The 142,648-nt window shown below is 37.4% G+C and overlaps 10 protein-coding genes and 1 non-coding gene across 21 annotated transcripts; 4 read left to right on the forward strand and 7 right to left on the reverse strand.

Moving 5' to 3' along the window:
- The first annotated feature begins 645 nt into the window (after positions 1–645).
- LOC103712591 (small ribosomal subunit protein uS2-like) lies at positions 646–4,963 on the forward strand. The gene is made up of 5 exons (XM_008799155.5): positions 646–918; positions 3,177–3,439; positions 3,529–3,726; positions 3,856–4,060; positions 4,616–4,963. Exons 1-5 carry the CDS (start codon positions 792–794, stop codon positions 4,753–4,755), a joined length of 933 nt encoding a protein of 310 aa, XP_008797377.3. The 5' UTR covers positions 646–791; the 3' UTR covers positions 4,756–4,963.
- A 642-nt stretch (positions 4,964–5,605) lies between these two features.
- On the reverse strand, positions 5,606–26,913 carry LOC103712590 (phosphoinositide phosphatase SAC3-like). Of its 2 annotated transcripts, XM_088721327.1 has the most exons (17): positions 26,298–26,905; positions 24,528–24,732; positions 24,259–24,424; positions 22,291–22,513; positions 19,967–20,043; positions 19,588–19,775; positions 19,410–19,507; positions 19,162–19,295; positions 18,914–19,039; positions 17,889–17,951; positions 12,071–12,494; positions 9,764–9,885; positions 9,526–9,639; positions 8,581–8,775; positions 7,986–8,126; positions 7,343–7,451; positions 5,606–6,070 (listed from the first exon to the last, which is right to left on the reverse strand). In XM_088721327.1, the coding sequence occupies exons 1-17, from the start codon at positions 26,391–26,393 to the stop codon at positions 5,951–5,953; spliced, it is 2,601 nt and encodes an 866-aa protein (XP_088577453.1). In that variant the 5' UTR covers positions 26,394–26,905; the 3' UTR covers positions 5,606–5,950. The 2 variants fall into 2 exon arrangements, with proteins under 2 accessions (XP_088577453.1, XP_038985385.1); XM_039129457.2 differs by lacking the exon at positions 17,889–17,951 and having other exon boundaries at positions 26,298–26,913.
- A 16,035-nt stretch (positions 26,914–42,948) lies between these two features.
- LOC103712594 (ARM repeat superfamily protein) lies at positions 42,949–60,392 on the forward strand. Its single transcript, XM_008799160.5, has 19 exons — positions 42,949–43,589; positions 44,927–45,458; positions 45,551–45,808; positions 48,724–48,815; positions 51,623–51,832; positions 51,911–52,102; positions 52,193–52,405; positions 52,971–53,149; positions 53,257–53,350; positions 53,439–53,495; positions 53,635–53,769; positions 53,899–53,970; positions 55,897–56,010; positions 56,143–56,304; positions 56,455–56,583; positions 57,944–58,045; positions 58,125–58,201; positions 58,860–59,012; positions 59,487–60,392. Exons 1-19 carry the CDS (start codon positions 43,077–43,079, stop codon positions 60,052–60,054), a joined length of 3,852 nt encoding a protein of 1,283 aa, XP_008797382.3. The 5' UTR covers positions 42,949–43,076; the 3' UTR covers positions 60,055–60,392.
- A 2,382-nt stretch (positions 60,393–62,774) lies between these two features.
- Positions 62,775–71,133, reverse strand: LOC103712595 (Riboflavin synthase-like superfamily protein). The gene is made up of 14 exons (XM_026806737.3): positions 70,401–71,133; positions 70,120–70,279; positions 69,931–69,979; positions 69,728–69,841; positions 69,063–69,503; positions 67,721–68,104; positions 65,891–65,986; positions 65,529–65,644; positions 65,264–65,434; positions 65,020–65,179; positions 64,467–64,646; positions 64,154–64,282; positions 63,410–63,488; positions 62,775–63,145 (listed from the first exon to the last, which is right to left on the reverse strand). The coding sequence occupies exons 1-14, from the start codon at positions 70,984–70,986 to the stop codon at positions 63,036–63,038; spliced, it is 2,775 nt and encodes a 924-aa protein (XP_026662538.1). The 5' UTR covers positions 70,987–71,133; the 3' UTR covers positions 62,775–63,035.
- Positions 71,134–78,030: 6,897 nt separating this feature from the next.
- Positions 78,031–95,763, reverse strand: LOC103712596 (adrenodoxin-like protein 1, mitochondrial). Of its 6 annotated transcripts, XM_089930595.1 has the most exons (7): positions 95,711–95,763; positions 90,978–91,044; positions 89,619–89,715; positions 89,225–89,274; positions 89,050–89,132; positions 88,889–88,972; positions 78,031–81,030 (listed from the first exon to the last, which is right to left on the reverse strand). In XM_089930595.1, exons 3-7 carry the CDS (start codon positions 89,662–89,664, stop codon positions 80,994–80,996), a joined length of 300 nt encoding a protein of 99 aa, XP_089786721.1. In that variant the 5' UTR covers positions 89,665–89,715; positions 90,978–91,044; positions 95,711–95,763; the 3' UTR covers positions 78,031–80,993. The 6 variants fall into 6 exon arrangements, 3 of the variants coding, with proteins under 3 accessions (XP_089786721.1, XP_088577455.1, XP_038985388.2); XR_005513130.2 differs by lacking the exons at positions 78,031–81,030; positions 88,889–88,972 and adding an exon at positions 89,456–89,529 and having other exon boundaries at positions 89,048–89,132; positions 90,978–91,019; positions 95,711–95,759; XR_005513132.2 differs by lacking the exons at positions 78,031–81,030; positions 88,889–88,972 and adding an exon at positions 89,456–89,529 and having other exon boundaries at positions 89,048–89,132; positions 89,225–89,322; positions 90,978–91,019; positions 95,711–95,759.
- A 159-nt stretch (positions 95,764–95,922) lies between these two features.
- On the forward strand, positions 95,923–103,906 carry LOC103712597 (KH domain-containing protein At4g18375-like). 2 transcript variants are annotated; one of them, XM_088721330.1, is made up of 9 exons: positions 95,963–96,068; positions 97,857–98,455; positions 99,633–100,130; positions 100,217–100,456; positions 100,543–100,824; positions 100,932–100,987; positions 101,327–101,417; positions 102,443–102,604; positions 103,561–103,906. In XM_088721330.1, the coding sequence occupies exons 2-8, from the start codon at positions 97,880–97,882 to the stop codon at positions 102,572–102,574; spliced, it is 1,875 nt and encodes a 624-aa protein (XP_088577456.1). In that variant the 5' UTR covers positions 95,963–96,068; positions 97,857–97,879; the 3' UTR covers positions 102,575–102,604; positions 103,561–103,906. The 2 variants fall into 2 exon arrangements, with proteins under 2 accessions (XP_008797386.3, XP_088577456.1); XM_008799164.5 differs by having other exon boundaries at positions 95,923–96,068; positions 102,443–103,906.
- A 3,026-nt stretch (positions 103,907–106,932) lies between these two features.
- On the forward strand, positions 106,933–111,722 carry LOC103712612 (uncharacterized). 2 transcript variants are annotated; one of them, XM_088721331.1, is made up of 6 exons: positions 106,933–110,124; positions 110,205–110,438; positions 110,536–110,784; positions 110,897–111,004; positions 111,101–111,220; positions 111,294–111,722. In XM_088721331.1, exons 3-6 carry the CDS (start codon positions 110,704–110,706, stop codon positions 111,417–111,419), a joined length of 435 nt encoding a protein of 144 aa, XP_088577457.1. In that variant the 5' UTR covers positions 106,933–110,124; positions 110,205–110,438; positions 110,536–110,703; the 3' UTR covers positions 111,420–111,722. The 2 variants fall into 2 exon arrangements, with proteins under 2 accessions (XP_088577457.1, XP_088577458.1); XM_088721332.1 differs by having other exon boundaries at positions 109,991–110,124; positions 111,281–111,499.
- A 161-nt stretch (positions 111,723–111,883) lies between these two features.
- TRNAA-CGC (transfer RNA alanine (anticodon CGC)) lies at positions 111,884–111,956 on the reverse strand. Its single transcript has one exon. It is a non-coding gene; the product is annotated as a tRNA-Ala (tRNA).
- A 1,681-nt stretch (positions 111,957–113,637) lies between these two features.
- Positions 113,638–115,235, reverse strand: LOC103712599 (uncharacterized). The gene is made up of 3 exons (XM_039129461.3): positions 114,855–115,235; positions 114,648–114,750; positions 113,638–113,778 (listed from the first exon to the last, which is right to left on the reverse strand). The coding sequence occupies exons 1-3, from the start codon at positions 115,144–115,146 to the stop codon at positions 113,751–113,753; spliced, it is 423 nt and encodes a 140-aa protein (XP_038985389.1). The 5' UTR covers positions 115,147–115,235; the 3' UTR covers positions 113,638–113,750.
- Positions 115,236–121,229: 5,994 nt separating this feature from the next.
- LOC103716964 (WD repeat-containing protein 55-like) lies at positions 121,230–128,956 on the reverse strand. 2 transcript variants are annotated; one of them, XM_008805185.5, is made up of 15 exons: positions 128,463–128,956; positions 128,285–128,317; positions 128,101–128,165; positions 127,931–128,018; positions 127,751–127,823; positions 127,225–127,331; positions 125,691–125,733; positions 125,527–125,583; positions 124,972–125,048; positions 124,030–124,075; positions 123,876–123,922; positions 123,693–123,766; positions 123,534–123,589; positions 121,932–122,052; positions 121,230–121,612 (listed from the first exon to the last, which is right to left on the reverse strand). In XM_008805185.5, the coding sequence occupies exons 1-15, from the start codon at positions 128,555–128,557 to the stop codon at positions 121,539–121,541; spliced, it is 1,056 nt and encodes a 351-aa protein (XP_008803407.3). In that variant the 5' UTR covers positions 128,558–128,956; the 3' UTR covers positions 121,230–121,538. The 2 variants fall into 2 exon arrangements, with proteins under 2 accessions (XP_008803407.3, XP_088577459.1); XM_088721333.1 differs by having other exon boundaries at positions 121,230–121,855.
- Positions 128,957–136,881: 7,925 nt separating this feature from the next.
- LOC103716963 (Chaperone DnaJ-domain superfamily protein) lies at positions 136,882–140,343 on the reverse strand. 2 transcript variants are annotated; one of them, XR_015986845.1, is made up of 6 exons: positions 139,925–140,343; positions 139,425–139,518; positions 139,204–139,271; positions 139,054–139,110; positions 138,675–138,982; positions 136,882–137,265 (listed from the first exon to the last, which is right to left on the reverse strand). XR_015986845.1 is itself a non-coding variant. In XM_008805184.5 (6 exons), exons 1-6 carry the CDS (start codon positions 140,060–140,062, stop codon positions 137,152–137,154), a joined length of 735 nt encoding a protein of 244 aa, XP_008803406.3. In that variant the 5' UTR covers positions 140,063–140,343; the 3' UTR covers positions 136,882–137,151. The 2 variants fall into 2 exon arrangements, 1 of the variants encoding a protein (XP_008803406.3); XM_008805184.5 differs by having other exon boundaries at positions 138,675–138,938.
- Between the last annotated feature and the right edge of the window lie 2,305 nt (positions 140,344–142,648).

Raw genomic sequence — 142,648 nt, forward strand, 5'->3', positions numbered from 1 at the left:
ATAGAGATGCAAAGTAGGACAAACAACCCCTAATCTAGTTAATCACAACAATGATGGAGTCCTCTTCTCGACTATAATCTTTATGGAACCAAACAGTTCTATCAGTTTGAGGTTACCGGCTCGAGCACCGGTTTTCTCTCGTAGTAGGTACAAGGTAGGTTGAAAAAGGATAGCACTAGCTCAACATACAAAAATGTGCTTCAAAAGAAGAAGGAGGAGGAGGAGGAAAAAAAAGAATAGAAATCGAGCACGATCTAGCTTAAAATGGATCCGATGGATGCCATTTAGTTCATAGAGCACTAACTAAACACCCTAATGGGACCCTTGGAACAAATCCAACTTTAATTACATTGATGTCCACAAACAAGCCTGAAAGGCCATGCAAATACGAAGCACATGAACGATCAGATGCTCTAATGGTCCACTGGATGTACGGCAGGCATTTCTGGGTTCACAAAATCTTGCAAGCTAGGCCTAATTGACATCCAATTCGAGATTGATCGAGCCCGAAATCGAGCCTAATACGGCCATTTGCAATCTGGTCGAGCCACTACTGCCTTGTGACTCAGAATCGGATTGGGGAGTAAAAAAAGTGAGGGCCGAGTCCTTTTTGGTCATTTCACACCTGCCGGGCATTAAGCTTTTGCGGCACAACATAGGGACCTCGGCTCCTCTCCTCTTCTTGTTTCGGCTAAGAGGCTTAGGGTCTCCGATCCCCCGCCCCCTCTTCACAATCCTAACCCTAACCCTAACCCTAACCCTCGATCTTAGAGGATATTGGAGTTGGAGCCATGGCGACGAGGGCTCTCTCGCAGAAGGAGGAGGACATCCAGATGATGCTCGCTGCCGACGTCCACCTCGGCACCAAGAACTGCGACTTCCAGATGGAGCGTTACGTCTTTAAGAGGAGATCCGATGGTAACGAAGCCCTAAACCTAGTCCAGATTGCTCTTCTTTCTAGATCTGTGGCTTTTTGTTGTTAAATTCGAAGAAAAAAGTGGCGCGATTTCGTGTTGATCTACATACGGTTGTTGCAGTTTTTAAATTTTTTATGAGGGTTTTAGTAAGCAAACGGTTTGAATCGCCTTAGGTTCGTAGACAGTAGTTATTTTGAGGAGTTGGTTATGTAAAAGGAGAGATTTTTGATGAGTTTGGTGCTCTTTTTTTTGGATCATTGTGCATGCGTTGCCTATCCATTTAGGTAAAAGCTAACAGAGGAACAGTGTGGGCCTTTAGGCTGCTCATTAGTTGGATAGTACATGGCTTCCAAGTCAATTCATGGCTCTAATTTTTTTTTCAAAATAACACCTTTTGCATTATGTTGTTCTAGATTTGAAAAGTTTGCTGATTTGATTATAATGGCCTTTGAATATGAACATGCATTGTCACATGGTTGCTTGTAATTGTCTTCTGATCCCATCATAGAGAGAGAGAGAGAGAGAGAGAGAGAGAGAGAGAGAGAGAGAGAGAGAATAGTTGTAGCATCTTCATATGCGCTGCAATTACACATCGAAGCTTGATGATCTATAATGAATGGTAATCATATCCAAAATGGCTGCATGTGCATGTAGAGTGATCACTGCCGAGTTCCTTTTCGTGTGTTGTTCACCAGGCCATGTTCGTTAAGGTGAAAAAAGTCGCCGCATGGAATGTTGTCTGTGTGTACCCATCTTCAATAAAATAATAATTTCACCACGATTTGAAGTTATGTTATGGTGATCAACATCAACATGTCCTCTATAAATATTCCCATTACTAGAATTTTGAATGTCCAGTGCTTTTAAAACACTTGCACACGCTTCTGTTATCCTCTAGGGGATGGACCTCATGTTTCTATGTACATTCTTGGTCGAGAAGAAATAATTGGTAGTCTAGGTGATCATTGTGGAATATGGTCAATCTGCAGGTAGAGCTATCCTGCTCGCATGAGGTTTTGATTCCCTGTAGCCTGCTGATCAAAGTTCCAATTCATTTATAAGAATTTACTGTTTGGAAGCAAACTATGTATTTCATCTTCCACCAGTTTCAACATTTTAAAAGATGGGCATGTTGGCCACCTAGACACTCTCCTTGACAGTTTATCATGCTTGAATTTGGAAAATGAGACTGATTTATGAATTAGAATATTGTTGGCTAGTTGATACTCCCAATTGGCTTACTACTTTTTATTTGATTTATAAAGCTTCACTTGGTAGCTTATAACTTTCTTTGAGGCTTCTCGTTATATTTATTAGTTCTTTGAGCATATTATTCCGGGGCTGCTTTGACCTCTTAGGGTCTGTTCTATTCCAACATGTATGTAGAAAACTTTTTAACCTATTTCTTCTCAATATTGGAATATAACTTATCAGGACCTCCATCATGTTTATTGCCTAAATTTCTGAATTTGAGATATACATTCTTAAGAAATCGGAACTTCATAATAAACAGGCAATAATGCTATTTGCACACCTTGAGATGTAGTCCTAAGTTCTAACTGGGTGCGATCAAAACAGTATAAACTATGATGATTCTATGACTGTTATGATCTGTTTCATTGTCAAAACTTGACAGATGCCAAACATCCAATAAAAAGTGGTCATGGCTTCCTTCACGAAAACCACCATGTGTAATCTTAATTGGTGATTACGCTAGTAAATATCATTACCCTTACCTCCCCCTACATATCTATGCTAGTCTATGATTTGACAATTAAAGATAAACTGTATGTGTCATACCCCTGCTGATAAGGATTCCACATCATGCATCATAACCTACGGTCTTTTGATTAAACATGTCCTGGTTTGTTGAATGGGTTAGCTTGCAAAATAAAACAATTGAAAAAAAAACTTTTCTCCTTTCAAACAGTCAACTAAATATGATAAAAATTGAAACGGATGGGTACATATCTCTGCATATTTAAGCTGACAATAGGATAAACCCATTTGTGAACAGGTTACTCATCACAACATTTTACAGCTCGCCACTAATTGTAGCTGTATAGCATGGCAGTAGCACTGCTCCTAATTAATGCTTTTCTTTTTCTCTCTCTTTTTTTGACTTTTGTGTTTATATATTGGTGTCTTTGCCCCTCACTCCTAGCAATGCAGAAAAGTTTCTTTGATATAATGAGCATTACCTGGACAACATGTACTATTAACTATGTCTTCTTTCTTATATTTACATTCATTGCTCAGGTATCTTCATCATCAACCTTGGTAAAACTTGGGAAAAGCTTCAGTTAGCAGCTAGGGTTATTGTTGCCATTGAAAACCCCCAAGACATCATTGTTCAGTCTGCTAGACCTTATGGACAGAGAGCTGTCCTGAAATTTGCACAATACACTGGTGCTCATGCCATTGCTGGAAGGCACACACCTGGAACCTTCACTAATCAGCTTCAAACGTCCTTTAGCGAGCCCCGTCTCCTCATTCTCACTGATCCTAGAACGGACCATCAGGTGAATTGATCATTAATGTAGTTGAGCTAACACAAAGGTGGTGAATGTTATTTGTTCTTATTTATCTGTGCTTTGAAAAAATTCTGCAGCCAATTAAAGAATCTGCTCTTGGAAATATTCCTACTATTGCTTTCTGTGACACTGATTCACCAATGCGATATGTTGACATTGGAATTCCGGCCAACAACAAGGGGAAGCTCAGTATTGGTTGCCTTTACTGGTTGCTGGCTAGGATGGTTCTGCAAATGCGTGGTACTATTGCTCCTGGGCACAAATGGGAAGTAATGGTAGGATACAGGAATTTTATCAACACACCTTTTCTGCTGTACTGGACTAATTATTGTTTGCCTGTTTACTTTCGCTCTCTTCCATCAAGTATGTGCTTCCATTAACAGACTATGCCATGACACATGCAGGTAGACCTGTTTTTCTACAGGGATCCTGAGGAGGCCAAGGAGCAGGAAGAGGAAGCTCCTGTTGCTCCTGAGTATGGTGCTGTTGCTGAGTATACAGGTATGATACCAAATGATCAATGGCCTGCTGAACAATGGGCACCTGATAGGGGAGCTGTACCTCCTGCTGTTCCTGCAGTGCCTGGAGTCGATTGGACTGCTACTCAAGGTCAGATTCCAGTTCCTTTTCTTAAATGTTTTAAGGCTCATCAGTTTATTTCTGGATGCAAATTTCGTTACAAATTTCTTCATCCTGGTAGTTATTTCCTTTCCTGGGTGAAATAGCAAATTTTCTTTTCAGCATTGTTATCCATCCATCTACTTGCTTGTATCTGTGGACTGTGGTATCTGAAGAGTAGGTGGATTAACATTAACGATCATGAACATCGCTTATGCTTCCATGAATTTACCAGAAATCATATTCTGGTCATACTTTTAGTGACATAGGTTAAACCTGTGGATCCATTGTTATTGATAAATTTATGACGCTCATGCATATTATTAAGTGGACGTGACCCCTTGCATCACGCCCTACTTATCAGAATTCACCAGATATTTTCTGCTAAAAATCATCCTCAGATGTTTCACAAAGTCTGACGTCAGTCACAATAGGGCTTACTTTATGAGTTTTGGTTTCATTACATATCTGAGAGTGGTAATGCTACCTTCATTTTGTGATGGGCCAGTCATGTACATACATTGAGGAATGTTCTCTTATTCTTAGGTGCTGTAGCTGGTGATGGATGGGATGCTGCTGCGGCTCCGACCACGGACCTTCCTCCTGTTACCCCGGATCTTCCTCCTGTTGCCCCGGCTAATTGGGATGGCCAGCCTCCTGCTGCCCCCTCAGGATGGGAGAGCTAGCATACAAATGGAATACATCTCTTTTCTCCAAAAAAACAAGGAGAGAAAAATATTGAATTAGGATTCTTTTTTTTTAATCTAATTTTGAGTGGCTGCCATGAGTTTTGATCGTGGACTGTAGACTAAGAGTTCATCATGGGCATTGCTGCTGGAGGCTTAATTTTCTTTTTTGTTTAACTATCCATTGAGATTAAATTTCGTAGGAGGATTCGAAAGATGGTAGTTTTTATCCCTTTTTTTGTTTGATTACAAGCAAGAAAAAAAATATTGCTTCTCTATTTTCTATGGTTAACTTCATTTGATGCGTTTCTAGTGCATGTTTGGAAGCACGAAGCTTTTTAACATAGCTTAATGGCATTGGCCTGAAGGTGACATGGACAACAGTATTTTAGTGATAAATGTCTCAGTTCTTCAAATCCCGTGACTGATTGGATTGGAAAAGAGAGCATTTTCTCTTTTCCTTAACTAAAAGTGCTGACTAAAAGTCTGACAACAGCGAGAAACAGTGCTTATCTGGCGTCAACATCCAAATAGAGCTCAGGCTGCAGGTATGAGAGGCCAATAGTTTGTCATTGTTATTACATAACTAAATACTCTGCTGCTGGATTAACTTCATAAACCATTGTTTATGGTTCAATAAATGCAAATTAAGCTCCAGATTTAATTGATCAAGCATGCAAGAATCATAATAATGAAACCTATAAAACCAGATTCCGCCTTCGGCGGTTAGGGCTAGTCAAGGGAGAGAAAGGGGGGCAAGAATACCATTAAAGATTATTTTTTGCATTTACCTGTTATTATGTATGTATAACTCTGAAAGCAGTTTGCACTAATCATCAACCAAAATTGGTAAGAGGGAAAAATTGCTGCCATAAATGTTGTGCTCGAATGAGCAAATATATGTGAATATTTACATGATGGCATATTGAGGGTGGAACAAATGTAACAGAGATCCGAAAGAATTATACCTATGTACTCATTCTTCTATCAGACTATTACTGAAGACAGCACTTTTTAACCAAATTAACACAATTGTACACGGCTGAAAAGAACGACATATGGGCAGGGATATCTTACAAGAATGTCCACCTTGAACATGTAATTTGTCCCCTTTCCTAATCATTTTGCTAAATTTTTGAGGGACCAACATCTGGATGCTGAGGGTCAGATGGGGCATTACCTAAATTTTCCTGCATCAGTGACATAGAGCATCTCCCTGGATCACCCAACGCACGAAGCTGTCAGAATACTCATGGAGAACATCGGAATTTTGGGCAGCTTCATTGACCATTTGTACCTCAGTTGTCTGCTTTCTCTGCAAGGTAAATGCTCATAAGATAGAGTTGATGGTGCCAAAATTAGCTGAAATTACCTTATCATACACAATGAATTACACTTTTTGTGGAAAAAAACAATTATGTGTGCTACTGAAACAATTAAGTTAAATCTTCAACCTGCATCTTATTGTTCTCCAAACAAAAAAAAAATCTGCATATTCTAGAGGGAATTTAGGGTGATACTGTGCAAAAGTTCCTACCCAGATTTTGAGCTGATCTAGGATTCAAGTTAAAATTTGATATACAGAGCCAGTCAAGTTAAATATACAGAAATGTCATCTAATACGTAAGTTTCAAATATGATGTCAAATTATTAATGTGTGAAACCTTTTGCCATGTTAAAGTTTATATTCAATTTCACACACATAAACAAATGTACAAATATGCACTAATTTCTGGTATTTAAATAGCAGTTTCTGGTATCAGATAAAATTTAATGCTTCAGGTTCATAAAGTTGAATGTAGATTGATTAATTCCACCTGAACTCATGATTTGTATAAATTTTTGGTCACTCATGATTTGTTTATATCTTTTGACCACTTGATGCATAAACTAGCGGCTTCCAAAGCACATATTTTTTAGTATTTAAGTAGTTTAGAGGTCATATATTACATTCAATAGCTTGGATCGTCAATGTGGGACCCCTATCGTCAAATCTAGATTTGACCGGATTTGAGTGGAGACCCTCCTTAGTGTAACTCTCTCTCTCTCTCTCTCTCTCTCTATATATATATATATATATATATATATATAGAGAGAGAGAGAGAGAGAGAGAGAGAGAGAGAGAGATCAAAATGCAAGACCTATACAGAATATCTTCTCTGCCTCTGCCCAATGGCTGCCAAATATCTACGGCAGTCGAACAAATAGAAATCCATCTCCCCCCTCCCCGCAAACAAAAAAAAAAAGGAAAAAACCAACAAAAAAGTCTAGATTTCTTAAATCGCCTTTTGGGAGAAATATATTATCCTGTTTTTACCAGGACAATAAGCTCCAAAGGCTTCTGAACTAACACCACATTCTTTCTCTATCTTACCCCTTCTCATCTTAAAACTCCACACACCTTATCTAGAGGTTAATGTGTGTGGTCCATTCCAAAGGACCTGAAGTAAGGTGCACCGGCTAATCGATTTTTTTTGTCTTAGTTCATAGGTCATACAAGCCCCAGACTGGAAATTTAAAAAACAAGCCTTGATCCAGTTAAGAGGTGAACAAATGAACTAGAACAACTGTGGATAGGACCGCTGACCTTTATGCCAGTCCCATTCTCACTTAAAGGTGGTGTTGTCTCAGTAGCTATGCCATTGATGACATTTTCGGTGGACAGATTCTCACTTGGAGAGTTCATGTTTGGGAACCTGCAAGGACATAAAAGCACTGTTAAAATATTCCAGAAGTTTTAGTAACAAGAGAAATGGTTCAACGAGATAAACAACTGATAAGTAGATTATGTTGCATGAAGACAACTTAATTGGTCTTGTACGTATAATACACATCAAGAAGTTAGGGGGAAAGAATGAAGAAAACAAGAAAGACCTTCGGAAAACTCCATACTCAATGGTAGTTAAGAAAGCATAAAAATAAACGAGCACATAAAACAGGATTAGTTAAAGTTCAAGATATCTTTATTTAATACAAAGAAGTTCAAAAATCAAAAATTATATAAACAGTCTATAGAGACTCTTCTACCTTGTACTGTACCAGAAAAGCAGCAGCAAACAATCAGAGAAAATTCATAAGCAGCTTAGATATACCCCCAACAAGTATGCAAGAAGTGCGCAGATTAACACAACGAGAAGCTTTAGCAAAAACTACAACATGTGTTGAAATTCATATACAGTTTAAGTTGACATTACAACTATATACTCAGTAAATTCTGGCTAGAAGATCACCTTTCATAAATTTCCTCCTCGCATGAATTACCAGAAGATGAAAGCCAATCAAGGTCCAGGAAATTTGAATCCCCATTTTCACAGAAAGAACTATGCTCATTATCTGCAAAAAGCTGTCTGCGAGACATTGTGGGAGTGTACCTGCAGAAAATAGGGAAAAACATTAGTCCAACTACAAATGAACTGACAATATGTATGCACTCAATGGTGTTGGAGATGCAAGTGATATAATGATAGGAAAAAAAGAGTAAGAAAACATCTACCCTCATCCATAGGCCATAGACCAGTCAAACCTTGATAAATTCGAGCATGATAGTGATGTGTAATTTCTTTTAGCAATAAAAACAACAAGGACAATTCACCTCTATATTTGAATATGCATTGAAGATTTGATCTTATGTTTACTGTCAAGACGGTAGTTGTGCAGGTTGTCCTTGTCTACATTATTTTTCTTTTTGAAATGGAAAAGGATCCCAAAATATCATCTGCTTTATGTGGTACAGTTTTTGGTTAAATTATGAACCTTGACATCAGACATTAAGTCAAAATCAAGAGCTTCTTAGTGCAATAAATTTCAAAATCTATAGCGGTTGACCTGGAATATGATACGTCACTTCCACAGGTTGAAATATCTGGTGTTGAATCAGACAGACCCTTGGCATCTCCCACTTGATGCTTTCTATCAGACAAAGCTGAGTTAGGGAGCTTTTTCCTGCTAACATTACAGCTGGAGGGTGTATTGTTTCCACGCAGAATATTGCCATCTGACAGGGATCTTTTGAAAAATGACCTATGGAACCAAATATGAATGTTAAGAAAATATATACAATTTCTGATCTTAAAAATAGATTCAATGGAGATATGAAGGTCAGGTGAAAACATGAATGCACGAGATCATGCACTATGTAAAACATCAGTTAAAAAAATACAAGCTGAGATTTTTTTTTTCTTAATGGAACAATTGTCATTGTAGATAGCAATTAGCATGCAATGGAAGTATAGATGTTCTAATCCAATATTAAAATGTGAACAGAAACAAAGTAGCAAATCATCAACTACAAGGTTCAAGCTTTGAAGACACAAGGCGTCTGGGTAGTAGAAAAAACTGTGCTGTGTTTGTGTCATACAGACAACTTTGACAGACAATTTTGATTACAGCTTCCATATCAAAACTACAACATACTGTTGCCAATTGACTAGGCTATGAGAAAGCTAATTACAATGGATAATTTTAGATGGTTCTTACTTAGACTGTATATCAAACTGCCTCACAAATCACCAAGCCCATGTTTATTAAATCCTAGACCATCAGCGAAATACTTTTCCACTATAAGATTGAGTGGAGTTGACATCATTCTAACCACAGGGGAAAAACTCACTGGAGTTACTAATAACTATGTAGTTTTAGGATCACCACCACACAAAAAAAAAATGAAAAAGACAACAAGAAATATTCTTTTCTCATAGTAAATTGATAGAAGCAACTAGATAGTTTTGTGCACCACTCACAAAATCACTAGAACCGTATTATTAACAATACCTTTCATTTTCATCAGCAACAGCATAAGCATGTTTCCCTATATTGCAATGCTGATCAGAGTCCAGCTCCCACAGTGCTGGTTTACCCTGTTGAGGCTGGAAGTTGCCCAAGAATCTGCATCATATGATATCAAATCAACTAATATACCACAGTCCACAAAGAAATGAAATTTCACTGCAGAAGCAATAAAAGGCCATGAGATCAAGGTGAATTCACAATGATTTGATCATGAACCTACAAGTTTATTGCATCTTGTTTTTCAGCATCCATGTAGGCATTGCTATAATATCTTTGAAGTGTTCTAAAGAATTCTTGAGACTGGGTTGCTGCCTTCCATTGACCTCTTCTCTCAGAGAATATCTACAAAGCATTAGCAAAGCAATGAGTCAATGGCACTTGAATGGTGGTGCATTAGTGAGGACTGTTGTCAGAAAAATAATAGATAAAATACCTCACAAGCAAAGGGAACAATATATGTAATGCTAGACATAGTTAAGTTTAATTAACGAATAGAAAAGAGCAGGAACAACAATAGCAGGTTTTTTAAGGGCCACCCTACTCTAAGGACCAATTCCCAGGCTGAAACAATTTAGACAATGTTCCTAAATGATCAAGAAATTAAAGCACCAGCTACTTTCCAACAGCTTTAGTAATTGGTTGTTTTTACACCTTTTGGTATCTGGAAGGGCACCAAAGATCACTCATTGATCTAAACATCATGTTCAGTGATCCACTTCAGATAGTCCTTTGACAAAGATGATAACTTATAGGAGGTGCATACCGCTCCTATGTTAAACATTTTTCAGCCTTTTGGCATATGGTTAATTTAGTGAGTCGTGAAGAATAGCATGCTACAGAGGCAACTTTTTTATTTTTGAGCTAAGAAACTATAATATTTAGAAGAAACATCAGAATATACAGGTCTATAAAATTTCTACCACATGCAGCCAAATGGAGGCTCAACTTGGAATAATGATATCCTGTCAAGGCACCATTGGTCCTTTCCAGCACCTGGCATTAGTGCTTCCATTGAAAATAATTTAAATGCCACACAGGTAAGATCGCTATTTCAATATGTTTGGGTAACAAAACATCACTAAAATTTTTCAAAAAAAAAAATCTATAAATAACCAGTTTTGTAGAAAATAAAATAATACATCCGTAGTTGGTTCCAACCTCTTCCAAGACAAGATTGCCAATCTATTTAGTGAGCTAGAAGAGTCTCATTGCTCAGTTTAATATAGATATTCACTGTGTTGTAGCACAATGGAAAGGACTTGGGTTGCACCATTCACAGAAGTTCCATATTCAAGTTTATATTATTTTGCTGATACATACTTTTGACAAGAAAAATTTCTGAATAATCAGTAATTGCTCTTCAAGTAAATTTCCATTCCCTGCAACAGTTCTTGGCTTCTATAGATAAACCATAAACCCAGGATCAACCATATGAGATACCTCTTGTTTCTTATTTTTTGAGAATCATTTGAGATACGATTGCTCGCAGTTGAAAATTTAAATGATTAAAATATGAAAAAAGAAATGATAAAAAAATTATGCTTGTGCTAAACAGATTATTGGAAGCATGGATATCTGATACTTTACTTCTGTTAAAACCATTGTCACACAAAGTCGTATTTTGCAAATATCTTTGGTAAATAAGCTATGGTTCCAAAATCCAAACAAAAACTCAAATGAAAATTGACTCTTTTCTGCATTATGAAAATAATAAAAGACAGGTTTATTCAATAAATATTTACATGCCCAGAGTCTAAATCATCCAGAGAAAAAAATCAGAGAAATATCAACTCACGAAGCTTCATATCTACATAATTTTCATAATCACTTCCACATGCATCATAACTGATATCCCCACCATTGTCACACAAAGTCATATTTTCCAGATATCCTTGGTAAATAAGCTATGGTTCCAAAATCCAAACAAAAAACCCAAATAAAAATTGATTTTTTTCTGCAATATGAAAATAATAAAGGATAGGTTTATTCAATAAATATTTACATGCCCAGAGTCTAAATCATCCAGAGAAAAAATTCAGAGAAATATCAACTCACGAAGCTTCATATCTACGTAATTTTCAAAATCACTTCCATATGTATCATAACTGATATCCTGAACAAAATGGGGAACCTGAATATCTTCACATTGCCAAAAGGATACATGACTTTTCAACAAATAAATCACTGGCACAGGACTAATTATTATAATTTAATATTCCTATACTGTTAAATTTGAAAATATGGAAACTATTTCTGTATCCCAGCATTAGAGCACTAAACATTACACTGGTGATCAAGAAATCCAGGCTTATATCTTCTCCTCAACCCTCTGTATAAAATTCAAAAATTTAAATATCCAAAGAAAAAGAAAGAGGGGATAAAATAAGCAATATACATATGGTAAGAAACATTGCCTATAACTATAAGATTATCATGAATCAACCATCCCAGCAGTATCAAATGATAGAAACAGCTTTTTGAAGGAATAATGGAATAAGAAATCTTAGATAACACTCCACAGCTATACCTTGTTGTGAGCAGCAGAACCACCATACTGTAGAGCAAGTGTGTCGCCCATCGTCTCATAAAACCTCATTAAATCATCAGCCAGAGGAGAATCTAGATCAATTTTGGGAATGTCTATTAAGCCTAAGACATGTAGTTGATGCCCGAGAGCAGCTAAACCATAGGCATATTGTGCAACATTAGTGCGATCCAAGCAGTCTATGCAATTTGTGCGCAGGATGCCCTTTTGAAACATAGGTGGCTTAACCAAGCAATTTTCACTACTTCTCGCTTTATCCTCTGCGGTTGAAGGTCCAGAGATATCAGAGCTCACTGCATTATCTTCCTGGTATCCATCAGCTGCGATCTCAGCATCATCATGGTTATCATTCGTGTTGTTGCTGCTTTTGTGATTATTAAATGACCAGTGACCAACATTGTCGTTCCTGTAGATCACGAGCATTAACCATATTAATAAACTACAAATGATAAAAATTAAACATGTTTGAAAGATATGCCCTGCACTATAATTTTCTGAAGTGATGCATGTCTAAATTGGCTATTAAGTTCAATGTATTGGTCTAGGTCCGTAAGAGCACATCAGCATGACTTATTTAATATCACCAAAAGAATTTTAAGGAAAAAAAAAAAGTGTCTTAGAACTGAAGAAATAAATTCTCTTGATTAGTATGGCTAGTTTGTGTCTTATCCTTAATCAACAAGCCTGATCCTAACTATAGGGCGTTGGCTTCACAAATCAAATAATAAGTCACAGTGTTCGAGAAGATTATATAACCAGCTTTAAACTTGACATAGATCCTCTAAACTGGTGCTGAATTGTTGCCCAAATGAACTTTGGTTGGGGAAAAGGCCTGCATGGTTGGCTAAGATGACAGTAACCATGTGACCATCAGAGAGATAATATGCCATTGAAATTTAAGATGCATATTATATGAGTCCCAGTCCTATCATCAGCTAAAAATTTATGAATATTCGTATTATGGAATTCACAATGTAAACAGACAATTCTCAAATGTACACTACAAGCATTACTTTTCTATAGATGTAATTTTTATTCATAATTATCAGAAATATGCCTATTTTAGTCCAGTGAGGGAAGATACTAGAAAGAAATTGCAACTTCGCAGGGAAATGCGGTTTATACAGAAGATGGCACACATATCTTATCTATGATAATCATATCCTTCAGGTTACCCAGGTACATGACCTAAAGGATAAGTTCGGAAGGATACTCTAATTTATTGGATCCTACAAAGTGCTACATCAAGTCATTAACTACTTGCATTAAGATATATACTTACTTCAAATTACATAGTGAGCTGAGGAAATCATAGTCACAAGTACAGTGGTCGGGAATAATTAAGCAATGCCGGAAATTTTGGAATTCGGGAAAAAACCAGCAAATTCAGATAAAATCAGGGAAAGTTCATGGATTAAATTAATAAGTAAAAAAATAACAATATCTAAATATAAATGTTTATATATAAGAAAATCATATGAATTTGTTATTGTCAACATATTTTCGTAATAAAATCACTTTCTTTACAATACATTATCTTTCGGTCCAACTATGACTCTCTTAGGCAGCAAAATGCCTCATCGTCTAATTAATGATGCAAATGAATGGATTAATGAAGATGTTGAGATATCAAGTGCTTCCTTACTAAAGACTTGATATCTCACCATCTTTCAGAAAGTATGGCTCTAAACCGAATGGAATGGAGGCAAAGGATTCATGTAACTGACCCTGACTATTTTGGGATTAGACCTTAGTTGAGTTTAGTTGAGTTGTATATTCCGATCTAATCATGGAAAAAATAAAAAACTCTTTTGAAATGATGAAGTTTTAGAATTTGTATATTCAATAAAATCGTGTTTTCTCATAAGACAAGAGAGAAAATTTTCTAGCAACTTCTCTATCTGGGATATACCTACTTTAAGATATAATTTTTCTTATATTCAAAATATTAAAAGAGTCTTCTTTTAGATGAATATTTAAAAAAGTTAAAAAACATCTTTACCAGGAAAGAAAAGAGATAATATTTAAAAAGGGGCAAGCCAGTGCACAAGGTTCTTGCGGGATCTGGGGAGGGTTAAATATACGCAACCTTGCCCCTGCATGCAGAAAGGCTATTTTTATATTTCAAACCCATGACCTTCAGGTCACAATAAAGTAACCTTACCATTGCACCAAGGCTTGCCCTCTAAAGGGAAGAGAAGGCATTGCCAACCTTAATTATTTTATCTGAAAAAAACTTCAAGAGAAGGGCCAACCTAGCCTTTTCCTATTCCAAATTGTTTTCCCCCTCCATGTCCCTAGGCCACCTGCCCACATCCCATGGTCATTTTTGCTTCTTATATTCACCTGCTCACTCTGCCTCACAAAGCCTACAAGCCTGAATAGTTCGGAATCACACGATATATTTGCAAGATTTATGAATTTTTTGAATAATTCATGACTGATTCATGGATCAATGAATAAATCACAAAATGATACAGCTGATCTTTGTACAGCAAATAATGTTGAAGTTTTCAAAAATTTTGTTGAATTTTGTTACTATGGAGGATGCTGCATAAATTAGACAAAACTAGAAAGCAAAGATCTTGCATTTTCTAACAATGATTCGATCTTCTCTGATATATTATCTGAATAAAAAGCAAAGGAAATATTTGGGTCATGGTGAATGAATACTCCCTAGACATGGTTGGTATCCTAATCTCAAAAGAAGAGACCTGCCTGTAAAAAATTCAAGAGATGTCCTTTACAGTTTTATCAAACCTGGACAAGGTAATGTTGCATTGAGGATTTGTTGATTGGGGGGACTGGATAGGGGTTGTCAGGAATTCCTCTCCTAGGTCTTCATTTGATCTTTTGCTGGATAGTGGTACAAGATGCACATGTCAGACATGAATGAGCAAGACAAGTCTGATGTTGAAAAACCTGTTATCCCTAAAGGAGATATGTCAAATGCAACATATACTGCAAATAACAAGACAGCAGCAATACCGCATCTGCACAGTGGCTCAAGAGTATAATGTATGCCTCTTCAAAGATCCACATTTTATTTGAATTGACAAACAGAACAGAGAAATGACTTACAGCAAGGCAGCAGCCTTTCTGATAAAGGAATAATACACAGGTTACATCCCAGCCTACAGAATGGGAGGCTTTCATGTGGTCTTAGTAGGGTAGGTTCTAATTGTTTACAAATTAAAGTTTGTAGGACATAGAAACATGCAGAGATTTAGGTAGGCAACTGGGTAGAGATAAGTTTAACATAAAGGTTCCAAAAGAAGAAAAAAAGGATAATTTAAGATGTACTGTTGCTGACTTAATCTGAAAAAACAAACCAAATCTGAGCTTCAGAATGAATTGTTTCAAGGAAAAATTACTTTACAAAATGACTTTTAGGGCTGTATGGGATCAAGAAATGCGAGTAAAGTAAAACAAATCTCATCTGTCATTTAAGTAGGACTTGTAAACTCAATTATGTTGAGGGCCAAAACAGTTTTTGTTGTCTATGGTTCAATTAAATAGCTAATTCCAACAAAGTGGATGCTTGGGTTCTTATGGTTGCCTTGAAAAGAAGTCCAGTATTTTTCAACAAAGTTATTGCTCTAATGAGTTGCTAAGCAATTTCAAAACTTCCCTCCATAAACGAGCTTGGACTTTGCTGGTGATGGTGGAGAATGCTGCAATCATACATCTTCAAGTAGAAAGCTTGCTCTCATAATAATCCTCCTTACACAATGAAATAATATGGCATCTAGAAGAATATGCTAACCTTTCAGTCAATGATGATTGCTAGCTACAACCACTTCTATTCTGGACTATAGTAAATGCCTTAATAAAAAAAAAAAGACATGCATCACATACTAACTCATCAAATCCAGCAAACCTCCCAAGAAACAATTATTTTTTCATAACATGGTATCTAATCCTCAAAGAAAGCCACCAATTTGCATCTGTTGAACAAAACCCTTCCTCAAGTCTGGCAAGAACCTCATGATTGGTGGAACTTAGATATAAATCTAGAAACCTCTATCACTACTCAAGCAGTAAAGCCATCGTCACTGGAGCAAATACCACACATGCTGGACAAATGTTGTCTTGCTACGTTCGACTATTTTAAGTAACAACTTTAGGCATGAAAGCCTAAATGTCAATCTCAAGCATCAAAAATACAAAGTGCCAAAAACCTAAGGTTAAACCACAAGAATGAGCTGCCGACAATTAATAAGAAAATTTCATATGATGACTAGAGCATCAAATCATGATATACATGATTTCTTGTATCCTCATCAAGGCAAGTGTTTCAGCTATCTCCTAGGACATATGATTCTTATCACACCATAAGTAACAGTACAAAACCTCAAGCTTCAAGTGATTCCATGGATTTTTATTTTCTCATGGTGTATATGCTTACTTTTTAAGATGTTTGACGAACAAGGCTTCTCCTTTATCAACCTCCTCTACATGTTTGATTTACTAATCTTCTTCTAGATAGTCCTCTTCTTTCTTGGAATCTCTTCCAATAACTTCAATTGTTAGAAAGCATAATAAAGGTTCATGTTGAATCTTTTATTAGCAACATATATGGATAATATTAATACCTAAGGGCTGAATGGGCCAACTTGGCCCAATCACCCAAAAGCCCACTATGGGATCTCCAGGCTTAAGTTTTGGACTTAGAGCAACAGGCTGAGCCAAGCCTAAAACCTATGGCTTAAAAATTTACTCAAGATGAGCCTAGGTTTGGATTATTTAAACATTTCTAGCCCAAATGTAATAGGTCAATTCATTGTTGAAGATAGACAACTTTCCAGATTCAAGAATCAAATGAATATAATTCCCAAGCTCTTCTTTTCTCTCTCATGCAAGCAGTGTTGGATTGTCTGCTCTTCTAGCAAGCTCAATCACTGGCATGCCATCCCAAAGGACCAGGAACTCCATCACAAGTAAGATCTTCTTCTCATGACTGTTATGGTGTTATCTCTCGTATCCCAATTTTGCATCCCAAAGGTTAGGTTAAGTTGTCTTGAAGTTGCTGGTAATTTCAAACATTTCTTTAAATCTTCTTCTTTTTCCCCACTTCTCTTTTGATTGGGCAATCTAGGTTTCAAATGGTAGCAATACGTTTTGGATGATTAACGGTTAGGACTTAGGTAAAATTATAACAGGGAGATTGACAAGGGAGAGGAAGGATAGGATGGGTATCGAGATTAAGATTAAATTCAAGGAATAGGGTTTACAATGTGTTGACACTGGGATTTGAGGCAAATAAAGGAAAAAGAGAGACATCAGAAAAGCAAATCTTGGTTGGCATGAGATTTGATACCAAGAATCAGGTACCACTTGGTCATATCCCAGGTCGGGACGTGGTATCCAGCATCTAGGAAGGGGATCAGGTATTCAAGCCAAACTCAGGACCTTGACACGTTTAGTAGAGCTACATGATAAGGAGAGCTTCATGATACATCTCCTTGATGGTGGCATGGGAAGACCGCATCACCCAGAGTTCTTTTTTTTAACCAGCCCTATATCATAATACAAGCACTTTCTGTTCTCTATTAAGCAGGTTTTTTGCTTTAATACCAATAGGATGTGATTGTAGAAGCGCGAGATAAACATCATAGTTAAGAGTACTCCAGCTTAAATGAATGGTAAGAAAGGAGTGTCATGATAGAGGTTGCTACAGAATTGGAACTTACAGCATGCTTTTGTTGAATAATTAAACAAAATGAACACTTAAATTAAAATCCAAATGGAATGGGAATAGAAAAAAAAAAATCAAATCACGAATCGAAATGGAACTGACATGGAAAATATGGAATCGGAGTTGACATTCCTATTCCATTGTCTGGGCATGAATTGAAGGAAACTACACGAAAAAAAACAGTTATTCCATTTGCATCTGATTTAGCTGGTCGTATTCTATAATGACTAAGGAATGAACTCAAAGTTTAATATATTTTTTAAATCCAAATTTTAATCAAACCACTCACTCTTTCAAGTGTTTACCTAATTAATTCATAACAAAGATATTGCTGATTCCTAGCTTGTGTCATAGATGCTGCTAATCAGTTCATACCAAAAACAACATTCATTACTATAGGAATGGGAATGAATGTTCCTCCAATCGAAGAGTGTCATTACGACTCATTGATTTAACGGAATGGTGAATTCAAATTCCACTAGGTGCTGTACACACCAAATGCAGGACGCTGACCAATGTTGTAATTTCTGCTCCAATCCAGTCCTCATTCTGCGATCCAAAGGTGGCATTACAGAATGAGCATGGATCAAGGAAAACACAATTTGAAATTTAACCCTGATTTTGGTGATGAAACTGAAGAAATTGGTTTTTTAAAGTTAATGCATATGTGTTTTTGATTCAAATAAGGACAACGTGATTTAGGGCTTCTAATTAGAATAAAGTTCTATTTTGAAATTTAAATTACAGATAATATATCTACTTTCTACCAAACAATAACCAAAGATATGGAGAACGACTTGTTTAGAATATCATCAAAAAGAAAGATAGTTTGTATCAAGGTTTTAAATAAGGGTACCGAATTCTGTACCATTTTTCCATTGGAACAGTACAATATTGATATGGTATTGGTACTAACAATATGTATCGGTGCAGGCCAATATGGCCAATACGGTATCAGTACTGCTGTTTCAGCATCCCAGCACCCATAAAAGTGCTGGTTTTGCACCAGAACAGTATGGTACTGGTCGTACCATCCCGTTTTGGCAATTTTTGACACCATGGATTAAATATAATGCACAGCAAAAGACTGCATGGGAAAGAAAAAACATATAAAAATAAATACTCACGATAGGCTAGGCCATTTTAAAGCACCCTCAAGCCTTAAAGCTGGTGTAACTTGACAGTAACAGAAGCCTGTTAAATTCAAAGCATAAGCTGCCACTTTACCCAACAATGTAAGCACATTTATAGCTCTGCCGGGAAAAAAAAACTAGGTTAGAATAATATCTTTAAAATAGTCATTTTCTTTAAAGTGAGCACATTTTCTTTACAGTAATCTTTCAGAAAAAAAGAATAAATGGAAGAAAACCGATACCTCCGAGAATGTTTATGAAGATCCCAATGTAAGAATCTCAAACAATTTTCCTCTGACAGATCTTTATTTATAGCATCAATTGCACTAGCAAATTCTGCACGAAGTATAGATTCTCGAGGTTTCTTCTCGTATTTCTTGGGGAAAAAAAGAACCATTGCAGGGGAGGGGGGATGATAATTAGATACATGCCGAAATATATATATCTTACCAAATAAGAAATTCTTACAGACATTCAGCATGAGGCCTACCTTAATCAAGTTCAAAATAATGATTGGGTTTCCATATCTTTTTTCTAAATTCTCGAAATGAAGTCGGGTAGCTTCATAATTTTTGTCCTTTTTCTGCACTGAAGAAGGGGGGGAATGAATCAAATAGGACATCATAATCTTATCTTGGACACCTTACTGTTACATGTTCAAAACTTACATATAATATCAGGTTTGAGGTTCAGCCGCGAAGTTTCCTGTGACCAAAAAAGGGGTATGGAACCCCTATTCTGGATGACGGAACTGACTTGTGTCGGAATTCCTCCAGGAGTGTCTTCAAAAACAATCTGTTCTGTCTCAACATCATTTGCTACTCTACCTTTCTCATTAACACCACGCTTGAGGTATCTGATTGACAAGTGGAACAGAAATGTTAAATGGTCGACAAAAAACATGGATCTATTGTAACAATGAAAGTACTCAGAGCATGTTAGAATAAACCAGCCTTATGCAAACTTTTTAAGTCAACTTAGCCAGCCCCATATCAGAAATTGAAGAAAATGAAACACAATTAATCTGAAAACATAACATATAATAACCTGGTGCCAGCATAATGACGTGAACGCCTAGCAATGAGTGTCAACCAGAAATCCTTTCCCGATATTGAGAGTTTGGCCTGAATTTACAAGACATAAAGCTGTCAATGTTCTCCAGCAAAACAAGATCTAATAGAAAAACATAGTAAGTTGACCAAGAAAGAAAGCAGAGCCGCAAAAATCTAATTCTTTACTCCAAGGAATACAGATATAGTAACACTTATTTACAAATACAGCCCTTCTAGACAGACTAAAAGTGCAATATCTTTCTTCTATTAGCATCATTCTACCATCATCTCCACAGACCTGAGTTCCCCATAAGAGGCACAGAAATGAATCTGAAGAAGAACCTACATCCAAGAAATTTCCAACAAGTGTAAACAGCTAAGCCTACCCCACAGGTCAGCTCAGGACAGAACCCACCAGCATAAAGTGCAAACTGGAACCTCGCGAAAATATTTAAAAGAACATTAAGAATTGATATGTATAAGCACTTATTTACAAACTTCTAAGTTTGTGAACTATTTTAAAGAAAAATAATAGAAGAAAATTAAGCAGATTGATATAACATAGTAAGGCAAAACCAGGTAAGTCTTAAAATTAAGAATGTTTCCCATCTAAGTTGCAGGTTAGTTTGACAGCTGACCATAAGTAACTCGGTGTCAAACTGTGAACTGCCCAAGATTATAACCAGATAGCATTAGCTCTTATGGAGAACCACTTAAAACCCCTTTGATGATCCACACAAAAAACAAAGGCCTAGCAGTTCATATCTGTCCTCAGGGTCGAGTCTAATACAGGCTCTGCTCTGCCCATGTGCTTCCTACATCAATATAAATGACCATGTGTACCTTAAATGCAGAGTCTTTCTACTTGGTCCAAACATCAGCCTCAAAACTCATCTCTATTTCTAATGCTCCTGCTCCCAAGTACCTCTTAGCTCACTAGGTCTCATATCACTGGAATAACTACCACAAATCCATTTTATTGGCTGTATGAGCCTGGATATCAAGTACTTGGAAAATTAGACATTGGCTTGATCTTTAAGAAGACATATCAAATATAACAGTAGTTCCACTTTGATCGCATGTTTCTTCAGTGCTTTGCACTTTAATTTTCTAAAAGTTTCAATCTCTTGTTTCTACAAAAGGATAAAAGGAGTAAACAATAATTGAAACAGCACACTGCAATGACATAAAATGGCCCAACTATAAAATATCTGGTTGTGTACTGTATGAGAGGGTTATCCTTCCCACGAGTAATAGTGCTGGTAGCAAGGTTTTTAGTACGGGTTTTGGTAACAGTGTTGGTACCATCCAGTTCCTGGTACTGGCACTCCATAAAGGGGTGCACCAAGTATCGCTTCCCTACTGGCATGAGTCGATACATATGGTACAGACCTATATAATAAACCATGGTTTGGACTTTGGACAGCACCACATGGAGAGATACCATTCTGTATTGTATGAAGCCAGCTGCTATTGCCCAACAAGACATGAATCACATAGAAACAGCTGGAACTCACTGAATTCCAAGTCTTCATAGGAGGAGCTATTTTGCTCTCTCCTTGGAAACATTTTAAACCTCATTTCCAATAGAATCCAAGTATGCTGTTGGATTTGGAGGCAGAGTGACCTTAGAAAATGAGAACTCAATTTGCATTTCAAAATGGTGAGCATGATTGCACAATCCACAAACCCAAATAGTTACTTGCACCTATGGTTATGGATACCAATCACAAAGCCTTAGAGCATATGATAACCTCCAGCAGCAAAACAAGCATCAGCAAATGCATTGCGGACAACCCCATAGTTATGTCTATGATGTCTAGCACGGGGAACCAGCACCAGTTAATGAAATCTACAACCCTCAACATTCAATGTGAACACAGATATATGCATCCTCCAATTAAATTATACGTTGTTTTAGGCGATTAAGGGTTGTCGATAAAGCCTGTTCCCATGTTTTAGGCTAAAGTACATTAAAATGTCAGAATCTTTTCCTCGTATTTGTTTAACCTAATAATTTCTTGGTCAATTAGATGGAGACTTGGATAACTTTAAAATAGTATGACACAGATGTTCATTTGCATCAACACGCATTGCATAAATGACAGACAATATTAAAATTTGTCTTGAAGAACCAAAAAAATCTTGTTGAATACTGAAAGTGAATCTAATTGACAGTACAGCACAATCAAAAGTATTTATAACAGATCTCGTGAAGAACATGATAAGATACATAAAGAGGTTTTCTTTAACAAAGAAAACTAATCATTCATTCAATATTTCCTATGAGTATAGTAAATTCATTTCACAAAATCTTACTTGTTTAAAGAACCCATAGACAAGTGCAACTGTCCAAAGAGTATTTTTGAGATGGCTTCGTATTCCACGTGTCAAGAACTCATTCCACACAAACATTGTTTCATATAAAACATGTCCTGTCTGATTATCGGATAAGTTCTTTTGAAGGCTACGCATAACATGGTATGAGTAGCTGAAAAAGAAATCCTTTGTAAGATCCACTGTGCATAGGAGCTTCTTATATCTGTGCCATCAACAAAAAACAAATGTGATTGTTGACAAAGAAAATCTAATAAATATATATATATATATATTAGGAAAGCAGTGGCCACAGAAAAATGATGGTTCTGCTACAATAAGAACAAGAGGAAACCTGAATTTCATAACTTTGATATCCTGCATCGAATGAACAATTTATACCAACCTCTTGCATCCATAAATAGGCAAGAGAAGTACCTTAATAACATTAAAGTGCTCAATATTATAAAGAGAAGTACTCAATATTATAAACTACTTCACTGAAAATTTTCAATTGTAACAAAAACAGATTCCTAATTGCAATTGAGGACACTATTACAACACAAACCAAATTTTAACAATGTTGACACGTTTAGACCCAAATGGGATCATTACGGTGGTCTTAGATCACTAATGATCCCAAGGTTCACCATTTTAGTGCTAGATCCGTACCTGTACCATCCTTTACATATCAATAGACAATAAGGTATGGTAAGGTTGAGCATACCGACTATCGGTGCGGTACGGTACTTTGTATCGGTTTGGTGCTGGTACGATACGATACATCCGATATGGTAAGATACCGACCGGTACAATGAACCTTAGGTGATCCTCATCCTAGGATAATTTGATTCTCAATAATCTAAGATCACCAATATTTGGTTACTATATTCCAATAATTAAAGATCTTCAGATTTTCATGATTAATCTATGTAGTATACCACGAAAATCTAAGATCACTGACCATATAATTCCAAAATTACCCATGAACAAAATTCTCAAATAAATCATAGGAAAACACACGTGAACATAAATCAAATTATCAAAACCTGTAATCCTAGAGCAATTCGACAAGACCAAAAATTAATCAAAATATGTAAAAGTAACTCCAAGGAATTATCAAACCTTCCCAACTAGAAAAAAAAATTATGGATTATCAAACCCTTCCGAATTAGAAGAATTTTTGCCTTAAAGATTAGCATCCAAAAGGAATTGACTCCTAAAAGTAGGAGAATGAAGCTCAGCAAGGTTGGGCTCTTATTTGAACGAAGTGCAAAAAATGTGATCTTTTTTGTCTAATAGAACAAACACATATACCTTAATTGAGTCGGTAAAGATCAGGGTGGTGGTGAAGCTGGATAGCAAGGGACTGTCGGATTCTTACACTGTAAGCTCATATGAGACGGGGTCAGGTGAGAAAGACTTGTTCGAGGGCGAAGTCAAGTGATGAGTCAAACAATTTTTCCAGCTAGACTAAGGGGCATTTTTGTTCCCAAATTTCAATCCAATGTCACTGCATTGGGGTGATCTTGGAAACCTATCTGCAAGGACGTGTTTAACATCACTGGGTTGGGTGGTGAATTTACGAGTGGAGGTGATTTAGGACACTACCATGTAAGATCACTGGGGTGCAACTAAATATGGTGATCACATCACTGTTGATCTTGGGATCATCACCCCATACCAAATACCACCAAAAGGTTGAAAAATGGAAAGTGGAAGTTTGGAGTCACCTATATCTTAGTAAATTGGAAACAAAAGTCCCCGAAGTCTATACTAGTAAAAGTCCACCAATAAAATTACCATAAAAAAATATTCTTTTTTGATACACAACAACAACAACAATAACAAACTTTAGGATAAAAATGGCAATGATCTCTCTCCATCAAAAGTGTCAAGCACTGTACCCAAAAAAAAAAAAAGCGTCAAGCACATTGATCATTGAAATACATGCAGAATAGACAAAAGGACCTGTTCTCATTTGTAGAATTAGCCATATTGAGTTGCGCGGTAGAATTTGGAAGTGCAATCATTTCAGTTTTGGTGACAGCATACACTGTATGGCCACATATGGCACCAATTTGCCTTCTTTTGGTTATAAGCAACATGTAATATGGCCCATAGAACTTAATAAAACCTGAAAAGGGCAAAAATGCTTCATCAACAAAAAAAAAAATCATAAGAGATGGAACGCATGCTCACATGCATGCATTGTAAAGGATACAATGTGAAGAACTTACCAACTATGCCATAGCAATTGGTGACAAATCTTAGTCCACCAGTAGATCTATTTCCTTCATGTATTCGCCTCAACAGGTCTTGACATTCGCTTTCCGAGTATGTGGTGGAGTCCTCACGGATGTTCAGCTCTGAAGGCTCTAATCTATCTATCGTTAACACTTTCCATAATGTTCTACTTTTGTCTCTTCCAATCATATAGAATTTCTGTGACATAAGACAGCGATGAAAAAGGCAAAAATTTTAAAGAAAATATAGCATAAAGTGGTCGATAATTAGCATACGATATTGACAAAATAAATCTGAAAATGCAATAAGAATAACCAGCTCCTAGAAATCCACTTTATCTTTGTAAAGAGAGACAACTGTAAACGGAATTTGTTGTAGCTTTAGTTAAAACAACCAAAATGTAGTAGTGTAGCGTAGTGCAAAAAAATCAAGACTTAGCTTAAATCTGATCGCTATGCTGTTAATCAAGATAATACCTTATATGTCTGAATATATTCTCCCAAACAGAAACATACAAAGAACAAAGCAACTACTGACATAACGGACTTCTGGGACCTTTTCAACGGGAATGCAACCACCAAAAAGCAATATATGTAACTTCTCCAATCCAGCAAATAATTATCAAAAACAACTCCAAAAATAGGATTTTAAGGCATTTCATGATTCAGTCTGGAAATTTATGACAAGCAATAGTAAAATACTATTTCAGAATGCTAGTCTGAAAATTTATTTTTTTAAAACAGGTACATGTCCGACTAATCTACTCCCAGATAGAAACAATAAATGACAAACCAACTAGTCACATAATGGACTTCTGAAACTATTCCAGTGGCATCACAACCACTAAAAGCAATATATGTAAATCTCCAATACAACAGTTAATTATCAAAATCAACTCAAAAAATAGAACTTTTAAGGCATATCACGATTCAGCAATGAAAATTATGAGAATTAACAGCAAATTTATACTATTTCAGAATACTTGTTTGAAAAATCTATTTCATCAAAGAAGCGCGTGCCTGACTAATCTTCTCCCAAGTAAACAATTAAACGATAAAAAGACTACTGACATAACAAACTTTTGAAACTATTTCAATGACATTGCAACCACTAAGAAGCAATATACATAAAACTCCAGTGCAGCAAATAATTATCAAAAACAACTCGAAAGATAAAGACTTTTAAGGCATTTCGTAATTCAGTAATGAACTTCAGAACAATTAATAGTAAACCTCCAGTATATTCAAAGACTTGTGCGAAAAAGTTTTTTTCCATAAAATTGAAATGGATAATCTCGGAAGATCTACTTCCCCATATACGTTAAAGAAAATAGCATTTTTTATTTTATTGACACAACGCCAGACTATCATGATACTAGGGTGAAGATATACGACTACTTAAAGTATAAGGTATTAATGATACACTTATTGCGATGATTTTAAAAGCCAGCTAGTTGTAAATATCTCTCTCGAATAAAATTCAACTGTGCTCGGAATCAGATACACAAAACATTTATGCAAAGCTCAATTTTGTTCCAAAAAATCTAAATTTTCCCAAAAAAAAGAAGCATATTTGCTAAATTACGTACAGATCAATGAAGGAACAGAGGTAAAATATTTCTGAAAAACAGACATTCAAGCAAGAAAGGACAAAAATCCTAACAAGTTCCCATCTTTAGGGGATTAAACGACCGGAAACATCAAAACAACCAAAATCGAGCTAAAACAAGAGGAAAAGAAGGCCATTTCAGGAGAAGTCCTCACCGATCGAGTCTCGTAGAGACTAAATTTCTGGAGATAGCAGCTCGCGGCATCCGGCTCGTCGGCGATCCGAGTCCCCGCCCGGTTCTCTGCTGCCATTCCGTCCGGATCCCGAGCCGTGGGCTCGGGCCAGATCACTCGCACATCCAATCCCTCCACCGAGTTCACCACGCCGCCGTCCGTCGGACCCCTAGATTCCCCCTCGGCTGCTTCAAATACAGCATCCTTCTCCCTCCCTCGCTTCTCCACCGTCCTCACCGCCTCCTCCCCAGCCCTCTCTCTTCCATTCGCCAAGCAAAAAAAAGTATTTTTACAGCGAAATGGAGGTCAAATGGAAGCGAAAGCGCTACCGATCTTCTCAGGAGAAGGTCGGGAGACGAACTCCGGGATCCAAATCGACGAAAAGATGGAAATTGGACGAAAGAAACCAGAGATTTTTTTCTGCTTTGGTTTTGGTTTCTCTCTCGATATCTCCTTCACTTTTAGTGCTTGTTTTTTCGGAGAGAAAGGGGAGGGGGCTCGTGAGAGCCAAGGAAAACCACAGCTTGCGCGACGCCTCAATCCACAAAAGCTCCACGAGTCGGAGGACAGAAGAGAGAAGAAAGGGAAATGGAAAATGGAATAGAACGACTTATATTATTTATATATATAGTTTTTTTTTGTTTTTTTTGCCTTTTTTTTCTTCTTTTTTTTTGGTCAAAAGCCTTTTTTTTTTTTTTGCTTCGTAAACTGGTGAATATTACATTTATTTAAGGGCAAAGCACCAGGCTTTGTCCTCTGTAGAAGCTCCGGGAGAAAGCTTGTTACTGTGTGCGTAATAACGTGACTCCTTTTCAAGCGTAGCGGATTGAGCTGTTGTTTTTTTCGTTTGTTTCTTTTTTTTTTCTTTTCTTTTTTTTTGCTAGAACAGATACATCGTACGGTACAAATATAAATATATCTAAAAAAATTAAAACTTAATAAATTTTGGAGCGCACTAGATAACCTCCTATCTCTCCCATCCGAAAAGTTTCTCAGAAATGGTTGGCTACATAAGAGGCTACCCAATCCACTACCCTGTTGGCCTCTCTATATACATGCTTAGCCTGCAAAACCATCCGACCACCGACCATCGTCTGAATATTCCTAAGCAGCGGATGATAGTCGTCCGATTGAGCTGTTGTTTCGGTTAGCTCGCCTTAACCTATTTATTTTATTAAATAACTATAATAAGTTTTTATTCAATCCTCTAACATAAAATTATCTCGAATTCCATATGATCTTGATCATGGAGAGATGATATTTTTCTGATTAGTTCTATAAATAAATGTCGCGCTAATTATGGACGTCATACATGTAATAGTTGGACGCTCATTTGATAGCCCCCCTCTCTTAATCAAAAAGAAAGAAAAAAAAAAGCAGTTATACTTAATATATGGTTGATAAAGTTATATAAATTTATTGAATAATATAAATGATTCCTGTGCAAATTACTAGTTGAACTTTAAGATTAAGATGGCTAAAAGTGTGATGCATAATGAAAGTACTAAAATGTTGATATGGTTATGCACTAAAAATAATTCTTTTAAATATAGATCGATGGATTCATGATTCACGTATATAATTAGAAGGTGTGAATGGAGGACTTTTATTTATTCCAAAAAAGTGCAAAAGAAAAGTAAAAGATCCAAATAATAAATTACATTATTAAAAAAAATAAAGTATCACAAATAATGAAATATCGAAGCTATGAATTGTAAATTTGATTTATGGACGAAACCCCTGTATAAAGAGTAAGAGCGCATTTTTTATGCTATAAATGTACCTTGAATCTATATCATTGCTATAAAGTACAACATCACGATTGAATAATCAAACTAAATGAGTCACTTAAATATTTTTAAAAAAAAAAATTAAAACTTGCCAAAAAAGATTGAATGATTCACTTAAATTAACCGAGTTAATAAGGACAAATCTCAGATTAATCATGGGAAGCTAAGCTTCCTGTACACAAAGCTAGCGTATCCATCTTAATTGTTCATATGAAAATAAGCGCGTTTTCTAGATATTTGAAATTTAGACCTTGTCAATTGGAGATTCGTAAACGGCAGAAAAACTAGAATATACCGTCGGTCATACACTATGTTTCCATTATTTCTATTATAGAAAACCCCACAAATTAATAGTCAAACCCATATTTAATTCTCATAATTCATTAAATTACCTAAAGCTTCAAACTAAACTTGTATTAATGCCTTTTCACCCTTCTGTGTGACTCCTCTACAAATTATCGTTTGTGTGCAGCAGTTGATATCCCTTTTGCTTGTCACGTAGCAAAAAAAAAATAGTACAAAGATTAGTAACTCGTTAGTTTGCCAGATTATATATTTGGTGGAAGAGGCTTCTACAAACTTCTAGTTGTATAAGAATCACATATGGACTTGCTTCTAGTCTTGAGTGCAGGGCTAGAGTTTCTCATGAGATAACAAGCAAAGCAACCGGTGGAGTCAGGAGAAGAACTTGGATTCGGTCACCGTACGGTGAGTCAACGCCATGTGGTTAAATGGACTGGCTTCTACCACGACCCGAAGCTTGACGTGGGTTGATTTTTTTTTATTATTATTTTTTTGCTGAAGCGAGAGACTCATATCACTCTAATATGCACATACTTGATAAAATCAGAGAACACAATCACGGAGTGCTCTAGGCAGCGCTTCCTCCCTTGTTCACAGCGTACATCCAAAGTGGCTGGCCGCTTAAGCAGCTACTCAATTCGCAGCTCCATTTACCTCTCTAAACATATGTTTGGCCTCGAAGGCCTTTCCTATCCCTACTCATAGCCCATATATCTCGAATCCAGAGGATCATACTGGATTACTTGTATAGCTTCAAGAAGGTGGCAAGATTTGTTTTATTATTTTGGATGATTCCTTGGACTCTCGAGCTTCATCCAGAATAGGAGGGCTGATAAGGATTCCTATAGATTTGGCCTTGCTAAAGTTTGATAGCAATGGCAACATCATTTTCACCCTTTGTTGGTCTAGGTTTGATCTTTGCTCCTTACCAACTTCCAGTGAAAAGAGAGGGTTAGAATTGATGCTTAAATGACTGGACATGGGTTCAAATTAACAAGCACCGACGCACGAGTTGGCTTGGTGCTTACTCCCTTTCTCAGATTGGTAGAGCTCCTTGTTCAAATCACTGCAGATTTATATAAAACCACACAAATAAAAGTACAAATTTGGAGCTATGGTTATCGTGGCATGTGTGGACATTGTGCAAGTCACAAACCAGCATCTCATCCAAAAAAGCTAGCCAAATAATATTTTTTGAATTTTTTAGTTCCGTATAAATATTCAAAATCTTCTTGGCGAATAACCGCTGTGAAACTAAACATACGTCCGCACGTGTCCTCACATACTTTTCCTATTTAAGCCCTAACGTCCTCATCGGGCTAAGAGTTCAAATTTATTCACAAGCACCACGATCGGTCCGTGGTCAGCTTCCATGAACTCGTGTTACTGTGTCCCCTAGTCCATATAGGCTATGGCCCGAGTTTGCTTTGGTATTATTTATTACAATCTAAGAAGGTATTTTTTGGGTTCCTTAGTTCTATATAAGTATCCAAAATCTTCTCGGCGAATAACTGATATAGGACTAAATATACGTCCGTACAGATCCTCACAGTGCATGAGTTTAGCATCGCGAGTACCAACGGGTCCTCCAAAAATAATAGAAAATGCAGGATCAGCAATATGCTGCATGTGCCCAATTTAACAATTAAATATTTGCAAATACTTTTGACAATCGCGGATATACGACAAAGACACAGGAGGATTTGGTTGGACTGATTGTGTGTGAAATATTAGAAAATAATATGTCATGCGAGAATAGAATGCCTGTGAGATTTGTGTAGTGAATGGCACACAACTCATTATCCTGCCAATCTATACATTTGGGGACAGAACTCATGAAGTCAGCATGGCATCCTACTCCAATATAGGTGTATTCCACCTTGCACTAGTGTACAGTTGCCCTAGCATTTTATTTTAGCAACAATATAAGTCTAGGCAAAAATGGCTCTAAAAGAACATCACCATCACTACAATCGCCATCATCACCATTATTTCTAGCTCAACCACTATCCTCAACATTTCCATCATATTGGCATTGCTGCTATGGCATCTACCGCATTAGCACACCATAATTACTAACATAGTTACATCATCAGTGCCCTACCGCCACTGCACTACTATAACTTTTATCGTCTTTGCCACCATTATCGCCATCGTGACTACTACTATATTTATGTATTTAAAGATCACTAGCAATACCAAATATATTTATATTTTAAAAATTAAAAATATTTTTTATTTTATTGATAAAAATAAAAAGAAATGTCCAATTAAAATATAGCATCTATACTTTAATTATAGATAACTCGTGCCATATTAACAATTGACTGCAGAAAACAAAAACACAAGTATATTGGCTAACTTTCCAAACTTGTCCAATCTTATCTTTATATTTATTAATAAAAAATAAGTAAATATCAGACGTTTTTCTTAGCATGATTATTTTGGAAACCATATTAGAACAAGCAAACTTTATAACCATAATGATAGAGCCCTTCTAAGGTCGGCATATCTTATGTTTATCTCTAGATTCTAAACATTAGAGATAGAACTAAGCAACTCCAATTTCATCCTGATTTATGCTATTCAATTTGGAACGACCATCCTACTACAGGCCTGATAGCGGAAACCAAAATAAATGACCAGTTTTTATGCTATAGGATTTATGAAACAAATAGCTGCAACTTAACATAGCATGCACCATTTATATGGTATCATGTTAGGAAAAAGCAAGTTTTTTTTTCATTACCGTTCTCATTCAATGTCCAATTTTCAATTGAATGATTTCAAACCATCTGAGATAACATATTTGAGGAATCGAAACTCATAAATAATATCTGTATGTCTCTGATGTTCTACAAATGGAGCGACAGACTTGATTACCTTTTTATAGCATTTTTATGGGCCAGCTTCGTGATATTTTATTTTTCACATTAAAAAATAAGCCACCTGAAGAGCGTGGCAATATTAATTACTGAGCATACGTGGAACATTTTCATAGGCTGTCAACTTAGTAAGAAATGACCTATGAGATTCTTCTCCAACTTTCAAGCAAAGCATGGATCCTTTAAGCTTCCGGTGAGGTTACCGATCTCCAGTACCTCGCTTCGTTGCTCCAAAAAGCTTTTGTCATTGAATACTTCCATCGGATCTCCCAATCCCCCGCTGGGACCCCACGGTCGTTAGGTACAGAGCGCGTTTCGACGTCAGTCGGCGAGCCTTCCCTTCGTTCTCGTCTGTTTACACCCGGAGGTGACGGCAAGCTGTCGCTGTTAAATAAACCGCGATGGTCAACGTACTCGTGGAACTCGTTGAGGGTACCGACTTCCCTGACGTGGAGCAACGTTACGGCATTTCGAGCCCTGCCCAGCTGTCTCAGTCTCCAGCTTTCGCAGCCATCGCATTTGCAACGGGCGAGAGAGTTTCCCGTGGGCGCATTTGCTTGGCCCATGCAACCGCAAGCAAAGTAGTTTAACTTTGGTGTGTTTTATGACCGGGACGTGACTCTCGACATTTGGACCATAACGAGAGGCGATTTTGTGTTTCAGATCAAATACATTTATAGAGAGATAAATAAAATTATAGATTAGGTGGCTTCATATATGATCAATTATTTCAAAAAACTCTATATATCTAAGAAAAGAATATGTATACATTATTTTTTGACTTTTTTTAAATGTATCCAGTAGATGTGCCATCTGTAGTAGTCATATCAATACTAACGATATGCATCAAAGTTGCTGCAAGGTCCAGCTCTATATTACTAGAGCTATTTTGTACTAACCCGGGTGAATTGCACCTACTCTTCGGATTATTATTATTATTATTTTGTTACTAGAAGTAGCCTAATATATTGCATTGTATGAACAGACCATGCATGTTGGATGATGATAATAAGTTAGAGGACAACTCAATATGATTTTAATCATTTTTGGTTGGATGTGGAATAACTTCTAGTTGTGCTGACATGTGCAGGCACGCCACGACCATTCTTTCATTAGTTTGGAGGTTGGGAGGGCTTTGACAGCAACGTGTCAAGGTGCCAGCTTGTAACTAGTTTTTATATCTCTAATGAGATGGAAAACAAAAGGAAACAAAATAATGAAAGAATGCACGTAGATGCTGCACTTTGATGCTATAGCAAATAACAAACAGAGGTGCTGCACAATTAGCCAAGGATAATATTTATTAGTTGGCATGGGAAGCGAGGGATAAATGATATGCAAACCGACCATATTTAAAGATAATATTTATTAGTTAGCCTTGGAAGAGAGATAAATGATATGTCAACCGTATTCGATGTGGCAGACTGGCTAATGAAAGCTCGTCACGATGTATTTGGCCAACTAGTCAAAGCCTACCATATAGCCGACCCTAAAGGCACACAGAAAGATCCATCTTCTTTCAACTGGCGACAACTTAGCTACAATCATGAACGATTTTTATAACCGCGTGACGAACGAGCAAAAAGGGTGGAGCAAGATGCACGGGCAAAATGCCTGCAAGTGATCTCGAGATACACGATCAGTTACCGAACACAGCCAATCCGTGCCCCGATTTCCTCAATGATAGGTGTCAACCCTCGTACATATAAATAACTCCCAGAGAATCCTCCGAGTAAGTACTCTGGAGCTCTTTTATTCCATTGCACCGCCATTTTACCGTTTTTATAACATTTCCGAGAGTTTGTCTGACTTAAGTATAAAAGGATCCTCACCGAACATTCTCCAACAAGAGGACCTTCATGTATTTACTATTTCAAGTCAGATTCAGTATTAGAGCGAAGGCCTAAGCAAAGTCTCCACCGTTCAACACCACCTCGAGTACAACCGACATTGAAGCCATCACCATCTAAGTGCAGCAGCCACCGAGCATCCCGCAGAAATGGGTGGTGATCTTCGGTCAATCTTCATGATGGTTTGAACAGCCGATCGTCCGAGCACTCCGGTAGCCCAGCCAAGTCGGCATCTGTGTCCGGCAGCAACAATGCAATATTTTGATCTAAGTTGCACTATTTTGTATTCCGTACATATGCACGTTTGCATGTGTCATAAACTTGTGTTACCAGTAATGATCGTCTAATGAGCCAATGTCAAGATGTAAAGCTCGTTTATTTGCATCAAATTCGATAAACCGGGAAGAAAAAGTTGATAATGCTAACATATCATGTGATTTGAGATTGTATATAATTCCCAAATACGTCCTTCGTTAAAATTAATGAATAAAATATGTGTTTGGTTAAAATATGTGTTTCTTGACGTAACGCTTAGCCACCTTTCAACCACACCATGAATCGGTCTCTCATATGACAATATTAAAAAAATAACTACATTGTCAAATTTTTAGACGTGAAATATTTTCCAAGTGTCAAGTCCATTCACATTGGCAAGATATATCATATATCGTAGATGACTTGTCACCTAAACAAATGGTTATCATTTACTAGTCTAATTTCAGCTTGATCCATGTTACAAAACAACCATACTGGCGACCATGACCATACCCAGTCTTTTAATATATAATGCAAATTTCTAAGGTTGGGACCCACAAGTCTCCAATGTGGCAATGTCAATATTGTCGACAATGCTGCAAAAAAGAGAATGCTTTGAGAGAGAGTAAACATGCACCTCCGTACCTTTTTATGTATACATTCTATCTACATGAAATCAAGGATAAAAATAAAGAAGTAAACACATCAAATTCAAGAAAAAAAAGTGTTTATCAAACTTATTTATACAACTTGGTCATTAGCAACTTGGTCAACAACAATCTACTTTATTAAAGTTAAAGTTTATTATTTATATCCATTAAAAGCTTGTTTATATTATAAATTATATTTATGAGATTTCATATTTTAATAATTATTTCTTTTCATAACAAATTCAATCTTTTTTTTCTGATAAAAATTAAAAAATGAACCACTTTATTTTATTCTTTATGATATTTTTAAAATTATTTTGTTTAAAATATATTAAAAATAAATAACATTAAGATATTCCTATTTCTGTATAATTTTTTTATAAGGTCTATAAAATATAAAAAACCTTATTTATGCTACAATTAAAGAGCAATTGCGGTATTTATCGAATCTTACCATTATTGATGTATACTTTCAGTCAATATTTTTATTTTGTATCAGTTAAACACATCTTTTAAAAAGTATTTCTGCCTTATTAGGAATAAAAATAAAGATGAGCTATAAAAATTTATCATAAATATAGAGCAAAATATTATTTTCTAATATTTATGAAATATATCATCTAAAATATTATCATGTTTTCTATGAAAAAGATAATTTTTTAGCTATTTTTGAATTCAAAAACATTTATTTATCTTGCTTTGCTGAAATTATTTTAAAATTTTTTTTTTTTGGTACATTGGCAACTCACACCCGACGAGTGTGGATATAACCAACAAAATCAGAAAACAAAATACTGCGCAAAGGCATAGGCACAACCTCATGATATATCTAGCAGAAACGTGTAAAGTGATGAGCCACGAAGCAATCGAGCCTGCAATACAGTTTTATTTAACTAACACTCTTGACGGTTTTTAATACAACCTTCCAAAGGCTGTTTCCTGTTTGCCATGACGCAGCTCTAGGATCAGCTGTCGCGCGCGCCAAAACCGGCGCCGCACGTAAATGAAACTCTCACCGGTCCGGACAATCAGCCGTTCCTTCAGCCGGACCGTCCGATTCGTCCGACCGCCATCCCTCGCCGTAAAAATTGACGGTCGGATCGAGAAAGGACGGAGCCGTCCGTCACTCGGCACGAAAACCGGGATGCCACGTGCCGGCAGATGTGGACGGGCCCCACATTGCGAACCACGAGATTGCAGGCGAGACACCGACCGCGGCACCACGTGTCGGCATCGGGCGCAGTCAAAAAGCTCACCCCCATCGGAATTACCCACGCCCACCGCCACAGGAAATCCGTACAGCCAATCGAAGTGGGCCCCAAGGGTTATAGCTAGAGAGCGAGTGAGTGAGAGAGAATGAACAAAGAGAGCTATCAGCACAGCTCAGTTTCTTGTCTAATTATTATACGACACCATCTGATTAGAGACTGTTTGGTTGCTTGTATTTGGATCTCAAATACAATAGGTACAAGTATTTGGCTACAAGCAAGTGGACTAAACTCAGACAACTAAGTTTTGGATATATCCGCATTAAAATTATATGAATCATCCGTCTCAGTAAAAAAAAAAATAATTTTCTTCATTCAGATTTATATCTCAGGATGTAAGTTCTAGATTCACTGCTAGAAGGCCGTCACAACATTTCCTTCTCTCGAATGAATATATGATACTAATATGTGGTTACGGTAATAATATGTTCATCCTATTATCATAATTCTGGTATGATAATTCACTAATAATATAGTAATAATGTCATATAGTAACATAATATTGTTATACAATAGTATAATATGATGATATGATTATAACATCAAGATATACAATTTATTAGTTAATAGTTAATATTAGTTATTGCAATATATTATGCTATCAATATTAGTTAATTACTAAAACGAAGTAATAAAATTAAATGAATTAATATTACATTATAATCTTAATAATTGGAATAAATTAAATTATATTATATATTGATATGTTTAATATATTATACTGTAATATATTTATTATATTGTACTATAATGTTATAATAATTGATATAATGTGATAATATGATATAAAAATATCAGCTAAGGTAATCTTACAATTTTAGTTGGAGGGTGATTGCAGCCTCTTCATGTCAAACAACTAAATAAAAGAACTATAGTTTTAGTTTTCAGATACATGCAAGCCAAATAAATATTTGCAAATACAAATACAGCAATTATAGATATTGTTACATCCAGAAATGCAAGCAACCAAACTGCTCACTAATGGATCTTGAAACCACCATGCAACATGTTGCTTCATCTATATAATCATGGACCATTGCATGATTACTGAACGATTGCAATTTCAAAAGTGAATATATCCAGTTCAATCATGAAGGAAAAAAATATAGACTTGAGGGAAAAAAATAAAATATATACTTCTTTATTATATTAACTGAGAGAGGGGAAAAAACACTTGATTATAGCACCCTATAGAATTTCTCTTAAAAGATTGTATAATACGTTGATCATGAAAAATATCGAGCACACCGTAGTCACACACACACACACACAAAAAAAAAAAAAAAAAGAGTCCACAACAATGCTAACAGTGACAGCTTATAACCAATCCATATGTATTATGCTAATCTATATGGGTCACAAAGAATCTATTATCAAGCTTATCAAAATGCTAGCATGGTAACTTGCGATTCAAACAATCCATAAGTATCACATTAATATCCGTGAGACGCATATATCGCCCTCTTTCCCGTGAGGCCAAATGAATTTTTCCTGTGACAAATTGGACATCTTCAAGCATTATTGATTATTCATGATATCCTTGTTTGGTTTAAGTATACTCCTAGATAAAAGGACCTAATAGTTTTGTCTCTGCCAGACAACAGTTAGTAGGCTTTGGAGTATGATAGGTTTAGAGTTCAACACTCAGCATCATGCAGATAATAATTTCATAGATCCCTTGGAACTGAGTTAGTAATTCATGATATATATCCATTTCCTATGTTAGATTTGAGATGACCAAAAGCCACTCATTATTAATTGGCTATTGAGATAAATTATAAAAGGTAATTTTGTCTTTAGAATGAAATTAAACAAATTTTGCAAGTATATTCTACAAGTATATAGTAACCATTATGTGGCAAATAACTCAAGCAATGCCAAACTAATATGCTTAGATGAATTAAAGGATAGCTCCTTTTTTTTTCCCCTCCCCTTCTGAAGGGTCACCAAGATTTTTTTTGAGGTAACCCATATGGGCACAAATGTTATTGCAGCATGTTTTTTGAGAGCTTCTAACCAAACACAAAACTGTCTTATTCTATTTGTATTAGGAGATATAATGCCAATTGCAAATAAAAGGGAATAGGTACAATAACTCACAACTTCTCAATATGCAAACCCAACATGAGCCTTATTGAAGTCATGATGATGGAAAAAAAAGGGCCACACATTGTCAGCTAATGAAATAATATGCTATTAATAGTACTCAAACAATAAAAATAACAAAATACTAATTTCAAACTGGTCAAAATCTAAGTGAGTTCAGTTATTAAGATGATGCTTTAGGTTTTAACTATGAATCTCTCGAAATATTTATACATCCCATAATCAATCAGGTTGCACACAATGCTTTATGCGCATATTCTCAAAATAATTAGTCCAATTTCGCAATTCCATGTAGATTTTGAAACAAGCACCGCAACTTACAAGTGGCGTTAATATAAATGGAACATACCTACTAACTTGATATAACAAGGAAATATACTAGTTTTGCAAATATATCCATGTCAAAATATGACCTTTTTCTTTTGCTTAAAGTAATTTGAAATGTCCACATTATGATGATGCCATAAATAAAGGAGATCTATATCATGTCACATCTCCAAGAAACGATGGATGCATCATCTAAATGTTGTTAATAGGCAATACGCAATCTTTGTAATAGATAGCATGAGGTGTGCTTTCTTGAAGCATCATGTCATTTCGACTGTTCCTAAACAAGCATAAAGCATGAGTTGATAAAGTAATTCACTTTTGTTTTGTCCCATTATTCTTCAATTAGGCTAGCCTTTTGTAGACCTCATCACATAATTGGCAATCCCAAATATATCAAAAGATAGTCTCTTATGGTGACAAATGGCATATCATGTTGAAAGAATACCATGACTAGTAATGTTACAATAACTAAAATTAGAAATGTCGAAGAAAACCACACGCAAGGTTCACCTTGGATATAAAGTAGCTACCAAGTTTCCAAGATCTAATTGACTCTGCCACATCATGATTCATGGAAATCAACCTTTGGTTTCAAGCACTGAAGCAGTTGGAACGTGTCAAGTTTAACAAGTGAAAAGGTCATGATATGGTTTCATATAAATGCCTGCTCGCTTCAATCTCTTATCTTTTTTTGTTGATCAAAAGGCTAGAGTAAGGGTTGAATTTTTTGGATAATAAGATGATGATGGCATAAAATTTGACCATTTGCGGGAAAAAAACTATGTGAGGCACCAAGCAATCTGCATCAGTAAAAAGAAAACATGAGCTTGAGAAGCAGAGCACCACATGGGAAAACTCTCTATTGGAGGATTGGATTTTAGTCTCAAGTATTTTTCAAGTTCCTGTGTGATCATAAGATTGCTCTGGATCTTTTGCATCACCATTTGATCCTTGGCTCGCTAAAAATTAGTTCTGAAAGAGATATAAAAACCTACTTTACCCATTGATGCTTTCAAGTCGTAGCTTTTTGGCTGTATCAAGCTGAACATAAGCTACTTTAGCCTAGCTTGCATTCAGCATGCTTATTTTTCGATCTCAGGCTAAAAATTCTGGCTAGTGCTGAACCCATCCATTAATGAGCGAGCTAGCATCAATTCATCAAACTAGATTTCAAGTCGAACACGAGCTATTCAGATCAAGCTCATTCGTTCGACAACCCTATTTTTTGGTTCATAAAAATTTAGGTGGCCAATATTGTTAGTTATGGAATGGATATATTACAAGGCTTGAAACTAGTACCCTTTTCGTGTGGTATCTTAACTTTTAGATTTATAGGCCCACGGTCTTATTCATGGGATTGGGCTTACAACTTGACTGGGCCAAGTGCTGAGTCTGGCCTGAGCCATGGCATTTTGCGTATTTGGGCCTGGAGTTTAACTCAGTTGGGCGATAGAGCCCGAGGAGGCCCAACCCCAGTCCGGTCCATTATGAGCCCTAGCGAGAGGTACAATTAACCGGTCTAACCAACCAACAAATGCAGCCCTCCTTTTGTTTCCATGGTCACTATGGATCCTACCTTTACCATACACAGAGCCATTTCCATGGTCGTAAACTTCAACGCATGCATCTCTACCTTGGCATAGAGTAAGCCAGAGAAAAATGGAAAATTACCACTTTCGAGATTCCTTTGCTGCTCTCTCTCTCTCTCCTTAAGGTGAATTTTGATGGCAATTTGTCCGCTAGTGGAGGAGGCATGGGTGTTGCCTTTGTGATTAGGGATCACGAGTCCAGGCTGATTGCGAGACGCACCTGTGAGTCATCTGTTCTGGGGATGGAACTTAGAGCCGCATGGGAGGGGATCTCCTATGCGAGGTGAGTTCTGGAGGCCCGTTGCATCATTCTGAAGGAGGACTTAATGCAAGTGGTTGAGTGGCTTCTACAGGAGGGGTTGGGGGCTCTTGATCATCCACTTTTAGAGGATGTCCGGTGGTTACTAGGAGAGTGCGATGTCTTTAGTGTTGTACATGTATTTCGGAAGGCGAACAAAGCTGCTGACTGGATCGTCTATTTGGAGAGACTTTCTGGATCCAGTGCGTTCCCGTCCCTCCACTGCCGTGGAGTATTTTGTCTTTTGATTCAGTTGGCCATGCTCACGTGAGACTAGTGTGAGCTACCGGTGTACCAAAAAAAAAAAAACAAATGATCTTTCTTCTATCCCATACCTAGGTTGGGATCTCATGTATGTCATTTGGATATGTTGGGCATCTCGTGCATTTGTTGAATATTACACATACTATCGTCCTCCCTGTAAAAGAACTCGGGCGATTAAAAGTTCTAGTAATTATGACTAAAAGTATCACAATTACTATGAGGAAGTGTGATGCCCGTATATAATTCATTATGTGAATCTAGATCTAGGTTCATATTTCCACCAATAGGCATAACACCGCTATCAATCTTAGATGCTAAAATTTTTCTTGGAATGACCTATCATGGAGAACTGTCCAACTATTTACTCAACTGATTACAGCCAAAATATTTGACCCAATATGACCGATAGCAATAACATAGAATTCATTATGTTATTTTCATATGGAATTTTGCTACCAATTTAGAATTTTATTTCCTACCCATCTTCGCTTGAGTGCTTCTATCAACAATCACCATATCTTGATTTTTTTTTAGTTTGGGTGTGGAGGAAACCAAACAAAGATCTTTAATTTTAAGGAAAAATACAATAAGACCCTCTCAAGCTTTTGTGTTTTGCACTTAGCCCCCTCCATGCTTAAAATATTTTAATGTGAGCTACCAAATTAACATCAATCTAATCCTTCGGTCCATCTCCATTAGCTAGTCTTCAATAACAGAAAAAAAAAAGCATCATACCTTGAACTTTGCTAGAATCCCAACAAATGCATCTTAAAATTTGCAAAAAGAAACTCAAAATGCACTTGGCATCTAAACTAAGAAGGGAGAATGGGAAACAGGACTGCCACCTCCATTGCTATCGATGGTGGCGGCGACACCAATTCCACCTCCTCCAGACCACCACTACCACCTCCAATCCAGAATCCTCACTCCTATTGGTGGTGAGTTCTTAAACTCCTTGCCCAACTACATTCTCATCATTTTATAAAGTGCTGTCCCAGTCAGAGAAGAAGGGTGGTCGAAAGGAATAGAAAAGTTCGAGTCACAAACTCTCTTCGGGTGAGAGTAACCCTTACAATTTCCCTACGAAAATACTAGGAAAAAAACTCCTCTCCTTCCCCTTCCGGACTCTCCGTTTATATTCTATCATTCATCCCCATAACTCCTGACGTGAAGTCCGGGCCTCCACTCATCAAACTCCTCAGCATCACTCATCAACTTTCCCACGTCCACCCCTTGCTTCGGAGCCCACGCCCCACATCCTCCTACGTCTTCGCTTCGGAGCCCATGCATGGCTCTCCCTCTAGCGTTGTCCCACTTCCGACTTCGAACTTCCTCTCACTCGCAACTGCAAACGGCTTCCCTCTCCCAGTGTCACGAACTTCCCGCTAGCGACGGACCCAGGTGCATGACCTGTCATTGTGCTTCCTCTCGCTCCCAACCCCATTGCTGCATGATCTTCTTCCTCCTGCGAACTCGGCGCTGTATTCCACGTGTCAACCATGCGGTCGATGGCTACCCAAATAGCGGGATCCATCATGCTGCTATTAAGATCAGTGACCCTTTCGTTTTAGATGGTCGTAAGATAATATCTATACTATCCTGTCATCCCTATCAAATCATGCAGCAAACTGGACATATCCAATTTCATTCATGTGTTGAACCATGATTTCTAATAACTTACAAACTAGATTAACAAATGGATTGCTACTGTCGCATGCAACAAAATTGCATACCTTGTTCCTCGCTTCAATCCAACTCATCCCTTCATCTTTGTTGCTCCCCATCCCTCTTTCAATGACCCCTGCGAACTCTTCCATTAACTTCCAGCATCATTTCTTTTCAAGAATGCGATAGAAGTGTTTGATCCCTTTTGCTTTAAAACCACAATCTTTTGAGCAGCATTCTGTGCGTCTTATTCATGTAGTTGTGAGAAAGTCCAATGCCAGGCACCTCGCTTCCACCATTCCAAGTCCAATGCCAGGCACCTCGCTGCCACTAATCGAGGTTGTATCATGGGTGTGTGGACGTATATTTAGTCCCATATCGGTTATTTGTTAGGTAAATCTTGAGTACTTATACATGATCAAGGAACCTAAATAATACCTTCCGGCCAGCCTTTTTGGAACAGGTTCTGGGTTGCTACAAATGGTATCAGAGTGGATCTGCTCCATAACCTATGTGAACTAGGAGACACTGCTGTCTCCAATCAATAAGGAGACGGCATATACTTCTCGAGGCGTCGTATAGCGGAGGTCATTGTTGATGAGGACCTTGGCATGGATTTTTTTGAAGCTTGGTACGCTATTATTATATTATATTATTATTTTAATACTAATATTTATATTGATTAGAAAAATAAGGTGCATAGAAATAATATATTAAATAATTTCATAACATAAGTATAAAATACAAATTTCTATTTGCATTATAATTATAAAATATATATATCATAAATACTATATATAATACTAATATAATAAAATGATTATATTAAAATATTATTTTTTAACTGAATTGAGGAATATTTTTTCCTCTTTGATCATATAATCCTACTATGATTTAAAAAGTAAATATAATTTAAAATTCTGCCATGTAAGGTCAATATGGTAAAATTAAATACGATGATCTCATCGTCTCAATTCACATTATTTTTGGTCATGGGTTGATCATCTACCACCGAGGTGGTAGCACGGTTGGAACAAGGTTAAGATTCTACTGGAATAGCTCAGGTTCGAAATACATGGGCGTCGATTAAATGCGGGGATCGGATGCCTTCCACCTGATTTGCCCGGTAGAGTTGCCATTTGGTCTGCCGGTACTTAGGTAGTGCTGGTGTGACGTACTTATATAAAATTTGTTTGCCCGTATCAAACATTCTCCCTCAAGGATGAGGCCCAGTGGGGGTTGCTACGCGAGTGAGGTTCTCCTCACCTCCTTCTTCATTTTTTCCAAAAAAAATAAATAAATAAAATAAAATAAAAAGAAAAAGAAAAAGAGGAAAAGGGTTGATCATCTCATATAAATTTATTTTTATCTCTCTCGCTTGCGTCCCGTCTCTCGTAAGTCTCGTCCCGGGTTAAACCTTTTCAGTCTCTGCCTCCTTCCGCCGCCTCTCTCTCTTTCCCTTCAAAACCCTAGGCTTGGGGTTTCTTCTCGAAGCTCTCTCACTCGTCATGGAGGGCGTCGAGATGGAGGGCGAGATGCCCTTCCTCCCGGAAGACGAAGCCGCTGGAGAAGATCTCGCCGCCGGCGTCCTCGCCCGGTTCCACAGCTCCATCAGGGACGACCACCAGCACCTCTGCGCCGCCGTCGGCACCATGGTCCAGGCGCTGAAGGATCAGGGCATTCCCCTCACGCCCGTTGCCTACTTCGGCGCCACCGCCTCGTCCCTCGACCGCCTCTCCCGTGACTTCGCCTCCGGCTCAGACCCCGTCGCCACCGCGCTGCTCTCCTTCCTCTCCATGGCTCTCCCCAGTGTTCCTCCCGCTGTCCTGAGGAGCAAAGGAGCCTCGGTTTCCGATACCCTGGTTCGGATTCTAGGGTTTGGGTCGCTGCCGGAGGGTGGTGTGAAGGCTGGGTTGAAGTGCGTCTCTCATCTCCTCGTGGTCGGAGACAAGGGGAACTGGACGAGCATTTCCACTCTCTATGGAGTGCTTATTGGGTTTGTCACGGATCACCGGCCGAAGGTACTTTGAAAACTTTATTGCTTTTTGATTTTCGAGTTGTGTATTTCTTTCTGATCCTACGATTGTTGCATTGAAAACCTCTTCTTTTCTCCACTCTTTTATGCTTGTTTGATTTTTTGCGGTTTCCATGCATTAAAAAGTTTTTTTTTTAAATATTTTATGTTGTCCTATTGTAGTGTACAAAACAACAAATTTATCAAGCTTTATTTGCCTATGATGAGAAATCTGATATTTCTTAAAAAGTGTCAAAACAATACGCAAGCCATGTGTTAGTTTCATGAATTCATTTTGAGATGTAATAAGTTGGAATATTGAGAATTTTTGTGAATTTAGCTGCGTAAGACTGTCATCAACATCTAGCTTATTCACTCCTACTCGATAATTTATTGAAAAATTGCATTGTACATGATGTTTGTGGTCTTTGTGGGCACTAGGAGTAGAGTTGATGTTGGTTTAACAAATTTCCTACATGTTTTAAATGTCTCTTATTTGGTTTTGCATGACAAACTTTGTCACAAGCCAAGGACTTGTTTGGTTTGTGGGAGGAGGGGGGAGAGTGGGATCAATGGAAAAATGGAGAGATGCTTCATGTTTGGTTGGAGTTTTTAAAGAAGAGAAATGAGAATGTAACTTTTTCATGGGAATAAGATTTCCATATTTCATGGGAAAGAAGAACCCATATGGGACATAGGAAAGTCCAATTTCCACTGGTTGGGAACTAGGGCAATTTTTTTCCAAAAGTGCCCAGATAGAATGGTGTAAAATCTTTCTCTTGATTGAGGATTTCACATGTATTTAACCAAACATAAGCCACTCTGAAATGTGCCACCCAACCAAACATGCAAAAACCACTTTTCCAGGCATCAATTTTTCCCAAACAACATTCTGATAAGAGAAAATTCTTCCCGCAACCCAAATGAGTCCCAAATGGTATCAAGAATTACATACTTGTGCGCTCATATATGTAAGCAATAGCATGTTGGGTCTTTGGATTATGTGATTGACAGATAGAGGATTCTTTTTACCTGTTAGCCTTTTGATCTTTCTTGTTTTATTCTTCTGTAAATTTAACAGGGAAATTAAATGATTGTATCATTTTTATTTTGATTACTTGGCCTTATTGTGCTTCTTATTATTTTCTTTCTGCTTGCTACTAATAAGCTTTTTTAAGATCATTTTATTCTCATCGTTTTCTGTTGGGTGGATGATGCAAATCACTTATTTTTCAAAAAGGCTACTTGCACAAAGTTAATATCAGAAGGTTGTCACTGGGGGTACTTTATTAACTTTTAAGGGCACAGTGTAACATGGGTAAATGTTAAATGGATGAACTGCAGGTCAGAAAGCAGTCTCATGTATGTCTGCGGGATGTACTTCAAAGGTTCCAGGGGCTGTCAGTTCTGGTGTCGGCAAGTGAAAGAATCACAGCCATTTTTGAGAGGTTTCTTCTGCTTGCTGGTGGATCTAATCCTACGAGTTCAGCTGCAGAGAGAGAAAGGCCCAGGGGAGCTATGGAGGTCCTATATATTTTGAATGCTTTGAAGGACTGTATCCCTCTAATGTCAATGAAGTCTACAAATGTTATTCTAAAATACTGCAAACCATTGTTGGATCTGCGGCAGTCAGTTGTTACAAGTAGTATATTGGAGATTTTACACTCTCTCTGCAGCAGTCCAACTTCAGAGGTTGCTCCTGAAGTGTTGCTAGATCTGCTGTGTTCATTAGCATTATCCATTACTGATAAGGAAAAATCAGCAGATGGGATGGCATCAGCAGCACGCTTGCTCAATGTTGGTATAAAGAAGGTTTACCAGCTAAACAGGCAAATATGCATCGTGAAGCTTCCTATCACATTTAATGCCCTTGGAGGTTGGTTTAGCTTTCAGCAGTTCGTTTTTTTGGATTTAGACTAGATTATTTGGTAAATAAAACGATCAATTTGTTATTCTATCACCTGACAGAGATCTTAGCCAGTGAGTATGAGGAAGCCATATTTGCTGCTACAGAAGCTTTAAAGGGTTTGATAGGCTATTGCCTTGATGAAAGCCTGGTCCAGCAGGGTGTTGATCAAATCAAGACTAGTGATGGAGGGACAAGAAAATCTGGACCAACAATCATTGAAAAGATTTGTGCCATCATTGAAGGCTTCCTTGGTTATCGCTATAATGCAGTCTGGGACATGTCTTTTCAAGTTCTTTCAACAGCCTTTGATCAATTAGGTACCCTTTTTAATTGGTATTTCCTTCTACATGCAAGCCTTCAATAAATGTAGCTGCTAAATTAACTAAATTAGTGAGAACTCATAATACTTATGTCCTTTGTCATTTAATAGAAAGTAGATGCATGCCTTGTCTAGAATCTGACATAATTTTTGCTATGAATAATTGACTAAGCTATTGCTAGTGATGGCTTCAGATGCACTTGAAACGGAGTTCCAATTTAGTCACCTTAGATCAAGTAACTAATAACATCTATTTCTATATATGCATCAGAATATTAACTTTTGCTATCAAAATTCATCTAATTAAATTTTGGGTCAGCTTCAACCTTTTTCACCATTTCCATCTTTATGTACAGCTAGTTGTCTATGAATGCATATTACATGCATTTATCACATTTCTGAATTTGCAAGTAAAATCAAAAACAGGTGTAAAACCTATCACGAAAATTACACTTTATGCACATTAGTGGAGAGCAATACAAGTTACTTCAAAATAAATAGACTATGTTGCTTGAGAAACATCAATGTACTTATGAAATTGCACACCGTGAGCTTGAACAAGTTTGAGTAGGCCTGCTCTTAGATCAGTAAGTTTTAAAAATCATACTTACAGGATGGTTCATATTGGTTGAGACTCTAAACAGCCAAATTTTGCTCCATCCGGCCATGAGAATTATTCTTTGATTTGACCTGGATTTTTTCCTTATGGTCCAACTAGTTTCATCAATTATAGCTGGTGATTATTAAAGGTTTTAAGTGATCTTAATTTTTATTTTTAACTAACATGATTAGATGAATAAGGGAGATGAAACAAGCTAAAAGAGGGGAGGGGGGGGGATAAATTTATCATATCAACTGAATGAATTAATATTGCATCGTTTAGTTTTAACTTAATTTTTATTTTTTGTACATGCATGTATTTACTTATTCATGCATGCATATGGTAACCACATGCAATGTTGCACACAGACACACATCTATCTATACTAAAAATAACAGTTTTGAATTTGGAGAATATTTCCTTCTGATTTTATCCACCATTTTTTCTACCAAATATACCCTTACACTCTTCTTATAATACATAACTAATTGCTAGTTAAATGATCCATGGCATTCAATTAAAAAAAGGGAATACTGAAATCCTAGCTGTTAAAAAGGGGAAAAAATAATTGTATCCTAATCGCTATTTTTAGGGAGGCAAGTTTCTTGAGCTCTCTTCCTCTTTGATCCAAACCTAGGTCTATGCTAATTCATTTGTTTTTAAGGGTGACAACACAAGGAAAAAAATAGAGATTCCCCTATTATTTTTAAATTTTTTATAATAATTTAAAACTTTATACTTATTTTGTTTAGGATGTTCATTGCATGTGTCTGGTTGCTAGGATATTAAAGTAAAACTTTAGATTGGTACTTTTTGAATCATATATTTTTTCTAACATATTTTTCTTCTTTGCCCCTTAGGAAAAATGCTTGGTGCATGAGAGTCCATAAAGCTGATCCCAATTAGTTGTGCCCAGGCTGGATTATTATATCTAGGGTATCATTATGAACAGATGCAATTTTGAAATGCATGATTGAATTTTTATAAAATTTGTCTAAAAACTATTATATCTTATAATATATGTTGGCAAAATATTCCATGTTAGTGTTGTACTTGAGTTATATATAATATATTGAAAAAAGTACTTGGGTTGTATGCAAAATGGTAGTGCCAAGATGGTTAGGCAAACACCTCAGTAGCTGCATAGAACATTGAAGTCGAGGTGGATACCTACTAGATTTACATTTGTCTGGGTAGGTTGCAGGCCTAGATGGTCTGTACCTTACTACCTTGGTAGTGAAGCATGAAATCTCTCTAAGAGTGTCGGTGGCCTTTTCATGTGCACCAGGGTAAACTGCTTGAGCACTTTCTCAATGCCCATGATAACACCGAGCATAAGTGGTGGGTCCTCTCAAAGCACTTAGGCTAATTTTTGGAGAGGACCCTTTCCAAGCTGGTTTGCCATCTGTTTCTCTGTCACAATTGTAGGTACAATACTTGGTACAAGTATTTGAAGCCTTGTTTCAGTAGATTTGGTTAACATTTTGTGGGGTAAAATCAGTAACTTTTTTTATATCTCAATATTGTTTTTTAAATTAATTTCCATGGCGGGTGATTTGATTAACCTTGTCTGTATATGGAGGGGGGAAGACTTTTCTTGTTTTAGAGATTGATCCAGTCGTTAAATTCCCCTGTGGACTCCAAAATATTCATTCAAGTTATCCTCATTATATTCTGTTTCCCACCTTTTTCCTTTATCAACTTTAATTTTGCAGTGGCCAATCAATTAGGATCCCTATCCTGTAATAGAAAATTACAGTTTGGTATCAAAGAAAGCTCCTTCATTGTTTTCAGTTTTCACAAAGAAAGCTCCTTCATCATTTTCAGTTTTCACAAAGAAAGCTCCTTCATCGTTTTCAGTGTTCGTGATACTAAAACTCATGGCTCTATAGGATGCGGAGTCCTCTAGAATCAATTTTGTATGATCTCTTTTCACTAACCATGAAGAGATCTGTTTTTCTTTTTCTTCCTCTTTGTTTCTCATTCATTTATCTTTGTAGCACGAGCCGTGTGAAAAAGCATGCATGTTGAAGATTTTTTTAAAAAAGGGTCTTGATCATTACCAAGATCCCATGTACCACAACATTTTGGCACTTGTGAATAAGGATTGGAAAAATCTCCTCATCCCACCATCTTCACCCATGAGGCAAAGAAAGATGCTTCCTTATACCGAATATCTTGATCACTGTTGTTTAGCAATTCAAGATTTTCACTAGGCTTTGTGGTTCATTAAAAATGATTTCATTCTAGAACTTCTTTAGAATGCTGCTCTACTTATTTTTGACCTATCATTCTTAATGGGGAACATTCAGGGGAATCTTCATATTATCTGATGGCCGGAGCAGTTAGGAGCCTTGCAGATGTACAGAAGTTGTCGGACGAAGACTTTCCTTACAGAAAGCAGGTAGTTTTTTTTTCCATCCATTGCATTTGCTAATGTCCATTGTTTCTTTCTTCTTTCTCGTTGTTTTGGAGAAACATCCTTTCTTTCTTCTCAAAATTGAGGTGTTACACCATAAAAATTTTTGATGTTTATTTTGTCTCTTTAATTCCAAAACTATATAAATTTCGGTTAGTCAAATTTCAATATGAGTTGTAGCTATGCAAGGTGGCAAAAAAAACTAATAGTTCAATATTCTTAGATTTTATTTGTATCGATATAATTATGCTCATACATGACATAGATGTAAGGGAGATCAAATCTAGACGGCTTTGTGAAAAAGTTGGAGGATAATTTTGAAATTTGCTATTCCTAGTTTGGAGTTTGAACCTACTTATAACTTAAAAAAAGGTTGCTGATGCCTTGCAAAGACGTTAGGGAAGATGAAAGTAGTCTTACTTTTATAAGCGACTTCACCTGTTATGCAAGGATTAATGCTGTAAAAAATTCTTCATTCGCAGATTTTAGTTTCCAAATTGTACACATAATGAAGTAAGCTGACAAGGGTATGCAATCTTATCCTCTTGACCTACAATGTTGGTGCATTGGATGGGTAGATTTTTGTTGACATCCTATTACGTCCACTACTAGGTGGTTTCGTACTGAGTGTTAGCATTGAAAGTGCAAAACTTGGAACCGAAAAAAAAAGAAGAAAGCATACATGTGCCTGCACAAACTTCTATTATGTATATGCGTATACAGTGAGAAACAAGATCCACAATCTTGGTACTGGATACCATATTGGTACCTTATTGGTTCAGTACGGTATGGTATGCATTCGTACTAAAATAGCTTTTTAAACATTTTTCTCAATTTTTATCTTGATACGCCTTGGTATAGGTTGGTACGCACCTCAGTATATCTCGATATGAGATGGTACAGGATCTGTACCGTCCCAAACTTGAGCTTCGTACCGGTTCTCTCTCTGTACGGTACGGTATGTCCCATACCGAGTGCTCGGGGCGGTACATTAGACCATAGCGAGGAAAAAATGTGGCTACATTTGACTTGAGGGCAAAGTTGGTTGTAACAAAGATCCAATTTGAAGTCTCCCTGTTGTAGACAATGGTCTTTAGTGTCTAGCACTAAAATGCTTCGAAACTAAAATTGAAATCATATATTTTGGAAATTGCTTGTTTAAGCATCTGTCTCAAGATGGACAGTATTGATAGCACAATATAATGTTTTGATTTAGCTTATGGATTAGAAGCATCCAAATAATAATTCAATTTAATGTATGTGCCTAGATCTAGATCAAATGGTATGTAATATCAATTTATATAGCCTACTAGATATATTAACATGTTAGCTTTATTAGTTCCATCTATTTTGGGATAACTTGGATGCACAAGAGATCTTTGAAATATACGACATTTAGTTTGTTAAGCATTTTAGATGCGATAGATCATCTTCAATGGTGTGGGTATCTTCAATGCGATAGATCCCCCCCCCCCACAAAAAAAAAAAAAAAAAAAAAACACACACACACACAACAACAACAACAAAAAAGAAAAACAAAAAAAGGAACCCCCAAAATACAGGCAGATATATTCAAAGACAGGTTATTCATTTGCAATGACAGTTTATGATGTTTTGTTATACAATAAAGCAATTCTGATGAGGGTGATTGTCTACTTAGACCTTGTGAGAGCAGATATGAGGGTGCTGCAACTACAATTGGAAGATAGCGAAGAGCAAAATCGAAATAACGGTTCAAGTAGTTGGAAAATCATAATGGGTTATGTTTCAGGTGGACATAATACTTGGGTCCATATGCTGAAAATTTTATTGAGTGAATGCTTAGGTCACTTGGCGATTCTGCCATGCAGTTAGAGTGAATTTGGCAAAGTGGTGCATGCTGCTTAATTCAAGGCGGTAAAGCACTTGTATGTTGATAATCTGCTTGGAGGTGTTTGCTGGCTTGGAATTGTGGTCCAGATATAGCCCATTAGATCACATCTGTAAATAGCTTAAAGTCTGATTAGTCATTATTTATCGTCTCAAGTCTGGCCTTCAGTATAAAAGCATCTCTCATCATGCATTTTTGTCACCCTGAGCCTGCTTTTCCATGCCTGTTGCTGTGGGTATATATTTTTGCATTCTGGTTGCTCACCCATGTTCCTAGACTTGGCACCATCTTTAAAAAGGCTACCCATTCAGTTAGCAGAGATGGAAGATGGCCATGTCATCTTAAGAGTATGGTTAAAATATGTTGTAGTGGATTGTTTGAAAGCTTCCATTGCAATTGCTTGATCAATTCTTTCTACTCATGATGCTTCTTTAGTCCTCTCCTCTCAGCTTTACCAGCTCCTACTTTGTGGTCAAACTCATTCAAGGCTGTTGGTCTGCAAGAGTAATTCTTGCTTTGCACCCCTTCAGTATCGTATCTTAAGTTAGAATATAATTTGGGGTGCTAGCTGATGCAGATCTGGGGTATATTAGATCTGCAATCAAATCTGCCAAATTGAGATATTTTTATTATTATTCATTAATCTGATCTCATGAAAATAACCTGGAATCTGGAAAATAGCACTATAACTATGAAGAAACTATGAGAAGAGGGTGAAGGTAAATGCATTGAGAGTTAAGTTGGCATCTGCTGGGCCCATAATTGTTTGCATATCTGTAGAAGTTCAATGGAAAATATTTGCTCTTACATATAATGCTCATCAATTCCTTTAATATTGTATGATTAGATGTGACTTTAAAAATATACTTAAGATGTTGACTGTCTTGTTTCTGTTTTGTGGGCTTACTTTGTCAACCTGCAGCTTCACAAATGTGTTGGCTCAGCCCTTGGTGCCTTGGGACCCGATGCATTTTTATGCCTTTTGCCTCTCAATCTGGATGCTGAAGATATATCTGATGCTAATGTTTGGTTGCTTCCTTTATTGAAGCATTACATAGTTGGTGCCCATTTAGGATATTTTACAGAAAAGATTTTGGAAATTGTCAGAAGACTACAGCAGAAATCCCTGAAGGTACTAATCTTTTCATGTAATAAGTTGATGCCTTTCTTCTAGGTAGTCCTATAATAATGAAAATTTGTTATGCCACAGCTTGAAAAGGAGGGACGGGTTTATTCAGCTAGGAGTGCAGAAGGCCTTGTATATTCACTGTGGTCTTTGTTGCCTGCCTTTTGCAACTTTCCTGTTGATACTAGCAGTAGCTTTAAAATTCTTCAGAAAGTGTTATGTCGTGCACTTCGTCAAGAGCCTAGTCTGCGTGGCATAATATGTTCCAGCCTGCAGGTCTCATGTTCGTGATCCAGATTCGAATATTTAATAGCATAAAATGTGGCTTCTTATCTTGTTTCTTTCTCTGTTTATTTGCATGTGTAGATTCTGATTCAACAGAACAAGGACATACTATCTGGAAACTCTGTCGTGTCTGATGATGAGATAAGCAAACCTGAAAGAAAAGCAAGAGATCACTATACACTTGATGCAGCGGACAAAAATTTGATGGCAATACGGTCATTTTCTATAGAGTTTTTCTCAGTTTTATCTGAAGTCTTCTTGACATCTTCAAAAGAAAGTGGTGGATGCTTGCAGGTACATTGTTTTCTTACTTTCCCAATTAACATATATGAGATCTCTTATTTGGCATTGAGTGCAATTGAGCTGCTCGCTTTGTTTCTCAGTATAATATATGGGTATCCATCTGTTGATAGCATCATCAGAATTTGATGTATCCTGTTTTTCCATTCAAAATTTTACAGATCTCATGTGCTTTTAGATCTGAATGTTAGAAACTGGTCATATGAATGGGCCATATGGATTTATCCTGGTATATATCACCCATATCTAACTTTCCAGGTTTGGGTAGACCACAGTGTAGATCAATACAAGATATTCAAGACTATAGTATTGTATGAGAGGTTGCTTTTTTTACTAGCCGGTAATTAGTTTATATTCCATCATTTAAGCATGGCCATTTTTTTACTTTCCTGAAGCTGTAAACATAGCTTGGGAACTCTCCAACTGCAGCTTCTTTAGAAATAGGACTTTCGTGCCATCCAGTCTTAAAAGTAGTATATGTCATATTTGTGCCCCTGTTTGTTGTGCTTTTGGTATGTTAACTTTCAGAAAGTGAATATTGTGTTCCCCTACCTTCCAGTGTGCAATCCACGAGTTTGCTTCCATATCAGATGAAAAGGTAGTCAAGAAATTCTTCATGACTACTATGCATAAGCTGTTGAAGGTGACTCAGGAAGTGATTAAAATGAAGCAAGATAACAATTCTAACTCAATGCAAATTGACAATTCATCTGACGAAGTGTCACTCTCACATTCAAGGTATTGACTTACTATGTTTATTTTTAGAAGTTTGCTCGAAACTAGTTCATCAAAACCTTAATTGGATTTGTGCAATATTTGATGCTGCACCTTTCATCTGATTGCAGGGCCCTCTTATTGGACTTGGCAGCTGCACTTCTGCCAGGTCTGGGTAAGCAAGAGATTGGTTTATTTTTCACTGCTATCAAGCCTGCGTTCCAGGTGCTTCAATGTTTGAATACTAGTTTACTTGTTTGATCTCCAGATTATATGCTTGTAATGACATTGAGTAAGATTTGATAAATTCCAGGATGAAGAAGGGTTAATCCAAAAAAAAGCATATAAAATTCTTTCAATCATGCTCAAGGTTTGACTTTGTTCTCAATATCTGAAATAATAAGCATTTTCCAAAACTTGCGAAGATATCATTAGTTATGTTTGATTTGTGATTGCTAAAAAAAAAACTAATTATATCTATTGATATTCATGTCAATGTGTGTGGTCAGGAATGTGAAGGATTTCTTTCAAGTAATCTGGATGAACTACTTGGGTTGATGATAGCGGCATTGCCTTCTTGTCATTGTTCAGCTAAACGCCACAGACTTGAGAGTTTATATTTTTTGATTGTCCGTATTTCAAAGGTTGGTGATGATAATATTTTTGTTTTGATCATTCTGAATTTAAATGCATGTTGATAATTATAGATTCATCATCTTGGAATTCATTTGACTAAAAAAGTACTGGAAACTGAAAAATTACTTTGTTTGCAGGATCCATCAGAACAAAAGAAGAGGGACATTATCAGCTCCTTCCTCACTGAAATTTTACTTGCTTTAAAAGAGGTATTAATAAATCCCCTTACAGGAAACTTATCCTCATCTTGTCATCATCATCATCATCATTTTTATGGCTGATTCCTGTTTACAGTATCTACATATATATAGAAGTCCAACTGGTTTGTTCTACAATTGGCTGAATGCACTGGCACATACTCATTACTTACAAAGTCCTCTTAAGAACAGTGGGGAGGTTTCTAGATTGTCAAAAGTCATTCCTCTGTTTATTTTGATTTAGCATCTGCCTAATACCACTGTTTATGTAAGAGTTATCCGTGCATCAAATGTAGGACAACTACATGCTTGACAAACAGTTGCTAGTTCTTACTTTAAACAGTAAGAGCTGCATGAGGATCTTAACTCCTTAAATATATTAAACCATGCTACTGTATATTGCATACTTGTGGGTGCCTTGTTGATCTTATAGAATGATCGTTTGCTTAAGAGCATGCACAATATTGAGAGGAAGGCATAGGAGGGTACAGAAATATTACCTTGTTAGACTATAGGTATTTGGAAATTTTGTAGGGATTTTTCTATTTTTAGAAGATGCATCTTCTCATTATTCTCTTAATGTTACAATTTGGATGTTTGATTCCAATACCCTTCTTTGAAAGCTTCATCGATGGTCACTTGACCAGATGCTGTTCTCTCCTTTTCTGATGCTTTCTGGGATCGAGTTTGTATTGGTGAGCACGCAATTTTGCAAGTAGTTCGATGCATATAATATATTCTACAGAAACACAATAGTTAAATTGAAAACAAATTTTGAAGCTCTTATTAGCATTGCAGCTGGGATATATTCAATTCCATGGGAACCTTATTGGACTTTTTTGGGGTAGCTTGGTGATTTATCCTTGCAGTGGAATTTTAGGAAACAGCTTACTAGTTTGAGAATGAGAAGGGGAGTATACTCCCTTGCTAGCCATATAAAGTCTGGATTCTAAATTTGTACTGAAGTATGGGTGTTATTAGGTTCTTAAGGTAAAATCATAGCTCATAGTGTTTAATACACTGAAGACTCTCCTCTGAAACTTAAACCTGCATTTGATGTTGTATGGGTGGAGCTGGCTAGTGGGAAATTCTTGTGCTAGGTAATTGATCTTTTTCAGAAAATGGAGGCAATGTTCATGGTTTTGTTTGCTGGCTTGACGTCTATTTGCATATTGGTCAATAGCTGGGTTTGCCAGGATGCTTTCTTTCTTCTATTTCCTGGGCTTAATAGGCCCCATTTGGTGCTTACCGGTACCGAGGATTGCTAAATGGAGTTGGTGCTGTGGCTTTGTTGCCACGGCTTGCAATTGCCCATCGCTTAAGCAATTGTTGGTTACTGTAGGGTCTTGCCTGCTGGGTTTCTTGTTTGCTTTCTATGAGTGCATGACTGTTTCTTGCCGTGACCTGATTTCTTCCCTGCAGCTGCTGGACCTGCTTACTTGCTGCGGGTTTGGTTAGCCTTTCTCTGATCTTCTTTATTTTATTTTCCAGTTCTTGCTGGCCAGACTAATAATGTGATAGTGCACCTTCCACCTTAAGTAAATTTATTTAGGCTGTATGGGTGTATGGATAGTTCAGAAGGTTATAAATGTTTTGAGGTTTATGTTGAGCAAATAGAGATGCTGACTTCGTAGCCACCTGTTAGGCAATGTATCTTCACACAAGCTCATGCATAAACTTCCCGTGAAAATTTGGATCCAATCATGTACCTGCAGTAAGTATAATGCATAGTGTGTGCATGCACACGTGTACTCTCTGAATTTTCTGTTTGCATGTACATCTCTTTTCTAATGTTACATATTCCTTTTTTATTGTTAGGTTACATGTCTGAGTTGTCGTTGACCATCCCTTATGGATGATATGAATGTGTATGCTCATTTTTTGCGCAAAATGGGTAGATGCTTTGCATACATAGTTGATTGTGGATTCTCTATGCAGGCTAACAGAAAAACAAGAAATAGGGCATATGACTTGCTTGTTGAAATTGGCCATGCATGCGGAGATGAGGACAAAGGCGGGCAGGAAGAAAATCTACTACAATTTTTTAACATGGTACTGTCAATCATATGCCTTTTCCTTGAATAATGTGTCCATTGGGGAGAACACAGATTTATCAAGCAGGGAAAGTGTTAATGCTAATTATGTTATGCTGGTAATTGCCCTGATCTCCCTCTATGGACTCAGATTGCTGGAGGTCTTGCTGGTGAAACACCACATATGATCAGTGCTACAGTAAAAGGGTTGGCACGCTTGGCGTATGAGTTCTCAGATCTCATCACTGCATCTTACAATTTGCTCCCATCTGCTTTTCTCCTCCTGCAAAGAAAGAATCGTGAGATAATCAAAGTACCTTTCTTTTCCCACATGAGTTTTGAGTACTCAATAGAAATCTGACTATTTTCTGATGATTATTTCTGGTTTTAACCACATACCATTTCCCCCTTCTTTTCTTCTCTAGTAGTTGGCTGAGCTCAATATCTGTTATACTTGCTGCAGGCTAATTTAGGTCTCATAAAGGTACTGGTTGCCAAATCTAAAGTGGACAGGTTGCAAATGCACTTGAGGGAGATGGTTGAAGGACTATTGAAGTGGGAAAATGACACCAAGACTCATTTTAAAGCCAAGGTATCTCTCTGTAGACATGTCTGGATATCAGTTTTGTAAATGACAGCTGAAGTCATGAATACTGATCACATACACACGGTCCTTATCTGAAGTCATGATTTTTCATTTGGCTTCATTTTGGATCAGCATGCCTGAGCCAAGTAACTATGCTGAACCAATGTTGGAGAACTTGTGACTCAGACTTTACTCACCCTCTAGTACTTTTTTGACTCAGGCGAGTCAGCTCGGTGACTCACATATACATACATACACATGCATATACATACATATATGTTAAACTCCTACAAATAACTAAAAAATATATTTGATTGATCTAAACGTTCACAATTAATTTGAATTTAATTTAATCTAGTACTCTAAGAATGAGGATGAATTTATTGATATTATAGATTCAATAGTGATATTTATGTGCAAAACCAAATGGGAGAATAGCATTACCAAAATGGTCATCCAAGATTCCCAGTTAGAATAAATCATGTCCATGTTATTTAGTCTAGGAAATATACTAACTTCAAATTAACACAACAAAGAAAACATTGAAGTCTTCAACTTCTTGCTTATCACTTGTCATTTAAGTAGCCTTTTAGAACACAAAAAATCAACCATTTCTAGCCGTGTTGGCAGATGAATAGGATCTCATTTTCACCACTTTCTTGACCCTCAACTCTTACAACCATGTCTCCGTGCCTCCTTGCTCTTGTTTGTCATCTACATTGTTGTCATCCTTTAACTCAGCAATGACTTGGAGTGACTTGACAATGATTTGGTCTAACTCGGTGACAACTCTATCTAACTTGGCCGAGTTAAGGTCTTGTGGTAACAATAATTAAGAACACGATGGCAGTTTATTTTTTCTTGATTCATCAATTTAACCGAGTTATCAACACTTGGCTAGGTTTGTTCATTTCTTAATATCAGCCCAGTTGTCTGGACTTTTGACTTGGTAACCTTAGTATTTGACTCGACTCGGCTGAGTCATGGGTTGACTCGCCGAGTTTTCCAACCTTGTGCTGAACTGATTTACTGGTTGATTTTAAATTTCATATATTCCTATTCCTTTTCGAGCAAAATCCCTTTTGACAATTTTATGAGTGAACTACTTGAGCTAATCAATTGAAACATTAATGCCACTTGATGGATTCATGTGCCATGGAGACATCAAGATATTCTATTTTTTCAATGGGTTATAATCAGTTGTCTGTTCCTTGCATTTTATGTCAGTTATTATGCTATTTTTTTCTGTGATGTTGATTGCACATTGCCGAAGGATTACATTATTAACCTCCTCTGAAGAAAGAGAAAAATGGGGAAATCAACAACTTAGCATGTCATAACACTCACTTCTGTTTCATGTTGTCAGGTTAAGTTACTCATTGAAATGCTGGTGAGAAAATGTGGTTTAGATGCTGTTAAGGCAGTGATGCCTGAGGAACATATGAAATTGCTGGCCAACATTAGGAAGGTAAAATTTCTTGGGCTTAATGATGCTCCTATTCTGATTATTGCAGTACACTTCCCTTAATTTTTAATATAAATGACAGACTAGGGAGCGGAAAGAACGAAAAGCCAGATCTGAAGCAGATTCAGAATCACTTCATTCAAGAACGACTATGTCCAGGTAGGATCTCTCATATAGCAGCTTTTAATTGCAGGTGTCAAGGTTTGCCGTACTGGTCGATACCGTACCGTACCGGACATACTGTATCAGTACTGAACCAATACATGGTACTTTATGTACTGATGCTTTATATGCTGAACCTTACCATACCGTACCATATTGCGTACCGACACTATAATAGAATGGTACCAGTATGGGGTTCGGTACTGAGACGGTGAACCTTGGCAGTTATACTTTGTGATGATATATACTAACAAAATCGACCAGACAATCCTCACCCTTACAAAAGACAGCTAACAGAAAATTAAGACCTTCAATAAAAAATGACCATGGACTAAAATGTCATTCTTGAACAAGGTAGAAACAAAGTTACCTGTTAATTTTATATTTGAAGTTGGCAAGGAAAAATTATAGCAATCCTACTTTCATTGGATGCTAGAAATTTAAGCATATGTTACCAAGTTTATATCCAGTAACATTTTAAAAGTGGGTCCAGTGTGAATGGGGCAACCATATTTTCATATCGTGCATTTGGAATGGTAACCACCCTCACTGTGATCCCATGTCATATTTTTGTTTGTCATATGATGCTACTATTCCATAACGGATGCTTTACTAATGTATGGATATGTTTGCTTAATTGTTTTCCTGTTTTCAGGCAAAGTAGATGGAACCATACTCGTATTTTCTCTGATTTTGGAGATGAGAATGGGGACGATGATAGTGATGCAGAACTTGGGGTAGCCAGTGCTTTTTGTGACCGACGGACCAAGGCTTTCTCTCTTCAAGGCTCAAAAGCCGCTTCTTTGAGGTAAAGAACTTTATTCATCTTTTATTCTTTTAAAAAAGAACGCTATAGATTAAACTTGTGCCACGCAAGGGAGAGATCGTTGGACCTGCATCCTAAGTTTTATTTGGGGAAATGCTTTATCTCCTGTAAAACCTCCATGAAGAGACTGCAACTCACAGTTTTTATGAACTGCCAAGGGCAAAATTTGGCAATTCAGCCCCAACCTGACAACTGAACTCCGAGAGACACTAAAAACTGGGTTTGGACCCCTTCAGTGGAGGTTGTTGGGGGAAACATAGCAACACTGTTTTATTTAGTATGAGGCAGAATTTGTTTGTTGAATGTGTGTAGTCGGTGATATGCAAATCGACCATACTGTTATGAGTACTTGTATGCAACTTCAAGAGTACAGAGTTGGATTTGCACAATTTAATGGAAAACAAATCATTATCACTATTGACACTGTTTTATCATGGTCAATTGGTTTCTGTATAGGTCAAGCCGAATGCGTCAAGCAACTAAGAGCTTGCCAGAAGATTTGTTTGACCATTTAGAGGCTGATCCACTTGACTTGTTAGATCGACAAAAGACTAGATCAGCCCTCCAGTCATCAACACATCTCAAAAGGAAACAAGCATCTTATGACGAGCCAGAGATAGACCCTGATGGCCGTCTTATTGTTCATGAGGATGGTTGCAGACCTAAAAAGGAGAAGAGCCTTCCTTCAGATCATGACACGGATACAAGAAGCTATATTGGCAGCCGTTCAATGGTAAGTTCTTCAACAAGAATGCAGAAGAAGCGTCGGAAAACAACAGACACCGGGCGGGCTTACACGGGCCGTGAGTATACCAATAAGAAGGCTGGTGGGGATGTCAAGAAAAAGGATAAACTTGAACCATATGCATATTGGCCTCTTGATAGAAAGCTGCTTAACCGTAGGGCAGAGCGCAAGGCAGCCGCTCGCAAGGGTATGGCAAGTGTTATGAAGTTCACAAAGAAACTAGAAGGGAAGAGTGCTTCTGGTATACTTTCTCGCAAGGCAATGAAGCTCAAAAAGTAACAAAATAAGGGAGGCAATAGCAGGTGAGGTGTGAATACTCATGGCAAATAGGATGAAGCCTTGCTTGTGCTGAGGTGTGCTTGAGGAGGCGAGTTTATGGTCAATGACCTACAATACTCAAACTTCGATTGTTGTATCTTTGTTCAACTTAGCACGGAAAGAGTTGTTCATGGAAAAATTGCATGGGCAACGTGAGTTCTGGAGATAAGTTGAGGTTGTATTTTTTTTAAAACTCATTTCTTTTTTTTTCTTTGCATTTTTATAGTTTTGAACAGTGTATCATGACCTTTAAGTTATTTATATCTCGGAGAAGGATCATTCATTGTTTTTATTGGTAATATGATGCTATTTTGGATTTTAGTAAAAGATCCTGGAAAAAAAATTACTGCTTTGCTATGCCTTTTCAGTTTGGGGAAAAAAACAGGGGGAGGGGTGGAATTCAACTGGCTTTTGATTGGATCTTTGAGTGGAACTTCAATCCATTTTGAGCCGTTTGAGGCGGAAACGGTTGTTGAGCTATGTAAAGGTCTCTTTTCCCCAGATTATTATGTTAATGTTAAGCAACAGTTATTATAAAGTTTTTTTTTTTTCTTTTTTATTTTTTCGGGCCTTTGGGTAAAAGACCGAAAAGATGTTAAGCAATCGAAGATGGAGGCTGAATATTCCGAAAAGACCGAAAGTACTGAGCTTGCTGTCCCACAGATCCAGGGAAGCAAACCACATCGATTTGGAATCGGCAGCAAAACATGGAAACCAGATGGATCAGTGATTTAACCCAAGGCGATTTCTTTCCAGTAATGTACTCTGTTGAATCTAATTAAGATTTCATGATGACTTTTATTATCTTCCTGACTGGTGCTATGGAGGACAACCATGATATGAGATGTGGGATTTCTTCATTCCAATTTCACATGCATATCCAATTTGGAAGAATACTGTGGCGATCGGTTGGAGTACGGCAGACTTGGTGAGATCTTGAAGCATATTCACTTGAGTTTTTTAAATCTTAGGGTAAGCTTCCGAAATTACCAATTACAAAGACCTTCTGAAAGCCAAAGTTAAAGATCAAGCTTGCACCCAGAGGCAGAGATTTGCTGCAGATATTCTTATCAAACGTTGGCTGGTTCCAACATCTTGTGTCCCTCGTCAGAATGTTCGAATGTTCAGGACTCAGATTCTCGGCTTTTGCGAGCATGCCCCCCCTCCTTTAGAAGAATCTTCAACGTGGCTTGAATGACGTGTTCTCCCGTACCGTGTTGGGCTCCGTGGAGATTAAAATAATAATCCAGAAAATTAGAACCGGTCCGGATATGTTATTGTCAGCATTCTAGTGGGAAATTTGGAAGAAGAAAAAAAATAAAAATTATACCCTACACCTCATGCATCCCATGGCAATGCACCGTACGGATCACCTCATCTCTTTTTTGATTGGCTAATCACAGTAATGAGTGCACGATGAATGGTGCCGATAGAAGAAGATGAAATGATTGACGTGGTGCACGATCATGTTCGTGCACAATGTATAAGGTATAATTTAGAAGAATTTTTTTTACCAATCTGGACCCATCCTAAACACCACCCCTCATCCTTACCACTCTCAACAGTGACTCAGGAAGGTGGCTGCCTAATTCCAGAATCCATGGCCACTACCATGGTTTCTTTTGGATTCAAAAGTTTCATTCCCTTTCTTCTCACTATAGCTTTAGTTGCATTGGTGTAGAAAGGTTGCGCGTCTCTCAATTTTTCTTCGTTATCTAGAGTGGATCAATTTCCCAAAGGACGGGTTTGAAGAACCGGCCTTATTTGTTTGGCCCAAGGGTTTCGTAGTTCAAAGCCTGTCTATTCTAGCATCCGCCAAGCTCTATGCGCATAATGGTTTAATGATTCATTCTAGAACTTAAAGAAAAACTACTCTACAAAGCCAGTTAACTGGGTACCTCTATTTCATTATGTTAGCATAATTTTAAAAATCACGTAATAGCTTGCGTCAATCATAATATTTTTTTTATTAGCGTGATTCTGTATTAACGTATATTATTTTTTTATTAGAAATCACATAACAACTTGTATTAGTTAGCAATATTTTTCATTATTAGTATGATCCTATATCAGCTTATATTATTTTCTTTATATAAAATTTATACATAAATATATATAATTTTTGAGATATACCGAATGTGACATAATAGAAAATAAATATTTTAACACCTAGTTTAAAAGTTGTTCATGCGTTCATGGGGAGAGTAAATTTTACTCTTTTAGAGCATAGTTCATGCTTGCAGAGTTGGAGTCGGTGGCATTATTTTTTTTTGGGCAAGACCCATCCAGTGGGCCCCAGATATCTTTAATGCCACAGCTCAGCTTTGTATTCTTCCATCATCGTTTCACTACTGTATCGTTTTCGGTCTTAAATGTTCTCTCGCCAGATCTCCATTCATTGTTTAATGGCCAGGTTTGGTGGGTTGCTTCTTCCTTCGGGCATCTTCCAATGAGACCACATGGGATGACCATGGAAGGCAGACAGAGGAAAAAAAAGGGAGGATTATTATTGGTGAAAAAGTTCCATAAATTATTGGTGGAAAAGTCAACGCTCTCCTTCCTGTTAGGAATAGATTCTGTCTGCTTCCTTTCTCTGCTACAAGGATGTTCTTTGCAAGCACCACCTTATTCATAACATTATGTAGATACAAAGCTAGAAAGGAGAAAGAATTGCATGTATATATTAAAAAGAGGCAGCTTCTATATTCTTAGTATTTATAAGTAATCAGACTGTATACATGTGTGGCTATAAAAACTGATCATTGAGAAAGCTTCTAGGCCCTCTCTTTGTGAAAGCAAACTCTGTGACCATCTCTTCTATGATTTATATCAGACAAGCTATATACATTTACAAGTGGACATGGGGTTGTTTCCCTTCTGTCATTTTTAGAGAAGTAACACAAAATTTTGATCCCCTTGTATCTCCTATATACCGTCGAAAACTAGAAGTACTCCTTGTGGAAGTGGAAGCGTGTTGTAGTTTTTTGGCTCATCTCATGCGATAATCTTTTTAGCTCTTTGGCTAATATGGGCGTGCCGCAGTAGAATACACCTGCATGAACCATGAATCTTCATGAGATTCTATTCTGTCTTTTTAAAGGAAAAATAATTATGATTTAGATATTTGTTTCTATTTCATTGAAGAATAGGTAATGATTGGATACATAGTTGATGCAGCATCTTGTTATCTTTTTGTTTGCTCTTTTGTTTGAAGAACCTTGCTGTCATCTTTTGAGAAGGTTTTCTTTTTTATTTGCTTAGAAATATCAAATCATCCTCTTAAGAAGGCTCTCAATCGATTGGTGAAATTAATTACCTACTGTGGCCCCAGGATGTGTGGAAGCTATTCTGGCAAACACTTCTTTCCAGTTTGGCCTTGCAAAGTGCGTTCTCACCTGCCAAATAATGAATTCAGCAATCCTAAGTTAGACCAAATAGAATAACAAACTCTGATTGCTAATTAAAGTCCATACAGACAGATCCAGTTTATAAATTCTTCAAAGACATTCACTCTATTATGATGCTTATCTTTAGCATGAGTTATTTATATCCTACTTTTGCACCTTATGACCAAAGTAGCATCAGATTCGTCTGATTTCATAATCTGCATTTCTGGCTTAGCCCACTTGGTTAAAGTGCTGCAGTTGATTTTATTAATACTTAATAGAAATTCGGGGATCGGTTTGTAGAAGAAAAAAATTCTTATGTTTAGGAGGGTAAGACGATCTAGTTGGTGGAATATGACTGCAAATATAATAGCCAAACTCTTAAACTGAGACCATTAGAAGATTTTTACTCAAGCGAATAAGTACAACTAGTTGAACTTTCTTAAATAGAAAATGCACTTGAGCTTTCTAATCCCTTGGAAATAATTGATTTTTTAGTTTGATTTTGGAAGAGTTACAATAACCTCGAATGCCTGTAGAGATTGATCGCCTTGTGCGAAAAAAAATCTAAATGCATTAGTGATCAATGGTGTCTCTTTTGTTCTCATTAGCAATCCTTTCTATGTTTTCTATTATTATCTCCATAGTAATTTTGTTCTTGAAAAGAATGTTACCCGGGTTCCTGAGACGATGTCAACACCATGCTTAGCATGATTGAGGGCCTGCACCATTGTAAGCAGAGTAGTTCTGGCATCACCCTCCTCATAAACACTCGTCAAATAGTTATGCAGCTCTATCACACCCTGTTTCAACCACAAAAAAGAAAGTGTTGATCTCTTCTTAGTGTCTCTTCCTTGAATTAGAACTTCTTCAATGATTTAATTAATCTACACTTCTAACTTAGAAAAATTATTCAGACAAAAAAAAAAAAAACTGCCTTTCGTTGGCAATGCAAACAAGAAATAGAGAGAAAAAGAAAGGTGCTACCTTTTTATCCATTTCAGCAACATCATTCATCACGCCTTTGAACCATTCAAAAGATCCTGGCTCTCTTGTAACCCAGTAGAAATGGGCCCTGGTAGTCCTATATGGTCTTTTCTTGCTGCTACTGGATGTAGAGAAGCTATTGCTGCTGTCCTCTGATCTGCTAGTCTCCATTGCTAAATCCTAACAATTCCGCACAAACACATATATCATAGATAACAATCTCCCATAAGTGTAATAATAAGCTAGAAATCTTGGTCAAACAAGAAACATCATCAGCATATCTTAGAAAGCACATTCTTAGGTTGCAAGAGCTCAATTTTCAGGAAAAGCTGCGAAAAACTAATGAAAATATTGGCCATCAACTTTACACTAGTGTTTGATTCCTGGACAAGACTTAAGTATATGCAAAAATGGGAGCCACTAAGAAAATCCATCTCACACACCAAAACCTAAAATCATGTCTGAAATGAAAATCCAGAGCGTAAATCAGCCAACACTCGAAGCATATCGTCCTATGTCAATGAAAAAAAACACAATAGGAGTGGGTATTCACCATTAGCTCCTCTGCAAGTTTAATGTTGTTGAGTAGGTCTCTGAGTATGCTTATGAAAGGCGTAGCTCCAATTCCAAGCCCCACCAGAAGTAGAACATCGTAGTTCCGAAAGTCCTGTGCTGGGGCTCCATATGGGCCATCGACAAGCAATCTCGGCAAGCTGCAGGAAAATTTAAAGTCATCATCTGACCAGCCAGAGAGCAATGAAGATGCTTGTGCGTCGTCGTACTACAAACTAGCCAACCTTCTTTGATTCACTGAGCCAAACTCGTTAAACATAGCTCTTCCTATTGAACGCGGTGAGAAGTAGTTCTCTAGGAAAATGCGTTTGAGCTCCTGCGTCCAGTCGCCGCTGGTCCGGATGTGGACGCTGAGGTAATCGTCCCCAGGAGCTGAAGTGATGGAGAACGGGTGCCTGTTGTGGTGCAGAGGGAGCATGGTGAGTTTCTTAGCATTTTACCATGAACTCCAACGAGAGCAGAGATGGAAACACTGGTCGAGGTGCAAACCATTCAAATGGGGAGACTGTGGGACATTGGAGGAATATGTATTGCCCGCTTCTATAGCGAAATCCATGCGGCTTGGACATTGTCAAGGTCAAGACGCTTCCTGGTAGTAACGATACCTGCACAGAACAATTGGTACATAATGATCATGGAAATTTGAAAATATAAGTATTAATCTTAATTTTTGAGTAGTTTTAAACATGTGAAGTTGCTGAATACATGGAGAAAAATAGGAAATCATGGCAGAAATATTTCAAAATTTATTTATATGATTCATGAAACATTGGTAATGCGAGCAAATTAGACTACCAAAAAAGATAAATGGAATAAACTAAATGCAATTTTAGCCATGAGAGGAATGATACCTTTAATATCTTAACAGAATAAGCTTTGGAACGGAAGGCTCGTAGAGTTCGCTCTCCTACATAGAGAAGCAGAGGAACAGAGAGGTACATCCATGTCTGCCAAAACAGCAAGTCATGCACACATTCTTAGCATGCCAAATAATTAGGCCAACTAATATCAACAAGCAGTTTTTATAGCACCCATGAAGACCATAGTAAGATTAATCTCCTAAGCTATTGTAGCGTGTAGGTGGCGTGTTTATAGATCATAACTGATTTATCAGACATAGTTTTGAGACAAACCATACAGTAATTATTTTCCTGGCATTATATTTGATACTGTTAGAAAATATAAAATATATAAATAAATCTGCCTCTTCCTATTAGCTTAGGCTTTTAGTATTCCATTTTCTACAAAGTATTCCATTTTTTTTTGAGACGCTCTGCTCCAGTCTTCTAATATATCCATCCACTAATGGAAAGTCATGGTTAATCAAGTCTATGACCAATGTTTTGGTGCGATATACAGAAACGGTGGGCCATCGTTCCCCTTGAAAAAAAGGCTTCTTATATAAACTAATACGTCGTAGCTAGATTCCATCCAGCTCATATGAATGTCGGCCGAGGGTCTCTAGGGAGCTTTAGAAGCCACTAAAAATATCGGAGCAATCTTCTTCCCCTTGTCGAAGAATATAAAGTTGTTGGATCATGGCGATCACTAATGGTTGGATTTGCACCCCGATTTTTTCCTTCACAGTTTTTAAAGCAGCTACCTTGCGAACCAACGGTCGACGTCAATCAATCTCACAACCCGAATCCATCACTAATGGTGGACTATAAAGCTCTGCACAAGTCACAGCCATTCAAAGTTGTTGAAACTGACTTTTCAAGTGTCATCTCAATCGAAAAAAAAAGTGTTAATTCCTAAAAAAACGTGCCTGTTCACTTTGCTACATCTGGTCCGGCTGTAGCAAAATTAGGCTTACATGCTGCTTCCATCTCATGTGGTCCAGAAGCAACAACTCTGTCACGAAGTGGAAATCCATGCATTTCGACATGTTTTATTTATTTGTTGACCAACCAGCCTAAGGGCTGATACTGGCCGTTGGCTTTTATTACACCAGAGTTTCTAAGCGATGTAAAATATTAGTTCGCACCAGCTAATATGATACCATGTCATATTGCCGAAGTCAGAGGTCGCAGGCTGTCAAGCTGGGCTGGCTGGCTGCTAAACTTATACTAAAGTTTCAAAGAAGATACCATGTCTTACATTGAAGTCAGAGGTCGCAGGCTGTCAGCTGGCTGCTAATTTTATGCTTACTTTCAGTGTCTACCGAAAGATCACCAGCTTCCAAACAATAAACTAGTCAAGAGAATCCAACAGTGACTCAGATTTAGAAAAATTATAGTGCTAAACCACATCAATCACCTTGATCATGCGCTTGTCATGTCCTTATGGCCTACAAGAAACGAGATGACGTGATTGGATTGGCTTGGATTGGTGCACAGCCGATATACAGTGTTTGCATATAATTTCTCCAGATTTAGGCCCAACTCTTAAGGCGAAAGAGACGTCCCAACCTCATCAATCTCTTTTTATCTAAATATTGCTATATACTGCTATAAGTATATAAAACTTCATGTGCTGGCTATGAGAGAACAGTAAATAAAGTTTGGCTTCTTTCTCTTTGTGTTGGCTATGGGAGAACAGTAAATAAAGTTTGGCTTCTTTTCTCTTCTGTACTCACATGAGACTAATATAAATGACACTTTCACCAAAAAAAAAAGAAAAGAAAGAAAGATAATAATAATAATAATGAAGTTTGGGGGGGTGTTATGATGAGAGGTTACCGTTCTCTGGTACCATTTGTGGACGAGGAACATGAAGTAGCCGTGGACGAGGAGGAGGCCGTAGGCGACGGCGAGGAGGTGGTGGGAGTACCAGAAGGCGTTGAAGCCGGTGAGCCGGTTCAGGGGGAACGGCAGCCTCCCCCCGTTCTTCCTGAACCGGTGGGTCGCCAGCGTGAACGACACCGCCATCAGCACCACCATCCCGATGCCCGTCACGCCCTCCACTCCGGCGAGGAGGCTCCTGTACGTGGGCTTCTCCGGCCCGAAGTCGCGCGCCACCAGCCTGTACTTCTCCGGGGACGCCCCGATCAGACGTGGGAAGTCGCACGACAGATGGTTACCCGCGTGCACCAGCGTCCCGATCACTATCGCCGTCGCGATCATCTAATCATTTGATAATTTTGAACAAATCAAGACGGGGCAAATAAATTAAATTTGATCTAAACATCACCCGGCGCCGTCCGACCGAGAATCAACGGTGGGTGACCGGACGCTGGGGGCAGGGGCGTGTGAGTGGGACCCGCCGTCGGCTGGGTCACCCACCATTAATTTTTCGGAGACCCACCTTAGCGGACGGTGGGAAGCAGAGAGGCCTCCGACGTCCCACCAACCACGACGACGATGACGCCAGATCGGGCGTCCTACACGGACCGGCACTCGGCTGGCAGAGACCATCTGGGGCCGGTCATCAACGTGAAGGCCATTTGTTTATTGAATAAATCATATATATTTGTACAGGATCAAAAATTCAAATAATTTTTTCTGATTAATTATTTTGAATAAAGCGATGTATTATTATAAATAATACTAGAATAAACCTCATCTATAATCTGTGGATTAGATGACGCTATAATATGAATCTATTGAGGCTCACCATGATGTTGTAGGTGTGTATTTAGTCTCATATCAGTTATTTATTGGATAAATCTTATATACTTATACGGGATCAAGAACTCAAATAATATCTTTTGTCTAATTATTTTGGATAAAATCATGTGTTGTTACATATGATATCAAAATAAATCTGATTTATAATTTATGTAGATTAAAAAATACTACAATACAAATTTACTGGAGCTCCCCATGCACCGCACCGGTAGGAGGTGCCGCGCGGTTGGCGGCAAAGAAGTAGGATCTTGGGCCCACGTCGTGGGCTGGATTCCACTCGGCCGAGCCACCTCGTGGGCCAATCACAACATGCCAGATGAGCTAGTTTGCACGGCCGAGGCATACTTCCGGTTTTGTATTCGCGAGGTTTCGGTGGGTAAGGCGAGAAGGCAGGGGTAAATTGAAGGAGGAGATGGAGGCGCGAAGAATATCGGGGGTAGTAGTCGGGATCTACCTTGTGGAAGGTGATGCTGTCGTCGAAGGGAACGAAGAGACGGGCCCGAGTGGAGCGGAGCCAGGTGAGGGTATTCCGGCAGACGGGGAGCAGCACGAGGGCCATGTTGAGCTTGAGCGTCTCCGCGGCCCCCTTCGCCGTCGCGAGGCAGTACCCCATCACGTGGAACGCCGCCCGCCGCCGGTACTGCACGAATTTCCACACGAACAGTCCCGCCATGGCTGCCACCCACAGCGCCACCACCCACGCCCCCCGCCAGTTCTCCTGCACCGCCAGCCTCGCCGCCGCCGCCATTCTTCGCCAGCCGCAGCTCCTCCGGGGCCCCCTCGGCCCCCCGCTGGCGATGTTCTGGCTCCACCCGGCGCCGCTCGCCGTGCTCAGCGGACGGCTGTAGTTCATGTAGCTGTCCCTCTGGAGCAGCAACGCCTCCAGCTGCCATAGCTGTCAAAGAATATACAACAGAGAACAGCAACAAGCAGCCAGTCAGCACGTGACACGTCTCATAATTGGGAGCCTACCTATGTCGTGTTTTTTCCATGTTTTCGTTCGGTCCTTCGAGTCCAAGTCACCGATCCAGCTGAGTTTGCATCGAAGGATGGGGAGGAACAGGAATTGTAGTTCAAGTTTGTACTATGATAGGATTCTGGAGCTTTTTTTAGGTTTACCTCGATGTACCCGAGGTTTTCCGGATCCAGCTCCTCCATGATCAGCGCAGCGTACTCCTCCGCCTGCTCCTTAAGCTTCGACAGCTTGTTCGCCGAGGCGCTGAGAACGATCAACTGGAACCGCAACAGTCGCCCACAGATACCATCAAAAATTGCTCAAATAGAATTCTACTTAAAGTTATTGACATCAAAATTAAACTCACCTCCTGTACTTCCTTTCTCGTTATTCTCCCATCCACGTTGGTGTCCACCCTATAATAATAGAAAATTACTAATATTCTCCTTTTTCTTTCTAAGAATTTTTATAATTACCGTAGGTGGCACTGTTTTTCCATTTACCTTTTTTTTATATAGAGAAAAAAAAGGGAAAGAAAGGGGAGGAGGCGTCATACATGTCGAAAAAGATTTGGAGTCGGGCATCGAAACTTTGATCGGAAATCTGGACCCAGAAATCGTACAGTTCCTCCTTGGTTATTCTTTCCAGATTTTGCCGCCGCCGCCGCGCCAACGCGTCGAATAAACCGACAGCGAACTCCTTTGAGTCCACCATCCCTGCCAACCAAATCACCGCTCCCACCGGTTATCGTCCGCTTCCGTCACGGGGCGGTCACCCGACCCCATTTCTCAAACGAAGAGTAAGGAAACGAAGAGTGAGAGAGAAGAGAGAAGAGACCTATACACTCGCCGAAGTCGTCGCGGGAGAGCAAACCGTCCTTGGAGAGCGACGCGAACCGCTGCTCCACCCGCCGCCAAAGCTCCGCCGCCTCGACCGATCCCGTCGTCCGGCTAATAAACCGGAGCCCCTTCAGCGCCCGCTGCGGGCCGGACCTCGTCCGGTCCAGCCGGGCCTGCCTCCGCCGCGCGTCCCGCGCGGCTAGGGCGGCCGCGGCCGACTCCTTCGCCGGCACCGGCGACGGCGACCGCGACCGCCGCGGCGACGGCGACCTCAGCCACGCGAACTTCCGCCGGATGCGCGACGCCGTCGACGAGCTCCGGCTCAGGTTCCCCCCGGGGTCCGGATCGGCCACGGTGCCGCCGTATGTCGGTGTGACGCTCCGGACCACCATCGACTCCTCGTCCAGCTCCAGCATCACTTCCACCAGCTCGCTCTGGTCGTTGAGGAAGATCGGCAGCATTCCGCCGCCAGTCCCCGGGGAGAAGAGCTCGTCGCCGGAGTCTTCATCCTCGGCGAGGAAGTCGGCTATCCGGCGGCGGCCGGACCGCCGCGAGCTGCTCCCCCCGGACGACGGCGTCCTCATCTCCTGTACGATCAGTTAAATCACTTCCGTCTCCCTCTCTCTCTTAATTATTGGGCAGGTTTCTCCTTCCTCTTCTTCTTAAAACGAACTCCACACCACGTATTCAACGCTTTGGCGATGAGCTCCCACAGAGTGGTTGGGATTCGTTGTAGAAAATCTGAGTAAAAGAAAGAAAATGGTAAAAACTCCATAAAATATGCAAAAAAAAAAAAACAAAGAATGAATTAAATATAAAATATTAAACGAGGCAAATTGGAACCCCATGCAGACATCCCATCTCCGCCGTAAATTTTCGATCTAACGGCTGCAGATCGATGAATCCAGGGCTTTGTGGTGGTGATATCAGTTGAGGAAGAAGAGAGAAATTTTGGGGGAGGTTTCTATTTTTTTATTTCTGTGTTTTTTTTCTTTCTTTTTCTTTTTTTTTGTTGAGCGAAGGTGGGCACATGTACCTCAGGCGCGAGCCTCGATTTCTCCGTTCTAGAGATCTACGGAGGAGATTCTGACACGTGCCCAAAAAGAGCAAGTGGTTGGGTCGTGATTCGTTTGGGTTTTGGACGTTGTGGTTTGGAGAGGCCGCCGGCCGATGGCGGGGGGTATTTATAAAGCGAGGTCAACCGCGGGTTGGCGGGAGGAGGGGCGGTCACCGGTGGTACCGGCAATCGCCGGTGAGCTCTGAGCGGCGGTAGCGTTAGCTTTTCCTTTGGACGACATCAACCCTGAAATGAAGGGAATATTCTCCCATGATGCGATGCCGTAAAATAACTCTCTGGGGCATTATAGTCATTTAATCCATGTTTGAGAATAACTCTCTGGGGGTCGGGATGAGAAACAGGAGGGAGAAGAATTTTGTGTTCCCAAATTGGCCCTACTCTCATTCCCATTCAAGAAAGGAGAACAACCGGTTCGCCTTTAGTCATTATAAGATCAAGGGTAATTTAGTCATTATCTAATTTGCGCTGCCGTCTTCGTGAGCAATCAGTTAGTTAAGTCACAGTTTTCCTACCCTCGCCATCCTTGGAATCCAAAGGAGAAGGGAAAAAACAACTTGGAGAATGTTCTGGAAACTTCTTAGACCTTTTTATTGTTTTATTATGTGTATTATTTTCTATAAAATTTGTAAAAACAAATTGGAAGTGGTTGAATTGGGAATAATATGCATCAACCAATTAAAATGGGTTTTGGATAAAGTCGTGCTCGAGATTCTAATCATCAAGTAACATCAAGTAACATCAAGTATGGTTGGAATGGTTCAGTTGGTATAGGGTTTCTAACCTTTCATTAATTTCAATTGACACTATAACTTATACAATCTTAAGTAGACAAGACCATTAAATGTGATTATCCACTAATTAAACAAAAACTTTTTTAAATCATGTTGTATTACCAAGCTAAAACCATGTGAAAATTAAGGTAAGCTGATGACTAGTATTAATTATATATACATGTTAACATCTTTGTTTTGGTCAAGTTTTATGGAGTTGGTTTGGCTTGATTTAATATAAGTATTTAATTATAAGCCATAGTTTGCAATTATCCAAACTATCGAAGACGAGATTTGGAGTTTTGCTCAAGTTTTTAAATCCTAGTTACTTATGCCAATGTGCTAATTAACTTGTGTGCCATGCTAAGACTCGACCACCTTCTCAAAAATTGCACCAACCCCTACTCATAAAATTCTCTTGCAACAAAATAAGGAATACATTATAAAATAAAATCGTATGAAGGCACAAGAAAACGTATGCAATGATGGTAGGCTATGAAGTTTTGCTCTACCCTCTCTTTTTCTTCTACAAGGGACTCGGAAATAGTCTTTTATTAGCCTAGGTAGCTAAGATTGTATAACTAGATCCCTCACAACTTGGTTATCTTGGAGAAATATATTCCATTGCCAGAAGGACAAGGTTCTCTTGTATTTATCTTTTAGGTAAAGAGGTGGGAATGCTGTCATAAGCTGTAACCATGTTGCTAGTCAGCAGTGGATGTTGATTGATGATTTGCAAAAATGAGGGAATAGTAGGCAAGCTCACCTGCACCATAGCTTCAATGAAATATGAGAGAGAGAGAGAGAGAGAGAGAGAGAGTTGGGATTTGGGCAATGAAGAATCAGATGGCAGGAACAAGAGGACTGTAAGGCTACTGCATGGAGAGCTTTGAGCATTTAGAGAAATAGGATGGAAGGTTCAATCCTTGCTATTTGAAAGAAGGGCAGAAGGCCACTGGCTTTGTTGTAATACAAAAAGGTAGAAGGTTGGCCTAATTGAGTTGCCAGCCCCAACAAATACAGAGACAGCAATAAAAACTCATTTCATACACCAACTTTATATAAGAGTAAATAAATGAATAAAAAAAATATGTGTGAATGTGATCTACTGATAACTAAGAGTTAACAGGAGTTAAAAATGGATGTTTAGATAAATCAACCAAAAAATATAATGAAACCGATCACTGTTACCTTTTTTTTTTTCATAAAATATTTACTTTTAACAACATGGATTTAATACTCACCCTCTTGGTGCAAGATTTCTGCATGAAAAACTTCTATGTAAGAACAAAAAGAAATCCTGGATATACCATCCTTAACAAAATGAAATACTTTGCGGTGGTTGTCAGTCACATATGAAGTTTGCAGGCCATCTGCTGGCTTGAAAAATCTATGGCTCCTCAAATCCCTAAATATCACATCAATTTGGAGAAGTCACAACAATCATTTGATATCATGCGGTAGGAGAAAGTTTTTGTACGTTTGAATGGGTAATCCGTATTTATTATAATTACTGGAACAAAATTAACCAGTTTCATGTTGCAGGTCACCTACCTGTTTGAGAGGAAATACGAATGGTACCTCTCGAGCCACGAAAGCATGCACTTGGGAGATCACATCCTTCCTCGACGACAACACGAATTCCTTGTCTCCATGACCTTTCTAGTGACCGAAGTCAAAAACAAATCCGCCAACTTTTTTCGTAAGTTAAACAGTACAATTTTTGTTACTACAATCAGCGATGATCTGTACTACCATCCAATGTTTCAGTACAAATTTTGTTTATCGACAAGCAGGACTTCTTGCTAAGGACTGACTGTAAGTACTTGCAGGGTAGGCCGTCCGTGGCCCGTGGGCATATTATGTTTTTTTTTTTTCTTTTCTTTTCTTTTATGAGAAGCTCACAAAATTTGCTTTAAAATTTATGTTTGTTACATTTATATCTAATAATTTATAAGATCTATATTTATATTAAGTTAAATTAATGATGTTAGTGAAATTATTTACTTGATACCGAATGTCGAAACTGTCATAGGTGGATAGGAGGATGCATATATTTTTTAATATTTTTAGATGGTTGTTATGTCACTTAAGGTTATTTTGATCATTTTGATTTTTTTTTTATGTGATATTTGGATCTCATTTAAGGTTAACGGTTTGAGTAACATTCTATTAAGTTATGGATTGAAGTATTAGATAAAAATAAATCTTAGGAGGACAATCAGTTTTTTCAAACTATGGGATTTAAGTGTAATTTATCTCTAATTTCAAAAGAATTTTTGTAATTTATTCTTTCTTTTCCATTATATTTTGTTGGCAATAGTTTTGGTTGCCACTACCGCCGAACATTTTTTTAGCACTTTAGGGTGGGTATATGATTCTACTAGGGCATCACCTAAGTATATTAAATACCAGTTCTGCAAGAAGTGGCCTGATCAAATAATGGCCTAGATGGAATAGAGTTGTATATAATATAGAAGGTAGGAATAACCCCTCCTAATCTAAATTATATAGGCGCCTTTTCTGGAAAAAATACAAGGGCAATGGGTGATCATCTTTCTTCTGATTGTTGTAGTTAATCTATTCGATGATAGCAGAGGACATTCGATAGAGCGGCGGAAAATTAAAAAATAAAATAGAGATACAAGCAATAGCGTGGAAGCACCGCATGGCCAAAAAAAAAAAAAAAGAAGAGTTTTGGTTCACATCCTAAAAACTGACCCAAAAGATCACTCCAACAATTTTTTTTTTTTTGGTATAACGACTACTCACACTAATCTAGCACTAGGACAGCCAAGAGAGTCAAAGGAGAGAAAATGACACATGGGCGAAGGAACAGTTATATGACATGTCCAGAGAATCTCTCCGAAGTATTTGACAGCAAAAGAAGCGACCCAAACAACAACCCTATTCGCACCAGCCGACAGAAATCACACAATAGCAGGTGTCCAACTCTTCTCCATCTCTCGGACCGTATCCATTCAACTACTGTAGTAGAGTCCCCTCAAGGAGGATATCACTTCAACGGTTTAGGAAGAAAAGAACTATGCACTATTTTGGCCTTCATGGTTTAATCAAAAGCTTAACTAAGATAAAATTTGAGTCCAGATTAAAACATGATTTTTTTTTTTCAAGCAAACTAGTTGGCACCTTCAAATCGACCAACTTTTGTGGCATCATAATTTTATATAACGTTTATTTAGGGAAGACAATCATTCTCTACGGCAATTGCCTGAGCACAGTAATCCTATGATATTATTTCCTATTCATTATAATAAACAATATCAGCCATTGGCAAACAGAGCAGACCTTTTTTAGTTTCAAACTATCCTTGTCAGGGCTGAATTGGGAATAACAGCCATTATTTTCAATTTTTCATTATACCTGTACAGAATAGTGCAGTGAAGCTGTTCCATTTGATTTCAGGGACACGCAAGGAATGGAGTAAGCATTATTTTGCCAAGCATTGAAACAACCTGTCCTGTGACTGAGCTCCGAAGTCTTTCATTCATCCCTTCCCACAGTCAGGGTTTTACCTTCCAGATATGGCTATCTGGCCTCGAAAGCATCCCGGAATAGGTTTATCCGGGTAGGTGCAGAAGTAATAGATAGAAGAGATAACTCATTCTCCCATTCTGATGAAATAGAGTTATCCTAAGAGAATAGCAGAAACTTATCCCTCCAATTATTATTTATTTTGCATGTATCTACGCTTTAAAGACATCAGAGAAATGATGGGACAATTTTTGCATTATGATAAAATTTAAATCATTGCAAAAATAAATATACTAATATATTCCTGCACTTATCCCTCTAACCAAACATCAAAAGAAGGATAATTCCATGGAGTACCCTATAACTTCTACAATACAAAAGATATCCCTTCAAAGCTTTTTCCCCTCTACCAAACACAGCTTTTAGGCCTATTCCATAGCAAAATAGGTGAGGCTTGCAAAATGAATGAGGGGATATCCCCTAAAATAGAGGGGCATCCTTGCCAAACACCACATGGAGCGTAGTAGGTACAAAAAAAGCATGGGATATAAGTCGACCAATTTAGAGAATAGGCTTGTCATTATCCCCTCTAATTACTTTTTGGCCCTTATCCACACAATAGATATGTCCAAATTTGGAGACCCCAAGATGTAGCGGTATTTGATATATTTTTACTTAGGATGTATTTTATTTGGAAGTTTTTAAGATAGTAAATATCATCGGATCGTTTACTTTTTATTGACATTTGAAACATATCAACTTATTGCAAGGTAAAGTTTCATAATTTAATAAATCTTCTGGTTATTTGATAGGATGGTTAAGAGATTATGTATGGTTAAGATCTTCACAACTTATCAATTTCTAATGTATATTAAATGCACTTATTTGTGCACTTAACTTTGGAACAAAAAGCCAAAACGCTCATGTTTTGCATAGTAAGTCTGTCCGTCCAATATTGCAAGGAATATCATTTCCAAAATTTATTTGCAACCAAAAGGATATCTTTGTAGTTTTCTCTTCACATATGAGTAAGGCAAAATCTTATATCAGAATTGATGGTCCCTTCTTTCCATGGAGGACTAGTTAGAAATCTTATGCAAGAGAAGTGCCACTTCAAATGTAATTGGGGTACTTCCAACAATTTTCCTTATTATCAGATGTACTAACTAATCTCACTGGAGCTTGATCTCATGCAAGCTAGCTCCTTCTTGCATCATTATAAGCTTCTGTAAGATAGCGATGCATGTTGTCGAAACACATCCACTCTTTGAAATGATAATTTTATCATCGTGTGATATTTATTATAAAAATTGATGCACTTATATATTTTCTGTACTTATTCCTCCAACCAGATATCAAACAAGACATATTTTTTTGAATACCCTATCCTCTCTACAGTACAAGGGATATACCTCTAAAACCCCTTCCCTTTACCAAACGCAACGAAATAAGTGGAAGGATATCCTCATTTCCTCGCCAAATGGCAACCAAGGGGATAGAATAGGGGCTTATATTCCGTGGGGAAATAAGTGGACTCACACTCTATAAATACATAGAACAGTAGCAAGGTGATCTCATTTTTGCGATAAAATTTAGAACATCTTAAATTTCAATTCTCTATACCTAACTTTCCAACCAAAAGTCAAAACACTCATATTCTGCGGAATAAGTTACCTCTCCAATATTCAGGGGATATCCCTTCTAGAAATTACTCCGCAACCATGGCTATCATAGCAGCTTTCTCTTCACAAAAGTTAGATGGTTAAAGCACAATCTTGAACTGGAAGCTTATTTCATGGACTCATTCAATGAAGCATGCGCAGTACAAGTGCCAATTTAAATGGAACAGTGTACTTCCAACAATTTACCTTACTATTAGATGTACTAACTCCTACTTCTTGCATCATTTCGAACTGGAAGCTTTTTGAGGGTTAACCAAGCACCCAATAAACTACCACATTGCTGTGCCAAAGATAAAAATGATCTTAAACAAATCTATCGGTCGAGATCATTAGTTGGTACAACATTCAACAAGTGAAAGTTGCCAACTTTTTGAACCATGCTGTTTGTACCTACCTCCTTAATTTTTTTGTGGCTGAGGCACATTGAAGGGTCTAAAAGCCAGTCTTTGTCTTTGGCATTAATTTAGCTAGACCCAATATGTATGTATTGCTTTCAGGTGTACACCAGTTTTGAAGTAAGATTGACCCCTTTCATCTTTTTGGTGGAAGAGAGCAAGAAGTTTACAGTCACTTGAGAATGGCAGATCATCCACATCTGACCTAGTTGGGGAGTTAGGTTGAGGTTTGACACCCAAATTAGACTCACAAAAGCAGGATCCATATTCAGGTTGGCCACCTGAAACATGATGCTCATGTTTTTTTTTTTTTTTTTTTTTTTTTTTTGTGCCCATTTGAGAGCAGAATTACCTGCTCAAACGTCTGGGATACAACTCTAAAAATTTTAGGAACATAACACTTACTATATATTCTCAAACATGAATGGTTGTGTCATCAACAATAAATTATACGTCTATAAATTATTTTGATACTTCCACCTCTAGAAGATGCTGGCCATTAGTTTATGACAATTCATTTCTAAACTTATGAAGCCATCCATCATCATATGAACGGCGAAAACCTGTTAAATTTAGGTCAGCTGTAACAACATTAGTATAATTTAGCTTACCCATCATGAATCTTAATCATCAACATCAATCTCGTCAACTACGAGTTGAAGAAGAAAATTGGTGTACTTTCCAAGTCTCGACCTAAAATGAACAACTTCTACCTGTCCAAGCATAAATAACTCTAGAGTGAGTAGAGCAGTCTTTTCGGCCCCTGTAAGTAGTTGTACAGGGTTGGGTTTTCATGAACTCGAGATATATATATTTTTTTTTTGAGGCATGCTTTAGTTTTCTAATCACCAGTTTATGATAGCAATAGGCATGGAGATGATTAAAATTTACGTTTGTTGAAGACTTTGTAAAGATCTCAGATAGCTGCAGCCCACGCGCTACTTTTGTCATCCTCTAGAAGAAGAGAAGCCAAAAAATTAAATGAAAGGAAAGTGCCGTGAGGATAGACCTATTCAAATGATTTCTAACTGCCTTGCCTTTGAAAGGTGATGTAGTCTGCTCTTATGAATTTTATCATAGAATACATATTGCTGTCATACTCATGGCGGTAGGTGGCTTTGGCATGGGCCATGACAGGATCCCTAATAACAACTTGTCATCCATCACAAGTAGTGGACCCTTCCTACTTCTCTAGCACATAATACATTTTTAGACCAAGAGCAAGCAATATAAATTGCCATTAAGAGATTGCTTTTCCACAGCATTTTGGTGCAGTCTAGGATTTTATTTTGTTTTCGCTCGGTAATCCAATCTATCATTCAACACATTAGCACAAGTAAGCCATGACCCACTAGACACTACTACCACTAGTTTAGGTGCGCCCTGTTCATCTGGTACACATGCTATAGACAGAAGCGGCTCAATGCATTTGGAGGCCTAAGACGAACTCACTAAGAGGGGCTTCTTTTTCTTTTTTCTTTGAGACCTTCTCTGTGGGAGGCCTTCTTTGCGCCGGAGCCTTAGACAACCGCTTCAGTCGCTTAAGGATTGGGCCGACCCTGGCTATAGAATACATAAGGGTTGTCAGAAAAACGGTCAGGTTTACTCAGACTAGTCCGGTGCCGAGCAGCTCTGGATTAGTTTGGTCTGGTCAGGTTGGTCCGGTTTATTTGTGTCTGATCTAGTTTTGCAGCATCTGGTAGTAGGTATGGAATGGAGACAGGCTAGGTTAAAACTGCGAGTGATCAGCATTTCTAACCCTTGCATTACTATCTAAGGGTAACACTGGTGTATAAATCCAGGATTCATGTTTGAAGGGTTGGAGTCAGTAGTAGCTATGCATGTAGAAACATTTCATGTATCATTAGTTTTACTTTGAAAACAGCATTTGTTTTCAACTTTGGTAGCGCCAAATTAAGTTATCTCACTTGCTTCTTCCTCCCTATCAAGGGAGTAGATAAGCATCGCGCTCAAACCCCTTTCAGATCATTAATAGGAATCTACTCCAGCATATTTCTCAATGTCATATATCATTATGTGGACATCGAAATAGAAAGAGAATGCTGTTGAGAATTCAAAGGGGCTGGCAGACGTACATCAGCGCACAATGATCACATGAAACCAGAAAAAATTGAGAGCAAAAGATGAAAACTTGAGAGGAAAAGATGTCATCCTTTCCTGACCATCTTTTTCTCAATTAATTTTTTTGTATTCAAAAACTCGAGAAAAAGATGTCAGGAATGGCATGAAGACCAAGCACAAAGGACCGGACAGCAGTAATGAGAATAGATTTTAAGTGCAAGAGGATGTGTTCGATGTAAGAGATGGGGCACATATATCTTGTTTTGGAGAGATCACCTGTTTCTTAGGAAAAGTGGAAAAAGGTTAAGTTTAAAAGAATCTCACTTGCTTTCTGCTATACGTCTGGTAAAGTTGAGGTCTTCAGTTATTTTTCTTCAGCATCTTCCTTTTATTGCTGACTCCCTAATTTTACTGCTATCTACCAGCATCTTCCTAACTTACTTTCAATGGAAAACTAATTTTCGTAATGCAGTCCTCACTTTTAACTAACTACTAAGAAGACATCTACAAAGAATCTCATGTTTTATACTATGAACAAAAAAAGTTCGATCCAATATTGTTATGCCAGGAAATCAAAGGAAAAACAACTTGACCTTACAGCAGCAATTATCTTCAATTTTTATTTTTGAGAGAGTATATAGTTAATACTCTGGAAATTCAGGACACAAACAAAAAAAATCTCCACAGGATCGTGCAGTGTTGCTGAGAAAACTTTATTTGATTCAATACTTGTGTAATTAAAAATCTTAAAATGATGGATTGATAAGCTCATGCTGAAATAGAACTATAGAAGGCAGGGGGAAGCAACAATATCAAAAATGGGCATCATTAATCGAGATGTGTTAGCATATACAAATAAGTGGATTGTTCAGGGATGAAGTTTGTGAATTAATGGATAGCTTCTCAACAATTTACAGTAACCATTTAAAGACAGTGATCAATCATCATGCCAGTCAATCCAAAACCAAGAGCACCAATTAATGTTTTCAAGGAGCAGCATCAGATAAAGAGACAACTCAAAGCAACTGAGTGCAATCTCCCGGATTAATTCTAATCCTTGAGGATCAATCTCTGTTCTGATGGGTTCCGTTATGATGCAAATTTGATGTGCATGCATGATTCAATACTGAAACCAGCACCACACAAAAATATAGTGAGCATCGGTTATTGAGATTTCTTCATACTAAAGCTTTTCTCCAAGAAAACAGCACTAATACCAACAAGAAGCCATGCAATAATCCACCAAGACTATTTGCTGGTTGGTGAAGTTTTACATGTCACCACCTAAGAAAGGTATGGTGATTAGGTGGCAGAAAAGCCAGAGGCACAAAATAATCTACCTAGCCACAAACTTGTGATGCACCTGCTAAGATTCTTGAATGTCAAGAAAATGGGAACTCACATCACATGTGTTTTTGTCAGATGGGATTTGAGTTCAGTGAAAACACATCCAAATCAACCACAAAGACTAGTTGTTTCATAAAAATTTTCTTTGAATCCAAGCAACTTATTGATGAGGAAAGCAATATATTACTTTTGTTCTTTCACACTCCACTTTCTGTATGGTACCAAATTTTAACTCAGAAGATAATTCGGACCTCTTATATACTGATTCCGTTGAAATAATGTTGAAAACATGCAAAGTTCGCACATAGTGAAAGGTGACTGTGTTAAAAGAGAGCATGGTTCTGGGACATCCCACCTAGAAAAGCTTCTCACACTTTATTTCACAAAAAAAGGCCCAAACACTGTGTTAAAAGAGAGCATGGTTGTATAGTTATATAAGATCAATTATCCATGGGATACAGACGGAACTCATATTAATCCTGTAAGATACAAATTAGTAACAAACAAGAAAATATCACAATTTAGCCCCAAACACTGCCAGTATGCTAGATCTTTGTGACCTTGAACGTATGGTATTGTCTGTCGCATGTCACAGAGAGAATTCTATGCAATGTCCAAACAGAATATATTTCGAGCTCACAATCATGGCATTTCCTTTTGGTAGAGTTGCAATCAATCAATCATAGCTTTAGCTGATAAGCAATTCACCTAACCATGGCTTGACGAATTTTATCTTGACGTGAGTTATGAATCCGTTCCCATTTCTCCTCAAGTTCTGTTTATGGCTTAAATATCGTTCATTCTAATGTGTTGAAAGTCATATAGCAATTTTAAAGGCCCCTATCATGTCATAATCATAGACATATACAATGGTTACTCGAATAATAATTATATAACAAGAAAAAAGGTCGATACCTAACCTTTTCCACTTTCGTGAGAATAAAATAATAATTTTAAAATCAAATCTCCAAACAATTCAAAAAAATATATTTTATTGAATGACCGTGACATAATCAAATAATGCTGTTATTTTGATATTATTGTCTGTTAGTTCCCCTTATGAAGGCTAATTGTGGCCATTTTAACTGCCCTCATTTTATTCTAAACAAGCCGGTTCAAGCTGGGGTGAAGAAGCTATCATTTCTACTATCTTACCATTCTGAAAAAAGGTGAATGGTTCCAAATGCCCTTATATGGCTCCATAAAAATAGTGTTTATGTTTACAACCTACAAAATATGTAACATGTCCTAACCTAAGCCACCTAAAAGTTTTTCACATGAATTATTAAATTAGCAGCCATGTCCTTTCATATGCATGCGCAAGATAAACCAAAAGAATAGCTGGTCAGCCCCACACCCACTTCTTTTGTCCAAGGGTGAAGCTACCTTATGACGTGGAGTGGGGAAAAATTCTTTTATGCATATTATTTACCCCCCCCCCCCCCCCCCCCAAAGGTCAAAAAAAGAAAAAAGTTTCTTTCCCACAAAACCAAAATTTTTGATAAAGCACGTGTATGTGATGCATAGCCGTGCATAATCGGTCCAATGCACGACCACCTCAAAAAAAAATGCGAGCTTTAAATAGCCCTTTAACTCTGTCCCTTTCCCTTACGAGCGAGAGAAGAAACAAAAAGAAGTCTTTAATATCAATGCAACCCATACATAAGAAAGAAGTCACAATCTCCACTCCTATCCACCATTGTCGGGCCCTACTCCAATACCACCATCACCATCATTGAGCCCACTCTACAATTGCCAATGCTTGGCTGCCCCCTACTACCTTTGTGCCATCAGCGCCAGCATGAGGATATCAATGCAGATGCATTGGAGGTGACCAGTACCTTTTTTCACCCCTCTTTATCTATATTTTTCTTGAGAATCAAAGAAAGAAGGAATTTATCGCCTCTTTCCTCTCCGCAATTGGTGTCGAAGCAAGCATATCAGAGGGTTCATGCTATAGCAGGGCTTCATGATGGCAAATAGTGGTCTTAGGGATAGAAATTGAAGAAGCCCCTATATGTTGATGATGTTGAAGTCATGATGCTAATAGAGGAAGGAGAGGAAGTGGATGGCAGAATTGGTAGCGCTCTTCCCCCCAAATCTCGATCCTACCACTACTGATGAGTTTTTTCTCTTTTTTGTAAACAAATATCTGGATAGGGTTAAGAATTCTTTAAGATTTGGACTTGTTTGGCCACGTATCATCTGCGGGTAGCCGCAGGCTAGATCAATCATGCATGGCCATGCAGCCTAAACTTGTCCTATAACAAGTCTTTGAATGTGTATTTTGAGATTGAATAACTTATAAATATGGGTCCCACTAAATAATGTGATAGAGTCAAGAATTCTTTAAGATCTAGACTTGTTTCGCCACGTACAATCTGGGGGTAGCCGCAAACTAGACCAATCATGTGTGGCCATGCACCTAAAACTTGTCCCCTAACAAGTCTTTGAACGTGTGCTTTGAGATTGAGGACTCGTTTGGTTTGCGAGAAAAGAAGGGAAAAAAGTGTGGTCAACAGAAAGATGGAAAAGTAGCATTTCTATAGGACTAAGATTCCTATGTTTCATGGAAAAGAAAAATCCATGGAGAACATGAAAAAGTTACTTTCCCACCGGTTGAAAATTAGGATCTTTTTTTTTTCTAAAAGCGCCCTTAAGCCATCAAAACCCACGGGTAAGGTCTTTCCTTTATTAAGGGTATAATAGGTATTTCATACAACTTTTCTTAAAAAGTAGATGCTCAACCAAATATAAGCCACTCTGAAATGTGCCACTTTTCCATGATCAACCAAACATGCCAAAACCATTTTTCTAGGCATCATATTTTCAAGAATTATCTTTCCAGAAAAAACATTCCAATGAGAAAAAATTCTTTCCATGAACCAAGCGAGTCTTAAATAACTTATAAACATGGGTCCCACTAAATAACAGTGCAAGTCCCTTAGTTGTGTTCCCACTTTCCACGGAGGCTTGATCCCTCTAATTCATACTTTTTTTGGTGAAGCTTAATTAGAAAATCGAGATCGAACAAAGTACCAAATTTGAACTTTCTTATACAATGATGCTAGGAAACAAATCAAACAAAGTGTAGGACATGACCTAAGGTGCCTAAAATTCCTTATCCCCTTCATAAGGAGTCTCCCCCAAGAAATTGTGCCAATTAAAACAAAAATTCTTCTCACATAATGACAGCTCAATAGAGTTCACCTCTTTAGCTCCTTTGCTCTCTAAATCCTAACAATCAATCATCAAATGCTTGAAGGCCTCAGCTAATCCTCATGCTCAAGTTTTTGGCAATGCTTTTGCAAAACGAGATGTCTCTTTTTTCTTCAAGTCCAGACTCATTTGTTGACTATTGACTGTACCTCTCTTGTATCCTTTCCTTAATTCTTTTTTATAATTCTTTCAAAATTAAGATTTTTAGATGTGGATGCTAGGATTTGGGTATTATTTTATTGTAATTCATATATTAACAAATAAAGTTTCATATGTTCTCACTATTTATGATTCGACATTTTCTAAGGTTATATTAGTAGATGCAGTAGTTTAAAATATAATCAAAATTGTGGCTTTGTCAAATCCTATAGCAAACAATCCCCCTAATTTGTGGTTTACAAAATCATATTTGGTTCACAAGAACAAAAAGAATGGGAACAGGAATAAGAATGGATGAAGGAATGGAAGAAAAGGTATCAAAATCAACATTTCTATTCCATTGTTTGGGCATGAAATGAACAAACAAATGGGAAATAAATGGATATTTCATTCTAACATTTGACTCAACTAATAATATTTTCGAACAGAATCAATTGATATTATTTTTTCGATATATCTTTGAGAAATATAACCAAAGTTCAATCATATTTTTTAAAATTCAAATATTAATAGAATCATGGATTTCCAATTCATACGATAAATGCCACTTACTAATTCATACCAAAAATGTCATCCATTCTCGTTGGAAAAGAAGTGGTCATTCCACCCACTCTGACTTGTTACACAATCAAACATTAGAATGGGGCCAAAGCTGTAATTTCCATTCCATCCCAGCCCTCATTCCATGAACTAGATGTAGTGTTAGTGTTTTTAGAAGAACATCAAATAAGCAAGAAAGCTACACCAACCTTTACTTTCTTTCATCAACCATTTGTATCACCAATTCATAATTCCTTCACTTAAGGGCCATTACAAGCAGCATCCATCATGTTCCTTAAAATTGCTTGCTCCTTTACTTTTACTTTGTATTATTCTACTAATATCTTACATAATTTATTACTTTTTCCTTCATAATTTCAAACCAAGAACTCAAAAATCACAATATGGGGGCATATTGGTTTTCTTGTGGAACGTGCATCTTCATGCTCGGGATGGGGTGCATCCTGACCACCCCACAACTTGGATTTTGATAAACTGCAATGGGGTAAAATGATCACTATAGCTCCTAATAAACCGCCTATCCTACATGTATGGTGCAAAAAAGACCCAGTTTGGCACTAAATCCAGGTATGCTAAGTCAAGGAGGAGGAAACCTAACTCCCCTCTACCCCTCTCCTTCTTGAGTCATTGCTGCTCCCCAGCCCTCTTTATCTCTTTACACGAACCTCGCGTTCCCCAGCTCGGCCATAGGGTAGGAGGCCCTATTCCGCCATGCTTCAAAGGTCTGCCATGTCCTCCTCCAGCACTGCCCCACCCTTGCTCTACTTCTTTCGACGCCTCGGTACCGATTTCGCACTGGAGTAGTAGAACACTAATAGTACTATCTTGTTCCTCCGGTTTTTATATCCTTGTCTCAAATTATTCAAATTCCATAGCTTTGTATAATTTTAGGATATAATGGTGGGCAGCAAGGGGCACACAAAATAAACGCTTTGTAAGATGAGACATGAGTAGAGAAGACCTAAAAGATAGAGACTTAAGTTTGATGTTGGTCAAAAGGTCACAAAGAGTAGAGACAACCTAAAACAACACAAATGAAAGGTCTATCAAATGGCAATGGCATGAGATCTAACTTCTAAAGGAACGAAAGCTCGAGAAGGATGGTTAAAGCTCATCAAAATCTTAAAGAAAAGGGTTCTTACTACCATTATGATATTGCTAAAAAATGTGGAATAAACCAAGGTATATGACACTTGATTAAGCAATGCATATGCATCAAGGATAAGGTGCATGTTTGAAATATTTTCCTTACCTACATACACGCAGGAATAAGTTTATGTAAATGTAGATCACTTGGCCTTGGATTTAATAGATAGCATCTTAACTGTTTATTTCAAGTCTATCCACAACCAATCCAACTCCAACTGTAATTCTTCATAGCATCATTAGCTCTCAAAATTTAAAACCAAATTCATAAACTAATAAGAAATCCAAAGAAACTTTGACTCTTGATAACTTTAGTTCCCATCAATAAGCAAAATTGGGCTACTTTCCAAAAGGATTTTCAGATATAGATATCCAATTCCAAGCTATACCCACATCTTTTGCCATCAAATTCTTCTGAAGGTCGATGTTTCCTCATCTTATAAAGCACTTCCTTTCTAAAGAAACAAAATATATTCCCCTTTTAAAGCCAAACATGCTGAAGAAATTATTTTTCAAATACTTTGCTTATAGAAAAGAAAATCTCAGAAATCATTCAAATTCAATTAAAGGAAAACAGCTTAAAGGGGATAAGGGTTTGGTGCTAGTTAAGTAGTTATTATACCAAACACTTGCAAGTATTGATCTAAGTCGCATCATCTCGATGTTCATGAATCATGAAGAAAATACATTACCATTGCTTTCTTTCAACATTACTAAATTTGAGTTTGTGCACTGCTTATAGTGTGGAGTGATCAACATAATGTAAAATATAAATGTCTCATTTTCCTCCATCAAAGCTTAATGCATTTACAAGAGATGTAAACAATACGGTGGACAATGCACTCTTTGTATGAGCCTCCTTATCCGAGGCATATGCTTAACTTTAAATAGCATTGCCAATGAGTCTCAAATTGTTCTTTACGAGAATTGTCTTTAAGACATTAGGTTTGATGTGCTTGAGATAAGACTTTTATAAAGATCATGGTTATGGCAACAATTTTCTCTCTGGATATATGCTTAATCATTATGAAACTCTTCCAGGTGAACTTTTGTTACAATTCTCCATAAGTTCCAACACCAAACTGGTATGCTTATTTAGTTCCGTATTTATCGCTATGCTTATTTAGTTCCGTATTTATCGCTATACACCTATAAAACAATTTTTTGTTCATTGTCCTTTACAGCTTCACACAAGCTATATGCACACCCTTCCTAATAATGATATACATGAACATGTTTCATGAAGAGCTTGACTTGATAAAACAAATATCACTTTAACAGTTGCTTCAATAAAATATTTTGCCACTACTTCCCATGTGTCATAAGGTCAGAATTAATTAGAGGTACAACGCTTCAATGAAATTTTCAAGTGTTAATAGAAGGAACCAACAAAAGTATTATGCAATACCAAAAACACCAATGAAATAAAAAAAAAATAGAGCATTGGCAAACATTACCCAGGCTAGATATATGGGCCACTTGGTCCCCATGCCTTGTTTTGGGCATAGAGTGGTCCAAAGAGCAGAGCTGCAAGCCAAGATTGAACCTAAGTTTCAGAACTGACAAAGGGAAGGGCTGTGGTAGGTCCAGATCTTCTGAGTTTATAAGACTCTTGTTACTCAGCTTTTGATTGCTATCATAAATCCATTTTAGCTTGGAAAAGCCATTGTTTCATCCAGGTGTCTATATTTAAATTCCTAGGCAAAATCATATAAATAAAAGCAACGTAGAAACCTTGACATAGTGAACCAAGAAAGGCAGTGCAATAAAAGGCCAAACCATGTTATATCTAGAATGGGATGGACCAGAACAAATAACTCAACATGAGCTGAGCTCAGGTGAGGTTGAGGTCCTTGCAATCAGATAAGGACTGCGCTGAGTCTGGAGTCATAAGTATGTCTTCCTTTCTATTATTGGTAGGCAACTTCTTTAACCACTCAGATGCAAACAATATATACATGAGTCATCAGAATGAGATTATCATGCAGGAAAAATCCCCCAAAATGGCTTGAGAACTTGCTTCCTAGGATGAATGACTTAGTGCATGTACAACAAAGAGAGGGGGGAAACACAACATGCAATTACTTTCACAGGCTCAGCACATAAAAATATGTCGATAATAATCATTTTGTAGCTTAAATTATCGAACACAAATGGGAAGCTTAAGGCTTCAATAAGTCTGAGATTTAGTGGGGTTTTTGGTTGAGAAAAAATTCGGTCAGTAACAGGAAAAAAAAGATGCTGGAGTTCAGAAAATCATACCCAACTGATTGCAGTGTAAGAGAGAAGATTTTTATGTTAGCACCTCGTACATATCTAAAACAAAAGTTGAATACAAAGAAAGCTTTGTCTCCAATAAGGAGTCCACAGAGCTTAATAAATGACTTGAAATATTGAACGATAGTTGTAAAATAATGGCACATATGATTTTGATATTTTGCATGTTAAAGATCAAAATTGTCTGTGCAGCACCAACTGCAAAACTACAGTTTGAATGCAGTCTTTACAACCCAAAGGTATGTCAACACATTCAGTGTGGTTTTGGTACATACCAATCAACAGCAAAGTCTCGGCTACCCGCTAACTGCATCCCATCAAGCTCAGGCTTTGCGATCACTTGGCAACCAAGGCAAGACCTGCAAAAGTGGCATCACAACTTATTCCAAATAAAAGATGGAACTATTAAAGCTTCTCATGGGAAGATTTCACAAACATTTCAGTAAGTCCAAATGCTAGATATAACATGTCATTTTCTTCATCTGTTGGATCTTCCAATTTGTTGCGGTATTCCATATCCTAATAGGAGTTCGCCAGTCAGAGAATGCATCAAAATCCTCAAAATTATACAAAATTATATATATCATCTGGTGGAGTAGCCAAGAATATACCATCACAATCACATGGCAGGTAGAGCAAACTAGCGAGCCCTCACATGCTCCTGAGACCACATCAGAAATGTAGTGTAACCAAAACTGACTAATGAACCCTATATAAAGGTATGCCATGCACAACAATTCATCAAACCACTCGTGGGTAAATGGATAAATAGTTCATGATTCACATAAACTTTAGCGGATAAATAGTTCATGATTCACATAAACTTTATCAAAATTACGCACCGTAGTATTTGATAATTGGAGATGATCAAGTACATGACTACTCAGAGGTTCTTAGGCAAATAAGTAACTGTTGACTGTGGAAAAGGGGCAATGAGTTCACCTTATATATAAAGCAAATTCTTATGAAAATCTATATATTGTCTAGTGATCACAAGATAAAAACCTTCAGGTTCTGTGTCATTTTCGTGGGCTGCTTCTAACATTGACATTCCAAGATGAACCTGGATGAGCTTTTCCTTGCCATCTTTATCACAATTACCCTGCATGGTTGACAAAAAATAATACAATGAAAGTGCTTCTTGACTTTGTGGCACAATGTGTGAGTACTCTAAAAGCATAGACGTACAGAAAACTCAATTTGTTTCAACATTCAAGTTTGAATAAAGATAAAAAGGAAAAGGGATAGGCATTAATTTAGTTCAACATTCAAGCTTGAATGAAAACAAGAAGAAAAATGGAAAGGCATTTATGGTCACAAGAAATTGCTGATAGGAAAGAATGAATTCATCAAATATAGGCCTTATTGGATGCTTAGCAAAGGTTTAGGATCTGCATCTAAATGCAAGAGAAATCATAACACTTCTAATCCAAAAGCTTAAATGAACAACAAACTCAATACTTAGAAATTTCGGTCAAAAAATGTATGGACCCTAAAGAGGGAGATGAAGGTTGTGTTTAAAGACTTTTTACTTGCAAGATCATGATTCTCTAATTTTTATTATTCAAAATATTTCAAGCACAATTTATATGCTTTTGGAAGGGGAATGCGGCTGTTTAAAAGGAAACATTGAAACATATAAACACAAGTAGAAAGATGAGGAATAAAATGAGCTAAAAAAACTCCAGAAATTAGAAAGTTCCAACTGCATGTTTTTCAGAATTTTCTTTATCATAACATCACACCCAAAGACCTACTTGTAGACAATCACATCCTTTTCATTAAAAGAAAAAGAAATAATGTCAGAACATGTTATGGATTTGGTACATTTGAATGCACTCTCAATGCCTCCAAAGGCTAGTGCTATCTGAAAATAGCAATATAATGTTTGAAAAGGCATGCGCAGTCTAAGTGATGCATCACTAATGAGAGGAATAAATAACAGATACAACAAGAAGAAGGTTCCAATCAAGGTTCGCCATCTCGGTACCGGACCCCGTACGGGTACCATTCTAGCATAGTGTCGGTACAGTATGATACGAAATTTTTTTTTGCGTACCGAATGTTGGTACGCCACCCGTATCGGATACTGATACCGAACCGATATGGTACGGTACGCCCTGTACCGCCTAGTTCAGGCCGGTACGGTATACCATAGTTCCAACATTAATATACCTACACCTTAAAAGTATGCATTGGCCATACTTAATGCCACATAAAGAGTTTGAATGTACATGATGGAAAAGTACACAATTGAATGTTAAAATATGGATTACACGTATATCATGAATTAAAAACCTTATAAAATAACTTCGCTACATCATAAGATCACTTAAATGCAATACTAAATGATCAGGAACTTACTTCTCTTTTTGTTCATGCTTTCCTCGTTACCTTTACTAGTGGCTGCAGTAGAAAAGGGAAGACTTTTCTAAAAATGACATGTCGATAATCATAAAACTTCATAATTCATCATGGAGAAAAGGGACATCAAGAAGCTCTCAAACATATTATCCTGATGATGAAGCTGATCTTATGAAATTATTACAAGAAAGTTTAATGACAATATGATTCCAAAAAATAAAAATGCCATCTAATTATAGTATAAGAATTCAAGGCTTTTATGAAGATTAATGACGATGGACTTCCACAAAGTTGACTAACCAGATGGGTGAAAGTCCAACAAAACATAGCAAGATAGTAAAACAAACATTATACATGTTTTGTTCAATAAGAATAAAGAGTCACGGAAGAGAAGTCATTCCATGTAATTAAACCCATAAAAAGTAAACTAGAAAAAAAATAGAGCAGAGCTAGAACGTAGCGCCCACACAACAACCCAGGTAAAGTTGGTCTTGACTGGATTACTGATGGCTTGGCATATTGATCTGAGCCATTAGATATAATCTATCATCTGTAAATTGCTTACTATAAGAAAAAAACATGAAATTTGGAGATCCCTATCATATGCATCACTTATGCATCTAGTGGTAAAAATGGATAGTTTAAATAACAAAAACAAATGCCTATGCTTTGACCACTTGGTACATAGGCTCTCCAAATCATATAATTTTGTGATAGTAAGCAGTTTAGAGATAGTAGATAACATCTAATGGCTCGAATCATCAGTACCAGGCCTTCGGTTGTCTAGTTTGTACGAACCTTATTCCGGTTTTTGTCTATACGCCCACATAGTAGCTCTACTCAAAGAAAAAGCAACCCATGATGAGGTAAAGTGAAAGTAATGAGAACCACAAACATCAAGTTGTTATAAAAGCCCACAATCTAATTATCTAGCAAAAGCTCAAAATATTTGCATAAGATTTTTCTTGGACATTAGTAAATGCCACTTTAATTACACTCTAAAAAAATGATATTCTCCAAAAAACAACTCCAACAATGAGGATGAGGAGTAGGAGGATTAAGTCTATATGCATTCTTGCCACCAAGATCATGACATATTTGGTTATATTACACCATGCATGTTCGTTGAAAATACAGAACCAACCATGGGGTATAAGCAACAGCTGGAAGGGCTTCTAACACATCCACTTCTACTTTTAGAAAACTGAGCTGCCAAATGAGAGCTAGCTAGTGTCAACCTAAACTAGTAAGAAAATTGACTTCAGGAGGCAACATGCATACTTGGAGTAAAGCAAACAGTTATTTAATAAATATCATGCATATCAAAAATGTACTTTGAACATGATGCAAAATGACTTCTGGGAAGAGGCAGAAGAATAAGATAATCTTTCCTTTCGAGCAACAAAATATTACCAAGAAACATATTATAAGGTCCACTGGTGCAATAATCTAGAATGATGGTGCAAACATGATCAATAAGCCAATCTTGCATTGCATGCTTCTATCATGGACTAACAAAGTTTGAATCCTGTGCAAGATTTTGCCTTATATGGATTGATAGCTGAATTCGTCCATCAAATCTCTATCTGTAGATTATTAGATTTGGTAATATCTTTCACCAAACTATCTTTATTGCTTGCTGGATCTTCATCTAATGAACCTAGGCATCATATTTCTGTTGGACAATTTTCAATATAAAATTGTCACCTTAGAATCTTCAGCAATTTAAACTTCAATCAATAGTTACATCACTATTGGTTCTTCAGCAATTAGATCTGCAATGCCCCTGTTCAACAATTGGGGATCAATGTGAATCCTTTCTGAAAAAGAAGTCCAGAAAAGCACAGCATAATTGGGGACAATCTTGCCTGTTCAAACCAACATGGTCTTAGTGCTATTTAAGTCTTTAAAGCTCTCCATTTCTAAAGCATCCATGATGTTAATTCATTTTGCTGTTAATCAAAAATTCATATTGATACCATCCATTGAGGAGAGAACACGGTTACTAAAATCAGGACAGGTTAGAGAAGCGGTTAGAAAGAAGAGATAGATCGAGAAGAAAAGAAATGAAAAATAAGGGAAAGGAGAAGAAGATTTAATGAGAGGTAAACTGTCATTTTATATGTTAAATTCATAATAAATCATAGATCATAGAATGGCCACTCCCAAACATGTAACTGCTATGCAATCTGAGCCACAATAGACATCAACGAAACCTGCACCAATGAACTAATCAAAGAAATCCCAAATGTAGTAAAGGTAAAGATATTCTAAATTTTACTTCTTTGACATCTGCACTTAACCCCATGTTTGGACAGAATTTTTGGCACCAGCCATAAACTAATTAGATTGATTCATGATTAGAAAGTTGACGAAATAGAATCGACCATTCCACTCCACCAAGAAACTATTTATAGAGTAAGGCACTTGATGTTGTCACAAGACATCTCGAAACTGACTGATTTGTCGCAATAATATGCCATACAAGATTTACCATAGTTTTCTCTCCCAAAACTCTTCACCATGGTAAATGTATACTCAAATTACTTAAACTTCCATTAGGCCAATTATTCTCTGAACCAACATTTCAGATGTTGGCCAATACCAAGCATCCAGCACAGGTAACACAACACCTATAAATTCTCTTATCATATACTTAATTAAAAAAAAGGAATTGAGTCATTTTTTATTTTTCTTTTAATTTTGGCATGGCTCAGCATGTGTCCAACTGGTGAGAGGCACATCCACTTGCACTGGAACTTAAATCCTTGCTTTGAACCTTTTTGGAGTAACCAAAACATTTGCAGATCATTTAAATTCATGAACTTCACAGATAATTACAAATAGAACTATGAACTGTTCATGAAAAACTAGCAGCACCAATGAAGTACTATTAGTTGCTATTGCTGCTGCTGCTTTTGCTGTTTTGCTGCTATCTTATTGTCCCATGTGTCCTGTTCTTACATGCATTTATATAGATATCAGTCTGATCTAACTTTGGATCAGAGCTACTTGTACCTACAAATCTACAATTATATTTCAGATCTAAAGAAGAAAAGATAGAAAATTGATTAAGATGAGGATATCTTCTTATCAGAAGCTTGTGCAATTTTGGCATTAAGTGATTAGACCATGATGTGTAGGGTCATATAATTCCCTATTAAAAAAAACTAATCCACTGTTAGCTCCTGAAAAGTACCTGATAGACCCTTTGTTGTGGTTTCCCCTGCAGATGGAGCCAATTGAATTCGTCTAAAGTCTAAACTAACTAAATTACTTGCAAATCATTTTACCATCTCAGACAACCTAACTAGGTCTAGGAGTAGAATTCTAGCTAAAAAACTACTAATCCATTTGTAGTACAATTACCTTTTAACTGATCCCATGCTTAAGTTAAAAGATTTAAGTATACACTGCATTTACAGCATTACAAATAGTCAATAAATGTAAGATTTGAAACAGAAGCTATGGGACTGGAATTCCACTTCAACAAAACCATACAATTATACACCAACTTATGCTTCTGAAATGGCAACTAGATAGCTAGTGCTGAAAATTGAATCCCAAACTATGTTACGATCCCTTAAAAACCTTTTAACTCAAGAAAATATTAAGATAATATACAATATAAAATATTAATATGAACAAGATTATATTAATATGGTACTAATAAAATATAATATGAGTGTAATATATACTACTACAAAGATTATAAAAATTATAATGTTATTCTAGAATAGATAATAAATTATTATCAACTATAAATAACCACATTGTAACTATAGATGTATAAAACTTGCAGTATAATTGTTACATAACTATAGAAAAAGTGTAATAACTATTTAGGAGGCATAGCATATAACTATAATATCGATCTACTATAAGTTGAGTATTAAAACCACATCAAAATTGTAGTGTATATACTGTACATTTACAGCTTTAGTGTAGCATATCTATACCATAACTGTAATATCACTATATCAAACTAGAGTAGCTTTGGCTTAATTGTGCTATACCTTTACATAACCATATTATAGCCAGAATAACTAGATAGAGTTATTCAGAAAAAAAATAACTTCTCCTTACATTATGCCTTTTGGTAATGATTGTTGTTCAAATCCAATGTCTTTTTTTACTTTAATGCTTATACATTACTAGGGTGTAATGTTTGCCATGTAATCCTTAACAACACAAGGCATATTAATCAGCATTATGTACATGTATTGATTTTTGACTGTAGGATACAAATTGTTGTTTTATTTTTTTTCTATTTCGCATAAGATTCCTGGGAACCCCCCAAATATGTGTAATATGTGTAAATGCAATTCAGCACCACACCAGCAGGAAGCACTTGAATCATTGTTCTAAAGAACCGCACATGGTAATACTGTTCTAAGTTCATAATTTGGTATACTAAAAAACCAACACCAACGAATAGATAATATAAAAACATGAATAAATTAAACCAAATGAAATAAAATAAAATGACAAAAAAAACTATTCCAGACTGCATCAAGAACAGGGATCCCAACTGTGAGAGCCTAGAGAGGACCATAATCGGACCTGATAAATTAATATAAAGTAGAACACAAGAACCTTAGAGGCAATTATTTTTTTTTTAAAAAAAAGATCAGATTTACTAAATCTCATATAAAAAAGATATTTTATGCAATTATTTTTTTTTTAAAAAAAAGTATGACGGACTAGGGAGGAAAAGGAGGGGTTTAACGGACCTCCTTCGGAACCGCCTTTCACGAGGGAGGGAGGAAGAGGAATGGAGACGACGGCGGAGCTGGGAATCCAGCGCCTTTTTTATAGTTACCGTACCGGTTCGGACCGCTGGGAATAGGACCTCGGACCGGATCGTGACGGTTTCTGGCTCATCAGATAAGCCGTAAGTGTAGGCGTGAAAGGCCCGACCGGGCGACTGCCAATACCCGGTCACAGAGGGCTTCTACCGACCGAGCCGGTGGCGGTCCCCGGCATCTAAAAACCCAACCGAAAGCGCTCTTCTTGAGAGCGAAAGCAGTCGTGGCGCGCTCCTCTCTTCGGCGTCGCCTAGGGTTAGGGTTTTTCTTCGCCCAGGATACGGTACTCTCTCTCTCTCTCTCTCTCTCTCTCTCTCTCTCTCTCTGTGGACGAAGCCTTTCTTTGTTCTAGGGTTTTTGAGTTCTTTCGTTGTGCCGCCCCCTTCTGCGGGACTTATCCGGAGCTAGGGTTTTGGTAGGATTAGCCTCTCAAGTCAGAGATCATGAGAGAAATCATGGGAACGAATATTGTTCTTTTGTAATCTCCTCGGTGTCTGAATTATGTATCCCCTTCTTGATTTTTCCATTATTTGCTTGATTCTTTTGATCAAATATGTGATATATTGTTCGTAGCAAATCAATCGCCGTCATCTGTTGTGCCAATGCGAAGACTTATTTTGTTTTCTGGGTCATTTGTTTAGTTAGATAGGCATTGTTAGGTTTTATCTTGTTTGTGTTTCGTATTTTCATTGATTGGTACGCAACAGTTGGTTACTCTCTTGTTCGCTTCGGAGAAGATCTATTATTGCGTATGCAACTGTTTGTACCTTTGATTCTCTTCTCTTCAATTCTCTGATGTGTTTAGGAATTTTTGGTTGATTATTGCTGTGAGCTTCTGTTACATATTTATTGATTCTTCTCTCCATTGTTCTAACCCTAGCTTGAATGTAGTTTTTAGTTATTTTATTATTTTCTTCATCCATCTGAGAAAAAATGGAAAAATTCTCTAGTGTTGTAGCAAATGAGTAAATAGAATTCGGCATGTGCGATGCACATGATTGTTCAAAAGAATGTGTATGGTTAAATATGGCCAGAACAACACACAAAGGTTTCTGTAGAGATGAAAAGTCTTGGAGGAGAGGGCCACTGTATGAGCATAAAATTATGCATAGCATATTGAAAAAAAGAAACCCAAAAATAAAATAATCAACACACTTGCATTCCCAAAAATGAGAGAACGAGAAATTATAATAATTCATAGTAAATTTGATAATATAATCCTTGATTCACTTTGTGTGTATGCACTGAGATTAAAAATTATCTACACCATCATCAGTTTCTCTTGTCCCATTCCAAAGCTGTCAGAAAGGGGGTCATGAAGGAATTTCTGCCATTAACATTGAGATGGTGGGCCCTGTGAAAAGGATTCATGGAAGCCTTCAGTCTGGATTCATTTGGTCATACTGAATCTTTTGCATTATATGCATAAAAGTAAAGAACTAATGCCAACATTGTCAATTAGGCAATTGCATTTCATGTTGAATTGTTTTCGGCCAACCAGTCATTTATCACTTCTCAAACAAACCATAATCTCAAAAACAAACAAAGTCATGCTGGAAGACTTCAATTTGAAATCGCAAGTGTGTTAAAGCACAGAAGTGCAGCGACCATATGTTCTAAATACATTCTTTTATTTTGTTTTTTGTTTTCAAATTTTATCTTGCCATCTTCCATGTCCATCAAGCAGGTAGCATGCCTTGAGTTCTGATTGGTGTGCATAGAATGAGTTCCCTGCTAAGTCTGTAAAAATTACTGTAGGCAGCTATATCTAAATTTACTGCAGGTTATAATCTGTCTTTCGAGGACAAGATTATCCTGATATCTTTCTTTGATCTTCCTCTAGAACCTTTTTTCCGATTTAATGTGGAACTTTTTGTTGCGGACAATTGTGTTAATAGTGTTTATGCTCAGTTTCGATGTACTGGGTTATATGGTGTTATTTAGCTCTTTGTGGAAGGCATCCCTATGCATATCAAATACATCAATGAAGCATTCTCATGGTGTTTGTATTGCATTTTCAGTATATATATCTTAATTGTTCTCCAATGTGATAATGTTTTTTCATCTGCAGCGGGTTTATATCTTTAACTGATCATGGTGGAGACTGGAAAACGTTCACGCCAGCAGAGGGATGACAACAATGATTGGAAACAACAGAACAAGAGACCAGGTAACAAGGAGAGATCTGGTGATGGCGAATTGGTTGTCTATCGCATACTTTGCCCTGATGGTGTTATGGGGAGTGTTATTGGTAAGAGTGGTAAAGTGATAAATTCCATAAGACAAGAGACACATGCTAAAATCAAGGTTGTTGATCCTTTTCCTGGTGCGGACAAGAGGGTTATCACCATATACTGCTATGTTAAAGACAAGGATTCTATGGATGTTGATGAGGACAGCATGGAACCTCTTTGCCCTGCTCAAGATGCTCTGCTTAAGGTGCATGATGCAATTGTCAATGCCCTAGCTAATGGTAGTGAGTCTGATAAGAGGAACAAGGAGGAGGCCTACATACTTGTTCCAGCTAGCCAAGCTGCAAATATAATTGGCAAATCTGGGGCCACCATAAAGAGATTGAGATCAAAGACCAATGCAAACATAAAAGTAAACCCAAAGGATGCCAACGATGCTACTCATTCCTGTGCAATGAGCTATGACAACTTTCTTCAGGTAAATTCTCCTACTGCTTTATGAGTTTCAAATAGTAAATCTTAAATTAGAATTGTAGGAGCTAGTATAAATTGAATTAGTGGTTAGATCTATGTCGACTTCTTATGTGTTCTGTGCTTTTCTTGTTGTATAATGATGAATCTGAAGTTACATATCAATGGAATTGTGAGTCTCAGATATTTTTGTCAAAATTAATATTTTTGGTTCTATAATTAGGATTTGTCAGTAATCTTCCTACTTATGCTACTTTATATTTTTTGGTAACAATTCTGAGCCGTAAATGTTTGTACTTGCATTTCCTTTTACTTTACACTTAATTTTTAACTTGTAGTATTAGGATTTGTCAGCAATCTTTCATCGTAGTATGGTTCCATGGTCTACCTGTTCTCATTCCCTGCAATATATAATGGGAATTCCCTGGCTGGGAGCAAGCCAACTCCCTTTGAGTAGTCCTCAGTTGATTTTGCGTGGTGTTAGAAGCTATGGCGTGAATTGATAAATGCTCTTCTTATTTTCATATATTTAACCTTGCTTTATTTTAAAGTGTTTAGAGATAGATACAGGAAAGCCTCTATTTTAAAAAAGTGTCTATTTTTTGTATCCCCGTTATGGAAATTTACAGTGTTACTTTTTTATCACTATGATTTACCATTTAAAAGCCGTGTTACTCATTGGGACCCATTCTTCAGAAAGTGCTTTACAATTTCTTGTTGGTCGTTTAAGTTTTATCAGTTAATCAAGGTCTTCTTTTCTAACTATCTGTGTCTGATTCAATGTTTGTGGCTAATGCATATCTTGTAGGCTGTCCTCTTGTTTCTTCCTTGGATCATCAAAGGATCATCTCTGAATATGATATCCTTTTGTAAAGTGACAGCCTACAGCCAAACCAGAATTACAGCTCATCAAAAACAGCTGACCAGTTCTCACTTTTTAGCTGACTAGTTTAAGTGAGGAAGTGATTTTTCCTTCCCATCTGCTTTTAAAAACTTTAGGTGCTTATTGGGGTTTCTATGATTTGATTAAGGCGTCGAATTACCAAATTTAATTTGAATATGGAAGTTTAGATATTTGCCTTATTTGGAAAAAAAAATTTGTGATTCATCTCTATGTTTGTATTCCATTTTGTTAGTTACTTTACTTCCAGTTGTATTAATTTTCCTTAAATATTCTTGTGCAGATAACTGGTGATGCTGAAGCCGTGAGGAAAGCATTATTTGCAGTTTCTGCTATTATGTACAAGTTTTCGCCAAAAGAAGAGATCTCCCTTGATACTTCTGTTCCAGAGCTTCCACCAATTATTATTCCTTCAGATGTCCCTATCTATCCAGCTGGCAGCTTTTTTCCTGCTGCAGATGCTCTTGTTCCTCCATCTCGATCTGTGCCACCAGTCATAGGTGCCACACCACCTGTACCAGAACTTCGTGGATATACTGATACGGCTAATGCATGGCCAGTTTATCAATCTGCCCTTCCTGTTATTTCTGGATATGGTGGTCCATCACGTTCAGAGGATTTAGTAGTACGAGTGTTATGTCCATCAGACAAGATTGGACGTGTTATTGGTAAGGGAGGGAGTACCATTAAGAGTATAAGGCAAAACAGTGGTGCACGTATTGATGTTGATGATACAAAGGACGAGTCTGCAGAATGTCTTATTACTGTCACATCTACAGAGGTTAGACTTACTCATTACTTTCTGCAGTTTTTTTCCCAATTATCAATTTTTGACTAATGGGTGTGATGCATGATCTGCATGTGCAGTCTGTTGACGATATCAAATCTGCTGCAGTTGAAGCTGTTTTGCTGCTTCAAGGAAAGATTAATGGTGAGGATGATGAGAAAGTGAATATCCGTCTTCTTGTTCCATCAAAGGTGATTGGCTGCCTCATTGGCAAGAGTGGCTCGATTATAAATGACATGCGCAAGAAGACTAAGGCTGAAATTCGGATCTCAAAAGGTGAAAAGCTTAAGCGTGTTGCTTTCAATGATGAGCTTGTAGAGGTTTGCCCATATCCTTGAATACTGATCTCCTTCTGCTGTCCTCAAGTTTTAACTGTATATTCTTTTCAATTTTGATCGGCATCCAGGTAACTGGAGAGGTAGGTAATTTGCGTGATGCACTAGTTCAGATTATTTTGAGGCTTAGGGAAGATGCTTTGAGAGATAGGGATGGAAGTCAGAATACTCACAAGGATGGCAATCTGAACGCTCCTCCAGTTGATCCTCTTTATACTAGTAGTCTGTCCGTCCCTCCAGTATTGCCTAGCATTCCATCTGTTGCACCTTTGAGCTATGACCAGAGAATAGAAACTGAAAGGGGTTTGGGAGTGCTTTCTGGCAGCGGTTTGTATGGATACAGTTCTTTGCAGGTATATATCTCTACTTCAGGATATCTGCTCTGACTTGTTTGTTTTCAGCATGACTGGCAAATTCATAGAAGCTTTTGATTAACATTATTGTTATGCTCTCTGTCAAGGCTGGAGAGAATGGCTATGGTTCCCTTTCATCGTATTCATCAAAGGCATATGGAGGGTATGTTTTTTTTCTATGCACTTTATATAAGCTTAGTCTGCTTGGACCTTGATGCTGAGGTCCAATCGGAATAGTTGTTCAAACCGCTTCTTTTCTTAGGTTTCCTCATGCCTTCTAAGAAGCATTTCTACCATGTATTTTCACAAGGATGTCATTTATAATACATTTTGTCTCACCATTCTATTCATGAAACATTGTCTTTGTTTTAATAAGCTTTTTTTTTTAATTCGTTGTAATAGGCCCTTTTTTAATTGTGATTGGATATCTCATTTGTTAGAATTCAGTCACTCTAGGTGGTCTAACTGTTTTTTGGTTTCATGTTGCTCTAACTTTAAGCAGATTGCCTCCATATATTGAGATGGTGATTCCTGCAAATGCTTTAGCTAAAGTTATGGGAAAAGGTGGTACAAACATGGAAAATATAAGAAAGGTGTGTCTTTATGTGGTGAATCTATCCTCATAATATTATTGCTTTTTTTTAATGCTCTAGATTTTACATGTACTTTTGTAGATTGGAATTATGCTATTGCATTTTATAGCATGCTCTAAATACATCCAGTTTTAATTATGTGGAATTCAGAAAATCATTGAAAAGTTCTAGTTGGCTGGAATTCAGGCATGATTTAGTATTTGGTGGTGGTTTTTTTCTTGTGCACACATTTTCTTATTTTTATATAATTTTGATCTTCAAAATCTGGATTCCTGTTTTCCATATATATGGAGACACCCAAATCTAGTGCACCATACTGAAAGCAATAGATTTGTTTCCTTTTGGATGATTTAGCGTCTTGCCATCTAGAAGGGGAAACCCAAAAAATTCCTTTAACTGACCTGTTATTCATAGATCTAACTTCTGCAATGATTCTACTTAAAGGGTCTTGTCAAGTATCTCCTGTCAAAAAGAGAATGCAAAATCTATCTTCTCAATTTTGAAGTGGCCATGACTCTAGCATAACCGATCTAATTTCACTTTTAGTTATTTCTCTAGACCCAAAGATTATTATATGCTTTGAAGATATAATATACCCATATGACATTCTGAACAATGTATAATGAGATTTCCACCAGACAGTTGAGCAGTTCATAAATCAATCCTAAAAACTGAGATTGACGAATTTCAATGCCCTGGAAAATTTGAATTGGGCCCACCAACAAGCCTTGTATTTGCAAATGTAAAGAGTTCCAACTTACAGTCAGAAGATCGCTAAAACCTCTCCAGGATAATTTGCACATGGGTATTATTGATGGACATGTAATGGACATACCAACAAATTTGAAGAAAGAATATTGGATACAGATTCAACCACAGGTTGGACGCCATTTACTTTAGCATTATCTGCTAAAACCCGGCCCTAGCACCCTACCGTTTTTCCTGTTCGTCATCTAGGTAGCCTCCTAATTAGATATTATTTGGTTTAATTTAACTAGTTTCTTTTCTGTTTGATGCTGTTGCAGATATCTGGAGCTCATATAGAAATTGTTGAGTCAAAATCATCTCGTTTTGAGCGTATTGCTCAGATATCAGGAACCCCTGAACAGAAGCATGCTGCAGAGAACCTAATCCAGGCATTCATAATGTCCACTTAAGATGATGGATGTGCTTTGAAGCTCCAGTAGGTGATCTTTTGTTCCATTATCGCGGTGCACTTCCTTCTGGTTTTCCATAGTTCCCTTAGGTTTTTATTCTAGAGAGGAAGGGCATATCTGCTAAAATCCTAGTGGTGTCTTCTGCCTCCTCAGTCATTCATGTTCCTGAAGAATCTGCTGCTGCCTTGTCATTGAGGAAGATATTCTCTATATCAGTGAATCTGTCTTATCTGATTACCCTAGATATCTTAGGTCCTTATTTTCCTCTTTGACGTTGTTTTCTTGTGCATCTTTGCCTAGCTTGGATGCCATATATCCTGGTTTTAGCAACTCTTTATCAACTGACTCGCTGCTTGATATATTGATGTTTCATTATCCTGTCTTTTGCCCGTTGCTTCCTCAGCTATATGGATAGGATCTATCCATAAACAGGGTGGTGTGATCAAGTTTGACATGTGCTGTTGTTTCACTGCTGAAGTGAATTTTTATGGCCATTATTGAAGCTAAAAATTATGTATTGAAATGGAACCATAAAACCCCAGAACTCCCCCTTTCCTCGTGCTTGTGTAGATTTGAAGCTTGATTTTGTTATCAAAATCAGATCCGAGTCAAAGACTGCATGTTGTGTAGTGTGCTTGTACATTGCTTCTTCCTTCAGATATTTTTGATTTCAACTCTGTTTGCTCGTAATTTTCCTGGACATTCAATTTCCTGCTTCTTTTGTGTTTATGCTTCCCTTGTATTTTTCATTGCATTAATCTTGGGTCAATTTTTTAGCCAGTAGGTGGCCCTTCAACTCACTTTTTTTAAACATCTCTGTCTTTAAGCCATCTATTTTTGGATTTCGGGTCCCCCAAAACAAGTAATTTTGTAGGAAAAGTGTACATTCTTGTTCTCTACTCCACAAAATCTGCCAACTTCTGACCCAGTAAGAGACTGATGTTGTAGATATCCATCATGAGTAATATTCTTCTGTGACTTTATAGGGACACCTTTCTTTCCTGCATGCTGCAGAGAAGGTTAGCTGTAGGTTTCAGTTAACAGGTGGTGCATTCAGCAGGTGGAAGTTTTGTCTGTTAACTCTGCAAAATATCGGTGTTGCCAGCACTGACCATGTAAATTATGTATGTATATGCTGATAAGCTTTTAGAAGTGGTGATTAGGGGCATGTGTGGGTTGCTCTTCTAATTTTTCAGCCCACCAGAGTTGAAGTAGTTTCTTTTGCATTTTGACAGTACTGAAGTGTTGGTGGTATTGATCTTAAAATTATTTTATTAGGTATGTTTCGTCAGTCATTCACTGGGAAAGAAAATAGTCTTGAGTGTTGATTTCTTCTGCATTGTATCCTTGATTAATATATGGATTATGGCATGTAAATGTAGTGGAAAGTTTTATTAATAGCCTGCAGCATCACATCTATGTGAATGTTGCTTGGATGATTCTCCCGTTTAGGTTGATTTGAGTCGCTGGGAAGTTCGGTAAAACCTGTGCTTGGTCTATTAGTTCTTGTTAGTGCCAAGTGCCGGCGGTAGCAACTCACCGGCTGGTGGTATTATGGGCTCGTTTGGTTCGCGGGAAGCATTTTCCTTCCTAGGAATATGATTCCTGGGAAACAAATTCCTAGGAAGAGGATGCCTAGGAAAGTACTTTTGGCATGTTTGGTTGACCATGGGAAAGTGACAAATTTCCAAGGTGCTTATGTTTGGTTGGCCATCTACTTTCCTAGGAAAGTTATATATAATTCCTATTATGCCCTTAATAAAAATTAGGTTTTTAATGCCTCTTTAATGCTTCTTTAATGCTGAAAGGACTTTTTGGGAGAAAGTAAAAATGGAGTGATTCCCGCCTCATGGGAAAGTAACTTTCCCATGTTTCTCATGGGAAAGACTTTCCCATGAAATGTGGGAATCACATTTCCATGGGAATATAACTTTCCCTTCTCTCTCCTTTGAAAACTCCAACCAAACAAGAGGCATCTCATTACTTTCCCGTTGACCACACTTTCCCTCCTTCTTTTCCCGCGAACCAAACGAGCCCTATAGGTAGCGGAGCCATGTGAGTCACCTGGTATCGCACCCGATAGAATTCCTGAAGCAACATTTGGGATTTGTGGGTTCGTAGCCTTCTAGAGCAAAGATGGGGGGAACAAATGCGTGGACTGATGCACGGGAACCTAGGAAGGTGTTTTGACTTTTGTCTTCTGTTAAGTATATGAGAATGTGTGCTATGTGCTTAAAATTTATATGTGATAGATATCTTGAACATTGCTACCTTCCATCAAGTTTTCCATTATTATGTGGGCGTCTCGTACGCTATATTGAGTGCTTCTATCTGCCCAAAAAAACATTGGAAAAGTCACTAGTTGAATTCACTAGGGAAGGATTTAAATTGCCAGAGTTTGAGGTTGGTTCTATTATCTATTTTAAGAGCAAAGGTTCTATTTGCCCATGGTGGTTTTGACGATGAGATGGGTTGATGCTGGTCCTAAAAAATTGGGTGGCCTGTTGGTCCATCCGAGCATGGATCATTTGGGCGGGCCTAGGTTTAACTTTTTAAGTCCACTTGAGCCCAATATTTATATATTATATTATATAAAATATATTATAAAATATATTTTTATTTTTTTTTAATTTTGTGATGGTTTCTCTCCCACCTCTTCGATATGGTTTCGATACGATGTTTAGGGCTAAGATCAGAATCAAGAAAGGAGATTTGCTTGCTGGTCTTTTCACCAGTGAATGTTGGCATGCAGTACTTCCTGAACCTCCATGTTTAAGTTTTGCCGAAAAAGATTGCAAATGATTTACCATCGATGCCACTCATATGGATATGAATCAATACTTCTAGCTGGATAGCTTTCTTTTGTAAGCTTTTTTTCCTTTGACATCACCTCCTCCTCCCCTACAATCCAGCTGCCCTTTGTCCCACCTCCTCCACACCCAACCGGCCGGCTCGACTGTTCTCCGTCCCACCTCTCCCTCCCCTCCTCCACACCCATCTGGCCAGCTCGATTGTTCCCTGCCCCACCTCCCCTTCCACACTCATTCAGCCGACCCGATCGTCCTTCGTCCCGCCTCCTCCTCCCCTTCCCCTCCTCCTGCTTTCCACCTGTCTGACCGGCCCGACGGACTCTCGTCCCCTCCTCCTCTCTCTCCAAAGGAAGAAAGCAGCGAGCGAGACGACATTAAGAGGAAGAAAGAGATTTGAGATAGGGGAATAGCGCAATCATAAGTAGATTCTTTTTGGAGGAGATCCCTTTCCTTACTTTGTTCGTGTGACCATTGCTGCAGCTGTTCCAGTACGCAAATAAGGTGGTTTGGGGGAGAAAGCAACTCTACTAATAGCACTAACTTGACTTCTCCTCTTGAAAATCTGTCCAAGCTGAGCCACTTCAAGATACAAGGAAAAATCAGACTTCCGCTTAAGTCCCAGTTTGAGGCGATAGACTTCCGCTTAAAGTAGTGACATCAAAAACGAATATCCCCTTCCGTTTTTCCTTTCCTTCCTTTGATGAATGAGAGTGACTCGCTCTGTGTTAGCCCGAATAGAGTTGACTCCCGCATGGAAGAGGAAGGAAATAAAAAACGGAATATTTGATTCAAAGTCTTTATATCCCAAAGGCCTTTGAAACTTTCAATGCATACTAAAAATAGGATATACTCTAGCTGGGACGAAAGAACCCATTTCTGTACTAAGGGTAGGTTGATAACCCACTGCGGAAGGCATTCTCACTAATAAGGCGGATACTTCTGATCCTGCTTGGATGAAATAAAAAATATTGTCGATGAATAGAAGCTAGTCTGGCCACCTCCCATCGCACCTCCCCCTCCTCTCCTCCCCTCCACCTTCTCTCCACTAGTCTGGCCGCCCCTGTTCGACATCTCTCTCATCCTTCTCCTCCTCGTCCCCATAGTTTCCTCCTCCTTGAGTATTCTCTCTTTTTAATTTTAAGAAAGAGATTTTTTTGGCAAAGCCCGCAGTTCGGTCCGAAAAAACCGAAACTCGATAAGTAGCAGGCTCGGGCCTAGAAAGTAAATCCGAAGGTTAAGCTGAGTCGGACCTAGGCCTAAAAAAAAATCAAGCGTTATCTTAGGCTGAACCTAATATGGCCCACCTATTGAGCAAGTGTAGTTGACGCCTTGCATTTTTTAGAATTTTTGAAACACAATTTTTGACTGAACACTTTTTTTTAAAAAAAAGGTGGGGCAACTAAATAAGATAGATTTTAAAAATGTGTTTTGAAGACGTCTTAAATACCATCAATATTAGTTCCAAGGCTGAGGTAGGAGATTTTTTTGTGGGTAAAATGTATATATTCTAAATGCATCTTTTAGAATCATAAAACGAGAGGTCATGAAGCTGACAAAAAATAGAGAAGAGAGTCCTGGAGGATTCATCTCATGTGATTTGCAACAAATGATGACCAGTTTGCAACATTATTTGACTCTTTATGGATATGGGTTGCATCGAGATTGTTTAGAATCTTGTAGTTGAAGTTATCTTCCAACTCAGCTTGTATTACAATTTAAAGTTGTAGTAGTTAACTTACATAAAGTCTCAATTTTTATATTTGGAGGAGTTTGCGAAAAGAGAGGCATCCTTGGTAGACATTCCGTTGAACACCGTGCAAATGGACATTAGGTCAGATTATTTGATGCACACAAAGACAAGGTAGAAAAAAGAATATATTTTTTAAAGAGGGAGAGTATTTTACCAAACAAGTCATGGGTATCTGACATATTCATACCTAAGAATTTTTTCACAAAGTGGTGACAAGATATATTACTTGTACAAATCTTCTATTTTCGATCTATGATGTCAACCTATAGGGTTTTATTTTTTTTTTCTAATTTATTCTCTAGTCGAATGCAAGAGATTGCCATTTAATTTACCGGAAGCGGTGGTATCTTGGACAAAGATGTCGGTATTGGATCATTGGTGGTGATGGCCTAGACATGAACCTAGGACTATGGAAGGGAGCGGGTGGCGGTGCAAGCTTGAGTAGGGTAGAAAAAGTGAAGAAGAGCAGTGGAGTAGAGGGCTTGAAGTGACACATGGCAGAGCAGAGGTAGAGGATGTGAGCACTAGTGGAGGAGAAGTGGGAGGGAAGAAAGATAATATTATTGAGTTGCAGCTTGAGAAACTCAACAAAATGTGTGATTTGAGTTGCAGGCATCCAAACAAGCGGGCTACAGTGCACCTGCAACTTGAGCTATATGCAGCCCTACTTTCGGAATTCCAAATAGTCCCTTGGAGAAGATACGATCCTCCAAATATTATAAAGCAGAAGATTGGCATTATTCTCATGAGCTTATCTAGGTAATCACAATATCTGAGTCACCCTCCACAATGTGTTGCTCAAGGTACAATGGTATAAATAAGGCCTTTCAAGGCCCCTTGGAACTCTACCATGGTGCGATATGTATGACCATAAAATTCATTGTAAGTCATATTGCTGTTAAAATTGATCTTGAGGAAGCTAGGAGTTGGAGGCTTCTAAGTGAAAAAGGTGATCACATAGGTGGATAAACGCAAGGACTATTGACAGAGAACCCTAGTTTCTCCAACTATCAAAGACCCCAATTGCATTATTATGAGTGAATTTTTGATACTTGAAGAGCAGTTGTCATAATGATCAAGCATGAGTCATGGTGTGTATTTCCTAATATTCAGTCATTCCTTACCAGACAAATATGATAAACAATATAGCATATAAGAATCACATCATTTTTATCCTTGCTTCTTTCTGCCCTTCCTTAAGGCATTAAAGAAGGTTATCCAAGGGAAAGAAGGGATGGTAACTACATTTGGAATTGGTGCATTCTTCCATGCATTCACCACTCTTAGACATTCAAAGAGGATATGGCGTGGCCCTACACCAGGGCAACAATTGCGATAGAGGAATACATGAAGACCACATTGATGAAGAATACTTCAGTAGGGGAGATGATTTTAAGTTGCTTCTCGAAGGAGCAATGCTATTTTCGGATGAGTACCAACCTTCCACACCTAGACAATATCTTTGGTCAAGGAAGGGATGGCCCAGTAGAGCTTGTATCGTCTGAATGGTTGTGGTGGGCAGGTGAGTTTCGATCACAAGTTGTTGTTATGGTATTATCACTAGCCCATTTTTTGTCTCTCCAATCCTCTTCCTTATCCTGAAGCCACTCTTGTGTTCTCCCATGTCTTCGGTGGACTTCATGGGCAAGGCTTCTGCCACAGTGGCGATGATAATGGGCATTTATTCCTTTTCAAAAAAGCCGTTTGCAAGGACATTTAGATGACGAGGTTATTCAAGGCAAACGGATTGATTGGAGGGCCTTCAATTTGACACCTTCGGGCTTAAACTGTCAATAGAATCCAATTTCAAAACATAAGCACATACCACGACTGGCCGATGGTACAATATTCTCTGGTCCGGATGGTATGCGATTATGTTTGAATTGGATTTTTAGCTTGGCGAGAACATCGAAATTTCAATGAGGAAGTATGTGCAAATGCGGGCATGTGTTTAATCTCCCAAAGATTATATATTTGGAGAATTTTGGATACTTATACAAAACTATCGAACCTAAATTATAAGTTTTGGTTAGCCTTTTTGGTATTGGAGTAAACCCACTCGATAGCCAAGAGAACACTACAACATTAGTCCTTTAAGGATGATCGCAAGCTGATTATGATGTTTGCTATTGGATTTGATTAGATTTGGACCCTTAGCTTGGTAGAATAAAGGCACGTGTTTAGTCCCACATCAGTTGTGTGTTGGAAAGATTATGGATGGGTATGTGAACCAAAATAATAACTTATGGCTAGTCCTTTTTAGGTGAGATACTATGGGTTGTTACGTAGTGATGTACACGAGCTTGTTTTTAACCCCATATTGACATATGCTAGGGAGATCCTTGGTAGTTATATAAGGCTAAAGAACCTAAATAATACCTTTTAACTAGCATTTTTTGACAAGATCCTAGGTTGTTAGGGTCGTTAAAGGGTATTAAAGCGGAATTGAACTATGTGTGTTTAGCTTCATATTGGTTATACTTTAGATTATCTTGGGTACTTATACAAGCCAAACAACCTGTATAGTTCACTTCAACTAGGCTGTTTTGATAAGATCTTGGTTTATTACAAGTAGGCCCTATAAAAACGCTAGCCTTGCAAGTGTTATGGACTCAACCCAAAAACTTAAATTGTTAGGAGGAGGATTGGCCCAGGCTAATAAACCTATGTGGCATCACTTTTATTAGTTAATATGGGACTATGATGCAAGGCCTTCCTTAGTGGATATTTATTTTTCACTTTTTTTTTTTGTTTGTGTGAAACTATAAAAAAATGTTATTATTATATTAATGTTTCTCTCTCATGGGCATTGCGTGTTTCCAATTGATATGGCCTAAATTTGATTTGCTTATCATGAGCTAACACATAGCCCAGCAGCAGATCAATCTAGATAGGACTTCTATTCTCCGATTGATCCGGATAAGAAAAATCAAGAGATAATCTCCAATGGGACAGAAACTCTTCGTCTATGAAAGGCACTCAAGAACCAGGCATGCGCAAGATACAACTTACTCTACATCATATTCTCTTTTCTCGCATGTTATTCCTAATATCCTATCCGATTTTGTAGGTCAGCATCTTTACATGGCAGATCGGCGCGGCGCCCTTCTCGTCTCTAGATCATCAGACCGGATTTTGGGCATCAACACCAATATTAGTAGAAATACAGAAGTGCATGCGAAAGCATTGGAAGTGTGTAGGATCGGCGGCTAGTGCTGTAGATGGCCGGCGGTCAGCCTTCATTTTATCTCATCTCATGCAGTATTACTAGTAAAGAGTGTTCAGGCGGCATAGACCTTGTTTGGTGAGTTATTTGAGTTTTTTTTTTTTTTTTTGCGAGACCAACATTCCCTACAAACATAAGCTGACACGGTGCATTGTATGGACCACCCACTTCACAGGCCTAGCCTGCTAAGCTACTTGGGTTTCATCACCACCAATTTCCGCCTCATTAGTAGAGAAGTCTATATACGAGCAACCTAAACTCCCCACTTCCATGTCACTCAAGTTTGGGTTCGAAGAAGTTCCGTGCTTCATTTCTTCCTCAAGGTGCTCACCTAAAGAAGAGCATGGCTGCATTCATTTCCATCTCTTCTATGGCGATGTCTCTACCAGTAGCTGTAAGGCCAAAACCTAACAAGCTTGCCATGGTAATTATAGTTCGCTATTTCTTGCTGAGTGTCATGTTGCCTTCCTCCAAAATTTGTTATCCTATGTTATCTGTAGTGCTGATTAAGCTATAATACTTTTTGGCTTGAGCAGAGGGTTTGTGGGCTAAGACTTGGACGAAAGATTCAACATGGAGGTGCAAGACTAGAGTCTCCACTCCCAAGATGTTCCAGGAGTACTAGTCCAATCTCATGCTCCATGGTGGAAATTCTCTCTACTTTGTGTCACTCGATCCATTGGATCTTACATGTTCCAAGACTTGATTTTGTTTTGAAGAATGACGCTTGTTCAATGCAGGCTAAATCTGAAGTTCTGCGAATTGTTCAAAGCACCATTGCGAAGCAGCTGTCGATTGATGAGAGCACTGTGACGCCCCAAACAAAGTTTGCTGATTTGGGTGCTGATTCTCTCGACACGGTAAGTGATTTCCAAATTTCTACTTGGACTCTATGCTTTATCTTGGTGCATGATTTGAAGTTAATGGTGTCAGGTGGAGATTATGATGGCATTGGAGGAGAGGTTTCAAGTGTCGATAGGAGAAGGTGGAGCTGAAAACATTGCAACTGTTCAAGATGCCGCCGACCTCATCGGAAAAGTGAAAGCAGAGGGTGCTTAACGACGGCAATGCCGGATATGTCTAATCTGAAAGCATTGATCTTGAAACAAGAAAAATAAGTTTCATAAACAGTAGTTTCATGTCAATTTCTGGTTATTGGTCTTCCTACGTTTTGCTTTGGAATTTTGTTTTTCTAGTCTTCCAGTTTTACAAGGATAAAGAATCCTTGTGGTTTTTTTCACCATTCTTCAATGGGAAATCTTCCCCTTTTTTTTTATGGAATGAATGAGGCAATGATCTCTTTCTACATCAACATGAAAGAAGAAGAAGAAATAAATTTTATAAACTTTAGTTTTATGTCAATTTTCTGGTAGTTGGTCTTGGGAATTTTTTGCTATGATATTTTGTGCATCCAGTCTTCAGGTTTTTTTTAGTACACAAAGGATAAATTTGAGTCATTTGACAAGAGGAGAAAGCCTTCCTTCCTTCCGGTTTATTTTATGAAAACTAATAAAAAAATTTTATGGAGACGCGGGGAATCGAACCCCGTGCCTCTCGCATGCGAAGCGAGCGCTCTACCATATGAGCTACGTCCCCAAGCGCCATTACTTCGCAAAACATTTTATCTTGATGCTTTAACCCTGGTGGACATTCCTTTTGTAATTTATTTTATTCAAAAATTATAAGGATTTGTCGGCAGAAAAGATTCATAAGGATGAAAAGGAATCTCGTGCCGGCAATGGCACAGAGAACACTAAGAAAAAATAATGTTAATTATATGGATATAACAACAGTAGTAGTTTAAGAAATAGAATACTACCAATTGTAGGCTATCCTAATGAATGAAAAATCACTTCATGCATGTGGTGTTGGTAGCACTAGAAAGTGGGAAACTTTCATGAAAAAACATGTTTATTTCCTCATATCAAACCGATCGATGTCTTTTTCGTTTATGTTGTTATATTCTGAGGAGATGAACTATTAGATTCAAATCGCATATCTGAGCAACTAACAGGTCTAGATTAACTTTTAGCCTTGTAGTAGGTCATTGTACATCGATCCCACCACCATTGGTTCATAAGGTTGGGATTTTTGCATACCAAAAAAAAAAAAAAAAAAAAAGATTGGATGCCTGGCAAGTTTTGGTTAAAAAAAACATCTGGTGTGGAATAGTTTACTAGCAAATAGCAACGCCCTTATAATGTTTATCTTTAGTCGAAACTATCTTTAGTTGAAAAAAGATATATAAAGAATGTTGAATCAGTCACAGTTCAGGAGTTAGCAGCAAATGAACAGGATTTAAGCCTCTAGAAACTTGCTTCTACTTTACACCGACTCTTTTAAGTAATCAACCTTATTCTAGAAAAATAATCATTCTATAGCATTCTTCTTGATTGTAGATAATCTTTATAATATGGGCAAGTTGCTGGACATAGTTGGCGCATCCACTTAGAGCTTCAGAGGAACCATGCTCATCCAGATATAATCAAGTCTGCCCATTATCATACAATTTCCATCAACAACTAAAACTTTGTCAACTCTTTTTAGAACCATAACTAGATTTAGGGTATATTTGGTTTGCGATCTGAATCGAAATCAGAATTAGAATGAAAAGCGGCATAGCCATATTCTCCGACGTGTTTGGTCCATCATTGGAATTGGAATTGAAATAGAATTTAAGTACCAGATAAGAATTCAGATTAGATTTACGAAGATTAGAGTATTCTCATTCTTCTTGAAATCAGAATGAGCATAGGACTCCTCCCAACCAAACAACTGAAATAGAAGTCACTCCTTTCCATTTCCATCCAAAGCCTAACTCTCTCCAAGACTCCAACCAAATATGTTCTTAATTTGGGATGTAGAGGATAAGAACATAATACAAACTCGAATAAACTGTTCCCATATAGTTTAACTTCATACGTTTTCCTATGGTTATTGTACTTGCGACTTTTGAATGAAATGTGCTTCTAACTTGGTCTTCATTCAAGGAAAAAAAATCATGCATCTACGTCATTACACCTTTTAACTTTGGCATCAAAGTTCACAGCAGTAATGGTCAGATCGGACATGACAAATGCAAAAAAAATTTGGTTGGATACAGAGCCAAGAGCCATCATTCAATTTACAAAGCAAAACTCCAAACAGGCATTGGAGGGGGGGAAGACCAAGAACACTCCTGCTTTGCAAAACTCGCTTAAACCTACCGAGGTTTTCTCTCCATCACTCCACCCAAGCACTCCTTGTCCCCTAGTGTTTTCCCTACGCTCCCTCGCAATTTTATTACTACTACTATTACTACAAAAATCTGCATTTGTATACAGATTTATAAACAGCACTGTCTCCACCACACTGAAGTGAACTGTAATCCTTCTCCTCTTTAACTCGGTCTCATCTATCCAGAGAACTTATCACCACCCTGCGACGAAATCAAGCAAATTAGGTGCAGATAACAAAATAAAAACAAAAAAGAGTATTTTGCTTTTTTCCTTTAATTTTTTGCCCTTCTCTTTTGTTTTAGCTTTGTCAGAAACAAGAGTCTTCTGGTTGACAAAAAAATAATTACAATCTTAAACCATATTAACCATCAAATCTATGTGCCCCTGGTTTGGATGGATCATGATAGACTCGGATAATTATTACATGCAGTTCCATATAGGTCCTCGCTTTTCAACAAATTAACAATTTCTTTATGCATAAAGCCCCAGGAACTAGGAACCAGGAACCAGGAAAGGAACATGCCAAAGAGATATGCGTGGTTCTCCCGAACTTTTTTGGTAACAAGGAAAATTTTCAAGAGATTTAAAAGAATTTAGTTTTTCATTTGGGTACAGTAGATCCCGCCGGCCACCAAAATTTTATAGAACGCTATATGTTCATCAAGTGAAGAAAGTTGGTAAACATTCAAAGAAATTGATATGTTCACATATTTCTGTCATAATATATCATGATAACCTGGTAAAAGTTCTGAATAAGTTGCTGATTCTGATAGAATAATATGTTCATGGTGAAAAATACTTATTCTCATAAAATTATTATTTAGTTCAACTAATTCCCGAGATAAATATCTAAACAAAAAACCTTTGTGAATCTACATGAATGTTCTTATCAAATTAACAAAGAGAGATGATGTTCTTATCTCATCTTAAACATATCTAATTCATCACCATAAAACTTACAAGTTCTGAACGCGAGGCAAACCAAATAAAACCAGCAAAGCAGGTATGAAAACATATGCAACCATATCCATTTTCTGCGCTAAATTTGAAAGAAGGGAAAAGAACAGACCAGTCGTAAACGGTCGGGTTCCGGGGCTGTGCCGTCTCCATACCCTCCGCCGTTGGCGTCGGCTTCTTCTTCAGCCTCCTCCATTCTCCTCTCGGCCCCGTAGCTACAAACAAAAAATAACAAGCAAAGCCGGGGGGCAAAAAGGGATTTTCAATCTTCTCCTTCCTTCTAGAACGTTCTAGGGGGTTCTAGAAGGGGTGTACTCACGGGTGAGGGGGGAGCTGGGGACGCTAGCTGGCGAGGAGGGGGCGGAGGAACCGGAGTCGAGGGCGCTGCGGGGGGAGGAGGCGCCGGAGGAGGCTGTGCGCAGGATGGTGATGCTCCGGGTGACCTGGAGGCCGCCGGGCGCCGCGGCAGCTTCGGCGACGGCGGCGGCGGCTGCGGAGGCGGAGGAGGAGGAGGAGGGGGAGAAGGAGGAGTACTTGCGGAGCTTGCCGAGGCCGGAGTCCGGCCGGGGACCGGCCATCGTATCGTCCCACAGCTGGTCGAGAAGTCCCATTCTCCCCTCTTCTTCTTATTGTAATCCGTCCAAGGGAAACTCAAGACGGAGCCCCTGGGTCCCCTGTCTTCTAAGCTCCTTCGTATGGGGGAGGGTGGGGTTTTATGGAAGAGAGGAAGGGGATGAGGGAGAGAATTTTGGCGACCTCGCAGGGGGATTCTTTTGGATAAGGTCATTTTTGTCCCTCAATCGGCTTGCCTGAATTGGCTCGGCTCCGGCTTGCTACTACTTGGGCATATGGGCCTTAAGAAAATTCAGAAATACAAAGGAACAAGTTGATGGGCCTGATCTCTAGTTCTCTAGGAAGCTACCCTATCTCTGTGATTTGTGCCATACTTTTGCATAGGATGAGCTTTAGGTGTAAGAGAATGCTTGTTTCATAGTGGCACTCTTTATTATACTTGATTATTCTTGTAACAGTTCTATTTAATCATTCATACATGACGTTAGCTACTAGTCTTTTTCTTAAACTATGAGGGATGTTCGGTGCTCGAGGCCGAACATGTGGAGGCGACAGCTATATTAATACATAAGAATTGCATATAACCCGCTTTCTCCTTTTTAACCTCATTAGAGTGAAAAAATTATCACTGATTGAGGAAAAAAAAGTGACTACGAAAAGAACCTTTTTAGAAAACGATTACAATGTATTTTTTATATAGTAAAAAATAAGCAAAAAAAGATTTAAAGGACTTGAAACTAATTGTTTTCAAGTCTTCTTGCATATCTCTAACTAAGTTTTTTTGTGGTTGTTTTGTATTTGTTTATATAATTTCTTATATGTGTATTTGAGTAAGCAATTTTTTTTTCCAAATGAGACAAAGAAATAAAATATCAGAGGAAGATGCATGTTATATATATTGCATGTTTTTCATGTTTTTTCTTTTTTTAATCTTTGGAGTCAAGTAGAAATGAATAGAACTCCTTTAACTTTTAGTCTTTCAATATTGAAGCCAAAAGCATTAGCAATCGATCGATGGAAACCTTACTAGGATGATTTCAATCATCAAAATAAAAATAATAATTAATCTTGACAGTCTCCGCTCAAATATAATCACAAATCTAATTTTCTTTATATAATCCATTTATTGGGATGTAACGTGATGGAGATTTTTATCTGTACGCATACGTAGAGCAACATATATATAGTGAGAAGGGTTAATAGTAGGTAGATCAAAATGGTGAATAAACATTAAATCTTTATCAACCTGTTTCTTTCACTAAACACCTCACTTCATTAACGACTCTTTGTTAATTGTACACATAAATAATTGGTCAAAGAGAGTTCAATTTAATATAACATCTTTTCCTACTCCCCAGCTAATTATCCATGTTGCATAATCTATTTGCGTTGGGAGAATATAAATGTTACCATCAAAGACAATGATGTCCTGCTATTTTTTCTTAGCTCACTTAATGGATGTAGCTATCTTTTCACGTCACATGATCAACAAGTCAAAACAATCACTAAATGTTACTATTTAATTATTGGAATCCTGCTTTTATTCAGATCCACGTTTGTTTTTTTTTTTGTTTTTTTTTTTGTTGAAATAATAGTATTAATTTCAACTACTTGGTGATGATGTAAATGCAGTGGATTGGGCTTTTCTTAAGTCCAATTGGAGTCTCCGAGCAAACTGAGACGGCTCGAGCCGAGCCATCTTTGACGGAGCCCAAAGATAGAGGAGAAGAGACGCGAAAGGTCTGGGAGCCGTTGACGAAGTAAACCCTTGGTGGGCCCCATGTTTCCAGTTTCCACGTAATGGATAAGATCCGTATCTAACTGGGCCAGCCACATCGCGACACGTGGTGGGGCCCACTTTTCCTACTTAGCTTCAAGATTTAGAATGCCATGCAAATAATTGCCTAAATTTAAGAATTATATTATTAGATACCACGCTGTCCATGCTTGTTATCGCACAAATACAACGCAATACTTTGTGCAAACATTAATTTAGTAAAGAAATTGTGAGGGATTGAATTGGCTATTCTATTTAGCAAGTCCATTAAAATAGAAAAATGGATATGGTTTTTCTTTAGGACACCAAGCAAATTTGAACCTGTCATCTATGTGAAAAAAAAGAAGGGAAAAAACAAGCTATAATTAGAAGCAATTGATAGGATTGACTGGTTTTTTCTGCCACCCTCTTTACCAAAACAATACAACCAGCTCAATTTAGGGCAACATATATTTATCAGCATGGAGGGATAACCAATTAAAATTTACATTTTTAGCATGCAAAGACCAACTAAAATAGAATAAAGGTGAAAAGCTCTGCTTTTGATAGGTAAATATTATCCAATCCAATTGTTAAGGACCATCTGTGGCTGTTTTTGTCATACATCCAATAATAATATATGACCTATTTGAGTTGGGTTACCTTTGTGGAGCACTTGGAAGTTTGTCCCCTCCCTTTGGGTGGATGTGAGAATCTTGTGGGGTTTAGTTGAAACAAAAGCTATGATTAACATCAATCTAAATAAGTAATTGGGTCCCTTTATGTTGTCAATGGCAGTCAGCATCACTCACTAGGAGCTTGTCCCTTGTATTGGCCATGCACATCACTGTATCCTTAGTTGATTAGTTTATTTCTATACCACCTATTCAAGAGAGTGTTGGTTCTCTATTGCTGTCAATCTGTCATTAGCATTGGTGATAAGGTCTAAGAAAGCTGTGGTATGTTTGGAGTCATTCTAAGGTCAGAAATGGTGCCTGTCTTCTGAGAAATAACAGCTGTGGTTAAGATTTTTTTCCTTTTGTTTTTTGTTTTTTTTTTGGCTAGGAGATTTGGCGACAGAAGCAATGCAACCATCCATATACGGATGCTGTGGTCGTAATCTTGCAAGAGGATAGGAAGCATCGGACAGAATGTCAAACAACTTCTAGGTTTGATTGGTGTTTGCCATGTACCCTAGTGCTAGTGTGCTACAAGGAGTACGTTTTTAGGTCTTCTTTTCATCAGTTTCCCTGCAGCCTTGCGTGCGATATGGGAAAGACTTTACGTGTAAGATTGGATGTTTGCTATAATTATTGTCAACAAATACATAATCCTTCCAGAAAAAATGCCCATTAACTTGTAGATATATAGAATACAATACGATATAACTGTTCATCACGACATCATTACAGGTTTGTTTGGCTGAAGAAAGTTCGACTTTTGAATAAAAAACATTTAGTTGAAAAAAGTTCCATTTTCATTTCGATTCTGAAGGAGAATTGGAATACCCTAATTCTCTATGATCCAATTTCTACTCTTCTATAGCATTAAATCTAATTTCGATTCTGATTCCGACCCATTCTAATTTTGATGTTCCGATTTTGATCACGAATCAAATGGACCTGGCATGTGATCCGATCGGTAAACATTCAATCTACTGCTACCACCTCTCGTATTAAGCTATTGCACTTTCTTTGTGTTATTTAAGGACCTATAATCCATGCATGTGTTTGTTCCGTTGTTGGATGCATGGGAGGCACGTACGGGCGTATGGGTTTATAGTGTAGACTGGCATAGTTTCAAACTCAAAATCAAACCAAAGTCCCATCTGTATTAAATTTTTGAAATAGTAGTTGAACTTATTAGTATGTTAGAACTAAACTGAATCATCTCGACCAATATTGGATCAACCGCATCTCGTGAAACTGTCAACAAATTTCTTGTCTCACTTTCTCTATAAACCATTTGAAGCATATTAAACTTTGAGATATGTTTTTTGAGCAGCTTTGTCTCGAATGAGACAACTCAGTTTTACCAAGGAAGGGCAAGGTTCTACTGTCTTTCGTTTCAATATGCAAGCCTATCCATTCAAAGAATTATGCTATAAAAAATTAGTTGATGCAGATAATAAAGGGATCTAAAGCCGATATTTCCAACGAAAATGTGAAATGCTCCTATAGATGAGAAATGCAGCAAAATTCTTTCCCTCGTGTATAATGAAGTGGAAAGATGACAGTATTTGAGAAATAAGTATCGGCTAACTTTATGCCAGCAGCCGCGGTAAGATAGAACATGCAAGCGTTATTCGAAATGATGAGACGTAAAGCGTCTGTAGGTAGCTTTTCAAGTCCACTGTCAAATCTCAGGGCTCAACCTTAGACAGGCGGTGGAAACTATCAAGCTGGAGTACGATAAGGGCAGAGAAAATTTTCAGTGGAGCAGTGAAATGCGTAGAGATCGGAAAGAACAGTAACGGCAAAAGTACTCTGCTAAGCCGATACTGACACTGCGAGACGAAAGCTAGAAAAGCAAATGGGATTAGATACCCCAATTGTCCTAGCCGTAAACGATGGATACTAAGCAATCGATCCGTGCTTTGCTATAGCTAATGTGTTAAGTATCTTTGGGACCAAGAATTGAATTCCCCACCTTCTTTTGATGGACGAATTATATGTTATCCAAAACCAAGAGCAAAGATCATCCGAGATTATCTGGCATGGAGGCAAGTAGACTGAAAGTGCCACATAATTGAAGCCTCCTCATTCCAAGAACTCGAAATGCATGCACTTGCATCCATGTCATTATGCGTGGGTAGATGCATGCTTTGCAATTAGAACCATCTTTAATATGGCATTACAATCTAAACAAATACTCGAAAACTCAACGTATCGTATGACAAAACACAGGCCATGATGACATCATTTCTCATATTTTGTAGGTCCCATTAGTGATCAAAACGATTCCTGTGTCTAGAATTTAGTTAAGTTTGGGAAAACTGAAAGGGAAGCACAGGAGTAATTTCCAGAGGTATTGCACTTATGTCTCCTTTTTATTCAAAGATATTTTCTGTTTAAGGCTATATAATTAGTTTGTACTGTTACTTTGTAATTTATTTGGTTGCTTTTCTTTTGTTTTGTACAAATTTGGCTTCTTCAATATTTTCTTTTCATCAATTTTTAGTATTCTAGCGTTCGTGTGATGGAAACTTGAGAGCATCATCACCAAGTTATGCTAATAAGGTGGCGCTTAAGGTAAATGAAATCAAAGACATTTTTTTTTGCCATTATATAAATAGTTTGCGTCTGTTACTTTGCAATTTATTTGGTTTCTTTTATTTTGTGTTGACAATTTTATCTTTTGGTGTATTTTCTTTTCACCGTTTTGGTAGGTTTCTTGTGCTCATGTAATGGAAATTTGCAGAGCACCATAGTCAAATTGTGCTCATAAGATGGTGCTTAATTTTTTCTTAGAAATTGTGCTCATAAGATGCTGAGAAAAAAATTACTTAGCTATGTCAGTTCATCACTATGTCAGTTCAAAACCCTTTGAAAATATATATTAAAGTTCATCACTATGTCAGTTCAAAAAATACTATTTTTCTGAAAAAAAGAAATCATCAGATAATCCTGTCATTGGGGCACTAATTTGAGTCATACTGACTAATAATTGCAGTCATATTCTAAAATTACTTAGCTAAACTTTAACTTTGACGAATAATGATTCTTATTTCTAATAGGATGACGGCAAGTAACAATTCTAAAGAAGCATCAAGCATCAGGTGAGGTATGCAATGACATGAGTGAAGAGGACAATTTGGGTCAAAGTTCTGCACTTGGTGCACTGAAATTGACAATCCCCACTTAATGAACTAAAACTTGCTGTGGAGTGGAAGTCACTTAAAACACATTATATTAGCAAATAAATTCACCATTCATGGTCTTAAAAAAGTTGCCATTATAATGTTAGCTTGTTATAGGCTATATATAACAAGAATAACTACTAACGACTCCTTACTGGAAAAAATGGAGCATACCATTTGACTCTGGCGGCAGCTACATCATCTTTTAACAGTCAATTCAATCAAATTTGAGATTTATCTGGGCACAACATGGTTGGTATTTCCACTATACCACGTTCTATATAGCAGTGAAAACTAGCAGTTTCATATTTTTTAGGATGGAGGGCTCCGGTCATTCATGGAGTTGGGAGCAATTGTCCAAAAAGTTTGAAACTAAATTATTCTTGCACAGAAATATAAAAAGTCCGAATACGCAATATTGAAAACAAAGTGGCTGTTTTTGTGCAATTCACAGAAAAATAACATAGTAGATTATGAAACTGCACTCAGTTCTTAATAGGGTCATGTACATGAAAGCACACCTATACCATATAAAGATGCTACAGGGCCAACATTTCACTAAATTTCAAATCTAAACCAGTTAGTAGGAACAACATTTGTTAAAATTTAAATGTGAAAGAAACCCAATTTGGTTCATAAAATACACCTCGAAATGTTACAGTTGCCGGCATAAATACATTTTCTCTTGGAAGCCGTTAAAGCAACAAAGAATCAGTTTCTCTATTACTATTAAAATTTCTGGCTTGCGGACATTACCAGAAGAAGCGCTTTCATCTTCAGTGGAAAAAATACAGTCTCGTTTGGAGGGCATTCCACTATAAATCTGCAAAGAAATCTGAAAATGAGGTATTTGAGGTTTGACCCTTGTCAGCCTTCTCTCTCTTTGGTCCTGCACAAATGTTACAGAAAACAATTCACTGAAACATTGAATAATACGCTATACAAGGTAAAGCCTTTCAGCAAGTCATCTGTAAACAATCCTGTCATGCATGGTTTAGTGCATTCATGCCAATTTGCTTAAGACCGAAGATCCCTGCTCCGTCTACATCTTTTTGAGCAGAAATTATCTATATAGGATAGTGAAATATGGCTTTCCAGCAGAGGCTTCTGAACCATGCCCGCAATTTGCATTCTGAACAGCAAATTTGCTACTTTTGATGAATAAAGGTAGAGGCTGAATGCTTGAGAGCTCTTAAATACAAACATACCTTTACTGGGCTTAAAAGGCTTTATGTCCACATCCATTTCATCGCCATCACTATCTGATTCAACCAACTGTCTATCTGGGGCTCTTTGGTGACCATCCAAAAGATCTTGCATGTCCCAAAGCTATGAGAATCAAATATGTCAAGTCAGATAGTTGAAGATGCCAAATTCTATAGGTGCATATCTGAAATATAATGAAAATTGGTGTATTGATGTAAGGGTGCACATCAGGTGCACCCTTATTGATGTCATGAAGTATACCGGCCAAGGTTTATGATGTTCCCACTGCATAAAACATTGACTACAGTACTCAAGAACACTGTCCGCTAATATAAAACATCAATAAATCCTATTAGCATATAAAAAAATGTCTTATCTTGTTACTTTTTTTTATCATGGCAACTTCTGACAGAATCAATTTGGCACACCCCTTCTACGGTGGAGGAAGCGTATTCAGATTCCCATAAGGTGGTTCTAGGGAACTTTCAAACACCTCTTTGGTGCAGGTAATGTGATGGTTGTAATTTGTGACACAATTAATAAATGAATAAGGAGCATGATTGGGTAAATGCAGTGTGGTAGTACAAATATCAGCATTCAAAATAGTATGTGAGTTGGGATATTTATTTCTGTGTTCACCTGCAACAGCTACTTGATTATAGAGCCAATTGGAGTATCAGGTTGAGTCATTATACCTTAGGATGCAACTCAGGTGGGTTGGTTGGACAAGGATCAAGCCAAGCATGACCAGAGAAAATATTTAACCAAAACTCCTCAAACAAAGCAAACTGCCCAACCTGACTATAAAAACTCAAGTCAACCCAAAAATAGCTCAACAACAAACCTAACCGACCCATTTCCTAAGTTTTCAACCCATTTTTACATCAGTTTGGGCCAGCTAAGGTTTGGTTGGTTCAAGCAATGTCTAAGATCAGTTGACCTGGAGCTTAATTACTGATAATATGAGACAAGTACGATTTGTTCAAGAGTCCTATGGAGAATTGGGGTTAGGCTCCAATTGGGTTGGGTTAGGTAATAATTACAGCAATTTAGGTGCCCAATCTCTCGACCCAAACTTGACTTGACCTCAAGCTGGGTTTGATATGTCTCAACCCAAGCTGAACCCAAGTTAGATTAATATTAGCTCAATATAACCCCAAAATAGGGGTTGATTCAGGTTAACCCAGCCCAAGTTGCACCCTTAAATACACCATGCCGATAAATCTTAATTAACAGCAAAAGAAAAAAAAACTCACACCCATTTTTTTTTAAAAAAATACTGCTTATCTTGCCAATAGTTACAGTACAAAAAATGTGGATTCAAATATTCTAGTCAGATAAATAAATGATATTCAATAGTGGATAGAAGGGAAGAATTGGACTTGAAGGTAAAGTTATTCTCTACCTATAAATCCGAAAGGTGAGAAATTAAATTTGCACTTAGCACTTTTAACAACACTGATGATCTACCAGGTTTCAAAAACCACATATTTATTAAGATAAATGATTTCACAAAATAATTTTAACTAGTACACAAGTTATGTACATCATAAGTGACCAAAATTTTAAAATAATAGAAAGGAGTACTAGTTATGGGAGCTCACCTTTAACATTTGATCATGTGAAATGCTGCCAAGAAATTTTCTATCATTTGAGAAAGCTGCGAGAAAACATAACGACAAAATTAGCTTACTTGCAGCTAAAATCAATTGTAAACAATGCTATCCAGATTGATAAGCAGAAAATAAGATGATGGACAGTACCGAGGCGTTCGATAGGATATTCTGAGTGCTCAGCAAGTGGCTGAATTATTCTATTTGGTAAAATGCCTACCAACCTAATAACAACTGAGGTGTCAGGTTTTAAGGAAAACCAGGGTGTTTGTATTAATATGAACCGTAACATAATTCGAACTTGAAGTTTAGTTCCCAAAATAAAATTCAGACCTGATCACTCCATCTTCTGATCCAGAAATAAGGGTATCTTCATCAAACTAACAAAAAGACAAATTTCAAACAAAAAATGATAGGAGAAACTTTCAAGCTATATCTAATAAAGAAAGTTGGGGAGAGGAAAATAAAAGATGCAAATATCACTCACCTTCAATAATGTATCAACTGACATAGGGTGCCCAAGAAAACGATCACTGATTACAAATAGAAGAAAACTATTAATTGGGTGTGCATAACTTAATGCTACGTTCTACAGAAGTGGCACATCCAATGTGTCGATAACTATACATCAAGTGTAACTCAACATGCATAAAAAATGGCATTGGCACTCGTACACATTGGGTTAATCTCATCAGTGCTTCCCATTGGGTTTGCTATTACCACTAGAACTGTTATTTTAGGTAATGGTGCCAATGACGAACCAGATACTGGTGTTCTACGAAGGCCATTATTGCCACATGAATTGAAGTGATACCCGTGCATGTACAGCCACAGTAGTTTCTTCAAGGGAGCCATCAAGTATCAGCATTATAACTATCCAACATAGACATAAGCTCTGGTGTGAATTTCAGCGTCATTCTTAAGGGTAGTGGTTAGGGTCAACAACGGTGTGTTTACTGGTTCTGGTGCTTGTATAAGCATAATTGCAGCATAAATGAAATTTCATATTTTATATGGCAACGTGAATTGATTTGTGTTAAAATAAGCATCCAGACCTATATTTCCAGCCATTCAACTATCACTGTTATCAGTAGTACATAAAGACATGGTTAAATATTAACGACAATGGTGCTGATACTAATATTTGATGGTGTTGATTATATAGAATACAGAAGCAGTTATGTCATTGTAAATACAAATACTACTGTTTTTGAGAAACCATATAATCTTGAACAACTAAGATCTTTGTCCACCGAGATGACAAGGTAATAGGACAAAAAGAAGAAAAAGAGCAAACTAAACTCTAGTGGGAAAGGCAACTTTTATTTTACAACTGACTATACCCACAAAACTGGATCACAAAGTACTAACAACTTAAAATTAATGCTGGTTCTGATGTTAATGAAGTTTGCAGTAACAAGTAACATACCTGCAATCCTTGAAATGACCCCAAGAATATAGCAACAGAGCGCCGGTCTGAGTTCCACAAATAACTTTCCGGCCATTCTGATTCAAGAAAATCAATCAGTGTTGGAGACTCATTGATGAAGTCCAAGTCCATGAGGAATCACAGTCACAAATGTATAAAACAAGAAAACGAGGCATGAAAAGTTATGTAGCAATTTCTGTTGAATTAACTGATTTAATTTCTACAAAAGTGTTACAAACTCAAGGGAAATCATTCTGGAAGAAAATTGGTTTCAAGTTACCTCTGATCAAATTTATCAGAAAGAAACGGATAGTGAAATTAAGGTAGAAATAGACAATGATACTAACCAAACTTTTCTAACTAGCCGGCCTCCAATTAATTCCTAGGTAAGTAGAGGTAAGCAAGTTCAAAATGCTCACACAAAGCAGCAGATATTGGTTACACTAATTATAAAGCAAGAATTTGCATATAACAATTTCTGATGTCAGTCATGATTTAATAATCAAATAATGTGCAAAGAAAATGGGATCTAATAAAAGCAGTGATGAATGTTACCTTCATTATGACTAAAGAGAGCAACTCATCTTCTGAAAATTCAGACTGGGATTGCACCTAACACCAACATAACAACTAAATCAAAAATTTAAGAACACAATCACAACACCTTGTATGCATTAAGCTAACTTGTCACAGAATGGAAATGGCAATAGATAGCTCACCTTGTTTTTCCTAAGACTGCAAACGGATAGAGTTCCATCCCCACTGTAAACAAAAAAAATCAAAGGGAAGCTCGGAGTTATGGCTCCAAAAGCAGCAAGAAAGAGTGAAAAAAATAGCGTGGCAGTCGAAAGCTTCCAGATGTTAGATATATTAATGATAAATAAATTTTTTTCTATCTGTAATTGTATAGTGTAGAATGGAATAGTACTTCAATGATTGAAGGTAGCATACATGGGAAGAAGTAGTTATGAGAGTGGTTGGGAAGCGGTGACAAAATCTTGGGAACATAGACAAGGAAAACAATGTCCCATCACAATCGATAGTCTATCAACTCATAAAATCTATTAAGGTTGCTGCTAGCTGTGACTTTTCCAGCAACAATTTCTTGCACCAGTTTTGATATTCTAGAAGTGACACTCACAGACTGCATCAACTAATCGATCAAACTAAGAGGCAGTCTTTCTTAGAGATGCAACTCTGGCGAATTTATCATTTGTGATTGCATAAAAAAGAAAACCAAAAAAAAGGAAAGATTGCTAATGGCCCCCAATAGTCTATCATTTCATTCTTTATATCATTATCATGGCTCCAACAAGTATTGCTCCCTCAATGAATCTATAGGTTAGAGGATCTGTATTTTTTTACTATAACAAGGGAAGTAAATGAATGATATTAGCTTTGGAACTCCTTTCCAATGAGCTAGGCCTCTTCATCAATAACACCATATAATATAGAACACAATCTTGCTTTCTTGAAGTAACACTTGACTGACCAATCTTGTGCACTGGATGTGAATATTGACAGGCATATCATCACCATTCTAATTGAAAATATCTATAACCAAGGTTACACTAACATTAGAATAAATAAAGATCAAAAGTCTGCACGACTTTGCAATTCAGAAAACATAAAATTATCCATCCAACTTGAATATGTATTGGGACATATAAAAAGAAGACTGGCTTTTTCCAATCATAAAATATTTCAGTTAATAAGAAGACAAGTAAGTTTATGATTATGATGTTGGCATTACGATAGCTATTCCAGGTATTTAATGGTTTTGATAATATTATATTAGATTTATGAATATCTCTGCCAGCACTCAAGGACCAACTCATATGGTGCTTTCTTTTTTAGAGAGAGAGAGAGAGAGAGAGAGAGAACCTGCTGGAAAAGTTCTCAATTTTTGAAGGATTACGTTTTTGATTTCTAAAGCATGATCTCAATAGATAAAGACAATATTCTATTTTTTTTATATACAAAGTTTGTTACCATTATCGTGTAGTTGTGAAGATAAGACAAATCTATTATATACAAAATTTGTATAGTTGTCTGATGTCTAGGTATCAAATGCAAATTGTTCATTATCGTACTTGCAAAGTAAAACCTCATTCTCAATCAGGCAAAATTAATCAGTTGTTAGATCACTATGCATTATAATAGAATAGCTAAAGAAGGGGAAGCCCTTTGAAATGCTAAAACGCTCAAAAAAAAAGAAAAATCAATGATGCATGTTGAAAATGTCAGGTCCACCTTGTTCCCAGAAGTTGCAAAGTACCAGGCACGAAAGCTATATCTGATACATAATCTTCGTGGGCATGAAAAGAATTGCAACAAGCACGTTGTCTGGTGTCCCACACCTGCAAAACTGGCAGAGTCAACATCCAATGACATTTGCATTATGTGGTGGGCTAGGAACCATGTCTTGCTCTCAACCCTAACGTACACTCAGTTAATATATGTAAAACATAAAATATACCTATCAAATGGAATGTCATCATATAACAACAGAAGCCAAAGAAAAAGCCAAATAAATAGAAAACAAAGCAAGGAAGGAATAATGATTTCCAGCTAATCATATCAAAAAGAAAGAAAGAAAGGAAAGAAAAAAAGTTCATACAACATCTAGAATTGAAAATATAACTTGCTGCAAAGCTATCTAAAGGTTACTGGCACTAGAGACCATTCGTAACAAAAATCTTTATCTCAATACATCAAGGTGGTGCGTCTAAGAAAAGGTGAAGTAATGGTAACAGGAATACACCGAGCAATCATTCACCTTTATGTACCCTTCATCGTCTCCAGATGCAATGGTCGTCTCTGTCAAATTGACGAGGCGGTTCACTGCATCCCTGCATCAATAGAAAACAAATTGTATTATTTCCTTTATGCATCACCAGCAAGGAACTAAGAAGATACCATGACAAAAAAACTGCACAATCTAATAAACTCAACTAACCCGTGAGCATCTTCTAGACGGGCAATGGCAGTTCCAGTCTCCACATCCGTGGCAAGAATCGAGCAGTCCGGGGAAGCTGTCAAAATTACTGAGAAGAGACAATGCACAAAATATGGAATTAAGATGCGCCATTAAAATCACCGACAATTGGTTCAGCTATAAATTCTTACCACGTCCCGAATCAACAAAACGAACGGCTCTACAGGACTCATCATGGGCATTAATTTCCAATAACCTAGAACAATTACAAATTCCAAATCACAATCATATCAAGAAAAAAAAACCCATTTTTAACTGTTAAACAAAATAAACTTTGAAGAACATGACCAGAAAGTACTAATTGATTTGAGGTACCTTTGGGGCTGCGAATCAGCAGCATAACGGTACCTGTTTGCGTAGAATTGTAACGGAAATTAGATGATTCTTTTATCGATGGAAAATACAAATATCTAGTGTTAGAGCATATGTTTATAATGGAAATTAGATGAATTTTTTATCAATGGAATTAAAAATTTCTAAAATTAGAACTTACAAGTGGAGATCCCCGTTGATAAGACCGGCGGCCACCAGAGGAGAGGAAGGATGGAAATCGAGATCGAACGGAAGTTTTCCCAAATTAATCTCCATTATTATAAGACCTGCGAGGGAACACCAAGGAGAAGCGGCCGAAGGTCTCGGCAACGTGGGGCGGCGGCGAAAAAGAGGAGAGAAGGAAAACAGGGGCGAAAACAGGGAGCGGCTGATCTCTCAATGAGATCCTGGCCGGCAACGGTGGCCCGATGGAGAGCGAGGTCGTGGAAGACTGCGGCACAATTCCTCGGCTCTGGCCAGGCGTCGAGGAGGCCGGCACATTCAGAGAAATCGACGAAAAAAGAGACGGTGGCACGCGGAAGAGATAGAGATGAGGGCGGTGGGAGGGTTTCGTTTAGAGCAAGGCTCCGCCCGAGTCCGGCGGCCCTAAGTCTCCGCCGCGCCCCGGGAGACGTCGACCAATTCGACTTCCCAGGGGTTTAAGGTTTTAGGGTTAGGTTTTAGGGTCGTAAACAGGTCCAATCGGACTAAGGCCCAAACACAATCAGCTAACCAATTTAGCTGATAGGGAGGACTCAGGTTCAGGGCCCTGGAAACAATTTAGACCCACAGCATTGTTCGGGTCGGATTGAGGTCAAATAGGACCAGGACCCAACATAAAATGTTCAGATTCAGATCTGAATTGAATCAGGTCGGATACATAATTTGAGTCAAGCATTTAGCTATCTTCTTATAACTAAAAATATTATAATTAAATATAAAATTATTTAAATTTAAATAAAATTAAAAAAATATTAGTTTAAACATAATTTTTTGTTTTTTTAAAAAATTTATTTTAAAAAAAGCCGCGTGGGTGTCCCGCTCCAATCACTTCATTTTCTCTAATGTTGCGAAAAACAAAGCAATTATAATACGCCAGTTGTATGGATATTCCTACAAAAATATTTTGCAAGAATCAAGTCTATTAGACCACTTAGTAGCTAATATCTTTTAAAAGTTTATTGATCCACACAAAGAAAAAAAAAATATAAAGGTCGTTTTACCTTTCCACAGGATTAAGACTGGAAAGATATTTTGGGTTGATATAGGCCGTGTTTAAATGAATTTCTGAATGTACAAATCCAGCAAAAAAAAAAATAAGCATAAATCTAATCAAATTACCCAAATGGACTCTAAAGCAATTTTCTTTTCCCTATCATGTGAATGCCATATCCGTGCTAGTAACATAACTCCTTCATTACTTTATACTGTCCATCTTGTTCCTTTACTCCATGTTGTTACCCTTCTACTTCTTCATGTAGCTCCTTTCTTTGCTTCACGTTGCTATCCTCCAAGTAGAGCCTTGGGTCTAAACTCTGTTCATTTTTAGTCAAGCTTGAAACTAGATCTATTAAAATTTGATATTTTCTATATCCAAGTCTGGCCCATGAGCAGCTCTACTGAGAGAGCCATTGTTTATCGAGTTTACCTGCCAAATGAATTTATTTGAGTTTTTCATAATGAATTCGAATTGTGGTCCACTTACCTTTGCTTACCAAGCATTATAACTATTTTTTTATTTTCTTATTCAATTATAATTCTATTAATACTACAACAGAAAATAATAATATGTATTATTTTAATTACAAAATAAGTAGCATGATGGGATATTTGGGCGCAATGTAGCTAAGCTTGGATCTTAATTCAACAATGAAAGGAAACAACATCATTCATGGACTTAAGCAATCATGCATGATAATAATATATGTCACAACTCGACTATGAGGGATATAGGTTTCTTGGATACAACTTTTAATCCGTAACCAAAATCCTAAGAATGCATTATAATAATCCGATGTCTAAGCTACAATAGTCTTTGATTTAGTATATACTTGAGTTATATGAGTTTGTCATATTGACAAAAAAAAAAAAAATTAATACAATGCAGTCAAGCTAGCAATACCATTAACTAGCAGAATTAATTGGAACACTAAATGCAATGCATCGTGAAGCAATGTTTAGACATGAATTAAGCTATGCTTACATAATTAATCAGAGAGGTCCAATTCTACATCAAAAGGCCTCTCTTACCATTAGCGATTAAGGCCCATGGGCCTTTTTTATCTTTTGGGACAACACATGGAAGACCTGTATAATTTAGAAGGGGCCTTTTTTAGGCTAACCTTGAATTCGAGAGGCCTGTGTCCCAATGTACCTATCTCATTGTATGTAAGATTATATTGACATGTTTAATTTAATTTAAGTTTACAATATATTGGCAGTGCTCTTTCTTTTGGAAAATACTTCAGTTGATCTTAATTTTATTATTCAAATAGGATTCTACTTCTTGTAGATTCCATTACTAAGTATAGATAGTCTAAATTACTTTCAATCAAAAAAATAAATAGTATGAATTAAAACAACATTCTCATTGACATTCTCTCCTATCACATTTAAAATATCCATAGGAGGTATTTTAGATAATGAGTATTAATTAACTATTATTTTGTTATACAAGATATTATTTATTTATCTTCTCCTTGTATTAACCATTATATATCCTAAATAATTTTTATATGGCATAAAGTTATTTTCTGTATTAGATTATTTTGAATTTTAAAAATAGTATAGTAAAAAAGATAAACATCTCAACCTTTCTAGGATTATTAACTTGAGAAAGATAGTGGCGGCTGTTTATGTTACGATTCTTATGGTAGGAAAAATGGTTTTAGTGAGATATTATGTTGATGTCTCATTATTTTTAAACTTATACCGATAGTTTTTGAATTAAATTTTCAAAGTTAATTTAAAATATTATAATTTATAATATTACAGATTATTTATTTCATGAATAATTATTTTACCAAATTATGGAGAATTTTTCAGTATTACATATTATTTGTCATCCTAACAACAAATAACAATTGTTCTTGCCATTCAATGTTTAGAAACTAGCATATTATTGTATACTATTATAAGATTACGACGAAGAAATATGACCGTTCGATTATTTAGATACTATTTTAAATATCATAAATATTTTTAAATTTTACAAATATAATTTATCTGCATGACATGCAAATATTTAACTTGATAATTAATTAAAAAAGCATGCACTTGCAGCACATGTATCACAAAACTAGCAACCTAAGAGTTGGAAGTTTGTTTGACATGGCCATAGTATCAAGGCCCGCCCAAGTCTCAACTCACACTGAAACCTTCAATTGGAGCTTGTATTGGGTCGGGTCCACTCTGGGTTTAACTACTGGGCCTTAATGTCTAAATTGTGTTCTATACTTGGCCCATTAAAGGACAAGGTCCGATCCAGGTTCGGGTCTTCCGGTCGGGTTTGAATATGTTAATTTAAGCTCTTATTGGACACCAAACAACTGTGGATCCTAAAAAATTAATCAAACTAAATACAACCATACTCTTTGAGAAATTTATCATCAAGATATATAGTTACATGCTTCAAACATTAAATCACCACTGGCAAGCCTTGACAAAAATTGGAAGGATACACTTATACTTGGATACTCTAATGCGTGATTTCGTTCCCTCACTCATGAGTCATGAAGTTATAGAATAAGGTTTCATAGATCATGAATTTAGAAATCGAAGAATATGTATATAAATAAATAAGGTATTTAGTTATTAACGAATTAGATCTGGTCAAGTCTAAAAATCTCAAACTCAGGCCCGACTCAAAATTTTTAATAGGCCTAAATTTGGTCTAAAAATCTCTCTTTCTTTCCCTGCTATCGGTAATCAAATGCAACTAAACCACGACCCAAACACCGGCTCAAAATTGATGCCATAAATTGCAAGGACCAAAGTCCAAGTTACAATGCTCATGCTAGAATGCAATTTCGAACAATACTTCTGTGGACCAAACCTTTCACTTCTAGGATTTGCATCCAAATAAATATAGCCTATGGTATAATATATAAGATAGTGATGATACTAGTGCAAATAACCAACAATAAAGACCATTATATGTTCCAAAATTCAAACTGCAATAACTTGTGGTTGAAAAGATGGCATTGATTCAATGGCATAATACTATTAACAAAGATGTACAGATGCATTCATGAATGTAAGACTACCAGTCCTAAGAATCTTCCAGACTTATGCTCTTCATTAAAGAAAGGAGGAGCAGACAACTTTTTCCCTTGGTTGCTGTCCACTGGGCCTCCAAGTTGCCACCCACTTGAGGGTTGCCGGGCCACCTACCGTTCTTCTCTCACCATCACTCCTTTTTGATCCAACTTGCAACGACCTGTGGGGGCCCATGGGTTTCACATCAAAGCCTAATGCTGTGTGGGAGAGGAGCCATGTGGACCCATCTCATTGCTTGGGCTTTCCTGGGTGATGGGTCCTCTATAGTAGAGGACAATGTTACCCTTTATTCTGCTCCTCTTCTCATATTTGGCCCTGGGTTCTAACATTGTCACTAAAATTGCATTTATCTTTTGTTATATTAATACCTGGGAATGTTTGGTTGTTTATTAGTTTTTCAAACCAGATAATTATAAAAATATAATTTCTATAAAATATGTTATATGAAAAACTCAGATTTCAGATTTCATGACCTACTAATTTGTTTCAGAAAACAGATTTTATGGAAAATAACTACATAAATATTCTTGTAAAACTCTTTTTTTTTTTATTTTTATGTAAATTTGTTTAAGTAAAATTTGGCAACCAAAAGCACCTAAGAATTTTATATGAGAAGAATAAGTTGCATGAAGGTTTTTGTTTTTTTTTAAAAAATTTATTTTTGTTTGTTCAAGGAAAAGAGTTAGCTAGGCAAAACTTAACCAACATTTTTTGTTTTTGTTTTTTTTCTATTATGATGATATCTTTCTTCATGCCTAAAATTTTTCATTTTTTACAGCTAAAACTTTATGCAAGAGAGCTTCAGGTTAAGTTTGGGTTTATGTGAATGCTGTGATGTGCTATTCGAAAGTCTTAATCTGTTGGTGTAAATAGTTCCTGGATAGGTCAGGATAAAGGCGAGAGGCTACAACTATTATTAAATCAAACCCCAACTTTTATCCATCAGAATATCAGCAGATATCATAAATGTTAAATTACATTAATATGTTCGAAACTAATACCATGGTAACCCCAAAAAATACTTAAATAACTCAAAAATATCACTAAAGAAATCACTCAGCTGGTGTGGTGTATACTTCGGCATCGTGAATTATCATTTATATGAAGCAACTTTTTCGAGTGATTTTTCTGAATTAATGTAACATTACTCATGTTACTCATCATTTATCTAAACTTACCCTTACTCATTTCTTTATCCCCAATTTTTTTTTTACTTAATTCTAATTTTAAAAATTTAAAACTTTGAGTCACAACCAAATTCCATGTCCTATAAGTGAGTGGGCATTAATTTATGATTGAAATCAGTCCTTAATTCTCTTGGCACCATATTCAGCAAATGTGAGTAGCTATATAATTTCATTCTTTGATTCTCTCAGCATCAGAATTAACAAATATGGTCAGCTATGCAATCCTATACGATGGAAATCATATTTGTAGAGATTTTCTTTATATGTATCATATCATTGACCAAATCTTGCTTAATTCTCTGGATATAGAGACATTGAATCCTTTGATGTAGGGATATTGATCTCATATAAAGTGTATATAAGCATGTTATCATAGCTAATAAAAGTAGAGCCTTTTGATCACAGATTTCTTTCTTAAACGGTTTGCTAGATGCAATATTTTTGAAAAAATTATGTCCACTTTTGGCAGCTAGAGCAAGAAGAATGGGTGGATGGACCTGCCGTATAGAACAATGACATAATTTTCAAGCCAAGTCAAAGAACACTAAAGCAGCTTTGATAGCTAGGTACACTGCATCATCTATACTCATGAAAAGAATCCATTTTCCCATAAACAAGTTAATTAATTTCATTACCATAGATTCATAGATCAATTCTTGAACTTGGTAAATAGTCATGACTAACTTATTTTGAAATAAACAATGAATATAGGATAGGAATTTGGCCGTCCAAATGTGCATCAATGATTGGAATTTACCTCACATATATATATAAAGCTTAAAAGACTGTGCCTTGATATTTTTATAAGATTTTTGTGCTACTTCCACTTTTTTTAAAGGAAAAACACTCATAATTTCTCTTTAGACTCGATACGCTCATTTGAGCCGACATATCATGCTACGGGACCCACAAGTACTAGACAACAAAAAATGTGGCAGAATCTAGTGGACTCTAATGGGACCCTCCCTTGTTTGCCTTTAGAAAGCCTAACATGATGGCATAAAAGCTTGTAATAGAGCCTAGCGAAAAACCCAAGTATCTTTTCACCAAAAAAAAAAAAACTCAAGTATCTATAAAGACTTTGCACCTGCGATGCATTTGTGAGATTCAAAGGTAGAATAAACGGCTACATACAATGTTTATGCATAACGATAAATATATTTGGTCATAAATATTAAATAGTTATCTAAGAAGTAAGTACAGAGGTTCAAAAAAAAAAATACTCTCAGTATAGACAAATTTAAGTATCCCAAGTTTAATTGGAACAAATTTTTTAGATAACTAATATTTATGAAGATTTATTCACTATAATCTCATCGATCTCATGTAGATTTATTCACTATAATCTCATCGATCTCATGTTTATTACAAAATAGGACAAATATTAGCGAGTATGAAGTTATGTAAGATACCAATGTCATGTCAAATGTGCCAAACAACATAAATTTTGCGATTGGAATCAGAATCGGAATTGCCATATTTTTCGATGCATATGATTCATGACTGAAATTGAAATTAGAATGGAAATTGAATACCATAGAAGAGTTCATTGGATTTTAGAGGATTGGAGCATTTCTATTCCTCTTTGGAAGTGATGAAACCGACATGAAACTTTCCCCGACCAAACGGAAGGAATGAGAGTCACTCATATCTATTCCCATTATGCCTTTATGGCTCCAACTCAATGCCAGGTCAATGTTAGGCGGGCATAATCTGTTGCCAACTAGCCTCAGCTCTGCTCGCGAACATTCTTCTTTTTGTTTTTTCTACAAGAGGTCGAGGATTACGCTATTATGGAGCTCATTCTTTATTTGTTAGCTGGTTGGGACCAGTTGAGTTGAATCAAAGGACTCTCAATTCTACAACCATATAGAATTTTCAAAACCTAATTGTGTGGTCCAAAGATTGTGATAGCCATTGATTGGGAAGTGAGAGCCACATGCCCTAAAAGTGCATCCTTAACCATATACCCTGAAAGGATGGTACTCAGGGAGCTGTTACAAGCTTGAGAACCTTCTGAATTAGGGCCACATAAATTCTAATTACTTGCTCTTACTACACCTAATTTGATCGATACCCCAATTATGATTCCATTCATCATAACTAAGTTTGTGTGGTTTGACATACACCACATTAGCATCCTAAACTCTCCCAATAGGTAGACCACATGATCTTATATATTGATGGCCCTATTCATGTAATAGCTTAAAGGGGTATTTGGAAGGATTACTCATTCAATTTGAAAGCTGATTTATCTTTAAAACTCTTTTGACTAATGAAGATTCTTTCTTCCTAAAGCTTCAATCATCCAAGCACCACTCATATAAAGAATATTCATCTCACACAAGTTGTGAGAAGCTTTAAGCATTTCAATTGAACAGGTGCTTTTGGTTTACGCTCGAAATTGAAATAAATTTATCTGATTTACAATCAAAATAAAAATAAATTAAAATAAAATATAAATATTAAAAAAATCAAAATTTAATTTTATAAAATAAAAATATTTTTTTAAAATAGAAATTATTTATTTTAGAGTCCATCTTCCTCCAACCACCCAAACCAAAATATTTAACTTGGCAACGTGAACCACATGAACCTAAAAATTTGACTAAATGCTCTCATCACCTGAACCACACAATATCTCACTTATTTAATGCGATTAGCCCTCTAATGAAGCATTGCATTTAATTCAACACGTACGACACCCATATTCACATAACCTACTGAAGAAAGCTCTAAAATAAAACCACAACGACAGAATTGTTAATTAAAAAGTGCCGTCGTATTATTATAGTATAAGTATACACAAACAATACGAAGTCACATGTACCAGCTGCGTACATACTAAAAGCAAACTATAGAACAAAAAAAGGCCTCGGATTTAAAAGAGCAGCTCACGAATACCGAAGCCTGTGCCCATGATAAACGTACCAGGTTGATTTTAAAATAAAATAAGGCCTTTTCATGCAAAGTTCCAGTAAGGTTGCTGTCTTAAAGCCAGGTGCCTTCTCTTCATCATTAAAATATAAACACAAACCTAAGACCTTTGTTTATATTTATATCATCAACATAAACCTAGGGAATTCATCAGCATAAATCAGCTGATCTCCAGCAACCATATGATAACCCAATAACTGAGAATAGGAAAAGATCAGAAGCATTCCATGAATTCAACCCAATCCTTCAATCCAATAGAGCAATTAAAGTAAACGAGCGCATACAAGTCGACGATAATATTAGGTCTGTAACCTGTAGATTACAGGCTTCAGGGTGATCAATGCTAAATCAACCGTTTCTCTCCATTGCTGGCTCTGCGACAGTCACAGAGATTTGAGGGGTCGGCGGAGGTACTGAAGAAACTGAGAAATGAAGATGAACATGGAGAGGTCAATGTGATTCTAAATTCTAAGCTGAGATCTCGGCATCATGGGATGAGACATCGTGTTTCGACGACACCTTCTGCTTTCTCCCATTTCTTCTCTTGCTGCCTCCTTTCGACGGCTGCCTTGAATCATTGTACTGCGAAAAAGCCAAACAATTGAATCAGTAAACAGAGTTACCAAAGCATGTAAGCTTCTTAATTATTGATTGGAAAAGATGGCAACATTAGACAAAGATAACAGTTTTGAGAAAAGTATGGCGATCGACACCAAGCGACCAAAGTCACCGAGCAATTCACAGAAACTATATAAGATCCATGGGAGTTGCTTGAGAGGGAAATTTTAGTTATGGCAAAGGCCTTTTCATAGTGTGTTTGAGATCAGAAGTCAGTGTTATCTTTATGACATGTCCCACATGATCCCAGTTCATAAGTTTGATAAGATTCAAATATATTCATCCATCCCCAATGATGCAAAAAGTTAGCTACGCAATTCCTTCTACCAAAAATTCCTTAATCAAAGAGTGCTCTACTAAAATGTGGCATCCAAATCTACTCCAATCCACCTAGTATCCACACTATCTACCATCGTTAAAGGATTAACGGTTTTCAAATTAAAATGACTAAAATATTCTTAATAGGCAGATGTGTTAAAAAAAAATTTATAAGGAGATTACGATAGAAAACAAAAAAAAATAATTTTAAAATTGTATTTTATTTTTAATTAAAATAAATATGGTTTTTGTTAACGGTGTTAGAATATATGGACATTTGTAAAAAATAGTGTTTTATCAGGATAAAGAATAAATATAAATTTTAAGAAAGTATTCATGCAAATTTGAATTTTTAGAAGGGTATTCATGAAAAAAAACCTCTATAATTATTTAAAGGGACAATTCCTATTGACCATCTAATTATGTGGTGGTTTAGTATAGGACAACCATCCACCTCTTAGAAGTTAGAACACTAGGCCAATGAGGTGATGATTAGATGGTCAATGGAAATTTTTGCACAGAATTTTTTTTTTCTCATCAAAATATTTTTTTGGAGAAGCTAATTTCAGAAAGATTGTTGTATACAAAAATAATTTTGGCATGTTTGATTGACCATAAAAAATAGCTATTCTAGGGTTGAGCAGCTACAATATTAATTAATTTCTAATTTGGTAAATTGAAAGCACCATAAAGATCTAAATCTGTGCAAGACAAGCCTGCAAGCACACACCAGCGGGACCCCTGATTCTGACCACGTGAGGTGGCAAATAGCGACACCATAGAACCGGTAGTACCCACTTGTGTACTAAATTGCCTATTATTGAGTCACGACCCACATGTAGCCGCACGCAGATGGCACGTGAGATCGACGTGGCAACCCACGCGATGTGCGCATCCAGGACACTGGTAGGCCCAGGGTGGCAATAACAGGGGACACAAATCCACCACGTCAGCATGGTTATGCCACTAGTCCGAGAGCTATAACTAAAAGGACCTACGAAACGAACCACAAACTTGACCATTAGGCAAATTGCTGTGGGGCCCGCGGGACTCACCCCGAAGCAGAAGCCGGCAGCGCCAGCGCCCCCCTCGCCGAGCTTGGCCGTGCCGGAGTTCATGGCCGCGCTGCCGCGCTTGTTGCTGCCGTTAGCTCCGTCAGAAGACGGCGAGGAGGAGGACGAGGAGGAGGGGAAGAGATGATCGTAGCCGTCGGATGACGCCTGGGACGGGAAAGGACCACCGAATCCAGCGTCCAGGTCGTCCTGGAACATCTCCACGAATAGTTGCTGTAACTCCTCGAAGGTCTCGTGGTCCTTGTCCTGGCCATCAACGGTCCAAACAGCAGCTCCTCAGAAACTCGACTCTGATTGGGTTCCATGGATTGAAAGGCCCAGATCAAAAGAGAACATGAATAGTTCGAAAAGGAAATCTTACGTTGGGCTTGGTTTGGCTCATCATCTGTGCCATCTCCCCGAGGAACTCCCCCATTCCCTGATATTAATTAAAATTAAACAAAGATTAAACGCATGATTTAATTCAAAGAAAAAAATGGAAATCGCCGTTACCGTTAACACGAAAACTTACGTTGTGGTCGTCGTCACTGTCGTAGACTCCTACGTCGTACAAGAATCTCTTGTTGGAATCAGAGAGAACTGCAAAAATCGCAGACACGCGAACCCATAAAAATTTCTCTCTCTTTTTTTTGTTGGGGGAGAGAAAATATTCGGGAGAGATTGGTTAACTATATGTAAATTATTTAGATGTTGGATTAAAATAACAGGGGAGAGAAGGAGAGCTGAAAGGACCGGTGTAGGCTTCCTGGATCTCCTGGAACTTCTCCTTGGCCTCTTCCACGCATTTCGAATTCCCCGACGCCGAGCACTTATCCGGATGCCATCTCTACCATTCATAGAATTAAGAAAGAAGAGCGATTGCTTACAAAAATGTCAAAAAAACGAGAATATTTTAGAAAAGACGAAAGCTTTGAGAAGAGGAAGAATCCATTAAGATGATATTGGAGAAGAAGCAGCAGTATTTCATTTCTCATAGCTTTTTTTTTTTTTAAAAAAAAAAAGCTATCTTGGACAATATTTCACTAGAATGGAACAACGATTAGAAGCAATCAACGGAAGTAGCTCGAAAACAAGAGAAAAATCGAATTTTTTTGAGGAGTAATGAATCGAATCCCCCCATATCTTCGAAAGCTACGGTCTTTCTTCTATTTCGATCTACAGAGATCGAAAGGATAACAGAGGGAAAAGAGAGATTTTTTTTTATTTATTTTTGGGTGGGTTCGAAATCATACCATGGCGAGCTTCTTGTAGGCATCCCGGAGCTCCGCGTCGGAGCACTCCTTGTTGAGGCCAAGGACAGCGTAGAAATCGCCGGTCTTCTCTCCCCCGGCGGCCATTGCAAACCCCCCACACCGCCGCTCTGATACCATAAACGGCCCCTTCCTCCGGCGCCGGAGCACTAGAAATAGCGGCGAAGTTTTGGGCCAGAGAGCCGGCGGGGTTCCATCCCCTGCACGCAAGCAAAAAAGCCCCCGCCGCTTCGCGAGGGTGGGGGAAGGGATGGAGGGAGAGGGAGATGAGAAGGAAGGCCTCGAAAAGACACCCACGCCTCCAGCCCCAGGAAGCCTCCAGAAACAGTCCTTTTTTTAATTTTTTTAACCGCTTGTTACGCGAATTGAGATCCAGCAGAACAACACCGGAGCTAATCTCAGTCCCTTGTCCATGGTAAGCTCACCTCCATCCTTATCCCTCACCATCCTCTATTATTAAAAATAACGGCTACTGCTTAATAACGGCTTCATAACGGTCTTAATTTCTAAGACTTTCTTTTTGACGATTTACAATTTGCTTTCCTTTATTTTATTTTATTTTTTTTATTTTTGGCGGTGGTATACCAGCTTTTTCACACCCAAAAAAGTACCAATAAAATTAAAAAAAAGAAGCGAGCTAAATGAGTACCAAGCATCCGCCTGGTTCACTAAAAAAAACTAGCCAATATCTATGTTCGCCTTCCGATAAACATATGTGGCCCTAATAAATTACACATCCTTCGTACATCATGGATCAGAGACTGCTAAAGGGCAATTTGCTTTCTCTTTCCAAAATTCATCATCCTAAAATAGAAAAATTTAAATTTTTTTCTAGAAAACAAACATAATATTTTATCCCATCACCTTATATATGATAATTTTAATTTAATTCTTTATTACCATCTATCTAACTTGATACTATCTAATTGCAATATATTTTTATTTTACATGATAACACCTATAATAACTATCTTAAACACTTGTTTACTCAAAAAAAAATACGTACAAATAACTATCATTTTTCGTATCACAATAGTACAAATAAATATTTTATCGTTCTAGCAATGATAATAATTTTTCTAATTTAATTTTTGATTAGATTTTCATAGAACAATAATCATCGTAACACCTATCTAATTTGCTATTTAAGATCATTGTTGGATTTATATGGGCTACTGGATTAAATACCGTAGGTTGTAAGATAACATGCTTGCGAATTATTGTCGTAAGGCCTGTTAGATGGAACCACTGGTTTCCGTCGAGAAGCGGTGAGAGTTATCTCACCGGTGGTGCTGGCAACCGAGAGCCCCCGTCTCCACCGTACGATTGGAAGATCCAGTACGGACGGCGGAGATGGGACGCGAGGGGAAGATATTTATTGGCGGGCGAGGCTCCAGAAAGTTCCCCATGGTGGTGGCGGTCGCGGATGACGGCATCCCTTCCCCCAAACTCCCACCCTCTGCTGGGGGCTGGGGCCCGCATCTGAAAAGGCTGAGGCCCCACCTACCAATGGGTGCAATACCCACCCCCGAGCTGGGGAATAATTACGACTTGCCACTTTGGCCAGGGAGGCGACAGCGGGCGTTACGTACCTGATGGGAACGTTTCCTTATCCGGTAAAAGCTGCGAATCTGGATGGGGACAAATTACATGACGTGGAGCCATTTGGAATTATTTTCTTTTCCTAATGTTTGCCAGGTCAGCTAGACGAGGACGAGGGAGACTGGAGATATGAGTTAAGCGGCAGCCTCACTCCAAAAAAAAAACACATAAAATATGGCTCGTATTATTAATTTTAATATTTTTAAATCACTTTCATTATTTTTTAAAAAATATTTTAAATATTTTTTTTTATTACCATCATAGTTATAGCTATCTCATTGTTTTCTTCATTGTCCCTACATCACTAATGCCTCCATGGATCATAACCCAAATATAAACAAAAAAAATATTAAATTTTAAATAAGCCCAGCTCATAATTGGACTAAAAATGAATAAAGTCTAAGCATAAGACTTAGGCAATGACCAGCCATCTATTACCGTTACTACTATTACATTGTGTTGCTATCATCGTAATATCTACTATTAGATTTGGCCTTAACACCATCATAACCTCCTCTATCTCTATTGCAACTATCATCATCTTTATTATCGTCACCATATTTTTTTTAATAAATAATTGACAGACCAAACATGCTTATATTTTTAAGAGTCATAATAAAATAAAATAGAATATTTATTTATAATTTAGAAATAGGAAAAATGAATAGGTTGCAGAAAAATGAGAGAATATTGTAGTGATAGAGGTTGATGCCTAATTCCGAGTATTAGTTGAGGGTTATTTTTTTGATATTACTAATTAGCAGATCATGGTTGGCAGTTTATGGAACAGGTAATGGACTAGTTGGAATTGGTTGCTATTAAAAAGATATTTTCATAGAGACTATTACTACTAATCACCTAACATATTACTATATCACTTCTTGAATCAGTAGTCCTATGTGAAAATAGGTAATTGGTGATATGATATGGATCAAGCAGACTAAGTGGTGATCTGACAGGTGATGTCTAGTATTTTTCTTTCATAAAATGACATCACTGGCTCTTTTTTTTTTTTTTTTGCTAAAAACATCACTGGCTCTTTCCAAACAAAGCCTATATATATCATTCAGATTTACTTGGTATAAAGATTCCATACATTTAAAA

Source organism: Phoenix dactylifera, chromosome 5 (genome assembly GCF_051530095.1).
Source record: "Phoenix dactylifera cultivar Ajwa chromosome 5, Ajwa_hap1_PhDact_Kaust_v1.1, whole genome shotgun sequence".
Classification (NCBI taxonomy): Eukaryota; Viridiplantae; Streptophyta; class Magnoliopsida; order Arecales; family Arecaceae; genus Phoenix; species Phoenix dactylifera.

Bases quoted from the DNA above. Each gene is read 5' to 3' on its own strand.
- LOC103712612 (XM_088721331.1), top strand. From the start codon at position 110,704: ATGGCTGCATTCATTTCCATCTCTTCTATGGCGATGTCTCTACCAGTA. The intron at 111,005-111,100 runs GTGGAAATTCTC...TGTTCAATGCAG, and splicing joins GTCCAATCTCATGCTCCATG to GCTAAATCTGAAGTTCTGCG. The intron at 111,221-111,293 runs GTAAGTGATTTC...TAATGGTGTCAG, and splicing joins GTGCTGATTCTCTCGACACG to GTGGAGATTATGATGGCATT.
- LOC103712599 (XM_039129461.3), bottom strand. From the start codon at position 115,146: ATGGGACTTCTCGACCAGCTGTGGGACGATACGATGGCCGGTCCCCGG. The intron at 114,751-114,854 runs GTGAGTACACCC...TTTTGTTTGTAG, and splicing joins CCCCAGCTCCCCCCTCACCC to CTACGGGGCCGAGAGGAGAA. The intron at 113,779-114,647 runs GTCTGTTCTTTT...ATTTCGTCGCAG, and splicing joins AACCCGACCGTTTACGACTG to GGTGGTGATAAGTTCTCTGG.
- LOC103716963 (XM_008805184.5), bottom strand. From the start codon at position 140,062: ATGGTATCAGAGCGGCGGTGTGGGGGGTTTGCAATGGCCGCCGGGGGA. The intron at 139,519-139,924 runs GTATGATTTCGA...TATGAATGGTAG, and splicing joins CCTACAAGAAGCTCGCCATG to AGATGGCATCCGGATAAGTG. The intron at 139,111-139,203 runs GTAAGTTTTCGT...AATTAATATCAG, and splicing joins ACAGTGACGACGACCACAAC to GGAATGGGGGAGTTCCTCGG.
- LOC103712591 (XM_008799155.5), top strand. From the start codon at position 792: ATGGCGACGAGGGCTCTCTCGCAGAAGGAGGAGGACATCCAGATGATG. The intron at 3,440-3,528 runs GTGAATTGATCA...AAAATTCTGCAG, and splicing joins ATCCTAGAACGGACCATCAG to CCAATTAAAGAATCTGCTCT. The intron at 4,061-4,615 runs GTCAGATTCCAG...TCTTATTCTTAG, and splicing joins CGATTGGACTGCTACTCAAG to GTGCTGTAGCTGGTGATGGA.
- LOC103712597 (XM_008799164.5), top strand. From the start codon at position 97,880: ATGGTGGAGACTGGAAAACGTTCACGCCAGCAGAGGGATGACAACAAT. The intron at 100,131-100,216 runs GTTAGACTTACT...CTGCATGTGCAG, and splicing joins TTACTGTCACATCTACAGAG to TCTGTTGACGATATCAAATC. The intron at 101,418-102,442 runs GTGTGTCTTTAT...ATGCTGTTGCAG, and splicing joins ACATGGAAAATATAAGAAAG to ATATCTGGAGCTCATATAGA.
- LOC103712595 (XM_026806737.3), bottom strand. From the start codon at position 70,986: ATGAGGACGCCGTCGTCCGGGGGGAGCAGCTCGCGGCGGTCCGGCCGC. The intron at 68,105-69,062 runs GTAGATCCCGAC...TCAAATGATTAG, and splicing joins ACAGCATCACCTTCCACAAG to ATGATCGCGACGGCGATAGT. The intron at 63,489-64,153 runs GTAACATTCTTT...ATTATTTGGCAG, and splicing joins ACATCGTCTCAGGAACCCGG to GTGAGAACGCACTTTGCAAG.
- LOC103716964 (XM_008805185.5), bottom strand. From the start codon at position 128,557: ATGGAGATTAATTTGGGAAAACTTCCGTTCGATCTCGATTTCCATCCT. The intron at 128,019-128,100 runs GTAAGAATTTAT...GTCTCTTCTCAG, and splicing joins TTTTGTTGATTCGGGACGTG to TAATTTTGACAGCTTCCCCG. The intron at 125,049-125,526 runs GTAACATTCATC...TTCTTGAATCAG, and splicing joins TCTCTTTAGTCATAATGAAG to AATGGCCGGAAAGTTATTTG.
- LOC103712594 (XM_008799160.5), top strand. From the start codon at position 43,077: ATGGAGGGCGTCGAGATGGAGGGCGAGATGCCCTTCCTCCCGGAAGAC. The intron at 48,816-51,622 runs GTAGTTTTTTTT...GTCAACCTGCAG, and splicing joins ACTTTCCTTACAGAAAGCAG to CTTCACAAATGTGTTGGCTC. The intron at 59,013-59,486 runs GTAAAGAACTTT...GTTTCTGTATAG, and splicing joins TCAAAAGCCGCTTCTTTGAG to GTCAAGCCGAATGCGTCAAG.
- LOC103712596 (XM_088721329.1), bottom strand. From the start codon at position 89,793: ATGCTTTTAGAGTACTCACACATTGTGCCACAAAGTCAAGAAGCACTT. The intron at 89,275-89,618 runs GTTTTTATCTTG...ATGTGGTCTCAG, and splicing joins AAATGACACAGAACCTGAAG to GAGCATGTGAGGGCTCGCTA. The intron at 89,133-89,224 runs GTATATTCTTGG...AACTCCTATTAG, and splicing joins CCTGCCATGTGATTGTGATG to GATATGGAATACCGCAACAA.
- LOC103712590 (XM_088721327.1), bottom strand. From the start codon at position 26,393: ATGGCAGCAGAGAACCGGGCGGGGACTCGGATCGCCGACGAGCCGGAT. The intron at 20,044-22,290 runs GTAAGATTTTGT...TTGTAAATTCAG, and splicing joins TCTATGGGTTCTTTAAACAA to GCCAAACTCTCAATATCGGG. The intron at 19,040-19,161 runs GTATCGGTTTTC...TTTTCCCGGCAG, and splicing joins CTTCATAAACATTCTCGGAG to AGCTATAAATGTGCTTACAT.